This window comes from Mya arenaria, chromosome 12, assembly GCF_026914265.1.
Source record: "Mya arenaria isolate MELC-2E11 chromosome 12, ASM2691426v1".
NCBI lineage: Eukaryota > Metazoa > Mollusca > Bivalvia > Myida > Myidae > Mya > Mya arenaria.
In genome coordinates, this window is record NC_069133.1 from 7,693,310 (window position 1) to 7,837,488 (window position 144,179).

Genomic DNA, 144,179 nt, shown 5'->3' on the forward strand with positions numbered 1-144,179 from the left:
GACTCCTTGGCGGAAGGGTTATTTATTTGAACTCAATTTTGACAGTCGGGTCAATGGTCAACATGGTGTTTTCTTGTCATTATATTTCGTGTCTTGAATTGTTCTAGAGATGCCATGTCCTTGTTTTTCAATTAGGATGTGTATAAAGTCAAAAGCCAGGTTACTGTCTATATGAAACATATAGTAAAAATAACTGTGGTTTCACGCCTGATATAGAGCTAGAGGAAGCTTTTGTTTTGGAGGGGTGGCCTATTTTAAATTGTTAAAAATTCTTAATTTATATAGCTATCCTGGTTGAAATTTGGCCAGTTGACAGTGCTTAGCCATTGAATATTGGTGTTTGAGTATGAAATTTGAAAATCTTATATTACATAATATAAATTAATAATATATAATTTTCTTATATATTTTTGATATTTTTAAAAAAAACTTACTTTCACTTTCAATTTAATGTTTGGAAATAGTTCCAAATGATGGTAACTAATGAATGAAAGCCTCACTTTCAATTCCAAAGTATAAATGGAGGGATTTTTTAAACATAGGAAGCAGACCCAGGAGGAACTGTTGAAGAACCAGCCAGACAGCCCCCCCCCCCCCACACACACACCATGATGCCCACCATACTGCAAGCTGTACTTGGTGTTTGCCAACATGCTGTAATTTGTAAGTACTTCAAGATTATATAATGGAAAATTGTATCCAAACTGAAGTACAAAGTGAGTACAGTTTGGTCATATAAGCCCATTGAGACTGTTTGTTCCATTCCTAAATGAATTTCTTTCATGTTGTCAATCATTTCTGATGTGGCTTTGATAATAATATTATTTTCTAATGAAACTGCTGACTTGTATCAGTCTTTGGTCTGTATTGTGCATCTATTCACACATTTTGTTTGCTCTTTTAAGCAAACATTACAATAATTGCAAATTCTATAAGCAATTAAACAAAACTTACTGCACATAGGATGCAGAATGATGTTTTATTTAGTGTGCATATGATTTTCAGCTTATGGACAAGAAAACATATACTTTAACAATCACAGCAACACAATGAGATCCCAATTTTAAAGAAATAATGCCACCTTTCATTAATTCATTAATTCATTCTATCAATCATTCATATATATTCATTAATTCATTCATTTATTCAATTTATTCATTGAAAAACTTGACATTTCTCAAGGCAAAATAAATAAAAAGTGAGCAGCTTTCATAAAGAATAGAGCCTTTTCCCTTAATGCATTAAAAAACACAACCTTAATACAGTATAAATGTTTTAAAAACCCTAATTTATTGCTTATTTTAATAGCCAGCCTGGTTGCTGTAGCCACAGAGGAATTTTCAAGGACAAGAACCAGTGCTGGTAAAACTGTGGTCTCGTGTGGTTTTCCATACCGGCTCTCGGCAAGGATTTTCAAGAAAGGAATACCATCTCCAAGTAAGAAGAAATTCTAAGCATGTCTGGTTTGAATGCTTGCAAAATGCATCTGGGTACTCAATAAGATGAGGTTTACCTTTGAGTTGTTAAAAACTGATTGCAAAATGTCCAAAAGACTATATATTCTATTAAATTTGTCCTGAAAATCTTTGAATTCATGAACTTTTCTGCATATTTATCACATTTATGACTATATTAAAGGTTGTGTATGCCTCAAATGAAGTGTTTACAGGCCTTTTTCAAACTTTAACAGTAGTGGCAGATAGTTTTATTTGTGTAAAACATTGCTTTTGTGTCTTGCTTGCAGATCATGATGTGCCAATAAGCTCCAGTTAGCTGCGGCCTTTTCCCCAGGCGGTAGTCCTGCAATCTGAATCCAGGAGATGCAGCTCTGAATCCAATATTTCAGAAGAATGAAGATGTTAGTCAACTCTGTAGTGCTTGTTTGTGTGTAAATGATTCCAATGAGTGAGATTTATAGCAAATCAGGTGTAAATAAGCATCTTATAGACAATAGTGAAGTGCTGTACTCTGAATTTAATGCCAAATCTAGCCTTCAAAACAGATTCTTAAAGTAATTTTTTTTTAAAATGGGCATAATAATGCTATCTCTGCATTTTCTACATCATGTAGCCACCTCATACATGAAAACACTAGCAGTTGTCATGAATCTTTAAGTTTTGGTGTGTTTTTTGCCATTTCCTTTGTTGCGCCATTTGTCCCGGAAGCCAACAATTTGGCATATAGTGTTGTTTAGACTGTCTATTAACACATTATCACTAAATTTCTTGTGTTAAACTGAACAGTTCTGTTACCTTTGTATATAAGTGGACCAGAAAAGCAAAATTTTGACAAGTTGAGGCATTTCAGTTGGGCTCTATGTCATTTTTTATATAAAACACTAAGCCGATGAAGTGGAAAAACCTTATTTTGCTTAGAAAAAATCTTAAAAGAGTAGGCAGGCCAGTTTTGTGGTGCTGTTCTATAGACACCATTAGAAAGCTACAAGGAAAACTTTACTTGGTCAAATTATTCCAATGCATAAGGAAATAATGGCTCTTCAAAGGTTTGCGGCTTAACATTTGAGGGAAATGGCTGTTTCTGCTTTTTATGAAAATACCACAGGTGCTAATACTTGTCTCATTCATTTAGTGTTTGATATATCATTGCCAAACTTTCAGTATGTGTTGCATATAGCCTGAAGCTGAACTATAGGAGTTTTGAAGTCTGTTTCTGAAAAAATGTTGCTTAAATAGGCTCAAGACCACAGTTATCTGCCCCCCCCGTTGACCAAGATCCGGATGTGAATACAGAAACAAAGAGTGCTTGTGTTCAAGTATCAATATTTTATTAAAATTGAATGAAAAAGAAGCAAAAAATGTTCTTTTTGCAGAGAACTTGACTGAATTTGACACTCTATTGCAGAAATTGATAGTTTTCAAGTGTAAATATTCGGAAAAATCATAGCTTGTGAAGTCTGAAAATTAGTTGTTTGTAGCCGATTGACTCCCTGGCGGAAGGGTTATGTATTTGAACTCAATTTTGACAGTCGGGTCAATGGTCAACATGGTGTTTTCTTGTGATTATATTTTGTGTCTTGAATTGTTCTAGAGATGCCATGTCCTTGTTTTTCAATTGGGATGTGTATAAAGTCAAAAGCCAGGTTAGTGTCTATATGAAACATATAGTAAAAATAACTGTGGTCTCACGCCTGATATAGAGGAAGCTTTTGGAGGGGTGGCCTATTTTAAATTGTTATAAATTCTTAATTTATACTAGCTATCTGGTTGAAATTTGGCCAGTTGACAGTGCTTAGCCATTAGAATATTGGTGTTTGAAGTATGAAATGTGAAAATCTTATATTACATAATATAAATTAATAATATATAATGTTCTTATATAATTTTGACATTTTAAAAAAAGCCTACTTTCACTTTCAATTTAATGTTTGGAAATAGTTCCAAATGATGGTAACTAATGAATGAAAGCCTCACTTTCAATTTCAAGGTATAAATTGAGGGATTTTTAAACATAGGATGCAGACCCAGGAGGAACTGTTGAAGAACCAGCCAAATAGCCCCCCCCCCCACACACACACCATGATGCCCACCATACTGAGCTGTACTTGGTGTTTGCCAACATGCTGTAATTTGTAAGTACTTCAAGATTATATAATGGAAAATTGTATCCAAACTGAAGTACAAAGTGAGTAAGTTTGGTCATATAAGCCCATTGAGACTGTTTGTTCCATTCCTAAATGATTTTCTTTCATGTTGTCAATCATTTCTGATGTGGCTTTGATAATAATATTATTTTCTAATGAAACTGCTGACTTGTATCAGTCTTTGGTCTATATTGTGCATCAATTCACACATTTTGTTTGCTCTTTTAAGCAAACATTACATTAATTGCAAATTCTATAAGCAATTAAACAAAACTTACTGCACATAGGATGCAGAATGATGTTTTATTTAGTGTGCATATGATTTTCAGCTTATGGACAAGAAAACATCTACTTTAACAATCACAGCAACACAATGAGATCCCAATTTTAAAGAAATAATGCCACCTTTCATTTTAATTCATTCTATCAATCATTCATATATATTCATTAATTCATTCATTTATTCAATTTATTCATTGTAAAAACTTGACATTTCTCAAGGCAAAATAAATAAAAAGTGAGCAGCTTTCATAAAGAATAGAGCCTTTTCCCTTAATGCATTAAAAAAACACAACCTTAATACAGTATAAATGTTTTAAAAACCCTAATTTATTGCTTATTTTAATAGCCAGCCTGGTTGCTGTAGCCACAGAGGAATTTTCAAGGACAAGAACCAGTGCTGGTAAAACTGTGGTCTCGTGTGGTTTTCCATACCGGCTCTCGGCAAGGATTTTCAAGAAAGGAATACCATCTCCAAGTAAGAAGAAATTCTAAGCATGTCTGGTTTGAATGCTTGCAAAATGCATCTGGGTACTCAATAAGATGAGGATTTACCTTTGAGTTGTTAAAAACTGATTGCAAAATGTCCAAAAGACTATATATTCTATTAAATTTGTCCTGAAAATCTTTGAATTCATGAACTTTTCTGCATATTTATCACATTTATGACTATATTAAAGGTTGTGTATGCCTCAAATGAGTGTTTACAGGCCTTTTTCAAACTTTAACAGTAGTGTCAGATAGTTTTATTTGTGTAAAACATTGCTTTTGTGTCTTGCTTGCAGATCATGATGTGCCAATGAAGCTTCCAGTTAGCTGCGGCCTTTTCCCCAGGCGGTAGTCCTGCAATCTGAATCCAGGAGATGCAGCTCTGAATCCAATATTTCAGAAGAATGAAGATGTTAGTCAACTCTGTAGTGCTTGTTTGTGTGTAAATGATTCCAATGAGTGAGATTTATAGCAAATCAGGTGTAAATAAGCATCTTATAGACAATAGTGAAGTGCTGTACTCTGAATTTAATGCCAAATCTAGCCTTCAAAACAGATTCTTAAAGTAATTTTTTTTAAAATGGGCACTAATAATGCTATCTCTGCATTTTCTACATCATGTAGCCACCTCATACATGAAAACACTAGCAGTTGTCATGAATCTTTAAGTTTTGGTGTGTTTTTTGCCATTTCCTTTGTTGCGCCATTTGTCCCGGAAGCCAAGCAATTTGGCATTTAGTGTTGTTTAGACTGTCTATTAACACATGATCACTAAATTTCTTGTGTTAAACTGAACAGTTCTGTTACCTTTGTATATAAGTGGACCAGAAAAGCAAAACTTTGACAAGTTGAGGCATTTCAGTTTGGCTCTATGTCATTTTTTTATATAAAACACTAAGCCGATGAAGTGGAAAAAACCTTATTTTGCTTAGAAAAAAATCTTAAAAGAGTAGGCAGGCCAAATATATAAATAATATATATACGTAAAAATAGTGCAAATACATCAAGTTCAAGTTAAGTATTTAGATTAAAATCACAACTCAGAACATTTTGATTGTTGCGTCCAGCTTGAACACTTTACAATGACATAACTATAAATGGAATGCTGGTGTAAATTACTTGGTATGAAATAGATGGAAATCATTCTGAAATTCATGACATGAGCTAAGTAAGTTGAAAGTATGCATGTCCTTGTGAGTATCATGTAATTATATACTAGTTTAATTATATATGAATGTGAATTTGATTTTTATGGGCTAAGTAGTCTGTAGTCATTCTGATGCAAGAGGCAAGAAAATGGAACTCATGCCGGGGTTGATGACTTGCATGTTTAGATGAGATGAAACGCTTTCTGATATTCAAGGGCCAAGCAGAAGAAAGTCCTGCTGGGGTTTATGGCTTGTTTAGAGGAGGTTGTCGTCATTATAAAATTCACGAACTAAGTAGATGGAAATTATGCTGGTATAAATAACCCGTTTGGTGTTGATTAAAGACATTTTGATATTCATGAGTTCAGTAGATGGAAATCATGATTGGTTTAAACGGATGTAAAGAGGGGATGGAAGTCCTTCTGAAATTAATGAGTACACAAATAATGCTGGTATTAATCACTTGTTTAGAGTACATGGAAGTCATTCTAATAATCATGATTTCAATGCATTGTATATGGAAATAATGCTGGTGATATTCGATAAAAAATAATTATAATATTCACAAACTCCATATTTGGATATCAGACTGGTGTTAATGACCTGTTAAGAGTAGCTGGAAGTCATTCTGATATTCATGAGCTTAGTAGATGTAAAGCATGCCGGTGTTGATGACTTGATTATAAACTATTAGACATTATTCTCATATCCATGATCTAAGTAATTTGAAACCATGCTTGTGTTTAAGATTTTCTTAGAAGTAGGTATATGTTCGTGACTTTAAATTTTATTAGCTAAGTAGTCTGTAATCATTCTACTAATATGTCGAAATACTAAGAATCTGACCCTGGCTTCAAAGTTCCAGAATATGTAATTTACAGTATGTTGCTCAGTTCTTCTCAGTCAAGACAATGACTTGTAATTCAATATTGGTTAAAGGCACCCCAGAATATGTTATCTGCTAGTTTCATGAGCTCCCTGTTATTTTAATAACAAACAGTACACTGACTCCCAGATAAGACGTTTTAGGGGAAAACTGAAGATTTGGTTCAAATGCGTAGGACTGTAGAAAACAGTATTATTTCGCGCGCAAATTGGCCAATTGTCTATAGAATATATAGGAAATATGATTAGTGGTCTGAGACCTTTAAGGGTCGACTCGGGATTACCTAAAACTACCGAGATGTTTTTGTTAAACCATTTTTGCATCCAAATAACATAATTTTGACAGTTAAAACCGTTTCCATCGTTTTGATATGAAACATTGGGGATTTTTGAAATTTTCGGTAAAAACCATGGAAAGGCATGGGGTCATCATGAACTAAAGTACTTTCTTGAATAATTTCAATACGTGGCTGCCTTATTGATAAAGTAGAATATGCCATTGAGAAAGATGTTGAAGACTATAAAGGTCTTACTATTGATCCTCCGGGTGGAGTCCCACTCACTGGTAAATGGAATAGTTTGTATGATAGCTGTGCATAAGTTTACATGATTGGGGCTGAGAGAGCATATGCATTAAGCTTGTCTAAGATGAGATCATGGGCCAGGCAGTCGAATGCTTTTGAGCGGTCCATTAGAACTGCACCTACATATTTGTTCTCATCAAGGGCGTTTTCACAGTCTTCCACCAGCCTTAACAGGGTAGTTTGACAACCAGGGTGAGAGTGGTCTAGTAGTCAAGGTATCCTCTCTTCAACCAAGATAATGTGAGTTCGATCACAAACCAGGGTGAGAGTGGTCTAGTAGTCAAGATGTCCGCCCTTCAACCAAGATAATGTGAGTTCGATCCCAACCAGGGCGAGAATGGTCTAGTAATCAAGGTGTCCGCCTTTCAACTAAGAGGTTGTAAGTTCGATCCCAACCAGAGTGAGAGTGGTCTAGTAGTCAAGGTGTCCGCCTTTTACCCAAAGTTATCTGTGATAAATTCGTTGAAAACAAGATGTGTTTTCTAAAAATCAAACGAAACGAATCAAACACTGTCATTGATTTTCGTATCGATATTGACTTTTGATGGATTAACATGATTTGTGAAGTATCCGACAGTCAAGTGTTTCATTTTCTATCGAAAATAGAATGGTAACTACAGGAACAAGCCTAGAAGTCAACATTCAAATATAAACCCTGTTTAGTGACACGAAGTAAGGACTAAAATGATACTGAACGAGAGACACACCACAAAATACTTTCGAAGTTTAACATTGCGTGAAAATTCAGTTTCAAGAGAACTGCATATATAATTTTATGAGTCGAATTGTTTACTACGGTTTTTGACATAATTGTCATTGAACTTTTGATTGTAAACGTCTCTAGGAGCTACACAGAAATACCCGAATGGAGTGATTATTTCTGGCCCCCTAAAACAAACGTTTGAACTAGCGAAGTTTGAGGAATTGGTGCTTAAATCACATGCGTACAGGTCAGCGATGTTTTGTTTAACAAATTGTGTTGTTGATAGTGTATGGCAGGACTTAAGTTTGCCATAAAAGGTAATCTAAATGTTTATACAGTTGTTCTCGTTTGCATTCCGTGAACTTAACGTCCAGCAAATAGAGCTCAGAGTCAATGAATCCGATGGACTCTGCAATGAATAGGTTCACTGGGTTCCCTTAAACTATTGTTTACATAATAGGAAACCACTGCATTGTTCAAAACAGAGGCAAAACGTTTGCTAAGCGCTCCGGGCTCCAGCTTTTTTTTAACTTAGTGACGGGATCTGAGCATGCTACTCTATCTTTACACTTTATTCCGAAACCATCCGCTTTTAAAAGTTCCTATGTCACGGAATCCAAATCGGAATGCATCCGACTGGGTAATTTCCTTACTCCTTCAACATTACCTTTGTACACAGCGAGTTATATGCATATTTTTGTTTGGAGAATAGCCTTTCCTGTCAACACGTCTGATCCCTTTAACAAAGCGCTGGCCCTAGAAAATTGTCTCGATGTAGTCTAAATATCCGAGTATTGGATAACAAAATTATAATTTCGTTTTAATGTTCACTGTTACTGCACCACACTCAGTCCATTCAAACGTTAACAGTCTTTGCAGTCTTTTGTGTAGCAGTATAGAAGCAAGTTTCCACTTAAAATGCTTTCATAGTAGCAAAACACGTGTCAACCAAAAGCAACGTTTTGTACTACTTGACATGTTCTTGTACATCCAAAATAATTCATAAAAAAGCTCTTTGACCCCATGATAATAATGCCTTACGCATTAGTTACGGCCCTGTGTAACATGTGTACTTGATTAGCTTAAACATTATTTATTTCGTTGAAATATATTGAAAATACATTTCTTAAATTCATAAACAAGAGGTCGCTCTTCGCAACCAATCAGATTGGCGTTTACACGTAGGGTAGGTAATATTTAGATTTTTTTACCCTGCCATTATTACAATGTTGTTTAAAAATAGAATTGGAAAGAAAAAATATGCATAAATGAAATAGCGTACAACAGTGTACACATATTAAATTGATATCTTGATCATTTGACCATGACTGTTATACAGATGTATGACTAAATGAATGCTTCAGAACATACTATCTTCCGACGTTGTTGGTCTAGTGTGAATGAACCATTCTAATTTATATGGGACAAAGTGACCATCTTATTTCACCAAAAATAATTAAATGCAAAACAAAATACATTCTGGAATACGCAATTTAAAACAGCAGTCTCGATTTGATTTAGACTGCTCATTGATATCAATGGTAGACGCAACACTTAAAACACACACAAGTAATACATCATATAAAACACACTTTAACTGGGCTAGGTAAATACGAGTCAATTTCCCATGTCACGAGGCACTGTAACATTATGGCAAAATAAATTTGGAATCTTTGAATATTGGCATATTTTATTCAATACACAAACAAACACACAAATTCTTTCGAAATATTATATGCATTGACATAAAATGAAAAAGAAAAGCAATGTATATACATATAAATAGTACCCTGACCTTTTGAAAGGGTCAAACATTGCCCTCAGTGTCTCTTTTTGACTCCAATTTTACCAGTTGCAGTCACAATCATAATAGCAAAGTTTCAAACTGAATGCATAATTATTTCTTTCTCTTTATATTTGTGTTGTTCAACGCATAATAAACGCCTGATAAGTATACAATAAAAGAAGAACAGACGGAAAATAATAATATTCGAGCAGGTAACCCATAGGTAGCTTTGATATGTTTATCCAACGGACAGTGTTCTGAAAAACAGTACAATACAATAGTTACTGCTGTCTTAGTTATAAATGTATACTACAATTTGCTTTGAATATGACTCTTTTGGCAGAACCGACCATAATATACGATTCAAAGCAAGCTTCTTTCTCTATTATTTCGTGAGTATTTTATCACTTGTATATTTTTCACGTATTACTGCCACAATAAATTCTTACTTTATGGTTTAACTTTGTAAATCTAACAAAAGAAACTGTTGTTTTTTTAAATAAATATTGTTTTAACCAATATGTTCTTCTGGTTATGATTTAAACGCGTAAATGATAATGATATTATTTCTTTTGCGCATCAAGCAAACGTTTATATTAGTCAACGTGTAGATGCTAAAACTTTATACAAAATACCAAAAGCAACACGACAGAAAAAACATGCACGAGCAATGGGGAAAAAGTACACAAACATTCGTGTTAGACTTATAAATGAACGGTTCCATGGTAACACATACCAGCGAGTTCAGTTAACGCTAATATAAGCTCACGTTCGCTGTTTTGTTTTGTATCCATGTTGTATCACAGCGCATGCATAATTTATACTGCACGAGGGGAACCAAGTTACAAACGTTAGCTGCTAACGCCTTGAGTTAGCTTTAACTGAACTCTGGACTGTACTCATAATATGAGAAATATAGGGACAAGGTTAAACTATTAACACTATTTGATTTTTCATTTAAGGCACGCAAAACTACAAATATGTACATGTTGTATTCATAAATGTTTGGGTTAAACTTATAATTGCATAAACCTACTCTTGGCATGCAACAACCAGTAAGTGGCAGTATCGGCCTTACTTTAAAATCATGTACAAAATAAACATTTATAAATGCATGCAGTATAAAATTTAAAAACAAATTATTTTTTTATTCTTGACCGATAATAGTCTGCCGCGTATATAAGAAAACAGGACACATGCCGGTCTTTAACGAACAGGCCCTAATTTCTCAAAAGTTGACCCTTTTGTTTTGGTATAATTTGTGTAATATTTACATTCTTCCGTGTTTTCGGACAAAAAAGGAAATCATCTCATAATAAATACGATAAACTAATTTGGCTTAATGAAATAAGCTACTTTAGCTTCTTACACTTTTGAGAAATTGGAGCCTTAAAAATGTATACAAATACGATTATCGTGACGTTTCAGGCCTTTTTACAAATGCATGAACCAGGCCTGTTTGTCTAAGAAATGCTAACTAATACGGAATTGTTTTCGAAATATCAGTTTAAACGATATCTACTTATTTGGAACGATTGTAGCTGTGGATAGTCTTACCATACATTTAGATAAGCATTTGTATGTAAATTTAGACGGATACAAACTGTTATTTTTTACATGTTATGTTGATAATTATGGTGACGTATTCAAAGAGGAAGTCAGTTTTTAGCATATATGGGCCCTCTTGTCAACGAGTGTGAGACAAAATATCTTAAGTTCAAGAATTTACTTTAAATATTGATTTAAAATGAAGCTTAATATTGAGTAATTGTCAAGCACTTATTATAATATATACTAGCAAAATCAGACAAACTTTGCCAAACTTACAACTAAGACGTTAGCTTTAAATAGCCATTATAACTAATAAAAATTATCTTCAATGTGATGTTTTTCATTGATACAGTGTGAGGTTTATAACATATTTTTAAGCCAATAAACATATCATCTGATACATGTTCACGTTATTTCAAACTTTTCTTTATTTTCCTCAATATTTCTCGACAACTGTTCCATACACAGGACTGCACCTGAAATATACACATATAGTATTAGCAGTATCATTTTGACAAAACATCAATAACGTTTATGAAAATGCGTTATAATTTCTCTGAAAACCCTTTAAATATTTGCTCTATTGTAAGAGAAAAGATCTACCATAATATTATAGAACTACACATTTTGCAACACAGTTCGAATTAATTAGTTTAGTATCCCTTCACTGAAAAACTGTAACTAAGGTTTTAGCAAAAGAACTTTGGAAGGATGGTGCACCATGTCCGTTTTGATAGCAACCTTCTGCTATCATATAGACCAGCACAATTCGAGGGGTGAAAGCGAAAAGGTTCTATCTGCTTCTCTGTTCCATGTCACTTAGAACCTTTTCGCATTCACCCCTTGATATGCACCCTACATATTTGGCAGTTGAATCCTATAAGTACTTGAATTACACACACTTTCCAACATATGTATAATGTTTAAGTTGTTCACAGCCTAATACAATGTGTCCTTTTCGCTCTTAGTTTCCTATCCCTTTTCTGCAGCACCTTTTTCTTTATAAAACCTGGCTTAACCCCTACTGTAACATACTATAACAAAACAAACAATTCATTTTATATTGATTCATTTTTGGTTTGATATTGAAGATGTTCATTTAAAGAAATTGAAACATTAATCACTGTTGAGTCCATTTTGTCTGTGTGAAAACTGGCACTGTTGTCCATATTAAAAAGGAAGCTCATTTGAACCTAAGACCGCTTACTACATACTTTAGCGTAGCAGGCCAGAAATTGGGACATTGAAAAAAGGACGGGTGTTGGGTTAAAATCTGAAAAAGATTACTCTTTTTCATATATTTTTGTTTAATAGCATATAAATATTTAAAAACAAGAGTTGCTTTATCGATTGAATAAGTCTATGTGTTAAAATATTGTAACACATCATTTACATGCAATTAAAAAGCTGGGACATGAAAAAACCGTTTCTGTAGAATGGCCCTAAAGTGAAATGCAGAAATCTTAACCATTACCCTACATCATGTGAAAACTGGCTTGTTCATATTTACATTTGGCACATCATATTTAATTGTAATTTAGTTAAATATTCCCTTTGATAAAGTTGAAAAAAAAGAAAGATACTTACATTGAATCGCCGATCGGTGGTTTAAACGCAGGTGCAACTTCGTTTCTGTAAAGTATAACTGAGCAATTAGTATTGAAATTATTTTAGAAAACCATCAGTAATTACGGCTACGGTAATTTGCATTGAGATCCCCTACCAGTCGATACATTAAATGTATCTTTTTTCTATTTAGTATATACATGTATTCTCAGAGAAAATTAAACAAATGTAAGCATATTTAGTTTCAGCTCTTTTGCGTTTATGCTACCACTTCAACAATTCAATATTCTATGCGAAATGACGTCCGCTATCCGGAGTTGCCAATGTCTTAGTTTTGACAGGTTCAACAGATGCAGCTATAACATCACGCTGACGTAATTCCTTCACGCGACCTTCAACGCAATTCTACTGCTGTTATGAATGCCTGAAAATTTTAATGATCTCGATGGTATATCATCGTATCATCGGGATCATTTCAGGCGCTCATTACAGCAGAAGAATTAGTCGAAAAGACCCGTGTATGGCGAAATTTTCACGATAGTGTATATTTTTAATCGGATTCCTGCTACAATTGGAATAACCGGTAAGATTGTTGTGTCATTTCGGTGTAAAAATGATTATTCTTTGCGCAGAACGCATTGATATGATTTGGATTGGTATATTAGCTATAAAATCCATGTCTGAACTGGACGTTTACCGTTTTCATGACGAAGGGTGTTTGAGAAAGTTTCTTCTCTTGTCAATTATATAACCCTTGTGGATTTATAGATTTTATAAAATGTTGAAATATTGTCGACAAATCATGATTATTAGTTGTATTTTGTCCCATGACGTGATAAGCAGTCCATAAAATGTTGTATTTTTTTCATTTTCAGGATCAAGACTGGTTTTACCCAATTGAGGACACAGGCAACTACTTAAACTTTAAAGTAAGCCAGGGTCAGCTGTTGGGATCTGCAGCATACTTTCAAGTCTCTGTGAGATAGGCCACTGCGCTCAGGATCGAGTGATTGCAATTAAACTGAAAATCAAAACAGTATTATAACGATTTTTTAAGGAAAATAAATACTAACCTAGTGTTGAAACCCATAGCAGCATTTTGTCTAAAGTAAAAAAATGACAGTTTAGTATATGATTTCAAAAGCGTCCAAGATACTTCTACTCTCGCTTTAGTTGACGTTTAATTGTACAATTTAACTTAACTCAATTTACTAAATTACTTATATAAAAGTTATATATATCTTCTCAATCAGTAGGCAAGTTTTTGGTCAAATATTTTCAATATTTCTATCGTTAGTTTTAACCAATACTGATATTTCATATATGTTTATCCTACGTAAAGATACAATAATAAATGGTCTTTCCTATCAAAATTGACTTTATTTCGCACCTTATTGCGTACTTAAACATATACTTCTGCAAAGTTCTTACCTCTTAGATCTATAGAGTAGAAATACCACATAAGACCACCCGATCACAGCAATAAGCGTCATTAATACACTTATACATATCAATCGAACATCCTCTGATAAAAGAAAATAACATTCGATATTCAAATACAAAACATAAAACAACATTTTTAAAACAGATTGACGCAACGCTATAATATAATTGTTTATCAATGCATACGTTTATTTAAATACCGAAATGTTGTTGAATTGCTAACAGATGCAAAGATATACACAAGTCTGAATTGGTAGAAAACCGCATGGCACAACAATTCGTACTATATTGAAACGGAATCGTAGCCAGCCTGTTGTTAGTGTTTATTTAACACGGTACCACATAATCCGATTTTCGAAATATGTCCATGTAATGAAAATATCAGATGAATTATAAATCATATTAACGTATGTACAAATTAACTAAGCGAGCATCTGCACCACAAAAGTGTCGACAGCTCATTTTCTTCTCACCACCGATAAGTGGTGGAGCTGGCGTTAAGAAGCCGAAGACGTAGGTTAGGTTGTTTATAGAAACACTATCAGGATCTTACTTTTGACAGGCTCTGATGTAGTTGTGAACGTATCCGTAGTTGATGAAGGTGCAGTTGTAGTTGCGGATTCAGTTGTAGTTGCGGATTCAGTTGTAGTTGTGGCGGTCGTCGTAGTTTGCTTGCTCAAGTCAACATCTGAAAGAAAGAAGTTTTAGATTTAATTATACAATGAAAGCTACAGCGACTAGCCCAGGGGCCAATGTTTTTATTACCTTGTTTAAAGGCACAACGTACATGTATAACTTTTATTAGATAAGATTTATTTTCATCATCAATAATTACAAACTGTATACTGAACACTGGTGAAAAAACATACACATTTGACTAACCAAAACAAAATCTTTGGGGACATCCATTTGGTAATTCCCAGAGACAGTAAACGTAGTAAAAGCCACAATATTTGACGTTCACTGAATAATTGGCGTCACAGGATGAGACCAAGCTACTCACGCACACTGTTCTGTTCACGAATCCATCTGATACAGTTGGCAAAGTATCTAAAAGGACGAACGAAAGACTTTCAATTAGCATGTTTAAAAAACTGGAATTTGTATCTTCAAAAAAAATAGTGAAATATATTCTACAACAAATCAGAAAATAAACAATTAATTCCTTTATTTCAATGTCAATTACTTTTCACAAAAACCTACTTGCATCAATATATTTCGTCTCGTACAACTTTACCACATCTATCAAACAGTAGAAAATGGGATGATATTTTAACATGTCATCCTTTCCAATACTTGGCGTAAAGGCTCCAAGGTACCGCGTTTTCGAAACAAAACTAAACATGCATATACTATTCCTACCAAATTGTACGAACCATTCATCCAGATTGGCAAATCCGCACCGCAAGCTTTGACTTTCACCTTATGTGTGGTCATAGGATAATCACTCATGTACCACGCGCTCGTGTTCATTGCAAAGACGTCGCAGTCTCTATTATTTAATGTAGCTGAGTAAGAGATGTTCGGGTGTCTGGTATATATCTTGGGAACTTCCTTTGCTCCATTGTATCTGTAGCAGGGATCTGTGTAAAAAAGACATACATTTAGTTGAATAGATTTTATCTAAAGCACATATATTTTTGTTGTAAAAGAAGAAATTATATTCAAAAACGATTTAATACACATTATTTGTTCACTGAATTAGATCAAAATGATCCATGATTTGAACATTTCAATACATACAAGATATGCAATTAATAACAAGTAACGGACGGACATAATACAATAATGATATCTTCAAATATTTGATATGTACAACATAATATGTAGTTTGTCAGATCTTGTCAAGTTCATCATCTAGTTATATTAAATTTAATCTCACAATCAAACATTCTAATAATTTTCAGACATTTACAGTAACAAGTGATTACAATACTTTTCACTTCATTATACAATTTGTTCATCATAATGCATTGCATAATTCTTTATCAATACTTTACCAACAATTTGTTAGCATGAAAAAAATATTCCCTTACTAGTAATGCTGCGCCAAAAGAAAGGGGAGTAACCCTTCCATTTAATCAATCCGTTTTCGAACATAATTATTTCGATTTACGTCCCATTTCTAAAGTCTAAACTTTAAATCGAAAGCGAAAGTTCTTTAGACTAGTACAGGACTCGTTAAATAACTTATTTTGTCGGCATTGAAATTGTGCCTTACTGATCTAACATAACGTTTTCTAAATATTTTTTCTTTAAATTTAATAGTTGTACAGTGCAGCAGGATTTATTCTTTCATATAAATTTCTGGTTAACAATTTAGAATACAATTACAATCAGTTATTTTCGGCCTTCTTTTCGTAATTAATCCTTTGGGTTACATTGTGTTTTTACATTCAGGATATTTACACACGTGTCAAAGTAATTTAGATTACTCAAAACACAACAAATAATAAGTGTCATGTGTATATAATAGATTCATATACGGTGGCACAGAGGTGACATCCGCAACACTTAATTTATATTGTGGCCGCAATTTAGTAAATTGTGGTCACAACTTAGTACCTTGAGGTCACAATCTAGTATTCTGAGGCCACAACGTAATAACTTGTGGTCAAAACTTATTAAATAGTGGCCTTTGACAATATGGCTTTTACCGGTGATAGTACGTTACTATGGATACAACGTATATTTTGCCTGTTGTAAAACAGGCCTTATTAAGGCCTGATGGAAGCAATAGGAAGAAGAAAGATGATGGAACACTGTCATCCTGGCGAGTCATGGTTATAGACATATATGATAAACTCAAACCTAACGCTGAATTCATTCGCCAAGCACCGTTGTCGCATAATTATGTAACCATAATTACGTCAAGAATGCTCGATAAAGTTGTAAACAAAGTCACAAATAGAACGAGCGTCACTATACTCACGTCAACGATCTCATTACTCTGTGCAAAGGATGTACACTTATTTGAATTACTAGCATATTATTCACTTTTGCTGGGTACAAGGAGCGGTTTAGTATCAGAAGTGCTTACTGTGCCATAACCATAAAGCGGTAAAGATTAAACGGCTGTTTTGATTGGCTAAACTCAATTAAGTAAGTTGTGGCCACATGTTTATAAGTTGTGGCCACAATTTACTAAGTTGTGGCAACAAGTTAATAAGTTGTGGCCTCAATAAATTAAGTTGTGGCCACAAGTTAATAAGCTGTGGCCACAATTGACTAAGATATAACCTCAACTTATTAAGTTGTGGCCCCAATTTACTAAGTTGTGGCCTCAAGTTACTAAGCTGTGGCCACAATTTACTAAGATGTAGACTCAACTTATTAAGTTGTGGCCACAATTTACTAAGTTGTGGCCTCGAGTTACTAAATTGTGACTACAATATAAAGTGTTACCTCTGTCCCACCGTAGTACGATTAAACAATACGGAAAGGGTAAAATTGAATTCCAGGGATAACTAAGTGACATGCGCAATTTCGTGTAAACAAGGATTATGATCAATTCGAGACAGGAGATATAGTTCAGTACACGATGGATAATCAGATAAGTTATTCACTGATTAGCGGATAAAAGGAATCTAGTACAGTTGTCTATCATTGTATACAACATTTAATTATTAGATTCTTCAGAATTGAAGGATATGGTGAATACTTTATTTTGTATAAGACAAAATCTATTACAAAAATCTGTTTGAATGCGATTCTTTGTGACTCGTTTTATTTTGAGTTTCAAGTCGCAGTTTCTGCTTTCTCATGTACTTATACATATATAGGTAATGAGTAGTTTATATTGTTCTAATTGTTGCATCAACAACTATAACAGTAGTAGCTTGCCATCGTAATTCAAGGCGTTATGTGCATAAACAGCAAGATTTCTAAGTATAGAGAAATTATTAGACTGTAACATATCAGTACATTTGCACATGCTCGGTTTTAACCTTTAATACTTCTAAATACATTTTACACGTAATTCAAGGACGATGGGTAGGACATTAGGGCTGTAATAGTATTCGCAAATATATGTATGCATTCAATGAATAAAAGTATTCAATAATAGTTAACGCACCCATACACACTTGAAACCGTGCCAATAAGAAATGCGTCTAAAATAAAGCATGGCCTTCGATAATTCTGTTTACTTCAATTTATTGACTGCGATACAGTCAGGTACTTCCTCAAAGCATGTGACACGTTTGAGAATTAAGTCATCAATAACTATTCCTTAAGTTATTATATGAACTGGTATATTTTGCATGCACAGTTTCTTTATTCAGCTAGACAGTATAATAGCGTATAGCTTACCCCCATAGGGAAATCTTCTCATTTATGTATTATGTCATCCTGAATAGAGCAGTGTTAAGCGCTCCGGTCAGGAATTCAATAGAATTTCGTCTTAACAAAACAAAACACTTTGGGACCTTTTTAGGGATTTTTTGGTTTTCGTATTATTGCAGTGATTCTTGTTTTTGTTTTTTATGAAAAAGCAAGTAGTGTTAAAATATCATTTATTATATAAGCATCTCTAACATTCTTCTTCTTAATATTATCATACAGCTATTGACAAGTGAGTCATTGAATATCATCTGATATTCACTGGCAGAAAGTCATATTGACCAAGGCGCAGAGTCTCGGTCATATGACTTTTACCATTGAATAACAGATAATATTCAATGGCTCACTTACCAACAAACCATTTATTATATGACAATTTGTTTCACTGCTTCCCTTTTTTTAAATTACTGAAAGTGTTGCAAAAAGATGTCTGAACTTTGACAAGCAGCCACTTTGATTCCGGATATGTCAATAGATGGGTTCCCGTTTAGATTCGCGAACAAGCAAGATTGTGATGAAAAAATAGGAAACCAAACCGGAAAAGTCGCAAGACAATACGAATATTGAGAGATTTCTAAGAACCAAACCCCAAAACTTTCTATATTTAGATCAGGATTACAAGAAAACCCAAGTAAACATAATATATATTATATTTTTTCGATGGCATTCTGGACAACTTAGAGACGTCTATTTATTGGTCATATAATAATGATGTAAATATACCAACTCAATGTTTATCTAAAGTAGATTATTGATGATTATATATTTTCATTTATAACATATTTTCTCTCAAATTTACTTGTTCAAATACCTTAAAAACACGCGTGTCAAATTTCTAAATCTTGACCGCAAAGATATTTTAATTTCGTTATTAAGTGCTATATAATCCGATCTTACACACAAATAATGAATAGTTGATACGAGTCAATGTAATTTAAATTATGTCATATACAGTATTATTAAATACATAGTCATTATGAAAAAAGATAACTAAAACATATATATATTCTCTGTTGAAGTGTGATGTTTACATGAATAACTTACACGCAGAATTCATGTCACTGATTAAACAATAAAACACGAACATTTTAGTAAAATGTACAAAAAGTACGTAAGTATTTAATGAGTGGCAATGTCACGAGTGAAATATGCACCTTTAGTGTCTGCGAGGTGAAATATATTGCATTCATACACCGAAAAAACATTTATATTTAGTATCATTTTATGCCTTATGCTTGTTCAAAACCAGTAATTATTGCTTTTATTCACCGCACTTTGTGGGTTAACGTTGTGTGTGTTTTCCCCCTGTAAAACAGGTTTATTTGCGAGAGGGCAGTGAATTTATCTTTCGTTGAACTCACTGTATGAAACGGTGAGTTTATCAGGATATAACCCACCATTGTTCTCCAATAAACTACCGAAAACCCTGAATTTAAAGTTAGAGGTGTTTTAAAATATGTCTCTGTTCAATAAAGCTGAGAATATATATTACCTGGGTTTGTGTTACATACGGCATCTGAAAATATGAATTTGGTTGCATATATTTCATATATATTATTAATTCAAACAAATTTTATGCAAATACGATATTTTCTAGGGGTTATACGACTTATAGAATATCGTATCACCGTTGGCGATACGTATCGGTACACAACTTTTTGGTCCCCTTAACCGGTATAAACCTTATACATATCCCTCACCGTTCGTTAAACGAAGTTTTGTTTGCTGATTTGTTTTGAGTAACCAGCATTATGTTTTGCATGAAGAATCAGGAGTCAAAGTAGTCAACGTTATCCGAAAATACACGCCGAATATCTAAAACCCAATTTTCATTAAATAGGCACTACCACAGAACGTTTTTTCAAATCAAAAGTTTATACTTATCTAGTTATGTCAATATATTTAAAAAAATACATCACTTGGCCTTAAAGGAACTGTACACCAGATTGGCACAAAAAACGTTTTTTTCTGTAACGAATCTCAGGACAATTATTTAATGAAATGTTTTACTCTTTGATATCATAATTGTAAAAAAACATACCAAAATGTAAAAAACAAATCGAGTCGGAGACCGGGTTCGAACCGGCGTCGCCAAAATTGCAGTCCAGTGCTGTATCCACTATGCAACGAAGGCTTGCTCTATACAGGTGGAATATTTAAACTATATACCTAACATGGTCATATCACGTGATAACATCGACTAGCCAATCACGCATAGGAATGAATTATACTGGATAGACATACCTAGTTATATTTTTAATGGAAAAATACGAAAAACCTGCGAAAAATAAATTAATTGTAAACTATGTGGTACTTCAGTTAGTAAGTTCCAATGCATTGTACACATCGATACCAAGTTTATGTCAGTTTTCGACATTTTCGCTGTTTTATCATACGGAGTACAGTTCCTTTAAGACCGTTGAGAAGTTATTTAGCGCGTATTTATATCAATCTTTGCCTTAAATGCTCGTTAATTTCCGTTTAATACAAGAAAAATTAATGTTTTAGTTTTTATGAATTCTTTCATTTATAACTTTAAGCATGCCATCCGACAACGTTAAGAATATCATATGCATCTCATACTATACCGCGTCGGGTAAAAACACATTCGGTGCATGAAGATCGACTGCTAATTAGCCACGTGAGAGAACGTGAATGCTTTTATTATGAAATTCTAATGAGGACATCTGACTATTTGAGCATGTCTCGATATTCAACGATACTAATACAGCATACATCATGTACAATCGCACTAAACTTATAAGTACGATAAAAATACCAAAAATACAATCTGAAATATTGAATGGTTACAAACAAAGACGGGAGTTGATGTAACGGTCACGGTACTTGAAACAAGGCCGTACACAACAACGACGGGATTTATAGTACAACATCGACAGGAGTGGTGCCAGCAACGATGAGAGGGTAACACTGACTACAGGAGAATACATAACGGCGACGGGAGACTTAACAACCTCGGCATGGTAAAGTTATGTTGCCGAAAGGATGTTTCACGTCGATGGCAGTTGAAATAAAGGACGTATCGAGAAGAAATTTTGACGATTGCACAGATAAAAGCTAGAGACAATGACTACGTGTGTTAAACGGAATATGAGTTATAACGGAAACAGGAGTGTTAACAACGGCGATTTGAGTGGCAACAACGGCGACGTCTGAAAGAGAAGCATTGCCATTAGGAGTGTAATAAACGGCGATGGTAAAGTTACAATGAGATATCAACATATGGAGGTGTAATAACTAAATGCAATCGTCAAAAGTTAGAATTCTACATAACATTTTAACAGCCCTAACATTGACATTAAATAGTTTAACATCCTGGTATGATGTATATTCAAAATGTCTTCTATTGATAAATATTGCAGATATATTTTAGCATATAATATGGTTTTAGAAATGGTTATGAAAGCTCAAATATGTTAATGTAACGTTCAAACTCATACTCATGTTCATTTAACTTTCTGGTAAAAATATAATCACAATAATGACATTTTTTTTAAACAAAATGGATATAACAATGACAACTCTTCCTGTTTCTTTGGTGTGTGTGTGTGTGTGTGTGTGTGTGTGTGTGTGTGTGTGTGAATGCAAACATCTGCAACAAAAATATTGTATCGATACGTATCTCATCGCGTGATGACCGTCTCATGTCTCATCCCTAATTATTTTAGACTAATGCGCTTACCTGCACTTATTTGCTGCATCAATATCAGTATCAAAACTTTTGCACAAGTGTTAAACAAATCCACCATGTTGGTCGTTTCCACTAAAGTGATGTTTACAACGTCCAGTTATTTAAATCCAATCTGTACGTCCTCGATATTTTCCCAAAAGCCAACCACAGCCTGATGTAAAAATATTTATAAATATGCTATCGAATTTCAAAACCCGCATTGCAAGTCAACAATCTTGTATTGAAAGAGTCGGGCGGTGACAAATAGCTCATTGTTTAGGTTTATACAATAGAACTGCGCAATTATGCAGTGTCGCTTGTAACACGATCGATAAGGATAACATTTCTATTCACAGTTTCAATAAAGAAAGAAGCAATGTCATGGATGATGCTTAAAGGGACGTGCTCGATTATTGTATCAGCTAAATAGTCGACAAATCATTAACTTACCTAACCGCAAACAAAATATCTGGTACATATACTGACAGCTGGTATTATTAGGGCGTTTCTATATATTTTTTCTCTAAAGGCAACCCTGCGGCTAGTGTCACAAATCTACATAAATCAATTATTTAAGGTATTCGATACACAAGCATGTGAATTTAAATGCCTCCATGGCCCCATTCATATTATTTGAAAGGTATTCATCCTGTCACTTGCATACACATAGGTCAAATAACAAGGTGCCGTGTAAATTTTACTTTATTAGGATAGTAGACCACGTGATGTTTATCTACAGTCAGTTGGTCATGTGATCGCGACAACAAACTTTTTTCTATTCTGAAATGTAGAGGAAAAGCACAAATAATGTTTCAGTATCAAATCAATAGTCCGCATTCAACCGACCTCAACAATCACTCACCCATAAAGTCCCATCACTCTGCATAATAATGGCATTGGCAAAGCAATCGACCTCAAAATCAACATGTCATGTGAAAATCTTACCCCACCCGCAAATGCTGGAAACTGTGCAGCATTCCATTTCTGTGGTGAATGGCAAAATCTCACTTTGAACAGAAATGAATTATCTCTTTGCCGATGCAGTTCTTTACATCCAACACTATCAACCTGAATTAAATCCGTTTAATATGTAGCGATTATTTGTAAACTCTCGTGATCTTGAACAATGACCTGAGCACTGTACATACTCTGAGACTTGAGGAGTACAGGTTTCATCATCAGAAAATGTTTGGTGACTGATCCATATTTATGCACTTTTAAAAGTTTTTTTATGTTTTGAATTGATATTGGCGTATTTAAATGCGATGACTTTGACTATAATCGTATTGAAAAAAGTTGAACAGTTTTGAGAACTATTTTGGGGCAATTTAAACATGGATACCGAGTTTGCTGACAGGAAAACAACTGTTGTTCCCCTTTTCAAAGATACTTAATAATTTAAGGTTATTTAGGGTGTTTAGATAAACAAAGTAACAGGATAATTAAAATACTAGGTTAGTACCGTGGATGGAGAAAGTTTATCTGGCTCGGCTGCGGAATTTATCGGGTGAGCCTAAATTCCAGTAGTGAACGAGCACTACCATTTCAAATAATACCAAAATTACATTGGATCACGGAATTAACATTTAACATTATGGTTAATTGAGTTATGAAAAAAAACTAGCTTACGTGTGGGTCGGGTTTCTAACGATGTTGGTTCAAACAATATTTATTTCAAAAAGGCATTTTCAATTTCCAAGATGTATGCACGATATATCATGACAAATTTGCTTTATATACAATGTGTCGCTCCTGTGACTCTTTTTAAGCTGCTTATACTGATGATATTTGTTCAAGATACGAGGTACATTCAGTATGTAATGCGACTTTTGCGAAACATTATTGCTGTTGTGAAATTCCAAAACAGTGTTATACATTCCGATAAATTACATTTTAGTTACAATTTCGAAAACAATTCTAAACACTATTTAACGAAGACCGGAGTATTGACATATATGTATATGAGTTGCATGCCACATCGGGTTTACCGGACAAGTTCACTCATTTTAGACAAGCGGGTCTCACTGTGTAGGAACGGACACCGATTATAGCTAAAAAAATGATAAGTAAACCGATAATTATGCAGTTGTTTTTCTTCACCAGAGATAATATCTTGCTGTGTTAACTCTTATCTACCGTATCCACAAATGAAACAAGTGTTCGAACTAATAGCTGAATGCTTAATTTGGCCTATGGTATACTTTAAATTGCTTACGATTTAGCAGACCTCGAAAAATGTTTCTTCAAATCTGAGATGATCACCTCAAAACTTACAGAGTTTCGACAAGTATTGTTAATTTTAGGAAATATATCGAAAAAATAAAATTCTGAATGGAAGGATTTCACAATCATAATCTCAACTATAATTATTGTAAGAACTGGCAATGTTATTTTTAAACTGTTAGAGATATGCCCTTAGAAATATTCGCAGTACTGTACTGGGGATAGCCGTATTATGTACTGAGGATAGTTTCAACGTTGAGAAATGTGTCCTGGTGATAACATGTAAAATGGGACAAAAAATAATAGTAACACTGTTAATATACAATATGCATGCATCTATTTTGAACGTTGATGCTTGTAAAAACACGCCATGGTTAACTAATCTATATTAATGAATCAGTTTTAAGTATATACAGATACAAAAAACAGCAACATTTTTTTTGCTCTCATCCCTCGATATGGACAACATCAAACAATTTCCCTCGAGCTCGCGTATAGGTAAATGGCCGTTATCATTATAACAGTCTCGTTATTCTAATTACATCGTTACTATACTCAGTCCACTTAATAGCTATCCCCTGTGCAGTTATTTATTTGCTTCATCTATCCCCAGTACACCGCCAGGGCATCAAAAGGTATTAATATCTCCGTAAAAACAAAACATATCGTATTGGTATCTTACACATTACTAGATAATGTAATTACAATGAAATCGCTCGATTCAGTTTTTATTCTTATTTTTAATTTGTTGATAAATGTTTGAAATTGTACCACATGAATGAACATTTGTGAGCGATCATGCAATTTTCGGCGAGAATTGGGCTATTATACAAAAGAGGAGACACATTTCCATCATAGTCGTATATTGTACAGGGTCAAGTTATTTGAAACCCTTCGATTTTGATAAATATATAACCATAAAATACAAACAATGATAGAAAACTTTCCATGTGTCAAAATCAAACGCTTATCGTTTTATCACTTTTTGAGCTATATCCGGTGTCCGTTCCCACACAGTGGGCTTAGTCCATATAAAACAGCCGCTTCAGAGTCTTTGACGATTTTTGATTTGGCAACTCTACGCGTCACTTACCCACTTGTTGTTTTCTTAGCCAAGAATGACAGATTACAGCGCTAAGTATATTGAGCGGAAAGATAACGGACACCTGCTAGATGGTGTCAAAATGGTGATGCTTTATTGACAGAAGTCGATCTAAATTAAACTAATTATTTGTGTTTCATAAAACACTTTAGTGTGATAAGTAAAAGGTATTGGCTAAAATAATTAAAGTGTCAGAGTATTGTGGAGTAATATTTGAAGAATATATTTTACATTGGTACTGCTTAGTTGACTTGTGGCGATTAGGGAACAAAATGAATATCCAAATGTTAAAAAAGGTTCCCTAAACGCGCATTATTGTGGCAGAAGCGGGTCCCCGAAATGAATTAACCTTTCCGTTAAAACCAATACTATTCAGCCTTAGTTAACCTCACTAATCATTGGTTAATAAAATAACCACTAACCCGAAGTCCAAGGACAAGCCATAAACTTACCAGTGTACTGAATTAATCTTAGAATAGATTAAACTACCAGTACTGGTTCATTGCTAAAATAAAATATACTCCAATAAAATGAAATAACCAGTTGTCTCTATAGACTTGAGGTCTACGTGCTTGTTATAACATTAGTAGTAAACTTGTGATTGGGGTTCTTTTCCAGCTTTCGCCAAAATAATGGTCAGTGTCTGTGCGAGTTTAAACATACAGAAAAAAACGAGACCGGTGTCGTGATTCCTCGCAATTATGACATACACAAAAAAAAACAATATCGATGTCGCGATTTTCGCAAGTTTATACGTGCACACAAATGTTAAAGGAAAGTGAAGTGTGTGAATGAACATTCATAGAAGACAACTAAAAGCAATCATTGCGCATGTCGTTATTAATGAAATATTGTTTTTTAATGGATAAGTTGATTTGAACTCTACATACGAGTAATAAACACGCTTCATATGATTGCGCAATTGTTGTTGAACTTTAGAGGTAAAGCAGTTGTAAGCAATAATTATTGGAAAACGAAATGCGCAAATAGTGACACCATTGTCGTGATTTTCATAAATGTTTTTAAACTGATACGAGGGCTGTCCCATTAAATCATAGACCTTCCTTATTTAAAAAACAACAACTAATGAACCAATTGTTGACAAAGTTCTCTGACGTTTTATTCATCATCATGTGCAAATACACACGAAATAACACTACAAAGTGTGTTTTGGTATGAAACGTACTATACCAGTGCTTTTATAAATACTTGAATTTGAAAACAGAAATAACATAAAAGAAGTTCCGAGTTATGGTGCAAAACAAAAACATTATTATTTTAAACAAATCTACATGCCACAATCTTGTTTAAGAATTTTGATTTCCGGAAATAGTGGTTCTGGGAAAACTGATACACTTCTTCATATGCTTTTAAATCCACTAAATTATTATGATAAAATGTATTTGTCTGCAAAGAAAATTTTGAGCAGTCAAAATATCAACACTTAAATAAAAAATAGACTATATTTTGCACTAAAAATGAAAATGAAGTCATATTACACACCTCAAGCAATGAAATAGTACCTGTTACAGAAATGGATTATGATCTACTGAAAGTAATACTTTTTGACGATTATGTTTGTAATAAAATCAAAACGACTTAAGTGATTACTTTATTCATGGCAGGCATATAATTGTTGTGTTCGTTATCTTTCTCAATCATAATACAAGGCACCTAAAAACATAAGATTAAATTGTTCCCATTACATGTTTTTGAATCCTCATCGAAAATGGGGTCAAACAACATTTCACTGAGCAAAATGTTCATAACGCTCTTTACAATTTAGGACCCACCAGTCATTTAATATTTGTGCGTTTTCAGCTTTTAAATACACGGTTTCAATCTTGTTATCAGTTATTTATATTTTTCATAAATGCATTACCAATTAGGTAGTTAAAGGCATATCACTCAAAATTTATGTTTGTTTTATATAATATGTGTTTGTATTGATTTTAAATACGAGTACCACTTTAAGTTCGGGGCAATAACGGGTGATGAACATCAAAAGCTTTACAAAAACTAGTTCGATAAAGACATCATATAAATGCATAAAAGAAAAAAAAGGTACGCAATCATTAAATCCTCAGTACGATTTGTTAAAAATGATAGGTTAATGGAAAAGTTGACATGTGCTTCTTGTGGAATAACCAATACTAAGATTGTTAAAAATGATGGGAGTAATAAAGAGGGTAAATAAGGGGGAAAAATAGACATTCATTACTCCCTAAAAAAGAATTAACCTTACCTGGATATAAGTACTGCGGACCAGGCAATCCATTTGAAAGTGGACAACTAATTTATACATTAGATGCTACATGTGAACATCATGGCCATTGTTATTACGATGACCAAAATGACAAATCATCGAGTAGTGAAACAATGTAACAGAAATTAAATAAGTAAGCCAAAAACATTTGGAGAAAAAATGTAGCAAATAATTTAGTATGTTACATGTATAAGTAGAACCTCTTAAAGGTTTATATTTAACAATGGTTTCGGTATGTTTATCAATACTTTTAAATGCCCAACCAGATCCCTCCGAAATCCAATCAGTCATTCCGTTTCAAAGTTAGTTATTATTATCATTCTATGCTTTACTGTAATGTTACGATTAATAATACGTTTTACCTTTGATTGAAAGTAGCCAACTTTATCTTTATTTGGTTTAATAAATGAAGCTACATTTAATTTTATGGGTGATGCGTACCGGATGCTCCCCCACAACACAGCACACACACTACTTATCAGTCGGAAAACCTCGGTCATCTCGGACATACAACGAGCCTTGGATGCATGCTGATGCATTAATTAGTAGAAGTAGCTTATAACTTTTATAATAATATTAATAAATTCTTAATTTTTAACTTGTAATTTTTACTGTTAAGTTTAAATCGAATCCCAAAAAGTGAAGTGAAATGTATTATCGCATAAATCATTAAGATTTATATCAAGAGTAAATAAAAATGACTACGCGATTTACTTGCGGCATAGTTGAATTTTGATATTGATGTAGATCAGATGTTGTTTTGAAAGAATATGGTCGAAGTGCTCCGATTAACTACTTATTGAACGCATGACAATATGGTACAAAACTGTCAGTTACACCACCCATTATCCTTGCTATTCAAATTAATTATAACTAATAAAATTAAGAACTTGTATAATTTCAACAACTGAAATATGAAATCAGGTTATCTCAGAAACAGACTGTTTAACTATCAAATACTATTAGGTCAACAGACTTTAAAGAATGAGTAAAACTGGATGCGTCTCGGTTTTTGAAAAAGGCAGCACCATATTTTGATTTTCAAATAACTAAAAACAAACCAACTTGATACCTCTCAATATCTAATCAGACTTAAGCTTAGCTCAATTATAAAAATGAATTGGCAAGTCAAGATCCTGATTCTGCTCAATTTCATCTCAAATGCACAAGCACATGTGATCACATATTACGTGCTTAGTGTTAACGCTCATGTCTCCATTAAATGGATCGCCGAACAAATTTAGAAAGCCTCAAATGAAAATAATTGCCAAGTTTTTTTATGTTCATTTATTGGTTATATACAGTATCTTACCTAGCCATTGTGCATACGCGCTCGTTAGTAAAGACATATTCTTGTCAAACACTAGGGAAGTGTGTTTTATATATTACTTCAATAAGTATTATAACTATGATTTAGTAGGGATCATTTACTCCAGTATTCGGATAATACACCGGGGTAACTTCAAGCCATAAACAATGACAATATGAGTGTTCATGATCAGCTGAAGACTGGATATCATTCCAGGATATCCATACAAAAAATCACAAGATTCACTAGGGTTTGACTGATGTGATACTGCAGAGGTTCGGTCATTATCGCAGGTAAAACGTGTACAATTGTAATGCTTTTAACTGATATTGTCACCCTTTTGGTTTGTTCTGTTTTGTAAAACTGTACAGATATTTGACTCAGTCGTAAAAGAAACCACATAAAGATGTTGTTTTCACAATAAAAATAAGGTTTATAGTTCAGAGTTTCCTTTTAAAATATTTATAAATGTCATATAGAACAGTCTCGTAGTTAAGCAAGATTTGAGTTTTCAATTTTGACCACGAAGCTGTTCTAAGTAACATATTGTAATAAGTGCATACATTTAAAAGGCATTCGTCAATGTTTGAGTCAAACCTTTATTTATGACATCACTTTGAACTTGATTTCATAATAAAGTAACCAAAAAAGCCTAAATGAGAAAAATAAACAGTTTTTAGCTTCTCCTGTACAATTTACAAAAAAAACAAATGGAACAGTTTTGCGCTCAGCCCTCGATTCAGAATAATAGAAAGTGATTGTATAATTTTTCTCTTTATTATTAAATTAACTGTATTTTAGGATCGTTATTACTCGTTATATTAACTTCATCGTCAACTAATGTATTATCTTGCGATACTTGTATCGGTGTTAATGTCGTCTTATTTACTAGTATAATTGGCGGTGATAATGGCATTCAATATATTCTTAGGATAAGAAAATATATTAATGCCTAAGGAATATATTGGATAAATATTTTACTCATTTTCAAATTTCCATCTTGTTCTATCATTTTCAGAAGTGGCACTGTTTGTACCATCGCAGCACATTTTAATTAGTTTTGGTCTTATATTTAAATTTTCGCAGGCAGCATATATGCTCTCTTCGTTTGTTTTCACTATAGCTTTCAATTGCAAAAACAGGTATTGGTTGTCTTCTCTCTTTCCCAAGAAATTAAATTATAAAATATATGTATTAAAGCATTTCACAAACTGGTGGCGCAACACTATCTATCTCTTCCTTTTTCCTGTTGATTAAATGTTCGTCTTCTTTAATTTGTTTGGTTTCTTCTTTTTTCCATTGCCATTCAAATTACAATAATTTTTAATATTTTCTTTAGTAGAAGCTACGATCATAATCAAAATGATGTGATTTGCGACTTCTCCCATTCATATTACGGCTTAAATGATATGTTAAAATACTATTCATGTTCTCAATATCCATTAGGTTATAATCTTATATCTATTTTTCAAGTGGCTCAACATAATTGGCTTATTTAATTATTTCTTGTTCGTCAATATCCTTTTGCATTGACATTTTCTGTGTGTATGAATTAAGTTGTTTAAAATTTCTGTGTTTCGTTTTCAATAATGCCTTTTCTCTTCAATTTGAGTTGTATATAGCAAAACAATAATTCCTACGATAATTGCACCAGCAACTTCTTCAGCAACTGGTATGGCTGGTACTTAGGCTAAAACAGCAGTGCATCCAATTAGACTGCTTATATAGTTATATATAAACACTATTGTGTTGTTGTCATATGTTCTAATTGAAAAAAGGTTCAATGCCAACAAAATGCTAAGATGTTTACTGGTACTCTTAAAATAATTCTAAATATTTTTGGAAAGATATGAAATCTCACATTAAGGAACGTAAGCAAAATATAAAGAATCTGTCCATCATTGTATCTTATTATTCCAACAATTTGTTCAGATATCTTGCTTACAATCCCTTTAGCTTGTGACTATGTTACAGGGATATAACGCACGTATTAAGAAATGCAGATATATTTTCCTTTCTAAAGGTATTGTTGACTTTGAATATCTACGTTAAGAAATGCAAATATGTTCCTGTTTATTTTTACCACCATTTTATAAGCTTATAATACTTTCAACTGTATATCTGTAACAATGTAAAGCGCCTTTAATGGTTACATCAGCATTGGCTTTTTATTATCTTCCCGTTGATAAAGATCAAGTTTCTGTGAATCTCCCCTCCCATTTTATCTATTGTGACATGCTCGTTAAAACAATTTGCTTTGCACCATAAATCAAATTGAAATGGACCTGGTGTATATCAGTAGTATTTTGGTTTTTATTTACAGAACGCAGGGTGAGTGATTCCTTTTTTCATGAACATGTTTTTGGCGTTCACCCTGTGTCATTAAACGGGGCTTATGTTTAAACTTTCGACTACGGAGCTTGTTTTTGTAGTTTTTCACATAAGTATGTACTCGTCTGACTGATGATAGCTGTTTTGAAATTGTTTTTTTTTCTTCTAGTATATGGAATTTCGTAGTGCAATTTTTAATTAACGTCAAAAAAGCACTTTCTTAAAACGTCTTCTCGACCTTTCATAAAACAATTAAATATATCGTTGTGTAATGTTTCAGGCTGTGAAGATGTTTCAACATTACCCAATATGGATCTTCGTGCACGCAACAACCCCATTAAAGGGATGTCGGGTAACGACCCAATCATCACCGATAGTTTTATTGATAACGGATGGTATTCAGTCGTGTACAGCGGCCTTCAATACGTGATGCCAGATAATACGACAATACCAGGATACCAGACATGCGGAACATATTACCCCTACTACATAAAAGGTTTGGTTATATTTTTTTAATACAAGTTTAAGCTGAATGATAATAGCTAGTTGTCATTTTTTTCTGCGTATAAAAGGTTATCAATAAAACAATTTTAGCACATTCATATTCTTTGTTAATTAGCTCAAATATTTTGAGATATACTCGGGGCCTATATTTTGCATCTGGGAGTGCATTTTTTATGTAAATATATTTTACGGAAACAGCCGATTTTGCGATGACGAAAAGTACCGAACGCAGTTTCGTCACGCTTGGTGTCTGGTATTCACGCGCTTAATATGGTTTGTGAAATGAAGAATACTGGTTCCATCATAATTACGTCAATTTTAACGCTCAAAGTGGTTGGATTTTTGAAAGAAAGTTGTGCTAACTGTATAAGTGCATAAATTTAGCATATGTAGGGCTTTGACGAACTTCGTTCGGTTTAGAGCTTGTATTAAAAAGATACACACTCAAAGTCTTGTCGTATCGGTTACAGTAGTTCATTACTTTTTTTCCTAAATAAGCGTACTGCTGCAGGCTGATGTAATTTATTTCTGAACTTTTTGTTTTCGTTTAAAAAAACATGTTTCAACAAAAGCTTAAGACTAACATCCTCTTATTAATATCTGCTCTTTTACATCCTTATTTACTGACTGAAGTTGGGGCACCCAAAATGAAACGATACATGATTGATATAGATGGTAGGACAGGTTATTTGTAAAATGCTATTCACGGTGTGTTGTCATGTTGTACATTATTCTTGAAATATTAGCGAGAGTAATGCTTTCTAGTAATTAAAACGATATGGTGTTGTTTTCTTATTTTTTATTATTGTTCCTTAAAATGACACAAATACAAATACTTTTCATCAACTAGTCCCTGATGACATCAGATATTCCTAAAACCGGTCCATACATTGTAAAGTGCAAATTGTTCATTTGACGATGTTTTCATTGTTAATGTATGGAAATCGTAGACATATTTCGATATGCTTGCAAATATCAGCAGCATTCACTTAATTGCAATCCGTAAATTCTAAGAACGTTGATTTTTTTTCAAAACTGACGTGATAATCGCAAACTGGGGTTTACATTTAGTTCATCAGCCTTGTTCGCTTAGTTGGCTGAACGGCGGCATGTAAATTAAAAAGTAAAACAATGTGAAACAACAAATATGTTAACAATGACATGAGATCATTCACAATAACAAGTAATAGGAAAATCCGGATTAAGTTTGCAAATCCGGAATTTTTGCAAACTTATTTTTTTTATTTTTCACCCAATGTTTTTTATTTTTGTATTTTTAAAATGTGTTAGGTAATACTAATAAGAGATATTTTTTGTTTCCTGAAATTTAATTTAGAAATATGTTTTTTTGGCATTTAAAGTCAACTTTTTCAATGGGAGTCCCATTGGAAAATGGCCTTCCCATTGGAAAATGGCTTTTTCAAGCTTTTCCAATTGGAAAACTGGCTCTATTAAAATTGTGGGAGAATTTGGAACATAATTTTTAAAATTGAAATTGACTGTTTAATTAAGAATATTTTACACTCATTACATGAAAAATAATATATTCATTAAAAATGAAGAACCGATAGATTCATTTAAGGCATTTGTTTGCGAATCCTTCCCATGAGTGAATCTTTCCAATTGGAGGATTCCCACATTCAAAGTGGGAAAGTATGAACATTGGAAAATTCCAATTGGAATATTTGGTTAATGGGAAAATTCCAATTGGAGAATAAAGTTCAGTTTTAAAATGGGAAATTTCCAATTGGAAGGACAGGTAAGATTTTGTAATGGGAACATGTAGGAAATGGGAATAAAGAAAAATATTGCCATATTTAAAGCAAAAATTAGCAAAATGACACTTCTTACAATGTCCTTACCTGTCAACTGTCGACTTATCCATATTCCTCATCGCTGTTATACTATACAATGGTTAGCATGACGTCTAACCATCGTATTGCTTCATTAACCCTGTATCAGATACTAGTACAATTTTTTATCCGATTGAAAAAAAGACAAACAAAAAAATCCATCTTTCATCAATGTCACAAAAACGCTGTCGTTAAGCTTGATTACAAACATCTTGCCATTTAACCGATTATTTTCAAGGTTAAAGGCAACTAAAATTTGGTCAAGAATTAGCATTAATGAAGTTCTTTGAAGTCGAAGATATAAACTTTTTTACACTTCTATCTTTGTTAAAGACCACATGATTATGTTCATATATTTACACAAATTATAAAGGAGTCGGAGAGGTGATGGAGATCTATTGTATGAAAAGGCTTAATTTATGGTATTTATGGGTAAAAATAGTGAAGGAACGACTCGCCATACTGTCATTATTTCATGTACATTGTGCTATATGAAATTATTCTCGTTCACCAGAGTGATGGTGCCATGCGTTACACATTTGATTTATCACTATCAAACCTCTTGTAAATGAGAATGTGTGAATATGGTGTTGATAAATCAATGAATGGGTTAGAAAATAAACATTTTGAATTTTGAAAAAAAGAAGCCTGAACTTGAAGAATACTGCCATGACTAATGAGATGCAATGTGCCAGGCCGCAAAAGTTTTATCAGTGAACATATTAACAGACAATTAAGATATTACATTCAAACAGGGAAAAAGTAATATGAAAACCTATCGCTGTCGCTAAAGTAATGCACCAGTCAATGGTAAGCATCCCCCACCCCAGGTCCGGGGGGACAGTCGATGGTTTTGTGTTCGCGCCAAAATAGCGGGGAATTGGCCTTGGACCGACTGTGTAGCTCAAGGAATTTGGTCGAAGCGCTAGCGGTTTAAGCGCCCGGCGTGCGCCACCTCTAAAATAATCGAAGTTTACTGTTTTCATCAATATCGGAGAAACAAAGGTAATAAAATAAGCTCATAATGCACCATTTCCGACTACATACATGAGGGAGTAACCCCAAATTCCCGTAAAACAGTTTATGCCATATACTTTCGGTTCTGAGGGAGGAGCACATGTCAAAAGTTGCGCCCCTAAGTTACTACCCCTCTAACATCAATTCCTGGATCCGCACCTGCGATGTGCCATGTTTCCGCAACCTGGGAGATTTAACAAAAACGCTTCTGTTTCTGGGGCTGTGATTACGAAGTTCGTAATCACTGCTTCTGCTGTAATAAACCAAGATGATACTTGACTTCTACTACTACAAGTTACCTAGATTCACGTGCATTATTTAGCACGTTATTGCTATGTGTTTCACAAGATTTATACCATGTGTACTGCTAATATTTAGCATTCTCAAACATTTATTGTTGAATAAGATTTTAGCTGATAGCTATTTTCTATTTGTCTGAAGATGATGAAAAACATAATCTTATATATTCAACCTCAAGTCAGTTTCCTAGTCTGAATTTTGAGAGGATACAAAAAGTATTCCTGGTGGGTACAACCTTTAAGGTAAAAGACAGACACAAATACATGCTACCATACTTTTGAGAGGCTTTGCAGTGGATTTTAGTCTGAATTCCAGGGAATATTGGTCTAAAGTCCAGCGGATTTTGGTCTTAACAATATCAACATTTATTATTTAAGACTACATACAGAAATTTGAATGCATATTTACTTATATTTATTTAATGATCTAGAATACATACAATAAAAGAATAAATAATATATTATGATATTATAATCAATTGTCAATGCATATGATAAATAAATAATACATAAAACAAGAGGGCCATGATGGCCCTAAATCGCTCACCTGAGTAAAAGAGTTTAACCTTTGTTATTAATATAGCTTGTTTCTCAAAGAATATTGAACAAGAGCTGTCAAAGTATGTGACAAATGCCCCCCAATGTGACATTGATCTATGAACAACTACATAACAAAAGCACCGCGAAACGGAGCATTATACGCCCGAAGAAGATTCGGCTTGAGGTCCTTTTAATGTAGTGATGATTTGTATAAAGTTAATTGAAAATCGCTTTATTAGTTACCAAGTTATGGCCCGGACACGGAATTGCTAACGGACGAGTAACAAAGATGTGGCCCGGACACAGAATTGCTAATGCCCCCCATGGTGATTCTAGTCTTTGAGGTATGGACCTGGAAATTGCGCGCAACACATCCTTTTAATGTAGTGATGATTTGTATAAAGTTATTTGAAAATCGCTTTATTAGTTACCAAGTTATGGCCCGGACACGGAATTGCTAACGGACGAGTTACAAAGATGTGGCACGGACACAGAATTGCTAACGCCCCCCCCATGGTGATTCTAGTCTTTGAGTTATTGCCTGGACATGGAATTGCTAACGTCCCCCCATGGTGATTCTAGACTTTGAGGTATGGACCTGGAAATTGCATGTGACATCCTTTTAATGTAGTGATGATTTGTATAAAGTTATTTGAAAATCACTTTATTAGTAACAAAGATGTGGCCCAGACACAGAATTGCTAACGCCCCCCCCCCCATGGTGATTCTAGTCTTTGAGGTATGGACCTGGAAATTGCGCGCGACACATCCTTTTAATGTAGTGATGATTTGTATAAAGCTATTTGAAAATCGCTTTATTGGTTACCAAGTTATGGCCCGGACACGGAATTGCTAACGGACGAGTAACAAAGATGTGGCCCGGAAACAGAATTGCTAACGCCCCCCCCCCCCTGGTGATTCTAGTCTTTGAGGTATGGACCTGGAAATTGCGCGTGACACATCCTTTTGGACACGGAATTGCTAACAGACGAGTAACAAAGATGTGGCCAGGACACAGAATTGCTAACGCCCCCCATTGGTGATTCTAGTCTTTGATTTATGGCCTGGACATGGAATTGCTAACGTCCCCCCATTGCTAACGGACGAGTAACAAAGATGTGGCCAGGACACAGAATTGCTAACGCCCCCCATTGGTGATTCTAGTCTTTGAGTTATGGCCTGGACATGGAATTGCTAACGTCCCCCCATGGTGATTCTAGACTTTGAGGTATGGACCTGGAAATTGCATGTGACATCCTTTTAATGTAGTGATGATTTGTATAAAGTTATTTGAAAATCACTTTATTAGTAACAAAGATGTGGCCCAGACACAGAATTGCTAACGCCCCCCCCCATGGTGATTCTAGTCTTTGAGGTATGGACCTGGAAATTGCGCGCGACACATCCTTTTAATGTAATGATGCTTTGTATAAAGTTATTTGAAAATGACTTTATTAGTGACCAAGTTGTGGCCCGGACACGGATTTGCTAACGCACCCCCATGGTGATTCTAGTCTTTGAGGTATGGACCTGGAAATTGCGCGCGACACATCCTTTTAATGTAGTGATGATTTGTATAAAGTTATTTGAAAATCGCTTTATTAGTTACCAAGTTATGGCCCGGAAACAGAATTGCTAATGCCCCCCCCATGGTGATTCTAGTCTTTGAGGTATGGACCTGGAAATTGCGCGTCACATCCTTTTAATGTAATGATGCTTTGTATAAAGTTATTTGAAAATGACTTTATTAGTGACAAAGTTGTAACGCCCCCCCCCCCCCCCATGGTGATTCTAGTCTTTGAGGTATGGACCTGGAAATTGCGCGCGACACATCCTTTTAATGTAATGATGCTTTGTATAAAGTTATTTGAAAATGACTTTATTAGTGACAAAGTTGTAACCCCCCCCCCCATGGTGATTCTAGTCTTTGAGGTATGGACCTGGAAATTGCGCGCGACACATCCTTTTAATGTAATGATGCTTTGTATAAAGTTATTTGAAAATGACTTTATTAGAGACAAAGTTGTAACGCCCCCCCCCCCCATGGTGATTCTAGTCTTTGAGGTGTGGACCTGGAAATTGCGCGCGACACATCCTTTTAAAGTAATGATGCTTTGAATAAAGTTATTTGAAAATGACTTTATTATTTACAAAGTTGTGGCCCGGACACGGAATTGCTAACGCACCCCCATGGTGATTCTAGTCTTTAAGGTATGGACCTGGAAATTGCGCGCGACACATCCTTTTAATGTAGTGATGATTTGTATAAAGTTATTTGAAAATCGCTTTATTAGTTACCAAGTTATGGCCCGGACACGGAATTGCTAACGGACGGACAGACGGACAGACAGACGGACAGACGATGGAGGCCATAACATAATACGACCCTTCGGGCGTATAAAAAGTTTATCTTGCCTTTATGTGTCAAATACATATTGCAAGTTATATTAAATTGCCTCTGAGCAAAAAAAACAACAATCATACTAAATGACAGCCAACACTCTTTATATCCTCATATTCAGCATTCCATTGTGAATAAACACTTTGTGTATCTTTCACCTTAGAGGTAGGGACATGGGTCTTGCACACGACACATTGTCTTGGTATGTTGAAAACATATGGCATTTTCATTTTAAAATCTGTCCATATAAGAGAAAGTCACAGCGCGGACACGACAGCCTATAATTTCCTTCAGGTTGCCATGGCAACCAGAGTTCTGCAAGGAATTAATTTTTTTTAACAATTTTGAAAAAGCACCAACCAAGGATCATTCTTGGTTTCATCAAAATTGCCCAAGCGGTTTAGGAGAAGATGATTGTAACCAATTGTTGACACTTTTCCTTTAGGTTGCCATGTCAACCAGAGTTCTAAATGGAATTAATTTCTTTGAACAATTTTGAAAAAGCACCAATCAAGGATCATTCCTATGAAGTTTCATCAAAATTGTCAAAGCGGTTTAGGAGAAGAAGATGATTATAACCAATTGTTGACATTTTCCTTTAGGTTGCCATGGCAACCGGGCCAAACAAAATTATGTGAACAAATTTAAGAGAGGTCCATGCAAGGACACTTCAAACCAAATTTGCTGAAGATCTCTCAAGGGGTTCATGCGAAGAAAATGTTATGTTTTTTTACTAATTTTAGCTCTGGTGGCCCTTAAAAGGGGCCAAACAAAATTATTTGAAAGACCTGACAGAGGCCCATGCTAGGATGCTTCAGACTTGAAGATCCATCAAGCAGTTAATAAGATCAAGTTGTTTAAAGGTTTTTCTATTTTTTGCTCTGGTGACCCCTAAAAGGGGCCAAACAAAACCATTTGAACAAAGTTGAGAAAGGACCATGTAAGGATGCTACATATCAAGTATGGAGTCATTCTGACCTTTACTTTCAGAGGAAAAGATGTTCAGTGACAAGACAATGTAAAAACAAATGACCCCTGAGCAAGGCCAATTTGACCCCGGGACAATAATTTGAATACCTTTGGTGTAGGTCTTCTAGGTAACACTATATACCAAATATGAAAGCTCTAGGTCTTATATTTTGGAGAAGAGGATTTTTAAAGTTTTATTATATAAGACTATATAAAAACAAATAACTTTCAGGGCGGGGCCAATTTTGACCCTGTGGCAATAATTTGAACAACTTTGATAGAGGTCCACAAGATGATGTTGTATACCAAATATCTATTCTCCTGGCCTTACGGTTCTGGAGAAGAATATTTTTAAAGATTTACTATATAACACTACGTAAAAACAAGGACCCCCTAGGCGGGGTCAATTTTGACCCTGTGGCAATAATTTGAACAAATCTGGTAGAGGTCCACTAGATGATGCTGTATACCAAATATCTAAGCCCTGGGCCTTACAGTTTCGGAGAAGATTTTTAAAGATTTACTATATAACACTATGTAATGAAACTAGTGACCCCTGGGGCGGGGCCATTTTTGACCCCAGGAGAATTTTCAAGGTTCTAGGCCTTGTGGTTTTTGAGAAGAAGATTTTTAAAGTTTTCCCTATGTAAGTCTATGTAAAACAAGTGACCCCCGGGGCAGGGCCATTTTTGACCCCAGGGGGATAGTTTTAACAATTTTGGTAGAGGGCCACTAGATGATGCTATATACCAAATATTAAGGCTCTAGGCCTTGTGGTTTTGAAAAATAAGATTTTTAAAGTTTTTCCTTTCCGTTGCCATGGCAACCAGAGTTCTGCATGGAATTCCATTCTTTGAACAATTTTCAAAGGGGACCACCCAAGGAACATTCCTGTAAAGTTTGGAAGAAATTGGCTAAGCGGTTTATGAGGAGATGTCGTTTAAAGTAAAAGTTTACGGACGGACGGACGACAGACGGTGATCACAAAAACATTTACTTATTAATTATTATAGCACTGCGCATAGTAATATACTTTTCATTTTTTCATTCCCCCCCCCTTCCCCCCCCCCTGGGAATATATGGCATACACAAACCAAACTTATACTCTCAATTGTTTCAAATGAACATTATTATTTATTAACTATTTTGATTCAATTAGCATTCACATTTAGTCAAGTCACCATGATTTGCATTTGAATTTTTGCTATTTGTAACATTAGACATACCTTATATACTTCATTTGTACCAAAATTAAACAAATAACGATCTGTATTATAAGATAGCACAATTTGAAAAAAAGAAAAAAAACAACTTTTATTACTTAATTAATTGCTTAAACAATAAACATACATTTTTCCATCCTTTTTTATGAAATTCAAAAGCCATTGCATTACTCTTCATATTGACAAACAAGAAATAAAAATAGTTCATGTATGTAATCATCTATTTTATTTAATTTAAACAATCATTTGATATCATTATAATTTAGTTCTTACAAATCATGTAAGTAATTTCACTTTCAATAAATTGAGAGTTAATAAACAGTCACAAGACAAATTCCTTTTATTGGATCTTCAATGTCAGATGGAAAGCTATTATTAAGGACCCAAGTGATGTTTGTTCCTGCATCTGAACTGCCTAATTGCAGCCAATTTTGCATTGAATGTTACATATTTGGGTTAATTAAGGGCTATAATCCCTGTCCCGACAATTTTGAAGATAGAACTTAACAAAGTTATTGACTGGCTAAAAGAAAAATATAAATTGAGGAATATAGGCAATGTAATCTTTACAGATATACAAAAATGATTCGCAGATACATATTTAGACTTATCGACATTTTACTTAATATCAAAAGGTTCTTACAAATTATTTATAATATTATTCTTCATATACATACACATTATTTAGTAAACAGTACTGTTTCAACAATTCAAACAAATACATAGTTACAAATGAAATGTTGCTGTATTATGGCAAACACTTGGTGTTCTATCAGTACTTTAACTGAACTGGAACCTCAGATCAGCCCATAAAGAAATGGAGTCTAGTAACTTCCCACTCGCCTGCCTCTTGGAACAACTGGGCCATGATTTTACCAGTTACCAGTAAGTGTTCTTTTAGACCATCATGTTGGTCAAAAATGTAATCAGACAAATCAAGACTGTCCGTAACTGGAAATCGGACCTGTTTCAATACATAGGCCACACTTTTTTTATCCAACTCCTTCCAAATGATGGGTAGTGACATGGACATTCCTCAATCTAACTTCTGCAGTGACTTCATTCATTCCTTTAGTCAAATACGGACAGTGTGAGCTGTTGAGATAGACAGCTCCTGTGACATCACATTTTATTGTGAAGAATGTCCAGCATAGATGGCTTGTCATCTAATGTAGCTAATATGTCCGCCCGGTCAGCTCAATCGGTAGAGCGTTGGACTCTGAATTGGACATCCCGGGTTCGATTCCCGGGCGGACCAGGTGACCTCTGTTGTGATTGGTTATGAAATCCTTTCTACGACCATTCGCACTGTACCACTGCACCTGGCATGTACAGAAGCTGTCAGTTCCTTGCAGAGGTGAAGGCACCTAGTACTGGTTCTGCCCAGGATAGGTGTGGGTGGTTGAACCTTCACTCTGGGACCCTTCAATGTGCTCACGCCGGGACCCGGAGTATAAACTACTAACACCACCACCTGGCAGCCTGCTCTGAAGCTTGTCCATAGCCCCATATGTGTGGCCAGTCATCCATTATCCCCATTTTAATGATAATCTGAAAATAATCCCAAGCACATTTATATGCATATTTATTATATCATATCCGCTTCTATACACTTATCTTCTCTAGGATGTTCAAACAGGCTTGATGTGACAATACAAAATGTGAAGACAAATCAACAGTGAGATACAACAAGTATATTGAATTTTCTGTCTGATTTAAAATGATTTGTAATATAAACAGGACAGGTGAAACTTCCTATTCGACAAATATCTTTTTTTTATTGTCATTTCCAAGCATTTTTTATGATAAGATTATTTAATATTTCACAACTTAAATACTATCAGGAAGTCATAAGATTAACCATCTATATATATATAATAAATCATATATATATTTATATTTAATATATAAAAACAAGTCATTATACAATTGATATACACAAATTAAAAAGGTATTTATACTTCTGAAACACTGTTGCACAAGCCACTGGGCACAAAGAGGTTGATGAAGGTTTTCCTGATGCCCTTTGAGGTTTCCCACAATAATGAGAAAGATGACCTCTGAGAGAGATGGTGGTTATTTCCTGAAACATTAAATTTATACATGTTGTATATAATTTAAAAAAAGGACACTTGACAATATACAGAATGCTGTACATAAAATTCATAAGTCCTATAAATAAATGCTTTTGAAAAATTCCAGAACATATAAACAGCAAAACCCAAAACCTCTTGATTTTGTTCTCAATTGGCTAACAGAGGAAGTATTTTTTTTTCAAGAATCCATGAAAACCAGTGATATAAAACTGCTGACAAAAAATTAGATCATGCATTTTTCTTTAACTGTTAGTAATAGTTTAACCCACAAAACATTGGCTTTCAAACGAAAATATGCAAATCTGCGATATGATCTATGTCAGCAGTCTTTTATCATTGGTTTGCAGATACTATTAAACCCAAAAATTTGCTCTTTCCAAGACAAAAAAAATAAAAAAGTTGTAAAAACGGTAAATTTGTGAGAGTGCATGCAGCTTTAATAATAATTAATATATTCTTGTAATGAAGCTGTTATGTGCTAAAAATAGAACCCAATGAAAAATAAGCATATCCTAATAAGCCTAGCTTTAATATTATGAAGTATTTACTGAATCAAATAGACATATATAGGCAAATGACTGAAAAGCTACCATAATTAAAGCTGCACTATCACAGATTAAACATTTCGACAACTTTTTAATTTTTGTCTTGGAACAAGCCAATTTTCGCTACAATCCATGGAAACCAGTTAATAAGACTGCTGACAAAAAATTAGATCGCGGATTTTTATATTTAAGTTCATAAATTGATGTTTTATGCATTTTTCTTAAACCGTTAGTAAGGTTTTAAGCTCTAAAACATTTTCGAAAATATGAAAATCTAAGATCTGTTTTTTTATCAACAATCTTACATCAATGGGTTCCAGATATTTACGCAAAAATTTGCTCTTTCCAAGACAAAAATAAAAAAGTTGTAAAAATGGTAAATCTGTGAGAATGCAGCGTTAAGAGTATTTTTTAAACTTATAATGAAAGTCATTTGCATTTATTTTACATAAGCACGAAAACTAATGTGTTATTTATTCTGAACTCCTTTATAAAAATGTAGGACAAAACATCCCATGTCATTTTTGACTAAGGGGACAAAACACGTCCAACCCATTTAGACAGGGTTGACAAAACAACCCAGATCATTTTGACATGGTGGACAAAATAACCAGGAAAATATTGGCAGTTCAAAAAGTTAAGACCCCCCTCCCATCCTACCAACACTTGAAAGATTAAAACTAATTGGCCATTATCAAGATGTGTTTTATTACCCCCAATAAACACCCTTTTTCACTTAATTTATTAGGTTTAGAAATGTTACTATGGAGATCTTTATCACAGCATAAGGAAGACACAGTGACTTTAATCATAAGGATTTGCTACAAAGCTACAGTACAATATTAAGTTCAGCATTATGATAATCCTTACTTCAAAACACTCTTCATAAAAAGGTGTTCAAGGCCAAAATCTAATATTCATATTCATTACAGGCTGCTTTGCATGACAATTATTAATTTCAGATATTTGCTTTAAGCAATTTATTTTTAATTATAAAAACACTTTCTCATAGTTTTCAGTTTTCATCTTCTTTTTGATATTGACATGTTAATATTAAAGCGGCCTCATGTGTTTTTAATATTTATGTTAGTCTTATATTAAAGCTGCAACCTCACAGATTGAACGTTTTGACAACTTTTTTTAAAAATTTTGTCTTCGAACAAGCGAATTTTTGCGTAAATATCTGCAAACCAGCGATAAAAGACTGCTGACAAAATATCAGATTGCAGCTTTTCATACTTCCATCCAAAATTGATGTTTTATGCATTTTTCTTAAACTGTTAGTAGCAGTTTAAGCTGTAAAACATTAAATTTGGAATGGAAATATCAAAATCTGAAATCTAATCTTTAGTCAGCAGTCTTTTATCACATAAGCAGGTATTTACGCAAAGAAATTCTAATACATAAAGTTTAAACAAAAAATAAAAAAGCTGGAAATCAATACATACACAAGTTGACTAACATATATTTTGAATAATAAACCTTAAATTACTTTCCAAAGAATGCATTTAAGGAAAAGTTACTTACTGAAAACAAGACTGTAACAATGCATGTATTTTAAAGTGAAAACGCATATATATTATGTATTTTAAAAATGTAATCCTTTATACTTTTTACTCTTTCTGTTTTTAAAAAGGATGTAACCCTAACCAAATCATTTTATTTTTGGCCCTACTATAACACAATCAAGAATTTAGCCCCACATTCCAGAATGCAGGGCTTAAATTGTGTTATCATTTTGATCACTGACATGACATCATTGACAAAATAAGGATTCAAAAATCTTTGTTTCCGCCCAACTGACCCTATTTTCATCCTTCTGATCCTTTTTTGTTTTTGGTGTTTTGATCAATATGTGCTTTTTTAGTAAAGACCTTAATAATTCCCTGATATAGGTCAGTTTGCCAAAGAAACATGGTCCTAAAAAAAACAACAGTTACCGTATGCCTACCTTTTTTGATATTTAAATGGAAACTATGAATACTTTTTTTTGGCCTAAGCAACAATTTTTGTTTGAAGCCAGATGTGCATACTGTGTATTTTTTTTACTTAATTACATTGTATTGTCTGCGAATTACCAATATCAAATCCATTGTCCTATTTAACAGGATAATGGTTTTGATATTGGTCCCATGTATTATCATTATAAAAAGTGTAGGAATTTTATTCAAGACCATTTGCAAGATGTGTCATGTTTGGTGTCAATATTATGCTTGAATTATCATATTTTATATTTGTCATTGTTAGATATTTAATTTGTATAAAAAAATGAGCAATAATAAAACCTCTAAAGTTTTTTCCTCAGTTGGTAAAAATTACACCTGTTGTTGGGTTAATAAAAGTCTGCTTGCCTATGGCTCCATTATGGCTTGACCCTGTCACACCCCCTAGTGTGACTGATACATATTTGTGAGGCCAAAGGGGGATCTATCTTCATTGAATGTCAGTATTTATTTTAGCTCCACCCCTTTTACTTGACCTGGCATCGCCCCTTTCACTGAACCTGACATCTGATTGGCTGAATGAATATGCCTTTTAAAGGTTTCCTTATGACTGACAGCCCCCACCCCCCACAGAGAAAGACTGGTCATTTGAGACAATCACTATCATATTTTGAAAAGGCGGCTATATGCATGACTATGAATTGGCTTGTAATTGATTTAAGATAATGATCATTATCTGCAGTTAAGCACTTAAATTCATAAAAAATTCATGTTCCTTATACTATGAAAATTTTGGAAGAAATACATGACTGTCAATTTAGAATTGAACTTAATTTCCATGTAAATATACTTAAATTGTATAACATGTCGAAGGCAAAATGTAGATTTTCACAGACTGATACAAAAATTTTGCTAAAAGGCATGTTCATTTTTTCAAGATAATGACATTAATAGAAGGTTTCTACTTTGTGTAAGGTTTTCTGAATTTAAACATGTTTTTTTGTCTTCAAGTCTCTTAACATTACCAAATAAAAAGAACTGTCCTCCAGTTTGTATTATGTAGAATAAGATGTAATTTGGAAGTAACTGTAATTTGTTACAAAGATGGTTTAACCAAAACTTAATGAAAATCCCACATTGATTTCGTGCATTTATATATATATATATATATATATATATATATATATATATATATATATATATTAATACATATAGCCCGGAATTATAGCTATTCTAGTTTTTCCGACCTAATCCTCCGGTACAAACAAAATTAAACCGTTGTAATATACACACATTACTTCGGAAACAATAGAGTCATTGGACTGTCAATAGCTCGAAATTCACATTTTATTTGTTACTTCCGGGCTATATGTATTAACATAACAGGGTTTTCCCATGCTGGTACAAATAAAAGGCGAATTTCGAGCTATTGAAATTCGTGTAACAGTCCAATGACTCTATTGTTTCCTACGTATAATTCTGGGCTACAACTATTAAGAGCATATACTATCACACTCATCTGATATATTGGGGATTAAATTTATGTACCAGTACATTATCTTACAGAATGATAGTGATAGTCATTATCAAATTATTATCCTGATTAATAAGTAAGTTGTTGAGTGAAAACTATTTTTAAATTGAGACAATAAGGTGGATGACATGTTAAGTTATTGAAAGCTTTGAAGATTTTATACAAAAGTTATAAGTTGTCTCAATTTATGATTTCGAAAACCATTCAATTGGCAGGCCTAAGCATCATGAGCCACTCACAGACTTTGATGGAATTGGTAAAAGACAAAAAATAAATATTTACTTTCTTAGTGTTGCAATGCAAAAGATACTAGGCCTACTTTCTATCGAGTAAAACATTCTTAATATATAAAGCTTTTTTCCATTTGCCAAATAATGGAAAATTATTTGAACTTGATTTTGAAAAATAATTATTTTTTATCCTGACTATATAATCATTTAGTCTTTAAAACAGACTCTCTTCCTTTTAAACTCTAAAATATCTTTAAAAATAAAATAAAATACATTTAAACCCATTAAGATTTAATTAATTATTTAAACAGGCCAGTCTGCACTGCCTTTTCAGTAAGGATTTTAGTCAAAATCATATCTTCGTAAGAACAAGACAGTACACCATAGGTAATTATGACCCCCCCCCCCCCAATAATTATGCATATTATGCATATTTGTATACATGTATTAGCTAGACATTATACAACGATAAGTGTATTGTATATATTAGTGAGCAAATAAATGCATTAATAAATAAATAAATACAGATTTATACTGGTAAATAGATTTATAAATATAAATATTTTAGGAAAGATAAACATTAGATAAAAAATATTATCAAAGCCTTTTTAGCCATATTGTATTGGCTGGTGGGGTTACTCAAAATTACCGTGCATGGTCCGCTTACAACCAATTAAATATTTTCAATAGCTCTGAGAATGATTCATACAATCTTTGATATGATGTCAGTTTTTTTACATGGCATGGCTTGACTTGATCAATATAAATTTTATATTATATGACTTGCACAATTCACATGACTTTTCATATATATCCTTTAAGTTTTGTGTGATAATAGATCTTTGATCTAAATTTGTGATTCAAAACTTAAAGATACATATATATATATATATTTACTGCTTCGGAATCACACTTTACACACAAGACATGTTAAAATAGATTATTGTACTCACTGTTTTTTAATTTAAGTTTATTCATCAAACTCTGTCACTCTAGCTGTCTCTGTATTATCAGCATCACACATCAACTAAAAAATAATAATAATAAGAATTATAACAAGAAAGGTTCAAGTAGTTAAAAAATATATGGGCTGTCATTGGACATATAATATAACAATTTACCATGATTCCATGAAATATTTTTACAAACTAGCAAACCTGAACTCTTTAGTAATTTTTTACATCTTTGTGAGATTTTGCATAAAGCATCTATCTAATTCTTTGTTAATTTACCACATTAAAATTAAAATATATTGATTAACTGTACTTTTATTTATTTTATAAATATCTTATATGTTGTGCACCAGTCAATTGTAACCCTGGCGCCCCCAGGTCCAGGGAATAGCGGGGACTTTGACTTTCGGTCCAGCCAACCCTGGGTCTAATCCCCTCCCCTGCGGGAACGAACTGATGGTAAAACCCCGGCCAAATGCCCCTGCACACCAGAGACTCTATATAAGGCCCAATCTCGGCTAAATTTGGCTCAAAGACAAAACCACTGCGGTCACCCGGCCCTGCGTGGCCACATAGAAAGTAAAAACACGGCCAATTCCCGACTATTCCCAGTATACCCCCGGACCGGGGGGGGGGGCGTGGTTAGTAACCGTTACAATTGACTGGTGCATTGGTACAATTGACTGGTGCATTGGTTATAATAACTGAGAGGCCTCAAAGATGCTCACATGACTGTGACCTTTTAGCAGATTAGAACAAAGAAAGGATTTTTAAGAAATATACTCAATGAAACAGAGTAAAACTTTATTCAGGGGCTATACACCGTATGATGAAATAGCGAAAGAAGAGAAAATTGTCGAAAACTGACATGAATTTGGTATCAATGTGTACAATGCATTGAAACTAACTAACTGAAGTACCACATAGTTTACAATTAATTGATTTTTCACATTTTTTTTCCATAAAAAAGATTACTAGGTGGGTATACCTAGTATAATTAATTTTTATGTGTGATTGGCTAGTCGATGTTATCACTTAATGTTACCAAGCTAGGTATATATTAAATCAAATAAATAAATGTAAACTTTCATAGCAGTGGATACAACACTGGACTGCAATTTTGGCGACCACAGTTTGAACCCGGTCTCTGTTATTTTTTCTTTACATTTTGATATTTTTTTACCAATTATGATATCAAAAGGATAAACATTTTATTGAATAATTGTCCTGTATACTGGGACTGACCCTACTGTTTGTATAGTCCATTGGTTAAAGAAAATAGATTAAAAAAGAGAAAAAAATAATTGTAAAGTGTGTGTTTAAGGTAGCACTACCCTAATGAAAACCTCCACTTGAAATGCTTCATTTTAATGTTTTATCCTTTATTGTTAAGCACATACCTACACATCTTTTGTGGGTTCATGTGAGCAGTTCAACTTCAAAGCAACCCAGAAGCTGACATACATGCCATATCCCCCGGAGGGGGAAAAATCCCCCGGAATTTCGACCCATCCCCCGGTCTCCCGGAGGGGGATGAAAATCCCCCGAAATTAAAAAAAGTGTTTAAAATTACGCAAAATTATCACAGGGTTTAATTATATATGCCTGTTTGCAGTTATAATGCCCTTCTTGTCTTAATTGGATTATCAACTGATGGTGTGTTTTAACAACACCAATTGGGTGACACTTAATAAGTCAGCAGGGCACATTTCATGCATTGTTTTGATTGAAACTGTCAGAATTTGCATAAGAAATGTCAATTAGACTGGTCAGATAAAAGGACGATTTTCATTGGTTAAAACTATAGGTTTTATCCAATCAGAGAGGATGTAACAAATTAAAGTGTTTAAACATGTGTCATTGTCATCAAAATGATTTATGATTTAAAGGTGACAGTACATTATTTGGTAAAGAAAAGGATTAAAATAACTAATAGACAATGCTGTTCTTTGTTATGACCCACTAATATGTTTACATACATGACATGACCTTCATCTCAAATATCGGAAAATAACAGAACTTCCAGAAGAGAAACTGAAAGTAGACAATTCGGATGAAATGACTTTTATTTATTTTAATATTATGGTGGTGATGTTTTTTATTTTTTGATGAATGCCAAAAGATGATATGTTTATGAACTTAAACAATAAATTATGCATTTGCTTTTTATCAGAAGCAAACAAATCTGACTATTTGGGAATTGAAATGAAAAATATTGATAAATCATTCCATTCTCTCTATTAGTCTGAAAGTCATCATTTATGATCATAATGAGCAGATTTTGTATCCAATTTTAGAGGAAGGTAAGCCCATTAAATTGTCTCTGAAACATATTTTTCTGTGAAGTATTCTATTTTGCAAGTGAGTGCTTTTATTATGCAATATGGCTGTGTCTCATTAAAATATAGATGAAGTGCTGGAAAAAGGGGTAGACAAGGTAAATTGGCACGTGTGTCATGCCCGTAATGCTACATGGCGATGATGAAAATTCTCTGGTATGTGACCCAAATCCCCTTAAATTCTGGACATAATCCCCTCGGGAGTCTTTCAAAATTATGGCAATTTGTTTTTGTGTACTTGCGTCTTAAAATACTTTGAAATTTTGTCAAATTAGACCTGCTAAAAAAACCCCCTGAATACTACCAAAATCCCCCCTGAATTTTCAGACTTTTGAACATTAATCCCCCTGAATGGTCTCAAGAAAATATGGCATGTTTGGAAGCATCTTTTTATTATTTTCCATTTCATTAGCTTACATTTTTCAACAGTAGTTTTATTAGAAAATAGTTATTTTCTTATACCGAAGGTAAAACATACTGTTGTGTTTTTTTTGCATAATGTTCCTAAAAGTTTAAAGATATTTCATATTGATAAGGAACAGGTCATGAGTATTTTTTTAACTTGTTGATTTCGCTGTAAAATGACATTCACAAGCTAAATCTTAGTAGACCAAAGCAGGGTTAGACACTAACATTTTTCACAAGGTAGTCCCTCGGACTACTGGATCCCAAATCTGGGTAGTCCAGCAAAAACTATGGTAGTCCATAAAAATGCAAGCCTGCAACGGATTCCTTCAGTGTTTTGTGAGACTTAGCCTTCTTAGAACATTGTCAGTATAACCCTTTGATTGGTCATGATTTTTATCTGTTTCAATCTTAAAATTTCCACATTCTTCAAAACAATTTTTGGCCATTAAATTTAATTTTAAAACCAAAAAAAATGCTAAAAACTATGCTAAAATACCTCAGATTAAAAATCTAAAAACCATGCTAAAATACCCCATAATCTGTCACTTTCAGGAAAATGTTGCAATAAATCACTTGACACTAAAACACCTCGACTGAGATCGTTGCTAAGTTATGGCACAAATGACAGACATCCTACTGATAAACAATATTTGATTATTGGCATCCTACTATTCAGTATTCTTTGTTAATCTAAACAACATATCATATAATACTTAAAAAACATGATGAAATAAATTCCGAAAGTGTTATTAATTATTTTTTGTATGGGAGTAAGATAACAATTAACATGACGCTGCCTGTCACTCAAACTAGCGTCCAAATTAGGCAGGGCTTATCAGTTGCCGTTGCTATCCGCCATGACCTCCGACAATCCTCACATATCAACAGTAGTGTAATTACGCTGTTATATATATTTAACACAAATTATGTCTCATAATTGAGAGATAGTAAAGACAGTTTAAGAAATCCGAAATACTGACATTTTCCCTTTATGCCGCTAAAATTATAATTGATAACAAGGGACTGTTTAGTAGACTAATTCAATTCTCAAAATGTCTTAATGTAAACGTACATAATATACGTATATTTCCGTTTTAATAGCCTTAAAATAAGAAATATCATTATGAGAATTAGTGTACAATATTGATGATATATTGCGATTTAGTTTGATTTTGAAATTTGTCTCCTTATTGTGCGAAAAGTTTTAAAACCGAGGCATATACATTTGCATTTAAGTTTGTTTGACATATTAGTGAAAAAGACACCTCAATTTATGTGAGTTACATTTTTTTATTAAATTTAATTAAATATCTGATATATAGCTTAAGGTCACAAAAAGTATATACGTATAGATAAAACAAAATCATATTTTAAAATGACGCAAATCAAAGTAAACACCTTTGCATGTATAATGACTATGGTCGTTTCAAAATTTCTATGCTTATTGTTAGAACAGTTTTGCATGTCATTTAAAACGGAAATTTATTCATTGAGAGAAACAATAAGGTAGTTATATAAATAATGATAATAATGCATTACACTTGTATAAAACAGGTGATTCTGAATCGAAAAAGGAAGAAAAACAGCGAAATCCATTGAGTTTTGACAATGGATCTATACAAACATCTTTTTTTGTTGATTTTCGGATAGGAAATTAATACATGTTTTGTTTCCCTTTATTTGAGTTTTAAAATAGAGACTGTTATTGTACTGTAACAAAATTCCGATGTTATTTAGAAATAAATTATTTTAAAGTCTAGACATTTTTCTACCTGAATTATACATTGCATACAATTAATAATAATGAACTTATTTAATGTTATACTTGGTTTTATTGCTACGTTTTACCATGTTCCATGCATTTTTCATCTGATTGTCATTTATAACTTTTGTATTATTATCGTCTGCTTCTGGGTATTTGTCGGAGGTCATGTGACACTGTAGGTGTAGCCTTATCGCTATCGGCGTGGTGTTAATTGTTATTGGCCCTAGCTTCAATGTATAAAATGTTACATTTTGGCGCGAAAATTAAAGCACACAACTCTGTCATCGTCTGCACTTACACTGCATTATACCTGTTTTGGCAGTATGATTAATTTATCAGCTGTTCTTCTAAAAGCCAGTTTAAAAGATTGCATAAGCCAGACATAATATTCCTTCTGTTTGCTTTAAATAAACACCGACATTTGACAATACCCTAAACCATAATAATCATGACGTATTTTCAGAAAATCTAAAAATAGTTACAACCGTCAAGTGTTTATCTGCATCGTATCTTTCATTGTTTTTGACTGAAAATGCAAGGGATTTAGAAAATCTGCCACTTGGACCCAAATCTACCTTGCTGACATTTAAGCAGAGGTGCACATGTCTGACGATTAAAACACACCATAGAGTGTGAAAATGTTTTTTTCCCTTTCTAAATAAAGACATTCTACTGACTGGTTTAAACATTAATCGAAAGGCTATACGAAATGCGCGCGAAATTCGGTTAACAGTCCATGTTGTCCGGAACTGCCCGGCCATCTTCGGCAAGCTTTACAATGAGTGTTTACCGGTGATAATCGGCTTCTTGACATCACGTTTTACGCAAGTTTAAGCGTAATAAAGATTTTATGCTCAATTAACTGATGTGATATTTACTTTCTTCTAGTAGTCCGACGGACTATTGACTTAAAATGTCTTGTAGTCCGACCATAAATCTGGTAGTCTCGGACTACCGGACTACTGTTAGTGTCGAACCCTGCCAAAGAATTGTACGTTTACGGATTTTTGTATCTTTTTTGATATGGCAAATCCTTCACATACAAATTGTTTAGTATCAAAAGTGGGTAGTTATTCCGATCGGGATTCTGGGTTAAAGCATTTAATATCTCAAAAATATCATAAAACAAGAAATATTACCAGATTATGTAATTTTATATCAGTTCCATACATAAAAATGTCATATCCTATGAATAATTATGAGTTTGACGTTTATTTTTCATTTCTTGCTGTCAAAACATAGCGATATATACATGAAGGGCACCTGCAAGGCTTCAGGGCACAATTTTTAAACAATTGGAACATTTCGGCCATGGCTGAGTTGTTACGATTGTATTTTCGAGGTCTATCTAGAAGCTTGTCAGTGGTGGCCGAGTTATTACGATTGGGTCGAGTTGTTCCGCTTGGCATAATTGTTGTCTGTGTCAGTCAACTTTTGTTTTATTGGAAAGGTAAATAATGTGTTTTAATGCAAAATAACTTTTCACTTACATGGTAAAGTATGAATATAAACCTTTATGATCAATTTAAACCATAAAATACTTCACTTAATACAATTTCAATATTTTTCAAAACCCCCCCGGTTTTTGCACAAACCCGTTTAGACGTTACTGGCTAAGGTCACAAATCCGAACACTTTCTGATGTTTTTTACAATTATCTTGGAGAGTTTATGTTGTAGTAAGTTAAACTTTCGTATGAAACATCTTTGGTTCATGTGAAAACAGCTGTCAAAGTACAGATTCACGATCTCGTCAATATTATGTCGAAAATCGTTCAATTTTATGGATAGTAAATCACCCTTCAAAATACGCTATGGAGGGCACAAATACCGAACACTTGAAAAGCGAAAATACATGGTCATACAATTATAATTAAAAAGTATGCTATATTAAATAAATGGCATTTTTTAGAAAAATGCTTAACAAAACAAGATGAAACTTTGCAAGTGTGACCAAGGCAAGCCTCTGTATTTATCTAGATCATCGAATAATCGATCACGGTAAACAAATGCGTGTTTTAGCCGGTGTTCAGGATTTGTGCCGTGTTAGGAAATGTACCGTCAACCAGTAAGGATTGGAAGAACGTATTGCACGTCTATAATTTTAGACTGGGGGGGGGGGGGGTAGCTACAATAATGAGCAATTAGGGATACTTTTTTTTTATTATTTTGACATTTCATGTGTATCCCTGTAACTGCCATAGTCTTAAAATCGTCAAAAGACCCATTGACGGTCATTTAGGTGGACTATGGGGGGGGGGGGGGGGGGCATGATAACAATTGACTGGTGCAACCACTGGGACACCATTTTTTATTATTTTGATATTTCTTAAAATACTCGTTGACGGCTATTTAGGCAGAGTAGCCCCACTCCTTGTCGAAGTGTGGATAAGAAGAGGACTGTTTCAAGTGAACGTTCTTAACGAGATGTCCTACTTATTGACTGTTTATATATTCAAAAATCAAGACAAAAAATTAAATGGAAAAAAATAAATGACTTACCAATGGGTGTTTGAGATATCCATTTGGCACCACTTTAGTGCCATTCATCGCTCTTCAAAGCTCCATAAAACAAAATCATTCGTCTAACACATTCCCGACATCTTAACACAGATGGTATTGATTACTGTGACATGTTGGTGTTAAACCGGTTTGAAGGTGCATTCACTCGAGTAATAAAGTCAAAGATGCACTCTTAAGTACTGCCAGATAAGGTTTACCACAATTAATAATGTTGTTTCAATATTCCTAAAAGAATGAATAAATGTCGAAAACAATGGTTCTTATGAAGGATATCGAGTTAAATTTGAAAGAAATGAGCATTACACACGGTATTTCTACCTTATGAGACTATAGTAGACCACAATAAATTTTTTAGCATTTACCAATCATTAAATATTTTTTGCGCTTTCTGCTATTAAAAACACGGTTACAATCTTGTTATCAGTAATAAATATTTTCAATAAATGCATTATTTAGTATGTAGTTAAAGGTTTATCAGTCACAATTGATGTTTGTTATATATGTGTATGTATTGATTTTGAATAACAGTGTCACTAAACAAAAAAATAAACAAATTTACGCAATTTCACAACCCTTTTTCCAGTTCTTCTGGATTACCCTGTATCCCCTGCCTCGAAACGAAAAGTTAACTTGGACGACATCGGTACGTTGTGGTTGTGGGGGGGGGTCACCCCCCCCCCCCCCCCCCCCTTCTGGCCACTAGTGCAATTGCAAAATTAATTTTGATGCGTGAGGGATATACTTAAGCGACGATGTTAACCATTGCTTCAATATTTATGCATGCATATATGTACTTGTTGGCAGTTTGGGTGCCTCATTTCTACATCAAAAATGCTCAACCAGGTATGAGTTTATTGTATAAGTTATAGCTCGTAGTTTGTAAAATGTGGTTCTTTAGCAAATTTGTTTTAAATACGAAATAAAAGGTGTTGCTTCCAAGGTATGCATGATCAAAATATCCATAAATTATGTATGAGTCCCTTTTGCTGAGTGGTTATGCTATTTATTTGTCCATGACGTAAAAAGCGTAGGTTCAACCCTGATTAAAACAAGACTTTATTTTCATACTTTCATTGTATTTTGTTCTGCAATTTCAGTATCAAAGAGTTAACTAATTATTTCAGACACATTACCTGGAAAATGATTATTTGGTGCCAATGAGGTACGAGTCCCTTTAAGAATGACAAAGTGTTTTTACAATCAGCTAGATAACAAGTTCATTTTTTCCACATATACAAGATGATCTACAAGTAATCATCATATGTGTATTTTTGCTTCACTACTATCTTGTAGGATGACTGGCTTATATACTACTACCGGGTATGTAGTAAAGTGACAACATGGCATTAATTACCAATTAATAGCGTTTATTTTGTAATGCAAAATTCACCAGCCTTACATGTTTGTACAGTTCGATATTTTTTTCTAAAACATATACTAGTAATACTGTTTGAGGAAGGCATTGGCACATGATGCATGTTAACATTCTAAAATGCCTTGCAGCATTTTTAATGGTGTTTAGCTTGGACCAGCTCAAAACCAAATAATAGGGGTTGGAAAGTCTTTGGTTTAGGAGTTAAAAAGTCTTTAATATGGTTATTAAAATAATTCAACTAGGGGTTGAAAAGTCTTTGTTATAGGAGTTAAAAAGTCCAAACAGGTAGGGGTTGAAAAGTCTTTGAAATAGGGGTTTAAAAGTCTAAGGGTTGAAAACTGAAAAGTGTTCTTTTTTAGAAGGGTTAAAAAGCCTCTTGGGGTTGAAAGGTCCTGCTCCCCTGCAGAACAGTGTGTATGAAATAAACTATTATCTTAGGTAAAACATTTCATATGGATTTCCATCAATTAATTACATCTTCATTAAAAATCAAGAAAATGGTACATTTTCTGTGTAAAGGTACTGACAACCGAAATAACATTTTCAAGCGTAAAAGTGAGTATAGCTTTGAAAAAATGAATAAGTTCTTAGTCGTTTGTAACCACAACTTAATCGATTAAAAATGGCGTCTGAGGAGATGAACTAGTGTAAAGATATTTAAAAAATGGAATTTGTGTCACTGGTTGAGTAAGAATACTTCAGGTAATTTTTGATATGATTTATTGCATTCAAATTCATTAAAAGATGCTTAAATCTTATCGCTAAGATATCAGCACAGAAGTATTAGCTTGGAATTGGATGGATACAATGTCAGGACACAGGTAAACAATAAAACAAAACTTCAAATATATTCCTAAATAAATAAATAGGTGTTCTTTTAAGAGATTTAGGAAAGTTGAAATATTTTCCCATTAAAATTTATTGCCAGAACCTCCAATTGGATTAAGCCCATTGCCAATGTTACCAATTGGAAGATTCCAATGGGACAATGTTCCAATTGGAGTTTTCCAATTTCCTGACTTTTCCCATATTGAATTGTGGGAAATATCCAATTGGAAAAAATGGTCGACGGGATTTTTTTTTTACAAAAAATGATAAAAAGTACTATAAACGCACTTTTTCTAGATAACATTATAACCATTAATGATAATGATTGTTATTAATCACTAATTCCTTTTTTGAAAATGTGGGAGAATTTTCCAACAAAAAATGTTGGGCTGATTTTCCAATTGGAAAAACCATTTTTCCAATGGGAAGGCCATTTTCCAATGGGACTCCCATTGGAAAAGTTGACTTTAAATGCCAAAAAAACATATTTCTAAATTAAATTTCAGGAAACAAAAAATATCTCTTATTAGTATTACCTAACACATTTTAAAAATACAAAAATAAAAAACATTGGGTGAAAAATAAAAAAAATAAGTTTGCAAAAATTCCGGATTTGCAAACTTAATCCGGATGCTGTTAAATTAAAGTATCATACCTAAACATGTTTTTACTTTAAGATGTCTATTTTACTATTTTTCAAAATATTTTTTCATATTTTGAATTTGACGTTCATTAGCTCTACTGACCAAAGGCCAGAATAGCTTATGCGATGGCGTTTACGTCGTATGTGCGTCCGTGCGTCAGTAAACAATTGCTTGTTAACACGATACAGTCTTCAATTTTGATTGTATCGCGATGAAACTTGTATAGTCGTAAGATATCCACAAGAGCTCTGTTCCTTTCGAAAAGAAGCCAGATCCGCCTTAGTCCAAATAATTGACGGATTTTTTTACGATTTTTGAAATGGCAGATCGTTTACGAACAAATTGTTTATACCAAAAGTGGGAAGTTATTCCGATCGGGATTCTAGGTTAAAGCATATCGATATAAGATATCATAAAACAAGAAATATTACCAGATAATGTTATTTTATATTAGTTCCATTCACGAAAAATAAATATCCAACGAATTATTATGAGTTTGAGTTTGATGTTGGTGTTTTTTAATTTCATACTGTCAAAACTGTTACGATATATACCAGAAGGGCACCAGCAAGGCTGCGATTCACAGTTTAACCACAATCGGAACACCTCGGAGATGGCCGAGTTGTTACGATTGTATTTACGAGGTCTATCTTAAAGCTTGCCAAAGATGACCGAGTTATTATGATTGGCATAATTGTTGTCTGTTGCAGTAAAGTTTCGTTTTATTGGAAAGGTAAATCCTGTGTTTTAATGCATTTAATGCTTGTTTTGTGCAAACTATCTTTGCGCTTACTTAGTAACATATGAATATCAACCTTTATTATCTATTTCAAACATAAAACACTTCTATAAATACAATTTCAATATTTATTCCCCCCCCCCTGTTTTGGCACAAACCCGTTTTGACGTTAGGGATTAGAAGATTCCCGTATAACACGTCTAAATTTTTAGAAAAGTGTCCGCCCATGCATGACTAAATTATGGCCACTGAAAGTATCTAAAAAAATGCTATTTTTTTAGCCATGTCTAGAATTAAGAGAGACAACTTGTTTTTTTTGTGTTGAATTGTTGGTTTTATGTTTTACTCTCCCTTAGCCATGTTTAAAGGATATCAAAACTACAGTTTAAAGGGGTTGGTTGATATTTAGCGAAAGGCCATTTTAGCCTAATTGGCCAAAGGCCAGAAGTGTCTGTCGTTCGTGCATTAATCTGAAAACAATGGCTGAATGTTTGTTCCAATTATGCCCATGGGGTCATTACTGGCCACGCCCCGGGGTTCACAAGTGTGATATACTTATAAAGGGAAATATTTGAACATCTTTTTGTCTTAAACTGCTAGTCCAAGACCCTTGATATTTTGAATAAGGCACCATTTAGTGGTCCTCTATCAAGATTGTTCAAATTATGCCCTGCCCGGGGGTCACAAAGTTCCTAGAGACTTATAAGAAAACCTTTAAAATATTCTTGTTTCAAACCAAGACAGTCGAAATTATGCCCATGGGGTCAAAGCTGGCCCCACCCTTTTGACATACTTTATTATATTTAAAGCTACAGCAATAAAATTTGGACCACGTGTACAATTTTGAAAACAAATATTGATGTTGTGCTCGGATGACCTTAACTGTGACCTTTTGACCTACTTTCTTATTTATGACACAACAGCAATTAAGTTTGGACTATGTGTACAGATTCGAAAACAAATATTTATTTTGTACTTTGTATGTGGCCTTTTGACCTCCTTTCTTATTGTTGAAGCTACACCAATGAAATTTAGTCCATTTGTACTGTTTTAAAAACAATTATCAATGTTGTCCATGGATGACCTTGACTGTGACCTTTTAACCTACTTTCTTATTTTTTAAAGCTGCAGCAATAAAATTGGGACCATGTGTACTATTTTGCAAACCAGCATCAATGCTGTCCTCGGATGACCTTGACTGTGACCTTATGACGTACTTTCTTTTTTTGACGCTACGGCAATGAAATTTGAACCATGTGTGTTGTTTTGTATACAAATATTTATTTTGTACTTCGATGACCTTGTTTGTGACCTTTTGACCTATTTTATTATTGTTGAAGCTAAAAGTAGTGAACTTTGATCCATGTATACAGTTTGCAAAATAATTATCAATATTTTCCTTGGATGACCTTGAATGTGACCTTCTGACGTTCATTCTTATTTTTGAAGCTACAGCAATAGAATTTGGACAATGTGTACAGTTTTGCAAACAAATAACAATGTTGTCCTCGGATGACATTGACTGTGAACTTTTGACCTACTTTCTTATTGTTGAAGCTACAGCATTAAAATTGGACCATGTTTACAGTTTTGCAAACAAGAATCAATGTTGTCCTCGGATAGCCTTGACTGTGGCCTTTTGACCTACTTTCTTATATTTGAAACAACAGCAATGATATTTGGACCATGTGTAAATATTTGAAAACAAATAATTATTTTGTACTTTGGTGACCTTGTTTGTGACCTTTGAAGCTTAAGCAATAAAATTTGAACCATGCGTACAGTTTTGATAACAAATATCAATGTTGTGCTTTGTTGACATTGATTGTGACCTTGTGACCTACTTTCTTTTTTTTTAACTTCAACGATTCGTTGTAGCATGATTGGTTGACATTATTACGTGATGTTATCACGGTTTTCTTCAAAGGTCAAATTGTCCATTGACTGTTGTACAAGTCCTTGCGGCCTAATGGTTTAGGCGGCAGTTTTTCCTTGACTTAACCGGCGTGAATTCGCACCTAAATAAAACCAAAATATATTTTTACACTATAATTTTATTTGTATCTGCAATTTCGGTATCATTGAATAAAATAATGATAAAATAAGTGCTTTCAGATGCATTACCGGGAAAACTTATTTTTGCTCTAAAAGCATGAGCGAGTCCCTTTAAAGCATATGGTTCTCTTTAAATGTGTGCTGTAACTAGTATGTACATGATTTGGAAATGAACTACTGTCTCTGGCACATATTTAGATAGTTTATGCAACTAATCTGCTAACAACATTTTCTGTCCTCAGAAGTTGAACGTGCAACGTTTTTAGCTTACCCAAACACAAAACGTTCCAAGAGAACTATATGTTGCCTATTACCCATACATACATAATCAACAAAACACTTCCTTGTCAATGCTTATGAAAAACACCAGATGTAGAATTCCGGTACATGTTTAAAAACCAGTTCCGGTAACACTCATTGCTGCAACACGGAGTGCATCATTAGCGGTAAAACTAATTTCGTTTTTATTTCATCGATACTTTTTTTGAAAAGGTTTGCTTGTGTCAATTTTCCCTATTCGTCTGCCATTTTTATTTTCGTGAAAATTACATAATTGGTGCACGCGCTCGTCTTTGTCGGGCAATTATGCCATACCTCATAATCGCCCTCACGAGCCGTGATAATCCGACGGGTGGAGACGATATTCATTTTGGCGGGAACAAATTTATATGTATAGTAGCAAAAGTGGTATATATATCTAATAGATATTATTGTTTTTAATCCCATGTTAACTATGAGTAAACGTTTTAGGAGTAAACAAGCTAATATCGATTTTGGCATTTCACAGGGATACCTGTTTGCAATTTTCAACCGGTTTCTATAGATAAATTTTATTCTTGTAAGAAAAAATATTTCTTAATTATAATAAGTCCTGTTCAACTTAACTCAAGATTTGTGGTCAATGACCGTGTGAAAACTTTCAAAAACAGCCGAGAAATTAAGTTAAAACTGCTCGCTGTGTTTTCAGTTTGGCTGGTCGGCATTAATATGTTACAAATATTCATCACTTACAATGAAAACGATTTATATACCCATTGTGCTAGTCAGTAAGCATTTCAGAATATACGGACATACTCTAGATAATATTTTTTGATAAACTGCCAGAACACGAAAATAATAGCACGAAAATAATAGACTATTTTAAATTTATCAAATTTAAAATGAAAGTTCAAAGCTTAATTCACGCATTTTTAGCAATTAAATATAAGGGCCAAACATGAAACTAATCGACTAGATTCAAATTTACCGGTTATAAATTAAAAGGACCCGGCGGAAATGATAACTAGGTCGAATCGACTAGACACCACTTAATTATATCGGTGATAACGCAAGGTACCAGTATAAATATTTCGTGTCCATGGTAACGCATGCCGGGGATGAATGATTAACTCCGATTGAGGAATATAAAAAAAATATTGTCCGCAGCAAGAAAGTATCGCTATTTTGTCATTGGATTAATCCGTCAGAGTTTGGATATTTCCGTGTTTAGTCGGAATGTTTAAAAAATAAGATTGCCATGTAACAATTTAACAACAGCTCAAACCTTTGAACATCAATCAATATATATTCGGAATGTTTACAAAATCAGGTTTCTATTTAATAATTTCACAAAAACTTAATCGTTAGTTATTCAACTCGTGAATCCCCTCTTGTGAACAAAAATATATATAATTATATATTCAATGAAACTCATTCAGCCGCGACTTTAATGCCTTGCATCAACATTCGTCTAGTTGTACATGTATTTGACCAGTAAGAATATGTAGTGCTTGCTATGCTGCACGATATCTGTTCTTATCTTTAGTGTAAGTGAGTGCTGCCTGTTTTTCCAGTGCGGTTTATTTGTTCTCCAAGATTAATTTCGGAACGAAATCATTCCCCCGCTGGCCCATGCGTCTTGGGCTATATCTTGCATTTTCTGCTTGACAGATTTAACTGTGTCAAGTTTTTATTTGGAAATATACCTATATTTTCTCGAGCTTTTCTGTTTTCCATCAGAAAGTTTTGTACATCATGAGACAAATTTCACAATAACATCTCTAAGTTGAATACCTGTTTGTTTCATTTAGAAAATCAATGACTTTGGGTCAGGTTTCTTTAGCTATAGATGTGTTTGGGTTCAGATCCGGTAGCCCGCGTAATATGACGTTAATGCAGATATATCGTTTGCTAATTTTTTTAGAATCTGTTCCGATGTAGAACCCTGGTCAGCTTGCATGTTGCGATCCCATTTTTCATTGTATGGCTTTTCTTTAGTCAGAATTTTTATGGTTTTGTGGTATGCTCCGCCATCTTATCATTATCTTGTTTTTCATCAAACACCTTTCCCACTAAGATCTCTATTATTTTCATTACTGACTGTAAGAGATCTCCTGTCACCTCCATAAGTAGGTCTTTAAGGATACTTTTAATAGGACCATAGTCTTTTGTGACTCCTGCATCCCGTTTTTCACTGATTTTCTTCATAGCATCTAATCGTTCAAGCCTGGCATTTATTTGTTTCATGCGTATCATTATGTCCGCGATGTCTTTGCTGTATGTATTACATGAACAATCATCATACTAACTATTTGTGTTATTTTGATTTTTAATTGTCTGGCATTTTGACATTTGTTTGCTTCTCCTTCACATTCTGCGTTTGTTTATTGTTAATTAAGCTCTGCTCTAGTTCACTAACGCCCTAGTTTTCATAACGTTTTCGTTTCAATTCTATGTCAGTTGTGTTATGTTTCCAATTGTCTCGCCATGTATTGTTTATTAGTTTATTTGTTTACTTGAACGGTGGTCTTGTTTAGTCATAATTTCGTGCCAACTCTTACAAATAATTTTGAGACATGTTAGATCCTCATCCACGAAGAAAATCATTTCACCACACCAAATTTAAGCTTAAATTTATTTATTTTCTTCATGGAATCTGATGCCTACATTTTTTGTCTAAAGGGTACACACCACCATCCATACGGGATCATCAACATTGTGACTACTTAAGATATCAGAGAACTAGATTATTTGTGGGTCGGATTCCTTAAAGAATAATGTTTCAAATTATTTATCATGATACATAACACACCAATAGAAGTCTTTGCTACAAAAAAATTAAAGCAGGCTAAAATGATTAAAACTGAGATTTACAGGCTGAAATTTCTAATTCGGTTATAAGTAATGAGTTAAAAAACAACCAATGTCTAACCAAGTATTTACCTTCCGTGTGTATTAAATGTCAGCAACCATGCAGTTTATGTAATCACAAAACTTATCTCGCATTTAACAGTTTCTGTGTTTCTACAAAACAGCACACTGAACAAAAGATGACACATGTATTAGCGGTCCTTTACATTTAACTGAGGCCTGCTGAAACGCGTTAAATTTAATTATCCAATCACAAAACAGTATAACATTGAGATGAAGTAAATTTGACTAAAACGGGGATGTCAATGGCTAAACCCCATTGTATCAAAACATGGAAATAAGTAGGCGTTTTGTTTGTGATAAAAAATACCAGGCAGCTAAATATGTCTAAACGGCAAGCAAAACATATGACAACGAGGAAATCCCAATAATACTATGTGTGTATAACCCCTTAGACTAGTTGTACATATTTATGTCATATATGAATGTATAAGATGTACCACATGAGGGTTTCTGATGGTTTCTGAGGAACAAAATGGAATACGTTTTTGTATTGACATTGTATATTGTTTGATTCATTAGGCATTGTCACTTTATAAATAGACATATATCATAGTGGTAATATCTATTGATTCAACCATGACATAATTTTTCGAAAGGGAATAGGATTTGTCCATATCACTGATCCAAAATTTACATGAATCAAGACAGACTTTGAAGACACTAATAAAATAAAATAAAATAACAAAATCTGAACTCTACATGTAAATATTTATCAAGTTTCAATCTCGATCAATGGCTTCACTTTAACATAAGACTTTTCATGGAATATAAAAATCCCAAAAGAAAGTATTTTTTTTACTCTGAAGTTATATTTTTCCTAATGTCCACAGTGAAGTTCTGATGGTCCAAGTACAATGTCCAAGCTCAAGAGTCGACCCAGGATTTTTCATCTGAACTAAAATAGTAATTGTACAAGAAACTCAATAAATCAAGTGCTTACTTGAAACTTGAACAATAATTTTGTAAATATTAATATAACCAATCGGCTTGGTAAATGTATAATTTAACCTTAACATATGAAAGTATGAATTATTTTGAAACTTCATTCAATATTTTAGTCTTAATGTCCTTTTTTAAAAAAGCCATCGCTTACTGTCACTGTTTTCCCTGAAAAGCACCAATATATTAGTGCAACATATATAGTAAACAATGGTGGAAAGTCCTCACAGGTCTAGAAGGATCATACAAAATTTAAAATCTTGGACGGTACAAGTGCTCTTAAAACTAAATCAGATATATTCTTACAGCTATTGGTTTACATTAATTGTCTGAATGTAAAAGTTGCTGTTTCATTGCACAAATAAGTACAAATATGTAATAATTAACACTGTTCAGCTACAATTGCGATATTTAAAAGTATTATATTCTCTATTCTTATATACCTATTGCCATTCAAGTGTGATATTTTTTAGACAAAATTAGGTTCACAATAAACTAGAGCTGCAACAGGAGTGACGAAATCCCCCTAATACCATCTTGACACAGGAATGGCAAACTATTTCATTGAAAAGAGGCCATAACTCCGAGGTTATTGTACACTGCATTTCCACTTTTCATGCCTTACCAAAGTATGGTGTTTAATTAAACCACATGGAGTATTTAAGAAGTTACACTGCTGACAAGAAAAAGTAACAAAGGGCAATGAATCTGATAAAGAGAAATGGCTATTGTACACTGAAATTCCTCTCATTGTGCTTTACTATTGTATGAGGTTTATTTAAATTCCATCCAATATTTTTTAAGTTTTGTTCCTGACAAAAAAGTAACAAAGGTCAATAACTCTGTAATTAGCTGAAAAAGAGTTATCATTTATGTGCACTGCACTTCCTCTCATTATGTTCCATCTTTGTATAAGGAAAATGGGGCAATTACTCTGTAATTAGCTGAAATAGAGTTATTGTTCTTTAAAACTTCACTTTCTCTCATTGTGCTCTAGCATTGCATGAAATTTAATTATGGTATATCCAGAAGTGTTCAAGTTATGTTCCGGACAAGGACAAGTAACAAAGGACAAAAACTCTGTAATTAGCTAAAGTAGAGTTAAGGTTCATGTACACTGCACTTCTTCTTATTCTGCTTAACAATTATATGAAGTTTGTTTTAAAATTTCATCTAGTTGTTTTCAAGTACCCTGGACTCGAAAAGGACAATAAATCTGTAATGAGCTGAAATAAAGTTATGGTTATTACGTACTGCGCTTTCACTTGTTATGTTCTTTCATTCTCACATTATTTTCTATCATTGAATGAAGTTTTATTGAATTTCATACAGCAGTTTTGTAGTTATGCTCCGAACAAGGAAAATTGCAACAGATCGACCGCCTGGTCGCCTGACCGACGAACCGACCACAGGGTGACTCCTATTTCCCTTCAAACTTCGTATGTCGGGGGTATTAATATGACTAATCGACAATAAGTGTAGTGCTGGAGATCACCTTACGCTTGGCATTGAAGCATTATATTACTTATGTAATTGCCATTTAAACGTTTTTCGTAATTAAATATGGTGAAGGCTATAGTAGGACCATGATATCAATATTCATCACATATTTGTAGAAAACTATTAGGGCAATGTATGGAGGATAATTGTTTGTTTCAGTGTAAGATCGTAATAAATTTTACCCAGTAAGCGTGATATATATTCTTTCACGAGGTGAAATATATTACAATCTTACACCGAAACGAACAGTCAATTGTTGTTGTTGTTTTTTTAGAGAAGCATGCCAAAATTTATTCGAACGTAACGTCATTTCGGAAATGACGTTGTTGTATTTGTGTCCAATCCCTGTGCGCGCTGACATTTGATTTGGAACTTAGAGCGGACTGAATATTCAAAACAATGAAAAATATCAAAATGTTATTTCACTGTTTGAAACAGTGAAACGTCATGGTTGCTTCTCCGATGACTCTCTATAAACCACCTGATGGCATACGATAACATAACAGTGACAGCTAAAGTACAATTCATTACCAATTATAAGACTGCGGACAAAAAAAAATCAGTGCGCAGGTCTTCATATCAGCAGTCTTATATCACTGGTTTTTAGATATATACGCAAAAATTGGCTAAGCCTAAGACATGTTTTTGTCAAAACGGTAAATCTCTGAGAGTGCAGCTTAAAAAAATCAGAAACAATTTATTAAACCTACCTCATTACTATGGTCATCCATTAGAATAGGAACAAACACGTTTGACTCTGCATTATGGGTATTGATTGGATTGTCGTTAGCATACCAGCAATATATTGACCTTGGTTCAAACTAAACATATACAAAACATTCCTGGCAGGTACCTTTTAAACATTACTATATTTCTGCAAATTGTATGAAATGAGTGTCGTTGTTGGGTGTTTGTGTAAAATTAGTTGCGATGACGAGGTGGTAAGTATATTGGAATCCAAAGTTCGAACCCCACCTCGAGCTTTGTTGATGATCAATAGCAGGTAATTGATCCGGACTGGAAATTGGTTTTCAATCATATGTTCATTTGCATAGCAGGGTTTCTGAGGCATGTCGGAGATGAATGAGTATCTACGATTGAAGAAGCTGTGAAAAATATTGTAAATAGAGTATCGCTATTTTGTCATGTGATAAATCTGTCCGTTTTCGAAATTTTCGTGTTTATTCGGAATGATTACATTAGCTTTACCGTTTGAATTTCAATAAATATTCATACGGAATGTTTACAAAATTAGGTTGCTTTGTAACAACTTTACAAAAGCTTTATCGTTAGTTATTCATCTCGTGAGTGCCCTCATATAAACATCAATACATATATAAATAATACCCATTCAATCGCGTCTTTGATGCTTTGCATCAACATTTTTCTTGTTATTATATCGAATACTCTATTGGTCATCTGTTTCAGCAATTTCCTGCGATTGTCTGCAGCATTCGCTTCTAATACGGATATGCTAATGTGTAAAACATGTACACCCCCCAACTGGTTTGAAACCACAGTTTCAATAGTTTTGTTGATGTTCTCTTACTGTTTTAAACCAATAGCAATGCTTGATCAACTGCTGGAGTAGGTGACGATTTAACACGACTGGTGAGGAGAATATCATTGAAGACATTTGGCAAACCATACTGAACAGAACAGATAGTTTAAAACAATCTTCGTAACCACATATACAAACACAAATCAGGTGATTTAACAGACAATACCAAATATGTAACTTAATGGATGAATATGTGTACATGTCATCACATTCGCCTCTACACCGTTCGCCTTAAACACAGAGCTTCTTTAACAAACAAAGATAATTTTATAATTTCTTTTAGTTCATTAATCGATATAAACACATACGGATGAGATAAATAATATCGTTTAGTTACATATTTTCTTCGAATACTATCAAAACAAATACTTATGTTTTCTTTCATAATATTCAGCCAAACATAAATTATTTATGTGTTAACATTATAAAACATAAAACAACGACTGTATAGGAGTAGTCTATACCGGAAGAGTATACTTATTAACACACACTACAAATAATAAACATCACTCTTTCAATGGTTTCATGACCGCTTCGTGTGGCAAATGTGTCCATGCACTTAAACATAGCATCAGAAAAATAAAATAAAATCACTTTGCACAAAGCGACTGCTGTAAAAGTCCGTGAAACAGCCTCATTCACTCTGTTATACATTGTCATCCTCTCCCAACTTTCAGAACGACACAAAATCTTTATCTGAAAAATATAAAACGTTATGAATATGTTCAAAATTTAACAATATATTTGAACCTTGAACCTCAAAACATTTCTTTGTTAACTCTGTTGGACACTGAGTTTGTCCTTGCAGTTTTTATTGTATTATAAACCATTTTAATTGGGACAGAATTCAAACAATACGTAATTGTATTTATAAAATGGAGATTTCTTTTTTGTGTTCAGGTATCCACCCTTCGACGGAAGAAATGAATGATGATGACATCGCGGACATAACTGTTTGTGCACGAACCGCGTATGCCAGTTGCGTAGAAGAAAGAAAATTGAAATTGAGGAAATGCGGAAATGAAACACAGTATAATCTAAAATATACCATACCGAAATCTGCGTACTGTTTTGGTAAGTAGTAGCGGTTGTGGCGGTTGGATATATCATGCTGATATGTGTTCTCCTAATCAAATTATTCCTTTGTGAGTCGCTTTGAATTGTTTACTCTTGTTCTTTTTTAGACAAATCTTGTATGGTAAATACATGAACTAATATTACGATCTATACAGTTTTATGTCAATAAATGTATTTCGTCTTCTTTAATTTATTTCACAGATCCACCCGGAATTGGACATCTTTCAGGTTAGAGTGATAATAAGCTTGTCTGATTTTTCAATACCACATTTACAATTTCGAGGTAAACAGATTATAAGTATCTACCATAGGCGAGAATGTAATATAGGTTAATCCCGACCCGAGCGTAGAGTGTTTTGCGGATAACAATGTTTACCGAGTTTCCGCAAAACACCCTGCGCTAGGGTTGGGATGAACCTATCTTACACGAGCGGCCATGGAAGATGCTTTTTCTCCCACCTCAGTTAATCAAAATTAAGTAAAAATGTTTTTTGCTGGAACTCTTTTGTGCGTTGTGAAAATAAATGCGTATGGATACGCGGTAATTCGTGGTTGTCATGGATATGCGCGCAATGATTTAAATTATGTCAAATCGGTCTTTTAATAGTTCTGAGGATAATGAAGCATTATTTCTTGAAATGTGCGTGAAAACTTTTTTATGGTGACATTTGGAGAAATAATTCATGAGCGTTCTAAATATTGCCACAAGACAATGTTTCTATGATGCTAGAGACGACAGTCTTCAACAAGGGAGATAATTACAATGTGATGACCATTAAAAAGGAGTTTCATACGGGTACTTGTTTTATCTTTGCCCGTGGGCAAGATAAGATTTTCTTAAATGGTCAAATTTTTGGATCTACTTATCTGAGGTGGGAGAAAGTTTTGTCATAATCAAAGGATTTACTGTGGCAATGAAACAAAGACAGTTGAAATATGCATACAACAAAGTAGTCGCGACAGGATAGAGATAATAAATAAGATTTTAAGATTATATTTTTCGTTTCAAGTGCTGTTACGGTTTGATTATATTTACTGGAATGATATGATCTATTAGTTGAAACGTTTAAGACAAGTTTATTATGTAGTAAGTGGTAATATGCGTTTAATATATAGTATTATATACACAATGGAGCGTCCGAGCGCGTTTTATGCATGAACGCACGAACAAAACAAATTAGTTCTTCTTTTATTTTTCTCTGTTTGTTTAATGTGTTTTGATTTTAAGAAAAAAGTATTACATGCAAATCAAGGTGAGAAATATGTTATCGGTGTTTAAGGTGAGGGAAAAAGAACGGCGGATATTCGAAAAGGCGTTCACCATTGGTACAGTGATGTCACGCTTGTCCTGAATGCATCAATAAAAAAACAACAATGCCGTCATAACGCAGAGCGGTCCATGAGAAATGAACATTAGTTTTTGTGTCGCCTCACTAGGCGACATATAGAGGTTACTTTTGTCGGCGGCGGCGGCGGCGGCGGCGGTCGCGTCCCGTTTTCGAATTCGGGGCATATCTCATAAACTATTAGTGGTATCAATTTGAAATTTCATATGTAGATAGATCTCATTGAGGGCAAGTTCAGTGCACAAAAACTGTTACTCTTGCTTCCATACTTTCAGAGTTATTGCTCTTTGTTAATTTTCATGCTTAAAGTATTGTCCGGGTCATATCTTGTAGAATATAAGAGTTATCAACTTGAAACTTCATATGTAGATAGATCTCCTGGAGGGCAAGTGCAGTGCACAATAACAATAACTATTGCTTTCTTAGTTTTAGAGTTATTGCCCTTTGTTAATTTTAATGCTTAATGTTTTGTCCTGGGCATATCTTGAAGAAAATATGAGGTATCAATTTGAAACTTTATAGCTAGATAGATCTTATTGAGAGCAAGTGCAGTGCAAAAAAACAGTAACTCTTGCATCTATATGTTTATAGTTATTGCCCTTTGTTAAATTTCAAGCTTTCAAATTTTGTCAGGGACATATATCGTAAAATATAAGATGTATCAACCTGAAACTTAATAGGTAGATAGATATCATTGAGGGCAAGTGCTGTGCACAAGAACCGTAAATCTTGCTTCCATAATTTTTAGAGTAATTGCCCTTTGTTAATTTTCGATGTTAATTTTTGTCCAGCTTAACGTTGTTACCTTGAGTTCAAATGCCACCTACACTTGAAAGTTAAATGGCAACATCATTGTCTATAAATGAATAAAATGCCAATCTAACAGCTATATTGTCGACAGTAAATAATTTGTCAGGCGACACATCCGACTCGCGGAGTTCTTATTTCTCTATAGAAGAGTCTAGAGCAATGTAAATATTTAAAAACGTCGTAGTTGATAAGGTACTCTGCTTGTTGCCATGATTAAAAAAAATGTTTAATCCACCATAAGGCGGATTTGTTCTATGATAAAATCTGAGTGAAAGCTGAACGTTCCCAAAGGATCCTTTCCTACCGTTTTAGAGACAGACTCGCACATTTACCAAAATATTGATTTTGCTTACTCTGTATGTATACTAAGAGAAATGCAGGAAGTTTATTGTGTATCCTGTTTTGGCAGTTATATTCACGGAAATATATATTTTGTATGTAATGAAATTCAGATGTATATATGGTGTATCTACTCTTGAAAATACTCGCAATACAAACCAAGACATTATTCTTTTGAAGAGGGGATTTCATATTTTAGATAGTGTCTTCATTTAATTTTACGCAGGATGAACGCGCTTGCTAACATTCTCGTTTTGAATTTCAGGTGATCTAAGTTAATCCCTTATTTTTGAAAACGTTTGTTTAGATGTTACAACTGATGAATAAGATTATTTGTTTTACACTTTGTAGTTGTTTTAAAAGTAGTATTCTTTTATGTTTTTAAACAGTAAAGGGAACAGGCAACTAACCTTCGATAGGAATTCTACTTCAGGCAATATTGAGTTTTCGAAACAAATAGTCATGTTTAGCCAACATACGCCACAAAAGATTGATTTTTTAGATCTAATCTTGTATTGTAGAATTTACTGAGCCACCTGCTGATGTGGACCTCGGCCATATGTTTATAAAGCCGTGGCTTAAATTCGAACAGGCGATAAACGATCAAAATGAAATTTATACCAAACCAACGAGTACTTTCGAATGCGTATTCAATGACCAAGGTTACTTCTACACGTCATACTGGTATAGCTTTAACTTATAAAAGTTCTGACATGTCTGTATGTCTTTAATATTTCAAGTTCTGACATGTCTGTATGTCTTTAATATTTCAAGTTCTGACATGTCTGTATTTCTTTAATATTTCAAGTTCTGACATGTCTTCATGCCTTTGATTTATTGAAATATGACATGTCTGCCTGTCTGTCTTTAATTTGTAAAGTTCTGACCTGTCTGTATGTCTTTTATTCATAAAGTTCGACATTTATGTATGTATGCCTTTAGCTAAATTGGTTCTGACATGACTTTGATTTATGAAGATCTTAAATGTCGGCATGCCTTTAATTACTTTAATTCTGAAATGTCTGCTTGCCTTTAATTTATTAAGTCTATTAGGTTTATTAGTTCTGACATGTCTGCATGCCTTTGATTTATAAAATCTGTCATGTCTGCATGCCTTTGATTTATAAAGTTCTAACGTGTCTGCATGCCTTTAATTTATAAAGTTCTAACGTGTCTGCATGCCTTTGATTTATAAAGATCTGACATATTTGTATGCTTTTAATTTATAAAAATATGACATATCAGTATGCTTTAAATTTATTAAAATCTGGCATTTCTGTATGCCTTTAATACATAGAAATCTGATATGTTTGTACCTTTTATTCATCAAGTTCTGACATATCTGTATGCCTTAAATGTATAAAGATATGGAATGTATATATAAGTATATGCGTTTAATTTATAAAGCTCGGACATGTCTTTTGTGGTTTTAAGTAGTCTATCTCGGATCGTATTTAGCTTATACTTATTTATATTGATTTCCATGTTCATATTTAAGGTATGTAAACAATAAGGAGATTATGCGAATGGGCCCAAGTCAAAACGAAACGCACATTTTGACGGAAGAAACACTCAAAGTTCAAAAAATTGTGATGGGATTCAACGTAAGCATTGGTTTAAACTTTATTTATTTAACAACAATTATGAAGAAATTTATATTAACATTTCCTTAGTCACTCTTGTTGGCACGATGTTGCGCGAACATGTGTCAGTGTTGTGGGGGAAACAGGGGAGAACCCGGAGATAACCAGCTTGTCCGGCTTGGTGACCATAAACCAAACTCAGATTCGCCAAGGTATCTGAAATATATTACAGATGAATTAAAAGACAGTATTTAGGTTGAAATTCCTAACAAACACAGTTTAAAGCATTTGATTATGACTGTTTACAAACTATTTAGGTCATATGCGGTTTGCGCGTATCTGCAGACAAGACTGGACAAAGAACCCAACTTAATTCATCAGATTCATTCTTTGCTGGAATACAGGTACGAACACTGTTATGTTTTTGTCCAACAATAATTTTTATTTTTATTGATCTGCTTGAACAGATTATTGAAAATCTTAAAAGGAGGCGCACGCAGATTAGGAAAAAATGCTAGTGTTCAATAACTAGTAAAGACTATTAGGGCGGCGTATGTTTTATTCAGCGTTGACATTCATAAACAAAACAAAGTGGTAAACCAACAATCCTGTACATACATGTTGGCATCACGAATATGGGGTATTTGTTGACTTAAGTACAAAAAGATGTTCTACTTGCTACGAGTTCATTTTTACTATCTATTTTTTAAACTGAATTGTGAAATTCAAGACATGTAATTGTATTAAACTGTACTATCAAATCGCTCAATGTCAATATTTCTTTACCTATTTATGCGGTCCAGTGATTAAATGCATGCTAACGGTGGCACAGAGGTGACATCCGCAACAAATATTTTAACATGCTTATGACGGGGAACATTTGTTTTAATTTCATTGTTTTCATTTTTATTTCATATCAATATCTTTCATTTATTTTGAAACCGCGTTCTTTCTTAAACGATAACAAAACATGTTCATGTTTCATTACTTCAATGGTCTCAACACTATTTATCACCATGGAGAATATGTCAAATGACACTGTAGTTACTTTTCCTATTAGACTTGTAATGCAGATTTTTTAGCAAAAACTATTTTGATAGGGCTTTTCCCATACAAAGTAAATAAAATGAAACATTTTTGGTCAAATGTCCTAGCTAAGATGTCTTGATCGTTTAAACACAGATCTCGTATCTCTTTTGAATAAATCTTGATTGTTCAATTAAACCAATCGATTTTTATTTGGAAAATTCTCTATCAAAATCGACTTTCAATTGATCTTATTTAATCCATGAGTTGATTAACATAACAGTTGAATTGATTAGAAACTAAGCGCACGCACACATCACTTACTCGAATTGTTCGCTATCAAACTGCAAAAGAACTCGTGGTACCTGAATAGCGATCCCGAAAATGTTCTTTGTTTTGAGTAAATTCCAGTTATCATTACGACTAAAGTGTAAATACTTTAAGATATTTTCCTTATAATTCGGGTCATAATTCTTAGCTATTTTACACAAAACATCTTTAGATAGTAGTTTTTAGATTTCTGCTATTCAAGTTGCTCCATGCAGAAATGCCATAGCAACCGAAAAAAAAACAACATTAAAAATAATTTCGGCAACATTCTTTACCTTATTCTACCTTTTTACCGAGGTTTCTGCATTTGAAAAATGAAAAAGTTCGAAGTAAATAGTCTAGTAGAAAACGACACTTGTTTTTTTAAGCTTTCGTTCTCAAAATAGGACATCTGATCTTTCCACAAAATTCTCAGCTGGAAAACTTCAATAAATTGTGATTAGAGTATTCCATTTCATCTCCTTTAATGTGCTCAAATGTTTACAACTCTAAAACATATAGACGTGTTAAAATCTTCAAGATAATGTAGGCCAATAATTATTATGTCATCAAACTTGAACAATAGAATTGCAAATTCGATTACAATCAATCGCAGATAAAAATGTTTGAAAATGAATTAGCATTTCAATAATGCAATGGAAACAACAGACACAAGCTGAAGTCTTTGATGCATTCAAAGTGACACTATTATTCAAAACAAATACATACACATGTACAACAAATATGTATTTTGAGTGATAATCCTTTAACTACTTACTTATAATAACGCATTTATGGAGAGTATTAATTACTGATAACAAGATTGTAACCGTGTATGTAAAAGCTGAAAACGCAAAAATATATTAAATGATTGGTGAATGCTAAAAATTTACTGCGATCTACTATCGTCTCATGAGGTAGAAATACCGTATTCTCTGCGCCTTTCGTTCAAATTAAACTCGGAATCCTTCATAAGAACCATTGTTTTCGACATTTATTCATCCCTTAAAACAATTGTATTAATTGTGGTAAATCTTATTTTGGAGTAAGGATTTATTGTATGTCGATCGGCATCCAACACCAAATGAAACCGACTGCAGTCATCAGCGATTTGACGTATAGTTTAACTTATCACCATGAACTAATTTCTAAAAAGGTATCATCATGTCCCCCGCACAGAACACATGCATATACAGTTTGCATGTATTTTAGATTAACCGACCAATTAAATCGTAGCTTTAAATTATGCTCACAATGGCGGCACGGTTACTGACGGGTCTCTTTGAAGTGTCGAAAACTTACTGTAACGCACGATATAATGATTGTATTTGACTCACTTAATGTATTATATCCTGTTTTATGGTATTTTACAGGCTACAGAACCTCTGATTTATATGACTAAAACAGACGATGCAGAAGTAAAGTTTAAGGTCACTGTTCCAGTCGGTGCTATATATAACGAAGAAAATCAAGAGGATTTGTCTACTACTTTAAGCATGATAAATCCAATGTCTACAAGAGAATGCGGACAACTAGTCTTTCTATCACACAACAGTAGATGTGGACTTGAGATTACAGTAAGATATCCATTCCCACGCAAACAAATGTATTCTGTTTAAAGTGGCACTACTGGAGTCACTGGTCCGGCGGTCGATCGGACTTCTAACTTTAAAGGAGTTTATAGCGCGAATAACTTAAACATATTTAATAAGATCTAACATACAAAAGCAATGTTTTCAATCTTTGTTTTTCCTTAATGAAATTTACAAGCAAACTACTTTCACAGTATAATATATGCTGATCTAGAACGCGCCGTTTTCAAAACAATTCCCTACGTTTAAGATGTATATGTCTTATACTTGGTACACATTATCACCATACACTGTACTGGAGCCTAACAAATGTTTATATCGCATATGATATTAACAGCTATAATAGTATGTAGCCTGAAATCGCAAAACATAACATCTTTTAAACGTGGCGTGCGGGGTATTTATAACTCCTGTGGTAGCTGCAGTTTATGTTAATTACCACAATACCGTACAACCGCCGTATTCAATAGAGAATGTGAGGTATAAAGGCAGCGTCGCCGCACTTTCAAGTCAGCTCTTTAAGTTTAGCCTTAAGTTTTGTATTCCATTTTTACCAAGTTTGGTAGCAATGTTAATGGTCAAAATAAATCGTCACATAGGTTCCATGTTCATCAATATCTCACAACAATAAGAAAAATGGTCATCTAGTATTTGTCTTTTGAAATACGAATGATGAAGTTAATTTCTTAGCTGTGTGCACAGAGTGTAGCCTCTAATAAATATTACATGTTTCTGAAGTTTATGACGGTTTGTAGGCTTATACAGAGGACACTATAAATAAATGGGATAGCAACTACACCTATACGTTCAATATATCAACATCCACAACCGACGTAAATGGTGGGGAATACTTTCAGTTTAGACTTCAGAATCAAAACATAGGACATAATATTTGGCGTGGTTACACAACTGATGTTATTCAAGTAAGTGAATGTTTCAACCAGACGTAAAATTATTATTTAATAAGTAACTTCCAGGTAGAATACATTTGATATCATTTTAAGTCATCTATATATCGAAGGCACATTAAATGTCAATTTTTGTAACTATCTTTGAGTTTGTTTAAATACAAGAAAGGGGGCACATGAAACAAAAGGCAGATCTTATATATATATATTATATATATGTACTTCAAGCAATTAAAACAGTATTTCAATTTTTATAGCTTACATTTATTTCAGTTCTCTATATAAACTTGCTACTTTACCTGACATTTAGAAGTACCTGATTAAGGGATTTTAATCAGCCATCAAATTTGATAAAATCATATGGGAAATTTACATTTCAAAAAAGTATTGAATATAAACCGTTAATCATAAATTAACGTAGAATCATTGTTCTAACGGAAGGTTCAAACACTCGGATATACCTTTCAAAATTGTTTTATATTATTTATTTAACTTCCAATTTTTGTTCATTTGGTGATTGTTTTTTTTAATCAGATAATTGTAACTGATAGTACCACGACGTATATGACACCATGTTTTTCCCATGTTGACCCGCACCATCGAACCTTCGACGGATAGTAAGTAACCTATTTCAAACAGTAAAACATAAATAAATTTAGTGTAAATTAAAGTGTAGTTGAAAGATTTGAAGTTTCAAGATATCTCATTACATAAAGTTTAAGACTCGGACATTATAAAGTATGAATATGTATGCTATGTAAATTTGTCTTTTTCACTAACGGAATTTGTACGGTGTAGCGTAATACTACAAAGAACTCTCTAAGTGTCCACTGGGACTTGTTAACTTAACTTTAAGCATAAAAAGACAATGATTCCGAGTCCATACATTTATTTACGTTTACAATTTTAACATATCTATTTACAAAAAGTGAGCTACTAGAAGACAGACTAACATCATCTGCTCCCCAAAAGTAATCTGAATTCAAATCATTCAAATCATGCTGTTCATATACTAGAATATGCTGCAAATGTGGGCTACGCCTGTCAGTCTTTACATTCAATTCGTGTGTCGTCTAGACAGGTTATTTGCTTTAGATACGTTTTTGGGGTGTTTTTACAACTTAATTAGCATATTCTGTATATAACAGAAATTAACAATAAGACTATCTGTCAACAACTGTTTAATTGCATGCATAATTATGGTTTCGAAGCACGATTTGCCATTGCTGGGTGGTATATTTACTTAAATCATATTTGTTAATATGACAGTCTTTACCTTCTAGCAAATCATGCTTCATTACGATAAAATCTTTGTTCGATGGGCGACAATTTGTACAATAAATTATTAGTGAATTTTGAAAGTTCCTCTTCCTTATTTTACTAAATAAGAACTTAATGTTCTCCCCATTAATATAAGTGTCCATAACTTGTTATGCGACACACGTCCCGAAATTTTCAAGATTTTATCGTTGTAGTTCCATTATACATAAATTCCATGTATTTTTATTATTAACAATACCCTATATCCTACAAACTTCTTATCCGACCTATCGTGTATTGTGATTAAATACCACACTTCTATATATTAAATACGCCAAAAATAAAATAAAACATAATCTCGTATTTATAATAATAAATGATTTAACCACGCCAAAATGGGAACAAAACATAATCTCGTAGTTATTATAAAAAGTTATGTTTCTGTATTTTAGTATAATGTTATCGCGTTTGCCCTCCCATGGAAAATCATGCTTCAGTTGTATTTACAACAATATATTACGATAAAATCTTTGTCCGATGAGAGACTATTTGTACAATAAATTATTAGTGAATTTTGAAAGTTCCTCTTCCTTATTTTACTAAATAAGAACTTAATGTTCTCCCCATTAATATAAGTGTCCATAACTTGTTATGCGACACCGACAGATGCATCTTCAAAACATACACGACTAGTATCAGAAAAATGTTATTGAATAATTTCGAAAGTATTTTATAACAAATTGGTTATACGGCCATTTCAAAGGTACACAGTTTGAGCATAAACACAAATGATTTACATTACATGAAAAATAGACATGGTACAAAACATTAAGTATACAGTAATGAGAAAAAAAGCTTATAAGCCTGTAATTTGTCTCGGTTCTGTCATCCTGTCAAGCTGCTTAAAATATTAATGATATGAGATATGATGAATAAATTAAAAGATAGAAGAAAGTTTATTCAAGGAAATATAACACACAATACATATTTGAAATAGGCCAAGATTACCCGTTAAATTCATAGAATACAATGGCTGACGTAAACACATACAAATACTTATAGAGAACAAGAAAACAAACTATAAACAGGTATAATTGTATCAAATAAACAGCAACTGTATCTATAAAGTTTGATATACATATCATGAATAAATAAATGAATTAAACTATAAACTAGTATATTTGTGTCATATAATTAACAACAGTATCTATACAATTTGATCAACATATCATAAAAGACACCTGACGTATGCACTTTATCCATGCATTGGCATGGATATGAGGCAGGAGAGCGGTTAAAGTGAAGTTAGTGATAACATCGAAATAAAAAAGGTGACGGGAAAAAACGGTGAGAGTAAGGGATGTGGAAAAGTTAGGTCAATGGTGAGTTCAATTTTATTTTGAATTATGTAGTAGACCAGAAACGTTTTGTTTGTCAAATATAGTGGTGAATATATGTCTTAATATAAATATGTTTGCCTGAAGAGTGGCTTCCTTTGATCTAAATAGTATTATTTGGAGAGACAATGGCCTGAAAATGGATAACTGATCTAAGAAATCATATCTTTGAGCATGATATAATGAACAGTTTAGGAAGTGATTGTATGTATCCTCGATCTGTCTGCATTTGCAGTCGGGGTTATCGACAATAAATTTGGAGAACAGATGTTCGTTAAGAATAATTCAGTGCATACGCAGTCTTGCGAGAGGAGCACTCGATTTGCGATCACGCTCATAGCGGAACTGGGGTACTGTATTATGTTATTGTTAAGGTTATATTGTGGGGCCCCGCCCAAACAGGACACTTATTTTAAAACAAACCTTCGTTATATTAATGTCGTGTCGTCGTCTACATCAATGTGCATTGCTATCAGAATGAATACTTGAAATCATGACTTACAATCCGATAGCTTTTATTTCCTTTATGGTCATATTGTCAAATAATGGTTATAATACATAAAATAATCCTTAACCAATATTCCAACGCTTGTACACGTTTAATTCCTTTGTGCTAGCATCATAGTATCGAGTTTGCGACTGTGTAAATCCAGAACATGCTTTCCGATTTTGAGAAACTAAATAGTCTTACACGGTAACTTCCCTCAATTAAAGTTTAGCCAGTGTATTTGTATATGCTATACAAAAGTTAACTGTTTAGATTCAGTCATGAAGAGGCAATATTTAAACGTAGGTTTAATTAATATCGTATATAGAAATTCGATCTTCTGCACGTCTCGATTCCTAGATACTTACATGGCGGCCGACTCTCGTGTGCTTTGACGATGACGTCATCGACCAAAGTATGGTAGCGACCGAATTTGGGTAGCGACCATGGTGGGGTAGAAGTGTGGCGCAAACTTCAGACCGATTCTTGGTAGTCTTTTCTGGGTAGAATCTACCGAGTTTATACCAAAAATGGTTAAACGACCATAGTCGGGAAGCTGGGTATATAAGGCGTTGTCATCTTAGTTTCGGTATCGAATTTTTAAATATCACAAAGAAACGCAAGGCTTGCGACATATAGATTTTGCTAATAATAAAAATAATACATTCTCAACATTATATAAGCACATTATAAGTGTTTAAAGCAAGTAACGAATTAAAATTATTGTTACGTTGTTTTATTAAGATTATAAATCAGAAGTGCCTATAATCATAATAGTTGAGAAGTACACCCTCACTGGTGATTTTCGCGAAATTTCTACTACGATTTAATTATTTTAGTGATAAGACATATACATATACATGTGGCCGCCGACTTGTTGTTACAGTCACTTTTTTGGCATTGAGATACAGGGTTCGAGCAATAAACGTATAATAAACGTATAGAACTGTCTATTATACTGTTTGATTTTAAACCACACAGGGGCACGACAATACTTGAATGAAAGCAACGACGGAGAACGAACTTCTTCTGATTTAGTCTTCCAAGTAGTGTTTGTATATGGCAAAAAAGATGCTGATAGGTATTGTGATTGACCTGCAATGTTTCGAAGTTAAGCAGAGTATCGAAGATTGTACGAGGTTAATTTTCCAACGCGAGATGGAATAAGTGTTGTAGGACACGTATTTGTAAGAGAATGTAATATCTTGTGAAAAAATGCGGATCCATAGGACTCTTTGTTAAACGAGGGAAGAAAGTGTCTCTGTTTTTGATTAATTAAATGATACAATACTACAATGAAAATTTTAGGGACAAAAATACAAAAACACGTTTACGAGGCTTGAAAAGAATAACCTCGTGCCACACGCGATAAAGGGCTTTTAAGATGTTTCAGAAAACTGCTACGGCCATGTTGTCCCATTTGTTAGTATTCCTCCATGGAGTTTAGCTCGTTGAAAGACCCACTGTTTTCTATCAAAAGACTATCATGCTGACATCCCTTTGATGTTCCTTTATGACTTTGTCAGGGAAATGCTGACTGACATTGTCAAACGAAATAATTGTTGGAAGTGAATTATTATTAAGGGAGTAGCGAAACAACTGGCATTGCTTTTCATACGTGTTTACGGTGATAAGAAATCAGACGATCTTCGTCATATATTACAGTGGATGTTGTATTTCTATCTTTTTAGGAATTATCTTAAAAACTGACAGGACCCACAAAGCTCGCTGAATAATTATTTATTTTCTTAAATTATTAAATATTTCATGAAAATGAATGAGCAACATGATAATTAAAAACTGCCAACAAAATTAGCTTTTAACAACCCTAAACAATAGCAAAAAAATTTGACGTGTTGAAAACTTTCTATTCAAAGTTAAAAGCACCAAACCTTCATTCTTTTGTTTACAACTTACATAAAAGGCTTCAGTTTCATCTGTCTACAATGGTGGTATGGATACGACTGATGACCTAGAATCGAATCTAGCTGCCGGCTAAGAACAATATGTTAACAAACATATGCTCTTTTTATCGTTTTCTTTATAAAATTAATTGTATGTATTAACTTATGTCTTTGATATATTTTTCAGGTAAGTTGTATATTTGGTTAAATCAAAACAACCTATATTAGTGATCTTCAAAGTATATTTGACCGTGTCAACTTAAAGTACTTTAAATATTTCAGTTCTTACGATCAACAACAAAATGGAACATACCTACTTTATGGAAACAGTGCATTCGGCATAGAGGTAAACAGCTGAATATATATGAATGGTATTTCTTCTATAACTAAATAGCTTTCACATTTTGTATTATTTAAACGGTTAAGTTTTAAATGCATATAGTAATCAATATGGATAATATTTAACTACATGTATTTTTGCTTGAAAGGTGCACGAAATGCTTGGTGCATGTATGAACGGCAATGCACAATGTGCTTGCGGGGTTTATGTCAGAGCGGGCGCCGACGCATTTACAATAGATCTTTGTCATGAGACACCCTTTATCGACTACTCGCGGTGTGGAGATGACAGTCGAACGTTGCTAGTTTACGAAATAGGAAATGACTACAAGGTTGACAACTAATCGTTATATTATTTTATATGCTATGCTATGTTTCAGTTTTAACATGGTATGATTTAAAAATATCAAATAATGTTGTGTGTTTTTTTTATTATTTGCAATTGTTTCAGATATATACACCAATTGGAAGTTGGGTGAATATTGACATTGAGCCACACCTAGGTTATAAAAAATTTATGAACATCGCCGTCTACAGTTCTCCAAAAGATTTCAATAAAACACAGGGTCTATGTGGATTATATGATAAAAATATATCTAATGACATGAAATACAGTAACGGTAATCAAGATGAGCTTAACAGAAACACCAAAAGCTATGCCCGTCACCATATAGAGTTCGCAAACAGTTGGAAGTAAGCCATGTTCGATGTTTTACCATGTACTAACTATTTAACTCATTATATGAGACACAACAAGTATTCATATTAAACTTTACGCCATTTCATAAATATTAGTCTGAGCAATTTACTCATACTACTTACTGTACTTGTTTTCATATTCATACATACACAACAAAATCGTAACTTTAATCCAAGCGTATTCAATCTATAACACTTAACGAAACTTTTAACGACACCCTTACATTGTAGTCGCTAAATGCATACTTTGTCGTACAATTACAATACAACAATTGAAAGCATCAACAAATCAACTACTTAGAAATTCATCAAAATTCATATAAAAAGCTACGATTTAACAGCAGCCAGCATTAAAAAGTACACATGTAATGGAATTGCTGGGTCAATACTAATCGACATTACCATATTGACATTAAACACTTCCATTTGCTTAAATCTTGCTCTTGTCAAAAGTATGCAAACATGTAATTCTGATCATAACTTTATACGTTTATGATATCTTGCTATGGTTTATATTATTTGCAAGTATTCGGGTATGGTTTATGGTGTGAAACAATCTACATTTTCTTTCTTGATGTGCTCTATTGGACAAAATCACAGTTCTGCTCGATTTTGCTTGTAGATTCAATGGCATTACAATGGCTTAAATATAATTAATTTTAAGACATGCTTTAAAAGATTTTAAATCATTTTTTTATCGATTTGTTGAGGCAATATAGGATCTCTAATTGAGGTGAGAAACTCTCTCGATGTATTGTTTGATACGCTTATTTCTTTTACAGACTTAATGAAAGCAGCAGTCTTTTCGGTTTACGAACTAATTTACAAAAATGGGGTAATTATTATTTCGATCAATGCTTATGTTCTTTCACGAGTGCAGAAAATTACTTGGATAAATGTTCACCAAGAGCAAAGCTTGCTAAGAATTGCTACGTATATAACAATGAAACAGAACATAACACATGTGCAATCAACAAAGGAGGAAAAAGGGATATCAACCATAATAGAAGGCAGAGAGAATATGACCGCATTCTTAACACAAAGCGCAATAGTTATCCAAGGAACAAGGTAAATGTGCATTACTTATTCATTACGTACTATCTTTTAAAGAGAACACGTTTTTCTCTATAATTTAATCATTAAATTCAATCATCGGCTTAGAATAATGATCATGTCCTACTCAAAACTATTGTGTTTTCATTAGAATTATACGATGCAAATCTCACATCATTTAACTTAATTATCTAAATGTTATTTACTTCGTATAATCTGTAACTATGTAGATGAGTTTAAGTTCGATTGTAAAACAGCTTCTTCTTTCGAATATGAGCTTCACAGAAACCAAGTGCATGTACAAGTTCGGGAATTTTTGAGGTTGCCGATGCATCCCGTTGCAAACAGTGCTTTATTCAATGGTATATATTTGTTCCGGATAGAGATTGCATACTATTTTAGAATAAAAATGTGTTAAAATGTCTCCACTTTAAAAAAGAATAACATGTATACTTATAGCGGCAAAGAAGACAATTACAGGAAATTACCGAAGTGGAAGCCTTTGATATCTGTGAAGGTTTGATCAACTCCTCAGCAGCTGTTGACAGTGGATTGTTTAATGGTTACCTAGAGATGGATTCTCTAAGTATTGCTCAAATGTGTACATTTGACGTCATGGTAAGTCGCACTATTATAACGTACATGTATGTGCTTTTTCCATTTTATTTTTTCAGGCCTTTGCCTCCACCAGACAGGTTTACTTTTTCAGAAGAACTCTGGCAACCAAATATCCATAAAAGCAGTTTGCAGAACCGCCAAATTTCCATTAAGTAACGAAAACGACCGCTTAATTGCCATTTAGTCATATTGGTATTATTAAGTGGGTTATTTAGAAACTCATGCATGCTGCTATATTATTGGCATTCGGGCGGCATTTCGCACTGAACACTTAGAAAGTTATCATTTGTATTTGGTCTTTGAAATAATGGGCCCGGCCTGCCCACCTTATCGTTTAGAAGACCAAATATCAACACTTTCTAAGACTTATTGCAGTTTTGCTCATTACATAGGCGTTATACATCATGTGTCAGAATTATTTGAAATATAATGTTGCCATGCAAATAAAATGAACAAATTTACCTGCCAATTACTCCATTTTATCATTTTAATCGACGCAATGATTGGAACAAGAACCAAAATGGACAAACAGGCACAGGTCACATGTAAAAAATAAATACAGTTAGCATCACGTCAATGATTGTCTTTCGACAATGCATTAGTTGTTTACCGCACATATGAATAGATAATAGCAGAACAGAACAAGTCATGCCTAGTATCATTATTTCAAAGCGATATCGTATTAGAAATATCACGAATAATCTTAAGTCAAATCTCAATCTCAGTCTCAACTCATTTTACCACATAACATGAAAAGTTATTATAAAATAACATACGATGTTACACCTTTGAATGGGCTAACTATCATGTAATAGGTTGATTTATGCCTTTGGTCATGATTTCAAGGGATTAATATTCTACAGCCAAAAGTGTATTTGAGTACAATCTCTTCTTTTAACAATTACTCAAGTCTATTATTTGCCCTGGACTTAAGTTTCTTTGAAATATTGACAATATCTTTTTCAACACATTCCATGAGAAAATACCCTTAAATTTAAAAATAAAAAAACATGCACGATTTTTAATCATACTATGTTTTCATGTTGTAAAATGAGTTGAGATTGAGATTTGACTTGAGTATTTTTGTGATATTGGAGCCTGGTAGTCAACAATTTTCCTATGCTCGTGTTTAAAGGCACACGGATCAATGTTAACAGACACTCACAGAGCGACACACGCAGATAATAAGCACTTAAATTAAGTTTTCAATCAATGTTGAAGTATTTAATTGATTTAAAAACGTTCAATGTTTCTTGTTTTTCAGGTAGGAAATGATGCAACCTTTGCAAACGTCCACGTTGACGCTATAAATAAAATTACCAAAAATATCATAGAGCACGACTCTGCGTTCGTGAATAATAACAAAACTGTTGTAACAGTGTTTCTGAAAAATTCTTGCCCGAAAAATTGCAGTGGAAACGGAGTGTGTTCCGAAAACGGTGAGAAAAACTATATTTGAACTAATCGGATCATATTCACGTAACCTTGCTAGTTAATTTCTGTTTTATGTTAAAATAATAAACTATAAGTAAAGCACTATTTAGAATGGTTGAGGCAATGACCAATTACACATGTTGAAGTTGTTTCTATGAATATGCACTTTTTACAGGAACGTGTATCTGTTTTGAGTTCTATCACAACATTGATTGTCGAACTGATGAACGCGAACAATTAAGCGTATTAGGTTTGGAAGGCGGTGGACTATGTACTGTTTCAAACGAGGAAGATTGTCGCTGCTTCTATATTTATACCACTAATCTTTTAAAAACATTTAGCTGCAGACTTAGCGGGTACATGGTAAGATAATGATATTATATCAGATCATAGTAACAACTTTTATGTTTCCTACTTCAGTTCATTTATGCTAAACATATGTTTTATTCTTAAATTTAATAAACAAATAAACACAGTGTAGGTGTTCGAACAAGCAGGGTATTTTATTTCATATTTGAGTGCAATTTAAACATATGCACGCATGCATTGATCCCTCTTAATGAGTAGCCAAAATTGATGAATGGCTCAAAGATCCTATACACATTTGATTAATGCCTTTGCAATATGGTTATGTCCGGAATCAATGCCCCTCACAGCTCTCAACAAGAACAAATTCGCACTCGTGCATTTACAACCGAAACAGTAACAGACTGAAAAAGATTTTGTTTGTGTTAATGGTACTCAACAAACAACTACATCCTATTTTTTTATCATAATTATGATAAAATAAATCTATATTTTAAAACTTCGGTATGTACTTCACACACCCTGCTTGCTAGTCGAATGATTTACCAAATCAGCATATCGCTTAAAACTAGTTTTTCCCCGAGGAATTTTTAAGGTTTTATATAACCAATAGTACCGTTTGAATATAAATGCACTGCCGTAGTTAGCCTTATCAATCCGATAATAAATACATTAAAAATTAAGAATGTATGTGTATCCACCGAAGTGTTTCACACAAAAAAAACTTTATATTTACAGATATACCACGACAATACATTCGAAAACATATCAAAAGTGACACGAACTGGTGAATATAAAGATGTGTTTACGGGTGATTGTTGTCTTGGAGATGAAACACGAAGAAGACGACAGACAGCCAAGAACCCGTTTTACCTGCATTACCGGATATCCATCAGTAACGATGACAACACTTTCAGTGACGATAAGGATATGTATGTTTACAGTCCTCAGTGTCAAGAGGCTATTCCATTCTCAGGCGGCGCATATAATATTGTACTAAAGGTATTCTGATTGAATTGCCGTGTTGTTGTTTTTTATGAATTGATCTTGGAAATTGATATAATACTTGATAGACTTCATTTTGTCTTTTGTACTTAAATACTGGTACGTGCTCTTATATTTTGTTAGAACCAAATTTATTTCTATAAACAAACTTACTTTTGCAGAATGGATACTGTTACATTGATGGTATTTGCATATCAGACAATCAAACACATCCAACAGATGAATGTTTACGGTGTTTAGTATCTGCAGATGTAACTAAATGGACACATGGTAAGGCATAATCCAACAAACAAATACAAAAATAAAGTCATTTTAACACTTTTAAAAGACATTTTGGGTATAGCACTTCATTAAAATTAACGAAAGACAGCTATTTTTGTCGTTTTGGGGGCAGCCATTTTGAACCGTTACAGACTGAAAATTGGTCGGACGTGACGTCATTATGCCGTCTTTATACGTATCGTAATTGCTGCGTTTGTCAGACTTCTTTCAATGCACAGTTAAATTTTTACGTTTTTGAATTAAGATAGAAATTGACAATGCAATAACAACATTTAAGATATGAATGTATTCAAAAAATTCGATTTATTCCATTATATTTATATTTTAAGATTGCCTCATCACACAGGAAGAAACTCGTTTAAATGGATGGATGGTTGCAGTCATCATTGTTAGCATTTTGTTTGTCATGGCAGTGATCGGTGTGGTTGTATTTGAATGTAAAAATCAAATGAGCAAACGGTATGCTTCAATCGTTCAATATTCTGTTGATATCGAGCTGTGTTTTACCTCTATACATATGAATGATTGACTTCACTCTAAGAAAATATATTTTTCATCAGCTATTCAACTGAACGGCACAAAGAATTATAAATCATAATATGGTACGCTATGCATCCTTCCTAGTTGGTTATATTCACTTTTTCGTACTTCATATTATCGAGGTATATTTTTTAGAATTAGTCGAGCGTATTATGATAAGGTATGTCTGGAACTATCAGACTTTACAAACTATTACGGTAGCCATTCTAAAATATTGACAATATACGCCGCCTCATATCAAAAGCATTGAAATTATACGCCGTCTCATACCTAACTCATTGACTTTATACGCCTTCTCATACCTAAATCATTGACTTTATACGCCTTCTCATACCTAACTCATTGACTTTATACGCCTTCTCATACCTAAATCATTGACATTATACGCCTTCTCATACCTAACTCATTGACTTTATACGCCTTCTCATACCTAAATCATTGACTTTATACGCCTTCTCATACCTAAATCATTGACATTATACGCCCTCTCATACCTAACTCATTGACTTTATACACCTTCTCATACCTAAATCATTGACTTTATACGCCTTCTCATACCTAAATCATTGACATTATACGCCTTCTCATACCTAACTCATTGACTTTATACGCCTTCTCATACCTAAATCATAGACTTTATACGCCTTCTCATACCTAAATCATTGACTTTATACGGCTTCTCATACCTAACTCATTGACATTATACCCCTTCTCATACCTAACTCATTGACATTATGCGCCTTCTCATACCTAACTCATTCACATTATACGCCTTCTCATACCTAACTCATTGACTTTATACGCCTTCTCATACCTTACTCATTGACTTTATACGCATTTTCATACCTAACTCATTCACATTATACGCCTTCTCATACCTAACTCATTGACTTTATACGCATTTTCATACCTAACTCATTGACTTTATACCCCTTCTCATACATTACTTATTGACATTATGCACCTTCTCATACCTAACTCATTGACATTATACGCCTTCTCATACCTAACTCATTGACTTTATACGCCTTCTCATACCTAACTCATTGACTTTATACGCCTTCTCATACCTAACTCATTGACTTTATACGCCTTCTCATACCTAAAACATTGACACTATACGCCGTATCTTCCCTTATACATTGACATGGTACGCCGTCTCATACCTACTACGAGTTACATTTGAGGATCTTTCTATTGGTATAAAATGCGTCTTTGTTCTTATTTGAATATTTTCTAAATCGATCTAAGATCAATGCAGTGGTTAAAAACTTAGATGAAAACTAGTACAGTATCCATGATTGGTTTTTGTTGACCTTTATTGTTTTAAGATTGCAAAACAGATTTACTGTTGATGTATGTAATTTAATTCGAAAAGTGACCATTATGCAGATCATCTGATTTTCAATTCATGGTAAAAGGTAACGCCGCTACTCATTCACCTGTGCTCAAATAAGTTATTTATTGCAATTAAGTGTCTTAATCAAGGCTTTAAAACATAGCTAAATAAAATTGGTTTTACAAATAGTTTTGGTGCGCTTATACAGTTATATTTGTTAGAACATACTTTTGTCTGAAAAATGAAAAATGACAATAGATGGAAAAGTGCGGCAAAAAATATTTAAATTTGGTTAATTGTTGAAAATTTGGCACTTTTCTTTGTGTGTTAACGTTTTATTTACAATTTTAATTAGTGTTACTCTTCTTCATAAAATGTTGATTAATTTGCCCCGCGTCAAAGAACACTACCACATTGCATTATCAAAACCCCCATTCATAATTCCGCTTGGTAAATTATAATTTTAGGATTCCAAGCACTATCAAATAATGAAAGACATTCAATAAAGGCTTTTTCAAAAACTCTGGCCGAGTTCGGACCAATACCAAACAATACTTGTACATGTGTTACGCCCTCAACTTTAAACGCTGTCGTTAGTTCAAAATGCACCAATTCAGTGACTAAACAGTATGCCAATAAATACGCTCAAAACGACCCTTTTCTGCTAAAATCCATCAATTGTGTTACGTGTACTAATGAACTATATCAAGAGAATTAAAAAGTGTACATGTGTATATTAATACAGCCGAGCTCGAATGACGAAATTACATCGAGCCTCGGAAAATTCGAGCCAAGCGGGAATGCTTACAATCATTTAAATCATTTAAAGAAATTTATCTCGTATTATGTTACAAGGTGTCAATGTTACGTAATGCATTTTTTTCTTAATATAATGTTCTATTCATTTTCAGTCAAGTGTCCGATTCTCTATACCAGGACATTATTCGACCATCGGACTCTGTCACTAATGCTGGTTATATGGACATGGCAGAAACATCGTTAGAAAACTGATTGTTTCAAATAGTATGAATCCTGTTGGCACCATACATCGACGATTACAATCTAAACTACTATTTGTTGTGAGATAAAATAATGACCATTTAAAATCTGGATATTTTCGTTGTGATTATGAATGTATAAAACTCACCAGCTTTTGTATTATTAACTTAAGTGTTTTTGCCTGCATTACTTTGAATGATTTCACTTTCGATCATTTATTGCTATCAAAATTGCACTGGTAAGATACCTGAAGGCTATTATTAATAGTCGGGTAGAGCTACTTTCCCTTACGTTTGTGGTCGACCAACGAACAACTTAAACTGTTGATTTATCTGATATCCAGAGGGCAGATATCAGGCAATATGTATATCAAAACAAAGAATTTTAATTATTATCAAACAATTGTAACGTACATGTATATTTTGAACTGTTGTATACGTAGTATTATGCTGTTATTTTGTGTGTGTTTTTGACGTGCGTACGTGCGTGCGTGCATGCGTGAGTAAGAATTGTATATTTTATAACATAAGACATTGATATATTTACCAAGTAAAGATAAGAGTTTACTAAGTAATTTCTTCGTGAAAAGGTAACCTAAGGGAGCGGAGCTCAGGAAGCTACCGCCGTTTCTTATTCTTGAAGAAATTACTTTATAAATTCTAACCTACTTAGTGTTAGCCCCTCAAATAGCATCAGCTGTAGAATTATACCGTGTGCTTGTCAAAAAGACCTGTTAATCTCAGCATGACTCCCCAATAGCCCCAGGTATTGTGACTTCATTAAAATCAGCGTTGACAATAAAACATGCGCCTTTGCATATGCAAACAGTAGGTGTAGCTGTATGCACATGCGCAGTAATAGCAAGTTACTTGATCACGAGGAGTTGTCTTCAGAATTAAGTAACGATTCTTCACAAATAAAAAGCTAAACATTTTAAAACTCTAGCGTATCTGATTGGCTGAAACTACAGGGAAAACATTAAGTGTATTTGGTATTTTGTGAAATCCCAAATGAACAATGAATTTTTTGTTAACTTTTTACAATTTTGTACATTGCCGTACGTAAAGATTTCATATAACGTGTCCTGGATTCTTTTGCATGATGTAGTTTTATAGATTATACGTGTCGATCTTAATAATGTCAGTGTACGTGTAAGAAGACGTGCGCCTGGACTTTGTATATAGTGTGTGATTTTATTGTTATTATCGCTGTTATCTGGTGCCATGATAACGAACATTTTCAAGTACAATTCTAGATTAAGGCTCAGAAAAAACTTTGGATAAATTGCAAAGAATCTAAAAAAAAAATAAAAAAGCAATTTTTTTAATTTTAAATTTCGGATAGTATTAAAATTCACCAATTTTTATCATTAAAATTCAACTAGAAAGAAAGTTACAATGAAATGAAGATTTGCAGTCTTGCCATTTATTTATGATTTTTTTTTATATTTTATCATTAACAGTAATATAATGTACTAACAACTGTTTATGCTTCTTTTAGGTCCCGTTTTTACGTGTATTAACAGTGGTTATTGAACTGTAAATAAACTCGTACTCATAACTGACCAACGACTTTCTCAATTAATATATGGATAAAGATCAAACCTTTATGGCTTTACCAATATATGCACTCCTACTTTACAATACTGTATCAACTATCATCATTACTTACTCCAACATACAGCAGATGCATGGTCTTAACACCCTTACCAAAACATAAGCGAACACGCTGTGGTTATGTGAGACGTTTATTTTGGGCAACAACAGATACATGGGGAGGGGGGGGGGGGAAGTGACAACAAAACAATAACAAATTAATCCCTTAAAACAATCGCATGACAAACATATCCATATGTACAAAAAAAAACAAACAACAAAAACACGGCGACATCAACTGAAAGCCAAGCATTGTTTAGTGATAAAAACGAATATTTATCTCTGGGTTACTAGCCGCCAAGGCAAAACCCCGTTTTTCTTGTTTAATGGACGAGAAAACCTGTATTGTCCTTTCCGATATTTCGGTTACTTGCCCTGATTTCTAAGGGAGGCTACTCCATTTCCTACTTCCGGGGAATACATTTTGCAAGATGGCTGACGTAGACAATGAGATCACTGGGGCGTGTATGAATAACAATGAGTTGACACTATTTAAGGTCGTCAATTTGAAAAGATACCTTGCGAACCGGAAATTGAATGTATCAGGTCTTAAATGCGAATTGATTTAGAGGATAAAAGGCGCATATAGACTTTCTATAACTGACAAACGCGTGCTGGAGGAGAGAGATCGGGAAGAAAGAGAGAGAAGAGCAAACGAACGCTTTATCCTCCCATGTGGCGAGGGTGTTCCACCGCCATCAACACTGAAGGCATGGAAGTCCACTATTGATCTGTTTCCTGCTGTAGAGGAAAAGGATATATACAACTACATTGTACTGAAAAGAGACTCGAAACGTCAATTGAAGGCGAGGACTTATTATGTGGACGGACATGTACAGAAAGTTGAGGTATGTCAAATAGTGAGTTTATAATGAGGCTGTTTTTTTCTGCCATGTTTACTTCATCCAGTTATATAATTAGCTCAAGGGGACTATTTTGACTTGGACATTAAAATTATTTGGTGTGAAAAATTTGCTCAACATATTTATGTAGGCGGGGCTAGCCACAATTAAGGGAGGGGGGGGGGTGGAGGCAAGCACATGTATGTTTCGAACCACACCGACTATATACTTATCTTAATTTTTTAAAAATAACGTATTTTGTACAATTTTCATATGTTCTATGATGCATGTTGTTTAATTATTGTCATTTAAATTAAAATATTATTTATAATTTATTCTTCAGGTCCATCTCATAAGCGAAGAGTGCAGCCACTGTTATGTTCCAGCTTCCGTGCTGCCATCATTTGCAACTGCAGACAAAAGAAAGTCACCAGAGTACCAACCCTGGATCCTTCTGTCGAAAGTGACTGGCTGCATACACTCTGCGTTCTGCAACCGTCCAGCTGGGTAAGTTGAATTGATTTGTGATAAATCAAAGTCTCTGATCTGCATTGATGAAAGGTGTCCAACCCAAATACGCTAGGCTATTTTGTCAGTATTATCAAGTACTTGAACTTGGAGCATTCTTCAAAACTGTTTCATATCTTCTTATCAATCTTGGTACACTTGTTACAAGAGACAAAAATGCACATGTTATAACTGTCATAATTTTGGCTTTCATAGTTAGCTAAGTTTTGCTAAAACAAATTTCTGAATGAAAGAACAGGCGAGCTTATGTATTGATTCAATGAACTCCCTTCACCGTGTTTACTTCTGGCACTGTCTGTGTTTTGTATGTTCATGGTCTACCAGGAAATATTAAGTGTAAAATACTGTATATTCACCTCCATTTTCAAACTTTAATGTTTTGGGATATACATGTATGTAAGTACAACAAGTAAAAAGGCAGACATGTAAATGATTTTTTTTTTAATCTAGTGAAGGGGAATGCTGCAACCATATTGGGGCCTTGCTGTATGGACTTGAAGACCTGACGCGTAAGAAAACCCTTGCTCCAACATCCAAACCCTGTGCCTGGAACAACTTTAGCATGCTTTCTGCACCACGGAAACGTAAGCTGTCGCCTAGGAAATCTGAAGATCATATGTTTCTGTAAACAAAACCATGAACTGAACTCTATCAATGGATGCATTGTTAACATTGACAGATTTAGGCAGAAACTGGTTGGTTCGAAGTTGAATGTAGGCTGGTTAAAAAACTTTGAAATTGAAACAACTGAAAATGAACCAGATCTCCCTGTGTTACATTCTGTGCCATTCAACTACCATGAAAGTGTAAACTTGAGGGACAAATCTAGTAAGACAGTGTTTTTGGATCATTTTGACTCTTTGAAGCGCTGAAGAAATTCAATTAACTGAAATCTTAACAAGGGGCCAAAAAAGTGGGAAATGGCAAGAGGCCAGAAAAGAACGCCTAACAGCTTCAAACTTTGGCAGCATCTGTCTTAGGAAAGAATCAACTGAACCTGACGGACTCCTGCGGCAGATGTTGTATTCCAATTTCACAAGCAAGTACACAGAATATGGAATTAAACATGAGAAGGCTGCAAAGAGAATGTATGCGAAAGCAATGCAAACTGACCACAAAAGACTAGCAGTTAAAGACAGTGGTCTTGTTGTATGTGCCGACAGACCCTACTTTGGTGCCAGTCCAGATGGGCTTGTGTTCTGTTCACATTGTACAGAAAGTGTGGGTCTGGTTGAGATTAAGTGTCCTGCCTCTAAAAAATGGCGAATGCAAACGCCTGAGGAATGCTGTGAAGACAATGATTTTTTTTGTCAGTTAGAGAATGGCCAGGTGTTACTCAAGGAAACACACAAATATTACTACCAGGTCCAAGGGCAGATGGGAATCACCGGGAGGAAATGGTGTGATTTTGTAGTTTGGACATGTGTAGGTCTTTCTATACAGAGAATTTTATTTTGTGAATCATTTTGGCTGAAAATGTTGTGTCAACTTGACAGATTTTGCCTTGAATCATACATTCCTGAACTGTACGCACAACGTGTTAAAAGGGGAATGAGTCTGTTCAATTGATTTGTACATCGTCTAGTTATGTGTTTTTCATACATGTACATTTGAATGATCAATAATGACAATTTATGTGAATATCTTGTTTGCTTTCAGTTATTTTCATAACTATATTCAAAATGAAACTCCAAAATGACTGTATTACTATGAATTTGAAACCATGAATAGAACAGTTGTAGAATAGAAAAGTTGTAAATCTAAATAAATGACAGTATTTTGAAAGTATGTGTACTTTTTGTCAACATATTGTGATCATGTGATGCTGTAAATCTACTTTAATTTTTTCCTTGTTTTATGTTTGACCTTTTCTACTTTTCCTTTCCATTTATCTAGTTTGCAGGGATGTATTTCTGAGCTTAATAAATGGACATATGTTTAACCTTTCAAGTGTGTTATTATTGCATTTTTTGTGCAGGATAGTGGTAGCGTTTATATCACCATTGTTTAAAAAAGTAGCTGATTTTTACTCGAAAACAATTGAAGATGTTCAATTGAATATTGGTTTGCATTTAACTACTGCACGGCCAATAACTCAAGACTGTCGAGTTGTTCTCTTTCTGACTTGCTAATTAAAAACAACAAATGAGTGTTACTTTCTTATGTTTGCATGGTGCAAAACTTAAAGGGGCTATACACCGTGTGATGAAATAGCGAAAAGAAACTTGTCAAACACTGACATAAACTTGGTATCAATGTGTACAATGCACTGAAACTAACTAACTGAAGTACCACATAGTATACAATTAATTTATGTTCGCATGTTTTTCCATATTTCTCCATTAAATTCTTTTTAATGGGTATGTATACCTAGTAGTATTTATTCTTATGCGTGATTTGCTAGTTGAAGATATCATGGGATTTAACCAAGCTAGGTATATTAGCTTAAACATTCATATGGTTTCGGGTAAGCCTTCGTAGCAAAGTGGATACAACACTGGACAGCTATTTTGGTGACACTGGTTCGAACCATAGCTCAATTTTCTTTTACATTTTGGTATTTCTTTACAATTATGATATCAGAAGAGTAAAACATTTTATTAAATAATTTGTCCTGAGATTTGTTACAGAAAAAACTTTATTGGTGCTAATCTGGTGTACAGTCCCTTTAAACATTGGGACATATTTAGCATGGGGCTAGTTTTTTTAATCTAATGTATCTTAAAGTTAACATTTGTCGGGCATTTCAGTTTGATCTATGGCACCCTTGCCTATTCTTATTTCCACTTAGTTCAATTATGAAACCGATATGAAAATGGTTCATACTGAAGAATCCTTTAAGAGATAAGCAATTCAATACTAATGATTTGAAGTACGTGGTAGATCAAGTACACATGGCAAATAAAAAAAACTCATTACAGAGCCAAACTTAATAAGTGATCTTTGACTTTTATTCTTAGAAATATTACAAATAATAAAACCACAAAATACAAAGCAGATGTTTCACAAACAAAAAATTATATCAATAAATTGATCACTTAATGCATGTTTCAAATCAAATCTTGAAATCCATTCACATGAGCATATTTCCTTATCCATTTTTGTCAAACCTGAATCAAATGTGTAATCTTATAATTATATCATATAACTTGCTCGAAAAATTGATTTAAAAACAAAATTAGAATTTCATTAGAAGAAAGATCAACAAATTGTTCTAGTTAGAAGTTTACAAGTTTTTATCCCTAAATCTAATGCTTGATATATACAAACGCTTTCATTGACACATGAGTTATTATTGAACAAGTGGTGGCCATAGATTTGTCAAATATGTGCATATTTTGAACACTTTAGAAATTCTCCTTGACTGTGTTATAGGAATATTGCCATGCAATATTCGAAAGTTCTTGATTCTCTCCATTTGCCTTTCGACATGTATTCGTAAACTTGCAATATCTTTTGTAAGGAGAACCTCACGTTTAGAGAATTGTTTTACTTTCTGTTTAAATGGTGGAATAATGAGATGAATGCCTCTTGGAGTAGTAAGGTCTGTAATAGTGAAACCCTTATCAACCATTATGGCGTCCCCTTCTTTAAGCAAGTCCAAGCGTCCACATTTTTCTGTGAGTTTCTTGTCACTGGTACAGCCCACCCAACAGTCAGAAACAAAAGTTACAACACCATTTGGGCTTATACCCACCAAAATCTTATGAGTCATGTGAGACTTGTAATCACTGTACATTAAACTTTTCAAAGAAAGAGAACTGGATGTTTCACTGTAAATTTCAGTGCAGTCGATAATAACTCTAGTGTTAGAATATTTCTCTTTAAATTGTTCAGGCATGTTATTTTTCACTACCTCACGAGATGGCCAATGAACAAGAAAGGATAATTGTACATGTAAATAGTTGATCCATCTTTCAACAATGTCACTACATTGTGAAGTGGATATGCAAAACCTAGTACCTATATCTTCAAATAACAGACCTAGACGTAGGCGCATCAGCACCATGAAAAATTCATCCAGAACACTTAGAGTTCTTGGCCTTCCTCCATCTGAATCTTTATAGTTAAGTTTCCGCCTTGATGTCCGCACTTCAGCTTCATCCTTGATTTCATCAAACAAAGCTTCAAACACAACTCGATTTGGGATTCCGGTGTAAAAACTGACCAAATCGTCATTGTATTTTACGTCATCATATGTGAGCATAGGTAGCTGACATTGTACACCAAAGTCTCTAGTAGAATGTTCTGTTTGTGAACTGAAGTCTGCTGTTTTTCCCAGGAAACTTTCTTCAGTTTGAACCTCCATCACTGCACAGTTGTTCTCAGTCTGTGTGTCACAACATCTGAAACATATACAAATTGATCATGTACCCATTTACCACATCTTACATGTACAGTCTGGTAACCCGAACCAAATGTTTGTTTTTTTGGCCTTAAACATTTACAAACACTTTAATTTTCCTAGTTTTGTTAAAGAATGAAGAAAAATGATCAGAAGTAATTAACTAATCAGATCGATTTTATAGCATAACAAGCAATACATATATATTGAACAATACCTAAAGGACTGATTCTGTGGCTGTAGTACTGGTCCGATGCAGTAATCATGCAGGTGGACCGAGGTATCAATGGCATGTCCGGAGGGGGATACAAATGACAGTTGTGGCTGTATACTATCATCATTTGACAGTTCTAGGTCCAAATCGTCATTGACCGTATCACCATCATCTTCATCATCACCTACGCCTTCATCAAGGAGCTGAAATTGCAAAAGAAACTGTATAAGATAAATGTTTTGGTACAACATCTGCCAGGCTATATGGTACACATTTTTCCAGGCTGTATTTGAAAACAATTCTTTAATTATTTCTTAAATTACAAAAAATACAAATAAGTGCAGTGACATTGTTTTGTTTGCATCGTTGATATATAATAATTCATTTTGAGTGCATGTAAGGAAGAACTTAAAATAATATAAGAAATAAAAAATACCGTTGGCTGGAAGGTTTTGGTAGCACCAGTCTCAGTTGGAAACATAGATGGAAGTTTATGCTGGGAATATAAGGTCCTCTGAAGCCAACAAAATGCTCACTACACAATCGTCTGTGTTCATTCCACTGGAACGATCTCATGACCGTTTTATATCGCTGCACCCACACACGTTTTAAACGTTTGTTCTGAGGAAAACGGTGCAATGACACTTTTCTCCCATCAATAACCTTCCCTCTGTAAATTCCTTTACGAATACAACAGTACTTAGGGGTTTTCCTGCCCGTTTTCTTTATTAGTTTTGAATCTTTACTTTCCATTTTCACTTGTTGCTGTTTACTTACTGGTTTGTGTAGTCCCCGGAAATAAATTTCCGCTTTCTGCGCATGCCCACTTGAAGAGTATTCAGGGAAAGATAATCGAGTTATCGGAAAGGACAATTCGTAACAATGCTTGAGAATATTTTTATTTGTTCTTCTTTATATGGTGTACCATGTATTTTATTAATATTGCTGTTGTTTAAATATGAATAAAAATGAGAGGAACACTGTTTTTTTCTCAGACTAACGCTCCAAATATGAGACGACGAACATATCTAAAAACTAGATATTCCCAAGACGAATGTCTCCGTAGAAATAACACGTAATCACCCTTTCTCGCTATTCATTTATCACAATCACGTGACAAACACTGCCCTAATCAGTTTTGAGTTGGCCACGTTTAGACAAAGGTTTTCCCCGATACGATGTACCGTGGATAACTTTTTGTCTCAACACACCCTTAACAAAAACATAAGCGAACACACTTTGCTTATTAGACTCAGTATGATTCATAGAAATAACAAAGTAAAGAAGGGAAATGAACATTCAAATTTGATTTTCCTCTACATTCTTGTTAGCGACAATATATTTATTAGCTAAAGCTTTTAGTAATCTGAAGTTGCTTGTTAAAGTATCATAGACACATAAATCTTTTGCTTGGCTTGATCCGTCTATCAACGGCCATGCCTTTCAATACAACTATATGAAAACTCCATTCACATTTGCGGTCGACGTTGCTCCACTTGCGCACAAAGTATACGCCCCTAATTCTAAACCAGGAGCAACAACGTATAAATTACCAATACATTATGAAGTCCTAGCTAGCATAGCTTATCGTTGTGTTTTTATGAATCAATAAATGAACCCCGTTTGATTGAAACATGGGCCTTAATACAAATCCTCTGAAGTACTTGACAAACCAGCCGTTTCCATATAACGTTTCAACATATCGTTAGGACATGCGATGATACTGCCCTTCCCTATCAACACTTCTCGACCCTCTCTGGAAACTCCAGCATAGCATAATAGAATCAACTTCTAACGTTAGTAAGACGCATATCTTTTGAAAACATTTCACATAAAGAAATAAGAACATTTTATATCAATAAAGTTCATTCTTTTCTTGTGCTTGGATGTAAGTCTTTTTGCAGCATCAGACAAATGCTTCACAACTGAACTGTCTCTTGGATCCCCTCAACCGTGAATTGAATGTACCGACTTTATGGCATATATTGCAGATGAAATAACACTAGTCACTATAAAACTTTCCTTCATCTAACAGATGTGCAATATTGAAAGTGGCACTCTTATTCCAAATCAATACATACACATGTATAACAAACATTAATTTTGACTGATAAGCCTTTAACTACTTACTGAATAATGCATTTATGGAAAATAATAATTACTGATTAAGGTAGAAATTTCATGTTTTATGCACATTTCTTTTAAATTAAACTCGGTTTCCTTCATAAGAACCATTGTTCTCGACATTTATTCATCCTTTTTGGAATATTAAAACAATATCATTAATTGTGGTAAATATTTGATTTGGGGGTAAGAATGCATCTTTAAAGACACACTGATCGACTTTGCCGGTTTCAGTACTTATTTGTTTTCAAAATACAAAAATAGGAAAACTTTTCAAGACAACCAGTGTACTTTTCTGTCTTAAAATCCGCACGTGATTTCATTTTTCGACGATATCCTGATATCAGTATTATAAATATTTAACCTGAATGAACTCCTAATTCTAACAATACATGACCAAAATGTGGCCGATGTCCAATACGGTACAGCCAATTTGCGATCCGCCTTAACTTTTTCAAATCAGTGATCCACCTCGGTTGAGGGACTAGTCAGTTATTGTCATTATTTCAAAATCATTGTAAAAACATCAATCCCTTCAGTACGAGGGCTGTTAGTTAAGTTCGTGGACAACATTTAAATATGATTAGTATGTTTATATAGAGAAAATAAAATGATACAGTCAAACAATACTTTTAATTCCGCACTGGAAACACGAACATGTGTCAAAATACATAAAACATAAACAGTTTTACAGCGGCTTAACAGTATACCCTATCACAGCCACGGAGCACTTTGTCGTAAAAAATGCCAACATATAACGTCACGTCATTTTTTTCAAAATACTTTCCCATGCAGTTCACGCACTTGTTGTGACAATCTTCCCATTTCTTGTATATGTCACGGTTCCACGACTTGTCATATGTAGCAACTGTAGATCGTACGACCAGGGCGAGTTCCTGCATATCAGTGAATCGTTGTCCACGTAAATCCCCCTTAAGGCGTGGAAAAACAGCAACGTCCACGGGGGCGCAATCGGGACGATAGAGCGCGTGCTTTAAACGTGCAAAACCAAGGAAATTTATAGTAATCAATGTACGTTTAGTTAGCGGCCTAGCGGCGTGAAGTTAGCGGCCTAGCGGCCTAGCGGCGTGAAGTTAGCGGCCTGGCGGCCTAGCGGCCTAGCGGCGTGAAGTTGGCGGCCTAGCGGCCTAGCGGCCTGGCGGCCTAATTATTTTTTCTATTTCCAAGCAATTGTTAATGCGTTTTTTTTAAAAACAATGACAAATCAAGGTTTTTTATTCATATAGTTACATAGCGGCCTTAAATTGTTATCTATTCAGAATATTTTTCTTTACCTTTTATTCTATAACAATTTTAAATTAACTGTTTTATGCACAAATTATCACTCTGAAGCGTTTTTCAACATTTTTTCAAAAAAGTCGATCAAGCACTTCAGCGACCTAGCGGCATAGCGGCGTGAAATTAGCGGTCTAACGGCCTAGCGGCCTAAATTGAATCCTCTTTCAAAGCATGTATACATGCATTTTCTTCTAAAATAATGACATTTTAACTGTTTTTATGCACAAATTAACACATTGAAGCGATTATCAACAGTTTTTTTCCAAAAACGTCGATAAAGCAGTCAGCTATTTCAAAGCATTTAACATGCCTGTTCTTCTAAAACAAATGATGTATTTACTGTTTTTATGCACAAATTATCACTCTAAAGCGTTTTTCATTTTTTCCCCCAAAAAAGTCGATCGAGCACTTCAGCGGCCTAGCGGCCTAGCGGCGTGAAGTTAGCGGCCTGGCGGCCTAGCGGCCTAGCGGCCTAGCGGCCTAAAATGGTTTCCTATTTCAAAGCATGTATACATGCATTTTCTTCTAAAACAATGACATATTAACTGTTTTTATGCACAAATTAACACTTTGAAGCTATTAGCGATTATCAACAGTTTTTTTCAAAAGCTTCGATAAAGCAGACAGCTATTTCAAAGCATTAAACATGCCTGTTCTTCTAAAACGATGATGTATTTACTGTTTTTATGCACAAATTATCACTCTGAAGCGTTTTTCATTTTTTTCCAAAAAAGTCGATCGAGCACTTCAGCGGCCTAGCGGCATAGCGGCCTAGCGGCGTGAAGTTAGCGGCCTGGCGGCCTAGCGGCCTAGCGGCCTAAAATGGTTTCCTATTTCAAACCATGTATACATGCATTTTCTTCTAAAACAATGACATATTAACTGTTTGAATGCACAAATTAACACTTTGAAGCTATAAGCGATTATCAACAGTTTTTTTCAAAAGCGTCGATAAAGCAGTTAGCTATTTCAAAGCATTAAACATGCCTGTTCTTCTAAAACAATGATATATTTACTGTTTTATGCACAAATTATCATTCTGAAGCGTTTTTCGTTTTTTTTCAAAAATGTCGATCGAGCACTTCAGCGGCCTAGCGGCCTAGCGGCCTAGCGGCGTGAAGTTAGCGGCCTAGCAGCCTGGCGGCCTAAAATGCTATCCTATTTCAAAGCATGTATACATGCATTGTTTTTTAAAACAATGATATATTAACTGTTTTAAGCACACACTATCACTCTGAAGCGATTATCAACCTTTTTTCCAAAAAGTCGAACAAGCAGTCAGCTTTTCAAAGCATGTGAACATGCCTATCCTTCTGAAAAATATGTTGATAATCGCTTCAGAGTGATAGTCTGTGCATAAAAACAGTTAACATATCATTTTTTTAGAAGAAAATGCATGTATACATGCTTTGAAATAGGATAGCATTTTAGGCCGCTAGGCCGCTAGGCCGCTAACTTCACGCCGCTAGGCCGCTAGGCCGCTTGGCCGCTAGGCCGCTGAAGTGCTTGATCGACTTTTTTGGAAAAAGTTGAAAAACGGTTCAGAGTGATAATTTGTGCATAAAAACAATAAATATATCATTGTTTTAGAAGAACATGCATGTTTAATGCTTTGAAATAGCTGACTGCTTTATCGACGCTTTTGAAAAAAAAACTGTTTATAATCGCTAATAGCTTCAAAGTGTTAATTTGTGCATTCAAACAGTTAATATGTCATTGTTTTAGAAGAAAATGCATGTATACATGCTTTGAAATAGGAAACCATTTTAGGCCGCTAGGCCGCTAGGCCGCTAGGCCGCCATGCCGCTAACTTCATGCCGCTAGGCCGCTAGGCCGCTGAAGTGCTCGATCAACTTTTTTGAAATAAAATAAAAAAACGCTTTAGAGTGATAATTTGTGCATAAAACAGTAAATATATCATTGTTTTAGAAGATCAGGCATGTTTAATGCTTTGAAATAGCTGACTGCTTTATCGACGCTTTTGAAAAAAAACTGTTGATAACCGCTAATAGCTTCAAAGTGTTAATTTGTGCATAAAAACAGTTAATATGTCATTGTTTTAGAAGAAAATGCATGTATACATGCTTTGAAATAGGAAACCATTTTAGGCCGCTAGGCCGCTAGGCCGCCAGGCCGCTAACTTCACGCCGCTAGGCCGCTGAAGTGCTCGATCGACATTTTTTGGAAAAAAATAAAAAAAACGCTTTAGAGTGATAATTTGTGCATAAAAACAGTAAATACATCATTGTTTTAGAAGATCAGCGATGTTTAATGCTTTGAAAAAGCTGATTGCTCAATCGACTTTTTTGAAGAAAAAAAATGTTAATTATCGCTAATAGCTTCAAAGTGTTAATTTGCGCATTCAAACAGTTAATATGTCATTGTTTAATAAGAAAATGCATGTATACATGCTTTGAAATAGGAAACCATTTTAGGCCGCTAGGCCGCCAGGCCGCTAACTTTACGCCGCTAGGCCGCTAGGCCGCTAGGCCGCTGAAGTGCTCGATCGTCTTTTTTTGGAAAAGAATTGAAAAACGCTTCAGAGTGATAATTTGTGCATAAAAACAGTTAAATACATCATTGTTTTAGAAGATCAGGCATGTTTAATGCTTTGAAATAGCTGACTGCTTAATCGACGCTTTTAAAAAAAAACGTTGATAATCGCTAATAGCTTCAAAGTGTTAATTTGTGCATAAAACAGTTAATATGTCATTGTTTCAGAAGAAAATGCATGTATACATGCTTTGAAATAGGATACTATTTTAGGCCACTAGGCCGCTAGGCCGTCAGGCCGCTAACTTCACGCCGCTAGGCCGCTAGGCCGCTAGGCCGCTAGGCCGCTGAAGTGCTCGATCGACATTTTTGAAAAAAAAGTTGAAAAACGCTTCAGAGTGATAATTTGTGCATAAAACAGTTAATTTAAAATTGTTTTAGAATAAAAGGTAAAGAAAAATATTCTGAATATATAACAATTTAAGGCCGCTATGTAACTATATTAATAAAAAACCTTGATTTATCATTGTTTTAAAAAAAACGCATTAACAATTGCTTGGAAATTGAAAAAATAATTAGGCCGCCAGACCGCTAGGCCGCTAGGCCGCCAACTTCACGCCGCTAGGCCGCTAGGCCGCCAGGCCGCTAACTTCACGCCGCTAGGCCGCTAACTTCACGCCGCTAGACCGCTAGGCCGCTAACTTCACGCCGCTAGGCCGCTAGGCCGCTAGGCCGCTAACTTCACGTACATTAGTAATCAGTGTATCGGCGGCTCTGTGTGAAGGTGCGTTGTCCTGGTGATATATGATATCATCGATATTCGCCTGAGGCCGCTTCTTCCGGAAGGCGTTTAAGGAGTCCCTGCGAATTACCTGAAAATAAACAAATAAATGCTAAACCTGCTAAACCGTAGGAAACACGTTCGTGCCGGTAAAGATCCGTTCCTTGTTAAATGATTAATTGAGTTATAATGTTTAAATTTCTTTTTAATTTAATCTATTTAATTAAATATAATTTGGTCTAAAAATAAAATATTTAAATACCTTCTGAAAATACGCGCTATTGACAATTTTTCCCTTCCGGTACCTGGTGATGTAGGATCATACGTTCAGAATCCATAAAGAAATTGTACATGAATTACTTAGCAGACTTGCTGACTTTCGCCTTCTTTGGTGGTGATGAGGTCGGGTGTTTCCATATCATGGATTACTGTTTGGATACCTTGCAAGGTACCAGCTTGCATTTCTCAGACGCCAAGGATAATCGCGAACTAAACTACAGCTTTTCAACTCCTGACTTGATTTAGAGGGTCCGTATAATTTACACATCACATTATTGTGTCCGTTTGTTCGGAGACATTTAATACATCACGAAGTTAAAATATTCCCTTCGTTTTCGCATGACTCTTGAAAGTCCGGAAAACTTCAATGGGGTTCGAAAAAATCTATATGATAATATGCAATTTTAAAATCATAGGTAAATACAAATGAACCTGGTTTAAACAAACATTCTGCAATCTTAATATTTTCCAATTTTACCTGAAAAGATGCAAATGTGGATTTATTTGACCACAATCCAAAACTAGTTTGGGCTTGTTTCTCTTCCCACTCATGATGGATTTACCACTGTAGATACTTTATTTACTTGCTTAATCACTCCTTTTGACAACAAACAATCAAATTCATCTGATATGAAATCAGGATTTTCTCTCGCGGATTTCTTGTTTTTCAAACACTTTGCTACCGGAAGTGATTTAAAAGGCAATAAATAACCATTTTCAACAATTCTTACTATGTATACACCCGCGGGAGCCAACCGTCTCATTGATATTTGCTTCTTGAGTCTACGAAAACTAACAGACGGTTCTTCCTCCTTAAGAGGAGTATCATTATTTCCCAAACTTATCTGACCAACTGCAGATTGATCCTCATTTTGATCCAAACAAAAAACATGTCCGGCTTTACCGCACAAGAAACACGACCTCGGCTTCGTTTCATTTGCGATGGACTTTGGCGTTACATGTGACGTATGGCTTGCCGGTTCCCTCTATGTGAAAACCGGGTAAGTGTCCGCTTCCCTCGCTCGGCTTTTAACTTCCTGTCTGCTCGAACTTCTGGCTAGTACTTTTATCGTCCAAGACATCGGCCAATGGGTTGCCCTCATACTCGGAAACCACCCTCAATCCAAAATCACTGGGGTAACCGAGGCAAACAATTTTTTCCCTGTGTTCCAGTATTTCGACAGTTGCTAAAACAACCAATTTTAGCATTTTCTATTATCAATGTTTCTTCAATATTTTCTTTTAAAATATGTCCAATGCGTATGTGTTATTTACGTTTATATTATTAAACTATAAACCTCGCACTCTACACCATTAATATGTGTAAACTATGCACACTAACCGCTCGATGGTCAATGCCGTCGCAACTCATCCATGCGGAACATAAATAACCTTAATATTACATAAACATTTCTTCTAATTTAAACATAACCTTTTTGTTAATTATATTGTTCTTCATTAGATTTTCTCTTAAATGTTGGAGTTTCCGACACAATCAAATAAGAATCTTTTGATAATTTTTCTTACTTGCTTTTTGAACTTAGCTTGATCAAATTTCCTATGTCTGACAAGAGTTCCTCCTTGTAAGCCTGCAGTTTCCGTTCTATCAAAAAAATCCACGTTTGGTAGAAGTTCCATTACCAAAACAAAACTATTAAAACAAATACAAAAAACTCATGTTCCAAAGACAACTTTCTGCGTAGAAATGACACGAAAACACCCCATTCCCGCCTTTTAATTTTCACAATCACGTGACAAAAACATTTCTTAAATGGCCATGCAGAGACGAAGGTTCTTCCCTTCCCGATTTCACGTAGAGAACTTTATTTATTGGCACATTATGTTTTCTTTCAATACTTTCAGCCAAACATAAATTATTTATTTATTAACCTCATAAAGTATAAAACAACGACTGTATAGGAGTGGTCTATACCGGGCCAATACATTTATTCAATGATCATACACGCAATGGTTTCATGAGGAAAAATTGACCACTGAATGTGGCATATTGTGTCCATGCACTTATACATAGTAAAATGAAAAGAAAAACAAAAAACACATTTCACATATAACTTTGTAAATGTCCATGAAACCTCTTCTCTCAGACTTAACAAGTGTGTCATGCACACCCAACTTTCGTCCGAAACGAAACAAAATCGTTTATCTGAAAAGATACAAAAGTTATTAACATATTCTTGATAAACATGGTATTTCTAATGAAACACATAAAAATAAAAAAATAAAAAACATCGAGGGTGGGTGGGAGGACGACCAATTTTCTGATGGTTCAACTGGCCCGGTACAACCTCGAATGACGAAAACACGTGGACAAACGGCTTTTATACCAGCCGTTTGGTTATATAAACCCACTGACCATTACCATATATGGCAATAGTCGGAAATACGCCCCCCCCATATATGGTAATTATCGTAAATACGATTTATTCCGAACACAAAATAAATATATTTATTGTCACCTACAAAAATCTAACGTTTATCTTTACTTTAATGTGATAACTATTTCGAAGATATTAGGTCTAAATTCAATTTGATGTATCATAAATTATGGATATAGTGGTTTCTTGAAATATTTGTGCTAAAGATATGGGTTTTTTTAATCTTAATTTTGTTTACAATATACGATGACATCTAAGACAGTGAAGCACACTTTCGCCTTTAACCGATACATTTATATGCGTCAGGGAAAACTTGCATAATTAATACAAAGCACGATTTCCTTTTTGTAGGTGATTCATTGGTTTGTTAAAGATGCACTCTTACTCCCAAATAAGATTCACCACAATTGATACAATTCTTTAAATATACCGTCAATAACTATGGTTCTTATGAAGGATAACGAGTTTGATTTAAAAGAAAAGTGCAGAAAACACAGTATTTCTACCCAATGCGACGATAGTAAATCACTGTAAATCTTTAAGCATTCACAAATCATTTAAAAAAAAAATTGCGTTTTCAGCTATAAAAAAAATAGTTTCAGTCTTGTTATCAGAAATTAATATTTTCCATATTTTTTTATGCATTATTAAGTAAGTAGTTTAAGGTTTATCACTCAAAATTTAGGTTTGTTATACATGTGTATGTATTAATTTTGAATAAGAGTGTCACTTTAAGGAAATTCATTTCCTTGTTAAACTGTAATAAAATTAAAGTCATCAACAAATTAGATAATTTAGGTAACACGCACACATTCATAAGAAGATACATTATAAAAATCATAAAACCACAGTAAATAGGCATGTAGCAAACAAGCACTTGTCGAATCTATTTGATATAGTCGATATTTCGATAAAAAGGGACACACAAGACCCAATCTGATCCTGACTTCGGGTCATAAATAGATCCTTAAGGTTGGTAAATGGAAAGATGGGTTATTTGTTAGTGACAAGTTATATATCTATTCACTTTCGCGGAAGACACTTTGAACGATATAATAATTATATCATTGTTGAAAATGAGAGCATTGAGGCTCTCCACACTCTCTTGTGTTGTAAATTAAAATTTCTCGTACGAGTCTTTGTATTTCTATATGATCATTTTCAGATTTGGGTTTGCCCTCTAACAAAGCTGAATAAAAAAATAAACTAGATGTATTTCAAAATTTATCAATATAAGCGCGAGATTGATAAGGGCTTATTAAAACAAAAAAAAAGTTGAATGATCATGTTTTGCGACGTAGAAGAGGACATTAATCGCTTTCGACGACCATTATCGCGATCAGTAAGAAGGTCTAAGGCATTATATAAGACCTCTACTTAAGTTGCAAATATAACAGATCGGTGTCTCCTGCAAACCAGCAAGTATTTCGTTTTCTTATTAAGGTTTCGTTGGTGTTGGTGTTGGCGTTGGTGTTGATGTTGATTGTTTGTAACGTTGACATACTTATTTCATTTCGTGGTCGTTTTAGACTTATTTGCGGAAATGTTTGAGAAATATTGTGAAGTTGTACAGGTATAATTTCTCAGGTGTCATGTGTTTTTTTTAGATTTAATATTTTATTATCGAATGGTTTAATGAACGGAGTGATCACGCTCCATTACATATTGTATTGCTGTGTACAAATATTGAACTTAATACAACAAATCACTCACGGATTAAACATAAAAGGAATGTCTCTTTCCGGGAGTAGTTTAAATTTGGGATAAAATAGTGAGGAATTTACATAAGTTTGCTAAACTTTTTTTTTAACCCTTATTCATTTTCGGACTTGTTGTTCATATGCGAATTTACTCAATTACATAGGCTTCAAATGATCCGGCATAATTGCAAGTTTGGCCTCAGCACTCCATGATTTTCATGAATATATTGGAAAGTTTGGTATCAAAACTTTTGGTGTTAATAATTATAAGTCAGCCAAATACGATCTTCCAAGAAGTCGATGGAACTCTTTCTGTTCTTCGATAACGATGTAAATTCTATGGCAATGATCATCTGTTATTATAACATTTTATCGCAACTGTAGAGATACTTTCTTCGCAGATGTGTGATTTGTTTGATGAAATATATACTATAAAATGTAAAATTGATATAATAATGTATTGAATTCCGGTTAATTTCCTGAATAATGAACTGAATGTATTAGTATTCCCCTCTACAAAAAATATCTGAATCTAAAGTGTGAATTAATTCAGAAAAATCACTGTATTAAGCTGGTTATCGAACCTTACTCTTATTTTTCTTAAGAGAGAATACAATATTTTAAAACGAATGAAATTGTCGCATGCATTCAATACTTAGATTTGGCTTAATTCAGAAACACTCTTCGTGTTTACTTAATGCATGTTAAATTAATGTTCATAAATATTTTTAGATTGTTACTTTTGATCAAATATTCATTCCGCTATCAAGCCAAATAGTATTTCATCAGATATATAATTCATTTAAATAAAATAAGTTTTGTACTCCAAACAATTTCAAATTATGCAAGATTTTCTAAGAAGGTTCATTCGGCATTATCTCGAATTAGCTGTGCATGTCCCACAGCGCCATCGCGGTCGGTAGTTTGAAGTGAACCGGAACACAGAACCCGCATGGACAGTTTGAATTTGCCATTTCATTAACCTACTGATTTTAATAAATGCATTTAAAGGTTATATACTAGTTGATCATTGATATGTGTAGATGCTGCGTAATAAAGTCACAGCCGCCCAGGCCCATATCTTCCAGAATGCCCGTCGAAATTTTTCGTTCTGGTCGAAAAAAATGTATTGCTGTAATCGATTATGTCCTAATGCCAAACACATGCTGTCCATACAAAAATAATTCCTTTTATGTCTCTCACTGGACTGAAAGGCTCTCTCTGACATTTCAGTGTAGGCAACAATTATGTTGAACTTTGTTTGAATCAAGATGGTTCACGTGTTTTTATAAACAAGCACCAAACAGCCACTAACTTGAAAAGAATATTGTAAATCCAAGCCCAAATTATTATTTTTTGATAGCGTTCCAACGTGTAATAGCAAAAAGTACCTCTTCTGACATATCTTTCAATAGTTCTTAACACATGAGCTCCAGTTCCAACTGTTTTACTTGTAAATTCATTGAATCATGGCTAAAATTTACATTTTACAGGAAACTAATTTATTCGATGTCTGACCATGTATAACGTGAATGGGTCACTTTAATACAGTGATGTAAATATAAGTGTTTTACATGATTTTGTTCATTTCATTTGCGAAGCTTCCTTGTGTCCGTAATAATGTTTTAAGACACATTTAACAGCCGCTCATAATATATTTATTATAGTTTTTTCCCCACGCAATACCCTGATATGAATTATTTAAGCTTTAAGGAACCTTTTTCAGGAACCATGAAGGTCCTTTTCATCCTGAGTATGTGTCTTGCACTGGCACTCTGTGGACCCTTCGGTGCCCTATACGTTGACCCTGGATACGGTGGTAATTACGTTGGATACGGTCGTCGTTACGGTAGATACGGTCGCCATTACGGTGGATACGGTCACCGTTACCGTGGATATCGTCGCCGTTTCGGTCCATACGGTCGACAACATGGACACGGCGGTGGACACGGTGGCGGTGGATATGGATAGGTCGCGGTTAGGCTGGCTGTGGTGGCGGCTACGGATCGTATACGGCCATGGTTTTGGCTACGCTCATCATTATCAACATTGTCTTGAAAACATATCGGGAGCGTGGATCTGTAATGACGATAATTGTTTCTGATAAATACATTGATATTTTGTTTCTGTTTAAATGTCTAAGTTTACGTTACAAAATATGTTTACAACTTTGCGTTACTAAAAACATTTTTGAAATCATCATGAATGTTGCGTTTAATTCTTTATAAACATCCATTTTTGTACAATTTGAAGCATATGACTTGTCTAATTTTCTTTTCATCATTACTCAAAAAATGTTTGAGTGTTAATCTTTATCCTACACATCTTTTTAAAGTCAATTGAATATATTTAGGCTGAATTATACCACACAGTAAGATTCATCTTGTTGATCGATTGTGGGTGAGTAATAGTAAACAGCTTTACCTCGAATATCGATCTGCAGTTCTAGAGGATAGAGAGATCCTCCCACATCCGGGAGCTCTAAGCGTCGATGAAAGAATCGCAAAGAGCCGCTGTCCCATAGAGCATCAGAGGAGTTTAATAAAACTGCTCGAACAACCCGCACCATCATTATGATCTTAGTACATGTATATAATTTCCGAAGTTGTAAAAATATTTTGCAAATATATACATATATATTTAGTGTGTGTTTTAATTTGTAATTGAAATCCTTTAAAGCTTTATACAGATGATTACCTTAACGAAATTCTACAATGATGACAATATGTTCGTATATAAAGCCTACCTACCCTACCTGTCTTTGAAAAGGTTGTAACATTCACTATAGACGGACGGTTAGAATCTAAACGACCATATGTTGTGAGATAAATTAATGGCCATATCAAATCGGACAATTTTCGTTGTGATCACAAATGTATAAAATCTTATCGGTGTTTGTATTTTTACCTTCCGTACCTTTGCCTGCTTTCTTTTAAATGAGTTCACTTCCGATCAAGTATTGCTATTAACTCCGCATTGTTACTCCGTAAGATATCTGAAGGCAGTTCTTAATTGTCGGGGAGAGCTACTTTACCTTTCACACAAAACAAAACTGTCGATTTATCTGATACCCCGTTGTATACTGTTGTATACGTAATATTAAATTGATATTTTATTTTTGCATGCGTGCGTGCGTGCGTGTTTGCGTGAATGTGTGCGTGAGTAAGAATTGTTTATTCTATTTCATAAGACATTGATATATTTAACAATTACAGATTAGAGTTTACTAAGTAATTTCTTCGTAAAAAGGTAACTTTTAAAAGAGAGAGGAGCGCAGGAAAGCTACCGTAGTTTGAATTCTAACCTACTTAACTTTAGGTCCACCCAAAGTGCATCAGCTTTAGAATTCTTCCTTGTGCTTGTCAAAAAGACATTTAACTCACAGGATGACCCCTCCATGGTATTGTGACATCATATAAATCAGCATTGACAATGAAAATTGCGCATTTGCATATGCAACAGTAGGTGTGGCTATATGCGCATGCGCAGTTATATCAATTTTCTTCATCACAAGAAGTAGTTTTCAGCAATACGTAACGATTCTTCACAAATAATAAACTAAACATTTTATACATCCAGCGCCCACGATTGGCTAAAACTGAAGGGCAAACACTATGTGTATTTGGTATTTTGTGAAGTCCCAAATGCGCAATGCATTTGATTGTTTATTTTTTGCGATTTTGTACATTGCCGTTTGTATTTATTTCAATCTTACGACATAAAACGTGTCCTGCATTCTAATGCATAATGTAGTTTTATAGATTATATACGAGTAGATCTTACTTATGTCAATGTTACTGTATTAAGTGTAGATGTGTGTTAGGACTTTGTATTCAGTGTGTGATTTTATTGTCACTATCGCTGTTATCTTGGGCAATGATCTAGACTAAGGCTCAGAATAATACTTTGAATAAATTACAAAGAATCTCTATTCCAAATTTTACAAAAAATCAATGTTTTTAATTTTAGATTTCGAAAAGTATTAAAATTCAACAAAGTTCATCATCAAAACTCAACTAGAAAGATGAGCAACTGCTCATTGCTTGTTTAAGGTCCCGTTTTTACGTGAATTAACAGTGGTTATTATACTGTAAATTAACTCGTACTCATAACAGACCGACGACTCTCTCAATAAATCTATGGATAAAGATACATCCTTTATGGCTTAACCACTATATGTAATCCTACTTTACAATACTGTATTATCTATCACCATTACTTGCTCCAACATACAGCAAACGCTTGGTCTTAACACACCCGTAACAAAACATAAGCGAACACGTTGTGGTTATGAGAGACGTTTATTTTGGGCAACAACAGATACATGGGGAGGAGGGGGTTGGGGACAAAAAAACAATAACAAATTAATCCCTTAAAACAATTGCATGAAAAACATATCCATATGTACAAAAAAACTACAAAAACATGGCGACTTCAACTGAAAACCAAGCATTGTCTTGTGATAAGAACGAATATTTATCTCTGGGTTACTAGCCGCCAAGGCAAAACCCGTTTTTCTTGTTTAATGGACAAGAAAACCTGTATTCGTAACAATGCTTGAGAATATTTTTATTTGTTCTTCTTTATATGGTGTACCATGTATTTTATTGATATTGCTGTTGTTTAAATATCAATAAAAATGCGAGGAACACTGTTTTTTTCTCAGACTAACGCTTCAAATATGAGATGACGAACATATCTTAACATGCTCGATTTAACAAAAACAAAAACTATTCTTTGTCTTTTATATTTTACTTTTATAATAATGTTAATTTAAATGTTTAAAAAAACTTGATATTCCCAAGACGAATGTCCCGTAGAAATAACTGTAATCACCCTTTCTCCCTATTCAATTATCACAATTACGTGACAAAAACTGCCCTAACCAGTTTTGAAATTGCCACGTTGAGACAACGGTCCCCCTATTCGATGTAAAGTAGAAAACTCTATGTGGTAAGACACCGTTAACTAACCATAAGCGAACTCACTCTGTTTATAAGACTTATTTATAGAAATAACAAAGTAAAGAAGGTAAATAAACATTCAGATTCGCTTGTCCTCTACATTCTAGTTACCGACAATCTATTCATAAGCTAAAGATTTTAGTAATATTAAGGTTCTTGTTCAAAGAATCATAGATATATACATCTTTTGTTTGATCCGTCTTCCAACGACCATGCCTTTTAATACACCTACCTGAAAAGCCCGGCAACATTTGCGGTCGACGTTGCTCCACTTGCGCGCAACGTATGCAACCCTTATTTTAAACCTGGAGTGACTAAGGGTAAATTTTTAACAATACATTATGTAGTCCTAGTATAGCTTGTCGTTTTGTTTTTATGAATCAATGAATAAACTCCTTTTGATAGAAACTTACGCATACATTAAAACTCCTCTGAAGAACTTGATAAACCAGCCATTTCCATATAACGTTTCAACATATTATAAGGACATGCGATGGTACTGCCCTTCGCTTTCAAAAATTATCGACCCTCTCTGCAACATCAGTCTTACTTGATCTAATTTAAACAATAATTTGATCGTTTTCAAATGTTATATCTGAACAATGTATTAGTCATGTCATAAAAAGCGTAAAACTCCAGCATAGCATAACGGAATCATAGCTCAATCTCTAACGTCAGTAAGACGCATATCTTTTGAAAACATTCACATAAAGAAATAACATCATTAGCGTCATTAATGTCATTTATTTTCTTGGCTTATATGTAAGTCTTCGCGCAGCATCAGACAGAGGCTTCACAGCTAAATCGTGTGTTCGTCCTCGTTTTGAATGTACCAACTTTATGGCATATATTGCAGATGAAATAACACTTGTCCCTATAAGACTTTCCTTCATCTAACAGATGTGTGATTTCTAAAGAGACTACGATCTAATTTTAGTACTTATTTTTTCAAAATACAACAATGGGAAAACTTTTCAAAACACCCAGTGTACTTAGCTGTCGTACAATCCGCATGTAATTTCAATACATATGCTTTTATATTATTTGCTACACTCTGGGTCTCTGATGGGTAAACCTTTGCTCCAATCAAACGACCTTGAATTGCCGATCTTAGGTCAGGACCTGTTGACAATGAATAATTAGAAAATTAAACAAAATGTACATTTTAGAGTTATCATATCGAATGGCAAAAGGACTCTGTAAAAAGATGATGCCATGTCCGAGACATACAATTCCATTTTTCGGCGATATCCTGATATCAGTAATATATTACCTGAATGAACTCTTACTTCTAACAATACATGACAAAACGGTGCTGATGTCGTATACGCTACAACCAATGTGCAATAAGCCTCTTCTAGCTCAATTGTGTCTATGAAATCTGTGATCCACCTCGGTTGAGGAACTAATTTTAATGTGATTATTCCAAATAATCGAACAAACATCAATCCCTTCAGTGCCGGAATACCACGAACGCGTACATCTATTATAATTTGATTAAGCATAACGATCTACCGTATGTGGACCCCATATGCTATCTTTATAACCAACCAAACCATCTATCTAAAATAAACCAGTCATCATTACCCCCGTATCTACAACATATCGGCTTGCTCATTTTCCATACGTGGAATCCATTCCAGACCTGTAGTTATTTTCCGTTTGTGTTGGGGGGGGGAGGGTCTCACAGACATCGTGTAAATCTGATGCAAAGGACTGAATATCACACTTTTTACTTCCATTAAACAAAATTCATTTTACATTTTTATTGCCAGAAACACTTAAACTGTATGATTTTGCAATATATGAGCATTGCTTTTAACAACCCTGCTTACCGCTTCGGTTTCCCTTCAAGTGGATTTCTTAGTCCTTACATTTACAGACCAAGAACCAAATACATGTTCTTCTGACCATACCACAAAACCAATGTTAGAAACTGCGATTTTTCCGCCATAACCGCCTTAGCCTACTGCACTAGAAATTAAAAAAATGAAAGTCGACATTTTCCTACCAGCATTGTTATACTACCAAACATTTTTTCTGCCGAAACAGGTTCTATTTCATTCTAACACGTACCCTTGCCATTCTGATACCTTGTATGGTACCAGTTTGCATTTCTCAGACGCCAAGAGAAATCCAAAACTTAACATTTATTTTTTACCTCATGACTTGATTTTAGAGCGACAGTATAATTGATACTTCCACCGATATTGTCATCTAAAAACATCACAGTATTATTTCCGTTTGTACGGGGATTTTCAACTACCAAACGAAATGTCTCAGTTAAAACAAACACTGCAATTTTGATACCGAATGGAAGAGAAGCATATACAAAATTCCTTCTTGCCCTACGATTTCCCATGATACCCCAAGAAAAGATCCATGGGGTTCGAAAATATCGATATGAACTAAGGTAAATACATATGAAACTAGCTTAAACAAACATTCTGCAATCTTTATATCTTCCACTTTTACCTGGAAAAGATGCAAATGTGGATAAATGTGTCTATAATTTGGATAAATGTGTCTACAATGTTTCTACAATGTGGATAAATCTGTCTACAATGTGGATAAATGTGTCTACAATGTGTATAAATGTGTCTACAATGTGTCGACAATGTGGATAAATGTGTCTACAATGTGGATAAATGTGTCTACAATGTGTCTACAATGTGGATAAATATGTCTACAATGTGTCGACAATGTGGATAAATGTGTCTACAATGTGGATAAATGTGTCTACAATGTGTCTACAATGTGGATAAATATGTCTACAATGTGTCTACAATCCAAAACTAGTCTGGGCTAATTTCTCTTTCCAAACACCACTGTGGGTAAATTTACCACTCTAGGTACTTTATTTACTTGCTTAATCAATACTTTTGAAACAAACAATCATGTTAATCTGATATGAAATCAGGATTTTCCAAAGCGGATTTGTTGTTTGTCTAACACTTTGCTCCAGGATGTGCTTTAAAAAGGCAATTTATAACCACTTTCAACAATACTGGATATGTATGGATTCGCGGATACAAACCTCCACATTGATATGTCTCCTGTCTACCAACTGGAGAACTAACATACGGTACTTCCTTCTTTAGAGAAGAAGCATAATTTCCCAAACTAACCTGACTGGCTGCAGTTTGATCCTCATTCTGATCCAAACATAAAACTTCACTAATCTTATTATTTCCACTAATTTTGCTCCAAGGGCACTACAACCTCTGACATCCGGCCTTGCCGCACAAAAAAACACGAACCCGGTTTCTTTGCATTTGCGAAGTAGGTCGGCGTTACACGTAGCGTCTGGCTTACCGGTCCCCTCGGAGTGAAATCCTGGTACGGATCCGCTTCCCTCGCTCGGCCATCAACTTCCAGACTGCCCACTGCCTAGTACATCGTTTTCTCATCATTCGAGTCATCGGCCAATAAGTTTCTCTCATACTCGTAAACGTACCTCAATCCTTGATCACTGTTGTCAGCAATACAAACCATGTTTTTGCCTGTGTTCCATTATTTCGACAGCTGCAAACTCAACTAATTCTTGCATTTTGTATTATCATTTTTCCCCATTTTTGCTTTTAAAATATGTCCAAATTATCATGTATAATTAACGTTTATATGACTAAACTATTAACATCGCACTCTACACTATTAATCTGTGTAAACTATACGCATTAATCGCTAAATGGTCAATGCGATTGCAACTCATCCATGCGGAACTTAAACTCATTATTACATATACACTACTTCTAAGTTAAATATAACCTTTCTGTTAGCTTTATGTTGCTCTTCATTAGTTTTCTCTTAAATTGCAGAGTGCCTGACAAACTGATTTTTTTATACTTCTTTAGAACTCCTTTTTGTACTTAGCTTGATCAAATTTCTACTGTCTGACAAGGGTTCCTCCTTGTGAGCAGCTTCTTTTCTATCAAAAGATTCACGTTTGATTGAAGCTCCACGACCGAAAAATTGAATGTAAAGAACAGATACAAAAACCCGATGAAACAAAGACGAATGTCTCCGTATAAATAAGATGCAAACACCGTTTCCCACTTTTTCAATTATAACGTGACAAAAACTGTCCTAACCAGTTTTGAAACGGCAACGTTAAAACAAAGGTTCTCTCCTATGCGATGTTACGTGAAGAACTTTATTTATTTGCACATCATTGTCACGTACGAAAGGCTTTGAAGATCTTAGGCCTAAATTCAATTTGATGTATCATCATTATTGATGAAGTGGTTTCTTGAAAAATAAATTGTAATAAAGATGTTGTTCAAATCTTAATTTTGTTTACAATATACGATGACATTTAGGACAGTGAAGTGCACGTTCGCCCTTACCTGATATAATAATGTGCGTCAGGGAATTTGCATAATAAATACAAACGTAGTATGCTTTCCTTTTTGTAGGTCAATCATTGGTTTTTAAGGCAATTCCTTTGTTTGTTAAATTGTAATAACATTAAAGTCATCAACAAAATTAATCCGTAATCCTAAGTTGACTGGATAAAACAAACAGTTGTTTACTGATAAACAAAACTGCAATTTAAAGATCAGACACGTCGCAAAAATGTAACACGCAAACATTTATAAAAAGAAACAACATAAAAATAATAAAACCACAGTAAATAGGCTTGTAGCAAAAAAAGCACTTATCTAATCTATCATATATATAGTCGGTATTTCGATATAAAGGGACACACAAGACCCAATCTGATCCTTCCTTCGGGTCATTAATAGATCCTTTTGATGGATAAATGAAAAGAAGGTTATCTGTTGATGACATGTTCTATATATATATATATATACTTTCTCTCGCGGAAGACATTTTGAGCGATACAATGATTATATTATTGTCGAAAATGAGAGCATTTGAGAATCTCCCCACCCTCACGTGTTGTTAATTAGAATTTCTCAAGTATTTCTATTTCTATATGATCATTTTCAGATTGGGTTTAGCACTCTTACAAAGCTAAATAAAAAAATTAAACTAGATGTATTTCAAAATTCTAAATATAAGCGAGAGATTGATGAGGGCTTGTTAAAAAAAAAAAAAGAATGATCAAATTTTGCGACGTAGTAGAGGAGATAAATTCCGTTCGAATACCATTATCGCGATCAGTATTAAGGTCCACGGCATTATATAAGACCCCTAATTAAGTTGAAAGTATTACAGATCGGTGCCTCCTGCAAACCAGCAAGTATTTCGTTTTCTGATTGAGGTTTCGGTGGTGTTGGTGTTGATTGTTTGTAATGTTGACAAACTTATTTAATTTCGTGATCGTTTCAGACTTATTTGCGAAAATGTTTGTGAAATATAATGAAGGTGTACCGATATAATTTCTCAGGTGGTATGTTGTTATTAGGTGAGCGTATTCTTTTCTTTAGATTAAATATTTTACTATCGAATGGTTTAATGAACGGAGTGATCACGCTCCATTACGAATTGTATTGCTGTGTAACAATATTGAACCTTATACAGCAAAACACTCAGGGATTAAACATAAATGGAAAGTCTCTTTCCGGGAGTAGTTTCAATTCGGGATAAGACAGAAGTGAGGAATTTACATAAGTTTGCTAAACTTGTTTTCCTATCCCTAATCCATTATTGGACTTGTTGCTCATATGCGAATTTACTCAAATAAATATGTTTCAAATGATCCGGGATATTTGCCAGTTTAGCATTAACACTTCATGATTTTCATGAATATATTGAAAAGTTTGGTATCAAAACTATTTTAATAGCGTTCCAACGCGTAATAGCAAAATAGTACTTCTTCTGACACATTTTTCAATAGTTCTTAACACATGAGCTCCCGTTCTAACTGTTTACGCTGTAAATTCATTTGCACATGGCTAAAGTTTACAATTTACAGGAAACTAATTGATCCGTCTTAATGTTTTAAGACACAATTAACAGCTGTTCAAAATATATTTATTATAGTTTTTTCCCCACGCAATACCCTGATATGAATTATCTAAGCTTTAAGGAACCCTTTTCAGGAATCATGAAGTTCCTTATCATCCTGAGTATTTGTCTTGCACTGGTACTCTCTGTAGCCTACGGTCGTGGATTCAGTCAAATCGGCGGCGGTGGATTCGGTGTTCGTGGCTACGTCCGCGGTGGATACGGGCAAATACCCGGCGGATACGGGCAAATACCCGGATATGGTGGTGTTTATGGTCGAAACGCTGGCGGCGAAATACCCGGAGGAAGCGGTCACCGTTACAGCGGTGGTTATCAACGGGGCAGCTACGGTCAATCCGGTCCCCAAGATGAATACCTTCGCCGTTATTTTGGCGGCGTTAGATCGAACCCGTCATTATCAACATTGTCTTGAAAACATATCTGAAGCGTGTTTCTCATTGTAATGACAATAATTGTTTCTGATAAATACATTGATAATTTTCTGTTTAAAGGTCTAAGTTTACTTTACAAAATATGTTTAGAACTTTGCGTTACTAAAAACATGAAGGTTTTGTCCTATTGTATACGGCTATCCATTTTGGTACAAATCGATTCATGTCACTTTTCTTTCTTTTTCATCTTTATGCAAATAAAAAGTTTGAGTGTTATTCTTTAAAAAAACGCATCTTCTTTAACCTTTTTAATATACAGAGTCTCTAGAAATTAAGTATACCACACATTTTGATTCATCGTGTAGTTTGATTGTGGGTAAGTAAAGTAAACATATTTACCTCGAATATAAAACAGCAGTGCTAGATGATATAGAGATCCTCCCACATCCGGGAGCTCTATGCGTCGATGAAAGAATCGCAAAGGGCCGCTGTCCCATAGAGCATCAGATGAGTTCGATGAACCTGCTCGTTCAACCCGCCGCACTATCATCATGATCTTAGTACATCTATAATCTTTCCGAAGTTGTAACAATATTTTGTAAAAATATACATTTTTATTATATATCCATCATAAATCCACACGCAATACATATCGCAAAATACGGTAATCTGTATTCCACTCCAGTGCAATACGGCCGTATTCCACTCTTGTGACGTCACGTCATAACAAGTATCGTTGTGCGATGTTAAATTGACGAAATAAAAATTCATAATGCGTCGTTAAAAACATTTTTTATGAAAACATGTGGCTTTTAGGTGATCTAACTAGTAATGTATATAATAAAAGGGTTATTAGCGCCTCGTGAAATCCGAATCTGCAAAAATCCACTCGAGTCGAATACAACCTCCCGGATCAAAACGCAGTACTAATAACCCCTATTATATTTAGAGTGTGTTTTAATTTGTGATTTAAAACCTTAACAGATTTATACAGAAGATTACCTTAACTTCATCCCGCAATGATGACAAAAACGTTCGTATATAAGGCCTACCTACCCTACCTGTTTTTGAAAAGGATTTAAATTACCAAAGCAATATGTTTTGGCCCTAGCTAGTCCTAAGTGACACTGATCAAGTTTCCTTTCGGACTTCTTTACCAATAAATTGAGATCTTTTATATATTTTTGTAAGTAACGCGGGAATAACAATGGTCATCATTTAGACACCACGTATGACGTTATGGGTTGTAGTGAAAACAGTGAATGTGAGTATAACAGTCATGATCTGAGCTGGGTAACTCTTTGCATCAAGAAGAAAAATCAATATTAAAGTTGGTGTGAACGCATAGCTCATACAACTCAATGTGAGGCAATAGGCGTCGGTCCGTAATGCAAAGAGCTCAAATGGAAGCTCTGTCTATCAGGACTGAACGCAGAGAGCTCAGCGATGGGCTCAATTTCACATTGACTCTATGTTCCTTCACATTTCACTGTAATTAGACGTTTACTGACAGCACGGGACTCCTTAAAGGCCAATGCTTTGTTCTGCCGACCCAAATTAAACAAATAACTGAATGTACTGCATGGACAGTTGGCAAAGTGACACTGTACTTAGTCATGTTGCATAAAAAAGTAGATTGACACGTTGCTTTCGTATAGAAAATAGTGTCAGATATGAAATGCCCTGGATAGAATTAGGATCCTTAGTTTCACGTTTAAAGTAAAAACATTTAGTCTTAATCATAGGGCGGGAACCTACCTTAAGCAACATACTTTCTGAAACGCTCCGTTCGTGAAATTAAAAAAAATCCCAGCCTAAAACTATCTTTGGTTTAAATATGAACTCAAGTTTGATCTGAATGATGTGAAAGTATGTATGCGATATTTTGTTTTCTGATGTGTATGCATGTGTGATGTTTCAACTAATTTTGACAGGCTTTGTTTAAGATATTTTAAAATCATTAAAACATTTTATTTCAACTAATGACTAAGACATGACTCCTAAAAAGAGCATGCGCAATGGTCTGATTGCCTTACAGCCAAGATGCTTTGCGGAAGGGTTGCCAATAAAAGTGTGTTAGTTTCTGATACCTTTCGGGATCATTAATCATTAAATGAGCAAATCTTTTCAATTGGCATTTATTTGCATGTATTCGCGGAGTGGAATACGAAAGGTTGCGGTATAAACGCCGATACATATTCGAAAAACCGAATGCGAGGCGGAAGGATGCCGATAGTATCGGAACGGAAAGGTTGCTATAGCTATTCTGGTGTAAGTCTATGCAAACTCTCAGTTTATCGGGAGTAGCGTGGGGGCATAGGCGTCTTGCCAGACTGCCATATCTTAAATGATACTGAATTGAAGGAGTGTATGGATGATAATTATATTGATTTACCACCACCTTCGCAAATCATCAATGATGACAGTGACATGTATTACTTTATTGTAAGGGATGACGACTTTCCTGTGAGGACCAACCTTATGAAGCCATACATGCGACACAACATGAACTATAGCCATAATATCTTCAACTACAGACTTTTGTGAGTTTGGGTCGTGGTCACCAAGCCGGACAAGTGGGTTTTCTCCGGGTTCTCACAACACAAGACCACACTCTCGCGTTAAATCGGGCCAACGAGAGTGATTAATATAATGTTGTAATAACTTGTTTCACAATCGTTGTAAAATAAATATGTTTAAACTAACTACAGACTTTTTAGGGCTAGAATAATAGTGGAAAACTCATTTGGCATGCTTTTCGCTCGGTAGCAGTGCTTGGCCATCTCCACGCTTCAACGTCCAGAGGTGGTCAGCAAAATCGTCAGTGCCCCTGCACATATATGCTTAACATATCAGGATGTAGAATATTTCACTTGACCGCGGCCAGTTTGATGCTTAAGACAAAAACCAAAACTTGGTACCTGGAACCTGGAGGGCAGGAAAACACTTCCAATAGGTTGAGACAACAGCTGAAATAGGAAACATCGACGCTGTTGCAGGCAAGCGCCAGCGGTGATATAAAAACTGAATCGGCGCCATAGCCAGACTGAATGGTTGAGTAGACAGTAAGTAGTAAGATAATCAAAGATAAGACAAATAACTTCAGAAATAGTTGAATCAGAGTAATGTGACAGCAGTATACGCAAATACGTAGTCTACCATGAACCCATATCTGCTTTCAACCAATAATAATCTTATTCAATAAATTGTCAAGAAATTTATCAATAAAAGTTGTATATTTTAAAATTGATAATGAAGTCTAGAAAAGAGTTCATTCAGAGTGATGTCACTGCGTAATAGAAATAAAATGCTTTACGTGAACGTATGTTTAAGATTTGATATTTTTTCAACAAACCTTCCATTAGAATTTAAATGATAAATGATGCTGAACAGAATACGATGATAAATGATGCAGGACAGAATACGATGTGTTTTTTTAAGTAAATACGTCGAACATTCGAGAAAGTAAATATAATTTCAAGCTAATGGCTCAGATTTTTGATATGCTAAGTCAAAATAGCAATAAATAATACTTAACAATACATTAAAGAATAAGGAAAATATTATTTATCCATTATATAGATGTCGATCGAGCGAAATTAGGGACAATACTGGGAAATGCGCCTGATAGGTTATCACACACCTAAATATGCTTTGTACTCATATAATATGCACTTCTTGTCACCCTGACCAAATGGCCAAAAGTAATATTAACAATACGCCGCGTTAAATCGTAACCTATTAATATACAATGTTCAGAATTAAATAATTTACATTTACCAATCCATTATATCAGATTTTACTTTAAGATTCAATTGACCTGACTAGCGGCTGTTCGTCGATTTGACGTTGGATGTCGGTATAAAGGGTCGGATAACTAGAAACATACTAGTCGAATGAACCATGTTTGTTTGAATTCGTTAATGTTGTGGTATTTATGTTATTACAGTGTTTGTGAAAATAAGTGTCAATGAACATGAGGCTATTCTATGCTACTTTACCCTGTGCTGTCGTTGTGTCTGGTCTGTTTTTCGGTTTACCATTTTTACCATTTCGCAAACTATCAAGCATATATATATTCTGCTCGTAGGGACATATTTTCTGCCGAAGGCTATACATTATGGATCGTTTTCTAACACGGCTGGTTGAGGGGATTTTAACAATATCATTGCCATAAATGCACATTACAGACGCAGTAAACTACAGTAAGACATACGTTTACGTATCAGTGTCGATTTTTAGGTGAATGGTCAGGTACTCTTATTTAACGTAGCTCTGAATATGTGACGAATTATTTCCCTTAGACTATAAGTTGGACTTGTCGTTAATACTTTGCTTCTCATTGTAAATTTATTCTCTTTGACATGTACTCAGGGTACTTGTTTTCACCCAACCAGGTTTATAAAGTTACCAAGATTTCAATATTTACTTAGTATCAAGGCGCATTGCTTGCATGTGATTTTAACAAATCAACAAAAGTATAGTAAAAACATGATAAAGTTTGAATACAGTATATAGTATGCACATCTATTCTACCCCTGTGTTTTATGTCAACATTTTTATTGTAAAATAAAACTTTAAAAAACATGTTTGATATAAACAACGTAAATGAACGAACAACTGTAAAAGCTGATTAAAGAAACAACAATACACACAGATACGTGTCTTATACTGTTAATTATAAACATTTGGAAAATTAATGTGTATTTAATTAATGGGAAGCTACGGTATTTTTTTAGCTTGGTTTACGAACCCGGTACATCAAAGTTCATCAAAGTTTCGGAGGATATTTGGTTATTTTAAATAATCTTATTTTTAAGAAAATGGTATATCTGAAAATTCAATAATTATTACATGTATATATATAACAGTATATATGATATCCATACATCCATCCATCCATCCATCCACGATGAAATGTTCGCAAACAGAATACTCGTTTACATCGTCTATTATTGATTTGTCTTTTTGCAATGTTTCGTGGGGTTTGCTGAACACAGTCTTAAAGTAATGCCTAATACCGTTGGCTACTTCGTTGTCTTTATATGAGAGTTTGTCAAATATTATTTCATTGCATCTTTCGGATTGTTTCCATTACGCATTCTAAGTAACTTCCAAAATTGTTTGTAATCAATTTCAGCGGTTCTGTTTAACTCATCCAACGAGTTATTCTCATATTCATCATGATTTTGTCTTTGGATGCGCCTGAAGTTTGCTTTGGCCTTTTTAAACAGATTGTATGACGGGTTTTCATGTCCGCGTGGCTGACCGTCTTCGATCCACAATCGCCGTAAATGTCTGGCGTGTGTATGAACGTTCTTCACGGTTTCGCACCAGTAAGGCTTTGCACGTTTGTTAAACTTGCTAACTGGGAGACACTTCTCAGCAGTAAACAACGATTGCACGATTATCGAGTTAAAAAAATCAGGGTCGCACTGCTCACTGTTTGTTTCTACAATACATTTAAGATTTTCACACAGAACAGCTTGATATTGTGAAAAATTATCTGTCGTGCATTTGTTCCAGGCTATGGTGGTCCGTGGGGGTCTAGCTGGGGTGAAACTGCGTTTGATGTCGCAACACATGATAATGGGTAGATGGTCAGAGGTTAGCACTTTCGTGGAGTCAATAAATTTATAAGAACGTATCTGTTCAACAAATCCTTCTTCGGTTATTACATGATCCAATATCGTTTTATTTGGTATAAACGTATATTCATCATGTTTAGTAAAATGGTATTGGATGGATTGTAAATGTTTACTTTTAATTAGGCCTATTAGCAATTTTGACTTCACGTTGCCAGATTTGTCACCGTATAAATACTGGCCATTGAAATCCCCGCCTAGTATAATGGCCCCCACCAATCGTAACAACTCGGCTATCTCCGGCAAGCTTCGAGATAGACCTCGTAAATAGTAGTAAGGATATACGAAAGTGCGATGCGGTCGCCGGCGATTAACACCGTTTTCAATCCGCGTAAAGAAGGCCCACTGTAACAACAAGGAAATGGATTGTGTTAAATTAAATGTGCTTGCTTAAAGCTGCACTCTCACAGATTTACCACTTTAACAACTTTTTTGTCATGGAAAGAGCAAATTTTTGCGTAAATATCTGCAAAACAATGATATAAGATTGCTGACAAAAAATGAAATCGTAGATTTTCATATTTCCGTTCGAAAATTAATGATTTATGGCTTAAACCGTTTACTGACAGTTTAAGAAAAATGCAGAAAACATCATTTTTTTAACTTAAATGTAAAAACCTAGGATCTGATTTTTTGTCAGCAATCTTTTATAACTGGTGTCCATGGATTTTCGCAAAAATTGGCTCGTTCCAGGACAAAAAATAAAAAAAGTAGTCAAAACGTTCAATCTCTGGGAGTGCAGCTTTAAGATAAAATATTTATTGTAACATCAAAGAATGTTCGTTTTTTGAATATTTATATGTTTTCTTATACCTGAAGCATTCTAGAAAAATCGTGAACACACAGAAAATGTACTTGAAAGTAATTAAAATGATCATACTGTTCATGGCATGCATGAATCATTACATCGGATTAAATGCATGCATGGACTAAATTTTGGCATTTTCTCAACAGTCGTTCGATTGCCCTATGAAATTTAAGTTTTAAGTAATACTTTGTTTTTGTTATTATTCACACATAATTCAGCTTTCTTTCTGCCATTAAAACAACATTACTATTCAGTAAAATCATTGATTGCATTGTGCAGAGTTTTGTGGGTTGTGGTAGGGTTGGTGTGAGATTGGCACCCAGTTAGCTTTATCAGCTGATAGCCATGCATGCCTTTACTTCAGCATGTTTGGGTTTGGGCTGCAAAATCAATGCTTTTTGTGTAAACAGTTCTGTGGGGTAGGGGTGGGGCGGCGACTGGCCACCCAGTAATCTGAAATGGTAGAGTTCCAGTACAACGATCATGAGATTGCAGCCAAAATGTTCAGTTAGCTAAGTTGGCATAACTTGTCTTCAAATACTATTTGTTCACGGCAGATTATGCTTCACTTTTCCTCCAAAGTAGTGGATAAACCCACTTATTAAAAGTTTCCTTACACATTATATTTGTCTTAATCAATAATTATTAGAGTAAATTGTCATATTTTATTACAAACAACAACACCAAAACAATAACTGATAAGATGCTCAATTGATTTGGTTGTCCGTTTAGCGCACTCGCTTCTCACCAAGGCGACCCGGGTTCGATTCCAGGCCTTGGCGCATGTGAGTTTGGTAAGTGGTCACCAAGCCGGACAAGTGGGTTTCTCCGGGTACTCCGGTTTCACCCACAACACAAGACCACACTCTCGGGCAACACGTGCCAACGAGAGTGACTTAGTATAAGCTATTATAACTTCCTTAACAATCGTTGTTAAATATATGGTTAAAGTAAGATACTCAATTGAAATTATTTTTTTTGTAAATAAAAGCCTAAAACAAAATACTTAGCCAGGTTACTAAGCTTTTCAGCAAGGTATACCAGACCTTTTTTCAATAATACTTAATCTATTTTGAATAATTAGCCTTTTGATCACTTTTCATGCTATGACTCTTTTTAATGTCCAACTCCATAAAACGCAAACAAGTTTAATTACAGTAACTTTCAGGTTTGATCAACATGTCCCTTAAATTTATTTTCAATATTAGTCAAGCAATAATAGAGCCATCTGTATGCAATCCAATGTAAAATTAATGCTAATTTAGGTTTTGCTCCCATTTTTACTTTCATTTCTGTGCAAAGCCCTTGTAAGTGCATAGAGTATTTTGGGAGACTTCACAATCTTTTGGCATTTAACCCCCATTCATGGCTTTAAGATGCCATACAAATTTAAGTCTTCATTATAAAAAAAACTGTATGTCTCAGTCTTACCACCAACACACAATAAGAGCACTAAACCATTACCATGTGTCAGAGTTATAGATCTTTCTATGCATTTTATTTGTCTAAATAAATTACCGGTCTCTTTAGCAATAACCTTGTGCCTCTTTGAGTACTTGGCTTGACGGTATGGTTTTTATTACATTGTTTTGAATGTTTTATTTGCACACAACAATAATGATGATGACACTATGCTATGCAAAAACCTCAACACGTTTTCTTCAAACCAAAACAAGGACATTCAGAATAACGTTTATTGCATCATTTTAGAAAATAAACCCATACAATCAATCAAAAATAAACATGCATCTGTAAAATCACAAGTCATGATATGTGTTCGTTAAATTCAACTTTATAAAAAAAAAATATTCGTTGCAGTAAGCAATGCTCATCAATTTTAATAAACATTCCAACAGACTGAAAAAGAGATCAACACAAATGGAAAAATTGTTTGCAAGTCAGCTTAGTATCTTATATTATGCCTAATCAGATATGCAAGCTGTAAGCTTACAGAATCACTGTCTGTTGCTTAAGTAGAAACAAGTACGGACATCCTTTTCCTGGGGTCATGAGAAAGTATCTTGGGGGGGGCTTGAACCCACAACCTTGGATATGAGGCTAATCCTCTAGACTACTTTCACATTTTAAAGAGCCCAGTTTACAATTTGGCATTTGCAAGATGTGCCCTATTAAAGGATTTTCTGAAGTCTGAAAATTGAACTGAACAAAATAGTTCTCCTTTATTTGGTCTGCCAATGCCATTTGTTTCTGTTTTTGTAGTTATCTTCCCTCCTTCATGTAGGAAAACCGCTTTAAGCGTAGATAAATCCTTTACCACACAATTGAATAAATATATATATGCACTCTTCGTTGTTAAAAAAAAGTTCCACGTGGTAATATATGTGTCCTTTCTTTAAAAGAAAAGTTCATTCAAATACTCTGAGAAATATATTTTAAAAAGTTGACTGCAAGAGGGTTACCACTGAGTAGCACTTCCAAGCATAAGGAGTCTGGCTCCATCTACACGTAGGTTGTAAAGTAAACATCCAGCTTCAGATTCAAACGTGTGTATTGCTTCAGGCATGGAAGGTTTAATGTATCTAATAATCGCGGGCCAACAGATGACTTTTATCTGCAACTTCACATCAATATGTAAGTAATCAAATATTTGAGATGACAAGATGTTCCACTGAACACGTTGTTTCCATCTTGCACTCCCTTTTCCCAAGGTAGGCTTTGCAGTTGTGTTATATGATTTCCATGCATTGCCGGTCAATCCTCAGTACAATTGCATTTTTGATTACATTCGGATTCCAGTGCCTGAAATAGAAAAGATAAAATACAACAGAAACAGTAAGAATTATATTTTCAGATGAATTATTTTAAAAGCCTGTACAACAACAGAAAAGTAATCACAAAATATTGTGCCACACCAATTTAAAGCTGCATCCTCACAGATTTACTGTTCTGACACCTTTATAGTTTTGTCTTTTAATGAGCCAATTGGCAATTATTGTGCAAATGTATAGAAGCCAGTGATATTAGACTGCTGACATAATATCAGATCACAGTCTTTCATATCAAATTTGAAAATTATGTATAAATTTAGTCATATAAGGTCATACATAATATAATAAATTTCAATAGTTTGAACAATAATTTTTCGCTATTGCTTTATGCCATATATTTGTGTACATTTAATTTAATTACTCCTTTGATATCAATTTAGGTTTGAGGAATGACCAAGAAGAACTGTCAATCTGTGAAAAAGCAGCTTTTAGCTCTGAACTAAACTTATTTATGTAAAATGAAATTGTTACCATGTTGAAATTCCACTACAATGTTGATATTTTAATACTTTCATTCCTTGTTGATTAATTGTACAAACATGCAGGTACATTTGGGATTAAACAGTAGGGTACTTGATTGTTAGATTATTGTCCGAATTTCGAAAATAGCACAACCATTACCTCATCTGCCATTTTTCATTAGAACAAGCCAGGAATTCAGAGTCGGCCGCACCACTGGTACCATACTGCTCTCTGAAAATGATGATAAGATTAAAATTTAAATGTCTGCAATTCACGGGCACAGCAAAATGTCAGCAGTTTTCAATGTTTCTGCATCACCACCACCAGTTGATATCATAGTATTTAACCTTGAAAGAAATGTGTGCTGGTTTATGTGTTTAAACTCATTTTGCTAGACCACTAGAAAGAAGATCTACTAGTAATTTATTTAGAGAGCTATATTAGTGAACAGGCATTCCATTGTGCCATTACATTAAGTTGTTTGATACCAACACTCAAGGACATATAAACCATACATCCTTGGTTAAATTTTAATTTAAAAAAAAAAGGAAATGTAAATTCACTGAGATAAGAAAGTCTAGCCTATTATCAATCTTAGTCAAGTCAGATTCAGACTTATTTGTTATTTCAAACAAAAATCAAATAAAGTATTTGTGTTCTTAATTTTTGCCACTGATCAATTGAGCTCCAGAATTATTATTTACTGTCTTAGAATATGTCAAATGGAAGCAGACTTAACCCCACCCACTAAAAATTAATGACATTTGCATTTAGTTCCTCATTAAGGCTCTTTTAAAACCATTTTTATATTTTAATAAGATGAATTAAGCATAAAAATAACACTTACAGACAAATAAATGGTAATAGTTCGCTCCTAATTCTGACTTTGGTCTAAAATATCTCTTTGTTGTTTGAACATCGTCTTGGTCGGCCATGTTGGACTATTTTCTTACGATCCGTATTATTTCTGAGGCCATATCTTGATACTAGCCGAGGAGTTCCGATTAGATCCCCACCTGTCTATAATAGGCAATAAGTGACTCTTAATCGCTCAGAATGGATTTGTAAAAATTTTAACCAATTACATTTAGTAAAAATATTAGTGTTGTATTCTTTGCATTAAGAAAGTCACTTTATATAAGGGTTGTGCCGATGATCGTGAATAATCGACACATGATCGGAAAGGCCTACGTCGGCGACAATCGATAATGATATTTGAACAATCGCTTATAGAAACAAGGGACGTAACCGCTACTTACTTATTTTCTTTTTCAAGTTAATTCTAGATTATGTTGAAATGTCATACAACGCCAAACGCCTTTTGGGCATCCATATAACTGACGAACAATTTCGAGTCCAACTCCCGCGCGAGAATTATGCTTTCGTTTTAGCTTCCAATATTTATATTAAATACTACAGAAACAAGCTCAGTAGCCTAAAGTTTAAACATAAACCCCGTTCAATGACACAAGGTAAACGCCAAAGACATGGAAAACAAAAACAAACAATCACAAACCAGAAACATTGAACAACAGCACAAAACCCCACAAACAACACATTACATATATATTATATAAACACTAGGTGTGTTTATAAGACACAGAATCCTCTTTGTCAATCAAGCCTATTTATTTCGTAGATTCGTTCTTTACTTATTAGTTTAGCAAATAGTGATTTAGAATCATATCCGGATTTAAATTAGAAAGTGTGAGTGCAAGTATTATGTAAAACAAGCAAATTCGTTGAATTGATATCCCCCGCTAGATTAGGCAAAGTAGATGGAACTAAAATCATGAGTTAGTAAAACAGTCCAATCAAACCAACCAATATGACTGCAGAGTGATGGACTCTATTGAACTTTGGATAGGAGATATGAGTTTGTTTGCAGCTGTTTGATATGAAAAATATCGTGCATAGTGTAGCATTTGGATTTGTCCAAGTAACCTAGAATCTGACCCCACGTAGCCCAGTTTAAAACTAATAAAATATTTTATCATGGCCACATCGAACAAGAAATATTGCCTCTTGAGCATGCCAAAGTTTTTCAAAGAATTGGCCAAGCGACGTAGATTTTTACCTTGTTTCAAACTAAGCCAAGACTTCATTAAGGCAAACTCTGATTAAGTTTCATCATGTTTGGAGTGGATATATTGCCTCTTTTTGTTAACAATATTTGACCTAATGACCTAGTGTTTGCCCCCAATGTGACCCACTTTTAAAGTCTACCAAGATTTTTGAACTATTCGACCTATTGATCAAGGTTTTGCCCTCATGTGACCAAATTTCAAAATTTTCATTGAGGTATATATTCTGATTAAGTTTAATAAGTATAACACAAGACAAATTGCCTCTTGTATGTTCCTAAGATTTGACCTAGTGATTGAACTTAGATTCTTTTCCAAGATTTGACCTAGTTTTTGATACCACATGAACTAGTTTCAAATATATCATGGAATTCATCAAGGGAAACATTTCGATACAGTTTCAAGAATATAAGACCCAAATAATTAAAAGGTCTCGAGTGTGTTCCAAAGATTTTTTATAAGATTTGATCTGGTTTTTGAACCCATGTGATCCACATTTACTACATCATCTGACCAATCGGTTGGACGATATGGCTCCAATTTGTGACGAACGGATGGATGGATTGATGGAATGACGGACAAACAGACACCAAAACAATATCCGAAACCTTCAAATCGGCGAGGAATAAAACTTAAACATAAAAGTACAACACTGGTTATCATGTTTGACATCTTCGACACAGGATGATATGTTGTCAAATAAGCACGGAAGGGAGTGGTTGGGTGGGGTTTTTGAAAGGGGCAAACGATAATGAGAAAACAAACGTTTTGGCTTAGCCTTTTAAACCTCATAAACCAGTTTGTTGATGCTGTATCTGTCTTATTAAGAGTTCCCCTCTACAAATATATTGAAGAAAAATGTATGTACTTCAATACAATTAATTTACTGCTAAAGTGATAAACAAATATTAGTTTGTGTCGGCTTTACTGTTGTATGTATGTGTTATAGAATACATTCAATTATGTACCAAAAAGGCCTTGCTGTTAAGGTAAATAAGATCAGAATAAGCTTTCGATTCCCTATTGTCTGAAATGAAGTTGCCCTTAAAATAACACACTATTTTTTTTATAATTTCAACAGACTCCAATACAATGATGGGGGACATTTTTTACGCATGAAAGATTGAATAAGAGATATTTAAGTGCACTTGCATCAGCACGTCGAAAGATATAAAACATCCTGGTAAGCAGTTGAAAACAACATTTCATTAAAGGCTGAAGGAAACATTTATCCAGCATTGCAACAAGACCCGAACATAGATTTTACATCTTCTCTGAATGTAGCATTGCAAAACAGATACACATAAAAGTTTACAGCTGAGTTAAGCATTTTTAACCATGTGCAAGGTTCATAAATTATAGAAAATGATTCATTGTTTAAATAATTCATGTTAACAAGTAGTTTTATGATATTAAAGGGTAACATTGAAATGAGAAAAACCAGGCTGGCTGCAATAAACAGTTTTGTAGGAGTGCGCCTAGTCCTCTGTCGATGTCCTCTTCCGTGATCGACACGACCTCTTGTGAGATGAGAACCTCTGTAGCGGATTTTGGCGTAAATTATAATCGAAATGGATGCAAACCGAACAACAAACTCAACGAATATTCTTAGATTTTCTTTGGTCTGATGTGTTGCGATGCCATTCCAATGAGACTCGATATAGAAGAAGCTGAATCCTACACATATAATTGCAACGGTAAACAGTGACATGATCGCAACTCTAATTGTGCAGAGTCGTTTAAATGTTAACGGGAAGACAACACAGAACAAGCGTTCGATTGTAATAATCACAAGAATCCATTTGGAGACGCATGCCAATGAAAAGTGTGCTACTTCAAGGCATTTCAGCATTGTCAAGTTCCAATCAATCAGCGGAAGAATCGAAGCTAGTATCACGTTAACTGTTGTAAGGAACAAGTCAAACACTGCCATGGTACAGCAATATGCACGAGTTGTCCATGCACGACTGTGACTGCCTCTTGGAGTTTTACACATTATTATAATAGTAATAACGTTCCCGACGTAGGACAACGGCAGATAAACTGCACAAAATATTATTCTAAGAATATGTAACGAATCCATTTTTTGCTATTTCGTTTATAAATGTTGCTTCAGTATGTGATTTTCTCTTATATTGCCGTTATAAACACAAATAGACGTGGAATTACAGCATTTGGCAATTACATCAATTTTCAAATTATATGATATTAAATGCGTCTGGATTGGCTTTGATATATATTAAGCCTTTACAAATAAATATCTAAATATCGTATTATGAAAGAACAAACCCATAAATGCAATTATTTAGTATTAATAAGTATTTATCAAACCACAGAATAACTAAATGTCAGTCTCGGAAAAAAATAGAAGTACAAGAAAAGGTCGAGGTATAGTGGTAGCCTTGTTCGTTTTTGAGGTTGTCGTCGAAGACTAGCATACATTTTGGCTTCTATCTCAAAAATGATTAAAATGCTGTACATGTATGTCTAGATTGCTAGCTTCAAGACGATCATTGTGTAGTTCTCGATGGTTTAAGCTTTTAACTTGAAATTACTTCGCGATCTACTTGCAGCGTAGATAAAAATAAAGAATCTGACATTGTCAACCGTCCATATACACCCGAAGGAAATAGCAGTCTTTTTAACGAAAATGACAGCAGAGATATTTGCAAATTGCTTAATTTGGCATTGCTAGGTCATTTATTTGATAAGTGACCGCAGGCATCCATGACACGCCACATCAAGGGAAACCTTTTGTACCACTCACAGACAGGATTTTTTATAACATACAAATGTTCGCGTTCACCATGTCCTCCTAAAAGGTTTCCATTTCAAGATATGCCATATGCATTTTGTAAATTTCATTCAAGGTCAGTCAAGGTTAAGTAAAATTGAAAGCGCATACGTTACGCGGTCCAACCTTCTTATCAGGATCAAGAATGAGGAAACTCACACAGTTAGGCAAGCTAGAAAAAATGTTTAAATATACTCAACACAGCTGAACTCAAAAAGTTTTGCAACGGGCCACTGGATCCTGTGCTTTCGTTCGCCACAATCAAGCTTAAAATAGTTAAATATATTTATGAAAAACTACAGAAACAAGCTCAGTAGCTGAAAGTTTAAACATAACCCCCGTTTGATGGCAAAGGGAAAATGCCAAAGACATTGAACACAAAAACAAAAAATCACAAAAAATGGAACAACTGCACAAACTTCCACAAAGTACACAGTACATATATACTATATAAAAAATAGGTGTGTTTATCAAGGATTGTTAGGTACCGCCTTGGAACGGTCAGTAATATGTTTAATTACTAGGGAGTTAAAGCTGCACTCTCACAGATTGACCATTTTAACAACTTTTTTTATTTTTTGTCTTGGAAAGAGCAAATTTTTGCGTAAATATCTGCAAGCCAATGATATAAGATTGCTGACAAAAAACCAGATCGTAGATTTTCATATTTCCGTTAGAAAATTAATGTTTTATGGCTGAAACCGTTACTAACGGTTTAAGAAAAATGCATAAAGCATCAATTTTTGAACATATACAAACAAATCTGCGATCTGATTTTGTCAGCAGTCTTATATAACTGGTGTCCATGAATTTTCGCAGAAAATTGGCTCGTTCCAAGAGAAAACATTGCAAAGTTGTCAAAACCTCCAATCTGTGAGAGTGCAGCTTTAAACCAGTTTGTGTGCACAACCTCACCCTTATCCCAAACAATCCCGAACAAAGTAAGAAAAGAAAGGTAAATCTGAACAAAGTATGCATTAACTTGAGGAAACTTAATATAAAAAAATGATAATAAAACTAATAGGTAAACCCCAAGTCCTTCCACGATTAGGGATCCCGACGCTATATGCAGACGAAAGAGTACAATTCAGAGTATTCATATTTGCTAATATCTTCTTCCAAATGATTACCTAATGTAAAATTTTAAAAGAAAAAGCGTCACTCGCTGAAACATTCCTTTACGAATTTCGTTTAAAAAAACCCATAAAAATCTGGATGAGCAATACTGTAAGCAATCAGCGATTTAAGACTATTATTGTACTATAATAGACTATTATAATGACCATTAACAAATTTTGAGAAAGTTTTCTCAATTTATGAGATCTAAAACCCTGTTTCAGAAGTTTTTCCATTATAACTTCTCCATCTAAAGAAGGGTAATTAATTATTTTGAATTAAAATTATCACGTTTATCATCAAGATTGATATTCGATTTATCTTCCCTAACTTCGAGTTGCAGATCTAAATAGGATACACTTAGATCGGATCATAAGATTTATTAAGTTGCAATTGTAAAGGGTATATCGGGTTAATATTATCTGTAAACACCGGAGTATCCAAACTTAGAATATCGTCAATATATCTGAAAGTATTATTGAATTTATAAAAAAGGGCAAGATCTCCAGACTTAGATATTTTTAACATATACTCACTTTCATAGCAGTATAAAAAGAGGTTAGCAAGTCGCATGTTCAAACATCAGTCAAGATTCAAACCTGGTCATTCGCAACGTCAACTTCCTTTAATATCTACAATTGAATATGCAAATGACTCGATTACAAAGGGCAACTATGGTAGGCCTTTATTAGAGTATGGCAGCATGGCATTGTTTTAAAACGAAAAGATTATGGAACTACAGTTAATGTGAGCAACACGATTTCCAATTATTTGCAAGACTTAAGTCAATGATTTTATTGGCAAAACTTGATTTAAACATACTACAGCCTGTGAACTGTTTAAGATCCTCCGTTTTCGTATAACCATTTACCACACAGCTGATGAACTTCAAAGCACACCTACACGTCCGAACTAAAGAACAAGTAAGAAAGGTGCCAAAATTTGAAGTGCGGACAACTGAACGGCAAGAGAAATAATTATAAAATTTCCTAAAAAGTTGTTGAATTCAAACATCGTCGAAAGAACCTTTATTTCTCGAGACCAATCCTTGAATAATTTCCAGTCGTAACATACAAAACTCGTACAGTATACGAAATAGAAACACGCGTAAATTAATATGATTCACCAAGCATAGTTATAAGTCGTACGCATTCTTTGTCAAATGCAACCGTGATTAAAGAAATGATATTCGGTGTACGGGTTGAACACGGCAGAATCGTGCCAATCGCCTACGACGCTTACTGCATATATAGTATGTATTGCATCTACAACATTGCATATATTATAAAGTATATACATGTAATAACAAGATACTTATACTTAATGCCAGGCAAGATTAACAGTGGCGCAATCGTTGCACCATACACCACAATTTTAATTTCTTGCGACATTCAATAACCTATAACACAATCGATCAAAGAGTAAAACCGATCAATGAGTAAAGATGGAGTTTAATGATTTTTAAATATATGCATAAATTGACATAAATTGTCTTTATCGCACCTTATTCAAATAGCGTAGTGTGGGGTAAATTGTTGACTTGAAAGTGAAAGTATATATAAGTTGATTGGTTAGTTCATATTGATTATTGGCTAAAAACTACTATCACTTGTATCGACACTAAGAACCTAACACAACCTCCATCACTCGTATCGACACTAAGAACCTAACACAACCTCTATCACTCGTATCGACACTAAGAACCTAACACAACCTCTATCACTTGTATCGACACTAAGAACCTAACACAACCTCTATCACTCGTATCGACACTAAGAACCTAACACAACCTCTATCACTTGCATCGACACTAAGAACCTAACACAACCTCTATCACTTGCATCGACACTAAGAACCTAACACAACCTCTATCACTCGTATCGACACTAAGAACCTAACACAACCTCTATCACTCGTATCGACACTAAGAACCTAACACAACCTCTATCACTTGTATCGACACTAAGAACCTAACACAACCTCTATCACTTGTATCTACAATAAGAACCTAACACAACCTCTATCACTTGTATCGACACTAAGAACCTAACACAACCTCTATCACTCGTATCGACACTAAGAACCTAACACAACCTCTATCACTTGTATCGACACTAAGAACCTAACACAACCTCTATCACTTGTATCGACACTAAGAACCTAACAAAACTACTATCACTCGTATCGACACTATGAACCTAACACAACCTCTATCACTTGTATCGACACTAAGAACCTAACACAACCTCTATCACTCGTATCGACACTAAAAACCTAACACAACCTCTATCACTTCTATCGACACTAAGAACCTACAAAACCTCTATCACTTGTATCGACACTAAGAACCTACAAAACTACTATCACTTGTATCGACACTAAGAACCTAACACAACCTCTATCACTTGTTTCGACACTAAGAACCTACAAAACTACTATCACTTGTATCGACACTAAGAACCTACAAAACTACTATCACTTGTATCGACACTAAGAACCTAACAAATCTACTATCACTCGTATCGACACTAAGAACCTAACACAACCTCTATCACTCGTATCGACACTAAGAACCTAACACAACCTCTATCACTCGTATCGACACTAAGAACCTAACACAACCTCTATCACTCGTATCGACACTAAGAACCTAACACAACCACTGTCACTTGTATCGACACTAAGAACCTAACAAAACTACTATCACTCGTATCGACACTAAGGACCTAACACAACCTCTATCACTTGTATCGACACTAAGAACCTAACACAAACTCTATCACTTGTATCGACACTAAGAACCTAACAAAACTACTATCACTTGTATCGACACTAAGAACCTAACAAAACTACTATCACTTGTATCGACACAAAGAACTTAACACAACCTCTATCACTTGTATCGACACTAAGAACCTAACAAAACTACTATCACTTGTATCGACACTAAGAACCTAACAAAACTACTATCACTCGTATCGACACTAAGAACCTAACACAACCTCTATCACTTGTATCGACACTAAGAACCTAACACAACCTCTATCACTTGTATCGACACTAAGAACCTACAAAACTACTATCACTTGTATCGACACTAAGAACCTAACACAACCTCTATCACTTGTATCGACACTAAGAACCTACAAAACAACTATCACTTGTATCGACACTAAGAACCTAACAAAACTATTATCACTTGTATCGACACTAAGAACCTAACAAAACTACTATCACTCGTATCGACACTAAGAACCTAACACAACCTCTATCACTTGTATCGACACTAAGAACCTAACACAACCTCTATCACTTGTATCGACACTAAGAACCTAACAAAACTACTATCACTTGTATCGACACTAAGAACCTAACAAAACTACTATCACTTGTATCGACACTAAGAACCTAACACAACCTCTATCACTTGTATCGACACTAAGAACCTAACAAAACTACTATCACTTGTATCGACACTAAGAACCTAACAAAACTACTATCACTCGTATCGACACTAAGAACCTAACACAACCTCTATCACTCGTATCGACACTAAGAACCTAACACAACCTCTATCACTTGTATCGACACTAAGAACCTAATACAACCTCTATCACTTGTATCGACACTAAGAACCTAACACAACCTCTATCACTCGTATCGACACTAAGAACCTAATACAACCTCTATCACTCGTATCGACACTAAAAACCTAACACAACCTCTATCACTCGTATCGACACTAAGAACCTAACACAACCACTGTCACTCGTATCGACACTAAGAACCTAACAAAACTACTATCACTCGTATCGACACTAAGGACCTAACACAACCTCTATCACTTGTATCGACACTAAGAACCTAACACAACCTCTATCACTTGTATCGACACTAAGAACCTAACAAAACTACTATCACTTGTATCGACACTAAGAACCTAACAAAACTACTATCACTTGTATCGACACAAAGAACTTAACACAACCTCTATCACTTGTATCGACACTAAGAACCTAACAAAACTACTATCACTTGTATCGACACTAAGAACCTAACAAAACTACTATCACTCGTATCGACACTAAGAACCTAACACAACCTCTATCACTCGTATCGACACTAAGAACCTAACACAACCTCTATCACTTGTATCGACACTAAGAACCTAACACAACCTCTATCACTTGTATCGACACTAAGAACCTACAAAACAACTATCACTTGTATCGACACTAAGAACCTAACAAAACTACTATCACTTGTATCGACACTAAGAACCTAACAAAACTACTATCACTCGTATCGACACTAAGAACCTAACACAACCTCTATCACTTGTATCGACACTAAGAACCTAACACAACCTCTATAACTTGTATCGACACTAAGAACCTAACAAAACTACTATCACTTGTATCGACACTAAGAACCTACAAAACTACTATCACTTGTATCGACACTAAGAACCTAACACAACCTCTATCACTTGTATCGACACTAAGAACCTAACAAAACTACTATCACTTGTATCGACACTAAGAACCTAACAAAACTACTATCACTTGTATCGACACTAAGAACCTAACACAACCTCTATCACTCGTATCGACACTAAGAACCTAACACAACCTCTATCACTTGTATCGACACTAAGAACCTAACACAACCTCTATCACTTGTATCGACACTAAGAACCTAACACAACCTCTATCACTCGTATCGACACTAAGAACCTAACACAACCTCTATCACTCGTATCGACACTAAGAACCTAACACAACCTCTATCACTCGTATCGACACTAAGAACCTAACACAACCACTGTCACTCGTATCGACACTAAGAACCTAACAAAACTACTATCACTCGTATCGACACTAAGGACCTAACACAACCTCTATCACTTGTATCGACACTAAGAACCTAACACAACCTCTATCACTTGTATCGACACTAAGAACCTAACAAAACTACTATCACTTGTATCGACACTAAGAACCTAACAAAACTACTATCACTTGTATCGACACTAAGAACCTAACACAACCTCTATCACTTGTATCGACAATAAGAACCTAACAAAACTACTATCACTTGTATCGACACTAAGAACCTAACAAAACTACTATCACTCGTATCGACACTAAGAATCTAACACAACCTCTATCACTCGTATCGACACTAAGAACCTAACACAACCTCTATCACTTGTATCGACACTAAGAACCTAATACAACCTCTATCACTTGTATCGACACTAAGAACCTAACACAACCTCTATCACTCGTATCGACACTAAGAACCTAACACAACCTCTATCACTCGTATCGACACTAAGAACCTAACACAACCTCTATCACTCGTATCGACACTAAGAACCTAACACAACCTCTATCACTCGTATCGACACTAAGAACCTAACAAAACTACTATCACTTGTATCGACACTAAGAACCTAACACAACCTCTATCACTCGTATCGACACTAAGAACCTAACACAACCTCTATCACTCGTATCGACACTAAGAACCTAACACAACCTCTATCACTCGTATCGACACTAAGAACCTAACACAACCTCTATCACTCGTATCGACACTAAGAACCTAACACAACCTCTATCACTCGTATCGACACTAAGAACCTAACACAACCTCTATCACTCGTATCGACACTAAGAACCTAACACAACCTCTATCACTCGTATCGACACTAAGAACCTAACACAACCTCCATCACTCGTATCGACACTAAGAACCTAACACAACTACTATCACTTGTATCGACACTAAGAACCTAACACAACCTCCATCACTCGTATCGACACTAAGAACCTAACACAACCTCTATCACTCGTATCGACACTAAGAACCTAACACAACCTCTATCACTTGTATCGACACTAAGAACCTAACAAAACTACTATCACTTGTATCGACACTAAGAACCTAACACAACCTCTATCACTTGTATCGACAATAAGAACCTAACAAAACTACTATCACTTGTATCGACACTAAGAACCTAACAAAACTACTATCACTCGTATCGACACTAAGAATCTAACACAACCTCTATCACTCGTATCGACACTAAGAACCTAACACAACCTCTATCACTTGTATCGACACTAAGAACCTAATACAACCTCTATCACTTGTATCGACACTAAGAACCTAACACAACCTCTATCACTCGTATCGACACTAAGAACCTAACACAACCTCTATCACTCGTATCGACACTAAGAACCTAACACAACCTCTGTCACTCGTATCGACACTAAGAACCTAACACAACCTCTATCACTCGTATCGACACTAAGAACCTAACAAAACTACTATCACTTGTATCGACACTAAGAACCTAACACAACCTCTATCACTCGTATCGACACTAAGAACCTAACACAACCTCTATCACTCGTATCGACACTAAGAACCTAACACAACCTCTATCACTCGTATCGACACTAAGAACCTAACACAACCTCTATCACTCGTATCGACACTAAGAACCTAACACAACCTCTATCACTCGTATCGACACTAAGAACCTAACACAACCTCTATCACTCGTATCGACACTAAGAACCTAACACAACCTCTATCACTCGTATCGACACTAAGAACCTAACACAACCTCCATCACTCGTATCGACACTAAGAACCTAACACAACTACTATCACTTGTATCGACACTAAGAACCTAACACAACCTCCATCACTCGTATCGACACTAAGAACCTAACACAACCTCTATCACTCGTATCGACACTAAGAACCTAACACAACCTCTATCACTTGTATCGACACTAAGAACCTAACACAACCTCTATCACTTGTATCGACACTAAGAACCTACAAAACTACTATCACTTGTATCGACACTAAGAACCTAACACAACCTCTATCACTTGTTTCGACACTAAGAACCTACAAAACTACTATCACTTGTATCGACACTAAGAATCTACAAAACTACTATCACTCGTATCGACACTAAGAACCTACAAAACTACTATCACTTGTATCGACACTAAGTACCTAACAAAACTACTATCACTCGTATCGACACTAAGAACCTTACACAACCTCTATCACTTGTATCGACACTAAGAACCTAACACAACCTCTATCACTCGTATCGAAACTAAGAACCTAACATAACCTCTATCACTTTTATCGACACTAAGAACCTACAAAACTACTATCACTCGTATCGACAATAAGAACCTAACACAACCTCTATCACTTATATCGACACTAAGAACCTAACACAACCTCTATCACTCGTATCGACACTAAGAACCTAACACAACCTCTATCACTTGTATCGACACTAAGAACCTAACACAACCTCTATCACTTGTATCGACACTAAGAACCTACAAAACTACTATCACTTGTATCGACACTAAGAACCTAACACAACCTCTATCACTTGTTTCGACACTAAGAACCTACAAAACTACTATCACTTGTATCGACATTAAGAACCTACAAAACTACTATCACTTGTATCGACACTAAGAACCTAACAAATCTACTATCACTCGTATCGACACTAAGAACCTAACACAACCTCTATCACTCGTATCGACACTAAGAACCTAACACAACCTCTATCACTCGTATCGACACTAAGAACCTAACACAACTACTATCACTTGTATCGACACTAAGAACCTAACACAACCTCTATCACTCGTATCGACACTAAGAACCTAACACAACCTCTATCACTCGTATCGACACTAAGAACCTTACATAACCTCTATCACTTGTATCGACACTAAGAACCTAACACAACCTCTATCACTTGTTTCGACACTAAGAACCTAACACAACCTCTATCACTCGTATCGACACTAAGAACCTAACACATCCTCTATCACTCGTATCGACACTAAGAACCTAACACAACCTCTATCACTCGTATCGACACTAAGAACCTAACACAACCTCTATCACTCGTATCGACACTAAGAACCTAACACAACCTCTATCACTCGTATCGACACTAAGAACCTATCACAACCTCTATCACTCGTATCGACACTAAGAACCTAACACAACCTCTATCACTCTTATCGACACTAAGAACCTAACAAAACTACTATCACTTGTATCGACACTAAGAACCTAACACAACCTCTATCACTTGTATCGACACTAAGAACCTAACACAACCTCTATCACTTGTATCGACACTAAGAACCTAACACAACCTCTATCACTCGTATCGACACTAAGAACCTAACACAACCTCTATCACTTGTATCGACACTAAGAACCTAACACAACCTCTATCACTTGTATCGACACTAAGAACCTACAAAACTACTATCACTTGTATCGACACTAAGAACCTACAAAACTACTATCACTTGTATCGACACTAAGAATCTACAAAACTACTATCACTCGTATCGACACTAAGAACCTACAATGGTTACCTGGTATGTTAATTTTGCGGGGCAAACTAAGTTTTGAAAATATGTTGAGTAATATAGTTTTGACAGTTGTATTAAAAGTGATAATTCAACGCCCTATTATATATCGGTTAGAACAACAATGCTTAATGAAGTATATAAATATATTCACTGTAAACTACCACCTTATCTAC

At 34.3% G+C, this 144,179-nt stretch overlaps 3 protein-coding genes and 3 long non-coding RNA genes across 10 annotated transcripts; 3 read left to right on the plus strand and 3 right to left on the minus strand.

Moving 5' to 3' along the window:
* Nucleotides 1–9,361: 9,361 nt before the first annotated feature.
* On the minus strand, nt 9,362–22,534 carry LOC128212216 (pancreatic secretory granule membrane major glycoprotein GP2-like). 3 transcript variants are annotated; one of them, XM_052917554.1, is made up of 10 exons: nt 22,518–22,534; nt 22,080–22,239; nt 19,869–19,892; nt 15,412–15,618; nt 14,918–15,085; nt 14,589–14,723; nt 14,024–14,117; nt 13,666–13,695; nt 12,614–12,658; nt 9,362–11,502 (listed from the first exon to the last, which is right to left on the minus strand). In XM_052917554.1, exons 2-10 carry the CDS (start codon nt 22,144–22,146, stop codon nt 11,463–11,465), a joined length of 810 nt encoding a protein of 269 aa, XP_052773514.1. In that variant the 5' UTR covers nt 22,147–22,239; nt 22,518–22,534; the 3' UTR covers nt 9,362–11,462. The 3 variants fall into 3 exon arrangements, 2 of the variants coding, with proteins under 2 accessions (XP_052773514.1, XP_052773513.1); XR_008257405.1 differs by lacking the exons at nt 13,666–13,695; nt 22,518–22,534 and adding an exon at nt 13,558–13,613 and having other exon boundaries at nt 22,080–22,390; XM_052917553.1 differs by lacking the exon at nt 22,518–22,534 and having other exon boundaries at nt 22,080–22,385.
* Nucleotides 22,535–31,144: 8,610 nt separating this feature from the next.
* Nucleotides 31,145–91,488, plus strand: LOC128211386 (von Willebrand factor D and EGF domain-containing protein-like). The gene is made up of 21 exons (XM_052916123.1): nt 31,145–31,298; nt 31,579–31,794; nt 68,173–68,346; nt 68,551–68,577; nt 71,366–71,528; nt 72,343–72,448; nt 72,745–72,831; nt 75,136–75,339; nt 76,110–76,277; nt 76,797–76,879; nt 81,593–81,656; nt 81,799–81,981; nt 82,101–82,342; nt 83,131–83,416; nt 83,861–84,019; nt 85,284–85,458; nt 85,629–85,816; nt 86,498–86,761; nt 86,926–87,034; nt 87,376–87,505; nt 89,837–91,488. The coding sequence occupies exons 1-21, from the start codon at nt 31,247–31,249 to the stop codon at nt 89,934–89,936; spliced, it is 3,180 nt and encodes a 1,059-aa protein (XP_052772083.1). The 5' UTR covers nt 31,145–31,246; the 3' UTR covers nt 89,937–91,488.
* LOC128211387 (uncharacterized) lies at nt 40,003–54,675 on the minus strand. Its single transcript, XR_008257276.1, has 4 exons — nt 54,419–54,675; nt 47,406–47,479; nt 42,066–42,187; nt 40,003–41,655 (listed from the first exon to the last, which is right to left on the minus strand). It is a non-coding gene; the product is annotated as an uncharacterized LOC128211387 (long non-coding RNA).
* A 14,919-nt stretch (nt 91,489–106,407) lies between the features above and the next one.
* On the plus strand, nt 106,408–111,223 carry LOC128211583 (uncharacterized). Its single transcript, XR_008257316.1, has 2 exons — nt 106,408–108,302; nt 110,307–111,223. It is a non-coding gene; the product is annotated as an uncharacterized LOC128211583 (long non-coding RNA).
* A 480-nt stretch (nt 111,224–111,703) lies between these two features.
* LOC128211584 (uncharacterized) lies at nt 111,704–117,629 on the minus strand. The gene is made up of 2 exons (XR_008257317.1): nt 116,860–117,629; nt 111,704–114,666 (listed from the first exon to the last, which is right to left on the minus strand). It is a non-coding gene; the product is annotated as an uncharacterized LOC128211584 (long non-coding RNA).
* A 928-nt stretch (nt 117,630–118,557) lies between these two features.
* LOC128211582 (neuropeptide-like protein 31) lies at nt 118,558–120,125 on the plus strand. 3 transcript variants are annotated; one of them, XR_008257314.1, is made up of 2 exons: nt 118,558–118,750; nt 119,553–120,125. XR_008257314.1 is itself a non-coding variant. In XM_052916549.1 (2 exons), exons 1-2 carry the CDS (start codon nt 118,870–118,872, stop codon nt 119,888–119,890), a joined length of 384 nt encoding a protein of 127 aa, XP_052772509.1. In that variant the 5' UTR covers nt 118,855–118,869; the 3' UTR covers nt 119,891–120,125. The 3 variants fall into 3 exon arrangements, 1 of the variants encoding a protein (XP_052772509.1); XM_052916549.1 differs by lacking the exon at nt 118,558–118,750 and adding an exon at nt 118,855–118,915; XR_008257315.1 differs by lacking the exon at nt 118,558–118,750 and adding an exon at nt 118,925–119,104.
* Nucleotides 120,126–144,179: the final 24,054 nt, after the last annotated feature.

What these genes read in the sequence shown, in the direction of transcription:
- LOC128211582 (XM_052916549.1), top strand. Translation starts at nt 118,870, where the DNA reads ATGAAGGTGTACCGATATAATTTCTCAGGTGGTATGTTGTTATTAG. An exon ending in AGGTGGTATGTTGTTATTAG is followed by an intron (nt 118,916 to 119,552) that starts GTGAGCGTATTC and finishes AACCCTTTTCAG; the next exon opens with GAATCATGAAGTTCCTTATC.
- LOC128212216 (XM_052917554.1), bottom strand. Translation starts at nt 22,146, where the DNA reads ATGGTGGATTTGTTTAACACTTGTGCAAAAGTTTTGATACTGATATTG. An exon ending in TCCCCAAAGATTTTGTTTTG is followed by an intron (nt 14,724 to 14,917) that starts GTTAGTCAAATG and finishes TCTTTCTTTCAG; the next exon opens with ATGTTGACTTGAGCAAGCAA. An exon ending in CTACTCTATAGATCTAAGAG is followed by an intron (nt 13,696 to 14,023) that starts GTAAGAACTTTG and finishes TTTTTACTTTAG; the next exon opens with ACAAAATGCTGCTATGGGTT.
- LOC128211386 (XM_052916123.1), top strand. Translation starts at nt 31,247, where the DNA reads ATGGACCTGGTGTATATCAGTAGTATTTTGGTTTTTATTTACAGAACG. An exon ending in AAATTGTGATGGGATTCAAC is followed by an intron (nt 72,449 to 72,744) that starts GTAAGCATTGGT and finishes CAAACTATTTAG; the next exon opens with GTCATATGCGGTTTGCGCGT. An exon ending in ACAGTGCATTCGGCATAGAG is followed by an intron (nt 81,657 to 81,798) that starts GTAAACAGCTGA and finishes TTTGCTTGAAAG; the next exon opens with GTGCACGAAATGCTTGGTGC.